The sequence below is a fragment of the Mustelus asterias genome, chromosome 17 (assembly GCF_964213995.1).
Source record: "Mustelus asterias chromosome 17, sMusAst1.hap1.1, whole genome shotgun sequence".
In the NCBI taxonomy this organism is placed as follows: Eukaryota; Metazoa; Chordata; class Chondrichthyes; order Carcharhiniformes; family Triakidae; genus Mustelus; species Mustelus asterias.
The window spans coordinates 54060834-54205012 of NC_135817.1; the positions used below are offsets into that span (position 1 = coordinate 54060834).

The following is a 144179-nucleotide window of genomic DNA, read 5'->3' on the forward strand; positions in this document are numbered from 1 at the left end:
ATCTACACCAACTCTTGAAAGAGCATCCCACCCAGGTCCTCTCTTCTGCTCTATCCCTGTAACCTGACGCAATTACCATGGTTAATCCACCTAATCTTCATATTTTGGGATACTAAGGGGCAATTTAGCATAGCCAATCAACCTAATCTGCCCATCTTTCGACTGTGGGAGGCAACCTGAGCACCTGAAGGCAACCCACATAGGGACAATCACCCAAGGCCGCAATTGAACCTGGATCCCTAGAGCAGTGAGGCAGCGGTGCTAACCACTATACCACCGCGCTGTCCAACATATATTTAACTAGGTACAGAGAGTGCCTTGTTACAAAGTGTTTCTGGGCATTAATTTACACTATAATTTTCTCCTGAAGGTTACTTTATCTGGGATCTGTTCACAATAACCAATGAAGTGTTGAATTTAACTCCTTAGACAAACAGGACTGGGCCCTTTCATGAAATTAACAATAACTAACAGGCCTGAGTTCACTACTGCCTGAGCAGATGGGACCTGCTCCAGTAAACATCCCGAAATTACAAAATCCATCCTCAAAATAATAAAAACCATTATCCCCATTTCCGTTTTGTCAGGGAGGAAATTAAATCTTAGAGTAAGAAATAGACACAAATTTACGTGGGCCCATTGGGTGCAGCCTTTAATTGAGACAGAGGGAACACACACATATTGAACCAGAGTGGGGACTATCCACACTCTCTGGAGACAGATTTAGAATTGGGTTCCTATCCAGACATATCCTGAGTGATCAGTTTGCAGACTGCGCCCCGACTGTGTCTGCACCTCCAGAGGGTAGGGGTGAGATTGGAGGCCACCCATAGTGGATTCCTGGGACTACTACCACCAGCACGTTCCCGTCCAGGCCACACACCATCCCAACCTAGCACTGTATCATCATTCTGTCACTGTACCTACACCGTGTAGACTGCAGCGCTTCAAGAAGGAGGCTCACCACCTCCGTCCCAAGGTAGTTAGGGATGAGCAATGAACGCTAGCCTGAATAAATAAAAGATGAATCTGTGCCTTTAACTGAAGACATCCTCCCTTGTGTTGTGTGAAACTATTGTTGTTTTAAATGGGATAGACTCAGAACTCCTCAAAATTCGTCATCCATGAGGCACTGTAGATCATCAGTAGCAGCAGAATTGTATTCCACCATAATCTGTGACCTCCCCTAGAACATAGAACATAGAAAGCCACAGCACAAACAGGCCCTTCGGCCCACAAGTTGCGCTGATCATATCCCTACCTCTTGGCCTATCTATAGCCCTCAATCCCATTAAATCCCATGTACTCATCCAGAAGTCTCTTAAAAGACCCCAACGAGTTTGCCTCCACCACCACCGACGTCAGCCGATTCCACTCACCCACCACCCTCTGAGTGAAAAACTTACCCCTGACATCTCCTCTGTACCTACCCCCCAGCACCTTAAACCTGTGTCCTCTCGTAGCAACCATTTCAGCCCTTGGAAATAGCCTCTGAGAGTCTACCCTATCCAGACCTCTCAACATCTTGTAAACCTCTGTCAGGTCACCTCTCATCCTTCGTCTCTCCAGGGAGAAGAGACCAAGCTCCCTCAACCTATCCTCATAAGGCATGCCCCCCAATCCAGGCAACATCCTTGTAAATCTCCTCTGCACCCTTTCAATGGCTTCAACATCTTTCCTGTAATGAGGTGACCAGAACTGCGCGCAGTACTCCAAGTGGGGTCTAACCAGGGTCCTATAAAGCTGCAGCATTATCTCCCGACTCCTAAACTCAATCCCTACCCCCGCATATTCCTTAGTCTACCATTGTCATCAAGCCAGGGGATCAATTTTGGTTCAATGAAGAGTATATAACAGCGTACAAGGAGAATTTTACCTGGCACAGAAGAGGATGGTTGTGGCTGTTAGATGTCAAACATCTCAGCCGCAGGATGTTGCTGCAAGAGTTCCTTAGAATAGTGTCCTGCTTAGTAGATGGTGGTCCAACCATCTTCAGCTGTTTCATCATTGATCTTCCTTCCATCATACGGTCAGAAATGAAGATATTCAGTGATGATTACATAACGATCAGTTGCATTCACAACATCCTTAACTAATGAACTAGGCTGCACCCATATGCAGCAAGACCTGGATAGCATTCAGGCTTGGGCTGATAAATGGCAAGAAACAGTCCCGTCACACAAGTGCCAGGTAATGACTATCTCCATTAAGAGAGAATCTAACCAATTCTACTCAGTGTTCAACAGCATTATCTTTGCTGAATCCTGCAGATCATTCACCAGAAACTTAACTGGTCCTGCCATATAAATAGTGTGACTGCAAGAGGTGGTGAGCAACTGTGAAGAATGATTCATCTCCTGACTCCTCAAAGCCTGTCCATCACCTACTAAGCAGGTCAGGAGTGTGATGGGATACCCTTCATTGACCAAGATGAGTTTAGCTCCAACAAAACTCAATATCATTCAGGACAAAGCAGCCTGTTTGGTTGGCACCTTACACACCACATAAAATGTTCACTTTCTCCACTACTATCGACAAGCAAGTTGCTAAGGTTTCTTCAACAGCAACTTCCAAACTCTCAACTTAGGTCATCTAGATCTAGAAGATAGAGAGCAGGAGGTGCATGGGAGCACCATCAATGGCATGTTTGACATATATCGCTTCTCCTTCATTGTCAAAATCCTGGAACTCCCTACATAACATCACTGTTGCTACACATCCAACTTCAGTGGTTTTAAAAGGCTATTCACCACCACTTTTTCAAGACCAATTAGGAATGGGCAATAAATGCTGATCTACCAATGAAGCCTACATCCTATACACAAATAAATAGCGTCCCTCAAGTCAGTTCCACCATTCAATATCATAGCTGAGTTTTTAGTTTACACAGACTCCTCAAATCAAATCTCTCTGATCTCATCTTTTTCTGCTTGAGTGATCATCTTCGAGCCCCTCTTCCTGGAATCTCCTTTCCCTGCCTGTCGACTGCCTTGTTCCCTTCCTGATCCAGTGCAGATTTTCCTTTGGGAATTTAATTCCATCTACCTGCCTTAAGTTTTTTCCCTTATATAATTTTGTTTAACAAAAATCCATCAACCACATTTTTAGATTATGAACTGAGTTGGTCTCTGCTGCTTTTTGTAGAAGAGAATTCTATGACTCAGAAAATATTTCTTCATGCAGACGTTTGTCAAACTTCTCTCCTGAATGGGGTTGTTCTGATTTTAATGTCATATCCCCTTGTCCTCGTCAAGCCCAGTAAGAAGTCTCACAACACCAGGTTAAAGTCCAACAGGTTTATTTGGTAGCACAAGCCACTAGCTTTCAGAGCGCTGCTCCTTCATCAGGTGAGTGGGAGCTCTGTTCACAAACAGAGCATATAAAGACACAAACTCAATTTACAAAATAATGGTTGGAATGCGAGTCTTTACAGGTAATCAAGTCTTAAAGGTACAGACAACGTGAGTGGAGAGAGGGTTAAGCATAGGTTAAAGAGATGTGTATTGTCTCCAGCCAGGACAGTTAGTGAGAATTTGCAAGCCCAGGCAAATCGTGGGGGTTACAGATAGCGTGGCATGAACCCAAGATCCCGGTTGAGGCTGTCCTCATGTGTGCGGAACTTGGCTATCAGTTTCTGCTCAGCAATTCTGCGTTGTTGTGTGTCGTGAAGGCCACCTTGGAGAACGCTTACCCGAAGATCAGGGGCTGAATGCCCATGACTGCTGAAGTGTTCCCCAACAGGAAGAGAACACTCCTGCTTGGTGATTGTCGAGCGGTGTTCATTCATCCGTTGTCATAGCGTCTGCATGGTCTCCCCAATGTACCATGGGGAGACCCTGCAGATGCTACAACAACGGATGAATGAACACCGCTCGACAATCACCAGGCAGGAGTGTTCTCTTCCTTTCGGGGAACACTTCAGCAGTCACGGGCATTCAGCCTCTGATCTTTGGGTAAGCGTTCTCCAAGGCGGCCTTCACGACACACGACAACGCAGAATCGCTGAGCAGAAACTGATAGCCAAGTTCCGCACACACAAGGACGACCTCAACCGAGATCTTAGGTTCATGTCACACTATCTGTAACCCCCATGACTTGCCTGGGCTTGCAAAATCTCACTAACTGTCCTGGCTGGAGACCATGCACATCTCTTTAACCTGTGCTTAACCCTCTCTCCACTCACATTGTCTGTACCTTTAAGACTTGATTACCTGTAAAGACTCGCATTCCAACCATTATTTTGTAAATTGAGTTTGTGTCTTTATATGCTCTGTTTGTGAACAGAACTCCAACTCACCTGATGAAGGTACAGCGCTCCGAAAGCTAGTGGCTTTTGCTACCAAATAAACCTGTTGGACTTTAACCTGGTGTTGTGAGACTTCTTACTGTGTTCACCCCAGTCCAACGCCGGCATCTCCACATCATGGCTAGTCAAGCCCACCAGTAAAAAAAAGCTTCTCTCCATACAGCCCAATAATTCTTCTCAAAATACAAAGGACGACAATCAAATAACCCTTTCAGTCTAGTTTATGTAATTGCTCTTCATCATCTAATTCTTGGAGCCCTGGTAACATTCTGGTGAGTATATGCTGCATTCTTTCCAGGGCTAATATTTTCTAAGATGAAATGCCCTGCTATCTAACCAGGGCTCCTTAAAGCTGCAGCAAAACTTCATCCCACTTATATTGTGGCTCTCCAGAAATAAAGATTAACATTCCAATGGAATTTGTGATCATTTCCAGGGCCTAAACTGATGGCTTCAGCAATTTTATGACCATTCTTTGTAAATAGTTACTTATAGAGTCATGGAAAGAGGCCATTCAACCCAGCTCTCTATAAAATTGTAAGTGTCACCATAGCCCCAGAGGACCATAGGCTGTTCTCCCCTTTAAATGTTGATTTAACCTGAGGATTACTACACCTCAGGTGAGAGGCGAGGTTGCAAAGGCTAGCCTTTATAAATAACCTCAACTGGTACGATAATTGAACCCACGCTGTTGGCGTTGCTCTGCATCACGAACCAGCTGTCCAGCCAGCTGATCTAACTGAGAGAAGCTCAGTCAGTCCCATTGCCTTACTCTATTCCCCCATCCATATATGTTTATTTCTCATACCCATCCAATTTCCTTTTGAAATCATTGATAGTCTCCAATTCCCCCACCCTCATAGGCAACATGCTCTAGGTCATCACCAATCGCTGCATAAAAATCTTTCCCCTTACATACTCAATTGCTAAAAACCTTACATCTTGTACAATATATAACAATTTCTATTTTCCATTCAGCTTAATACTTAGAACAAAGTCCTTATACCAATTGTACAAGAGATAATCTAACCTTCGCCCCTTGACATTCAGTGGCAATACCATCGCTGAATCCCCCCATTATCAACATCTGGGGCATACCATTGACCAGAAACTGAACTGGACCAGCCATACAAATACTGTAGCTAAAAGAGAAGGTCAGAGGCTAGGGACTGTGTGCAGAGTAACTCCTGATTCCCCAAAGCTTGTCCACCAACTATAAAGCACAAGTCAGGAGTGTGATAGAATGCATTCCACTTACCTGAATGAGTGTAGCTCCAACAACACTCAAGAAGCTTGATACCATCCATGACAAAGTAGTCCACTTAATGGGCACCCCATCCACCACCGTAAACATTCACCCTCACTACTACCAACCCACAGTTGTAGCAGTGTTTACCACAGTGGTAGGCAACCTGTGGCCTGGGGGGCCACACGTGGCCCATCAGGGTTCTTCTGACTGCGGCCCATGAGATATTTTGTTGACCTTTGTCCATGCACAGAGTTGCCAAATTCTGCTGATTATCCAACCGGTATGACTGAAGTGATATGCATGTAAAGGAAGGGCAAGTGAAATGAGGTGCATGCTGACTGCATACAGCATTGACTCTGAGAACCGTGCGCTCCCTCTGTGTCAAAAGTCATAAAGTCATAGAGGTTTGCAGCATGGAAACAGGCCCTTTGGCCCAACTTGTCAATGCCGCCTTTTTTTTTAAACCCCTAAGCCTAATCCCAATTGCCCTCATTTGGCCCAAATCCCTCTATACCCATCTTACCCATGTAACTGTCTAAACGCTTTTTAAAAGACAAAATTGTAGCCACCTCGACTACTATCTCTGGCAGCTTGTTCCAGACACTCACCACCATCTCACCTTAAACGTATGCCCTCTACTTTTAGACTCCCCTCCATTTGGGAAAGGATATTGACTATCTACCTGATCTATGCCCCTCATTATTTTATAGACTTCTATAAGATTACCCCTCAGCCTTCTACGCTCCAGAGAAAAAAGTCCCAGTCTTTCCAGCCTCTCCTTATAACTCAAAAAAGTGTAAATATTTATTTTGTTTCTCCATTTGAAATTGATAGTTTTATTAATATGGGAATGATTAAATATTTTCTGTAACTTATTAAATATTTTACATGTATTTAATCTTATTCATGGTTAGCGAAGAAGCCCGATTTCAATCTTACGGCCCATGTAGATGAAGGAAGGCCACTCATGTGGTCCACTCGCTAGCCTAGGTTGCCCATCACTGTTCAACCTTCTACAAGATGCACTGCAGCAATTCACCAAGGCTCCTTTGACAGCACCTTCCAAACCTGCAACATCCATCACCTTAGAAGGACAAGGGTAGCAGATGCATGGGAATATCACCACCTATATGTCCCTTCCAAGTTGCCTAACATCCTGACTTCAAACTATGTTGCTGTTCCTTCACTGTCATTCGGTCAAAATCCTGGAACTCCCTCCCTTACAGCATTGTGGGTGTACTATATCACAGACTACAGCGATTCAAGAAGGTAACTTATTACTATCTTCTCAAGGGCAATTAGGGATCGGCAATAATGCTGGCCTAGCCAGCAATACCCATGTCCCAAGAATGAATAAATGAAATTTAAAAGTCAGTGCACATTTACTTCAAGGATAACACATTGTCTTCCCGCTGCCTCGGAAAAGCAGCCGGCATTATCAAGGACCCCACGCACAAATACTCTCTTCCACCTTCGTCCGTTGGGAAAAAGATACGAAAGTCTGAGGTCGCATACCAACCGACTCAAGAACAGCTTCTTCACTGCTGCTTTCAGACTTTTGAATGGACCTACCTCATATTAAGTTGATCTTTCTCTACACACTAGCTATGACTGACACTACATTCTGTACCCTCTCCTTTCCCCCTCCCTTATGTATTCTATGAATGGTATGCCTTGTCTGTATCATGCGCAAGAAATAATACCTTTCACTGTATACTAATACATGTGACAATAATAAATCAAATGTAATAGGTACAAAACATAGCGCAGAGTAAGAGCAGGCAGAGGGATTGGAGATCTGGAGTGCATTTGCTTCAATGCAAGACGTATAACAGGTAAGGCAGATGAACTGAGAGCCTGGATTACTACATGGAATTATGATGTTATTGCAATTAAGGAGATAATGTTAAAGGAGGAACAGGACTGGAAGCTTAACATTCCGGGATATCGTTGTTTTAGATGGGACAGAAGGAGAAACAAGAGGGTTGGGGGACTTGCATTGCTGATTTGGGAGCACGTAACAGCTGTGTTGAGGGAGGACACATTGGAGGGATCTTGTAGTGAGGCATTATGGGTGGAGCTCAGGAATAGGAAGGGTGAAATCACAATGTTGGGAGTGTATAGATCTCCCAGCAGCCCACAGGAGACAGAGGAGCAGATGTGTGGTCAGATACTGAAAAGATGTGAAAAAAGCAGGGTAGTTATGGTGGGTAACTTTAATTTCTCCCATGTTGAGTGGGACTCTCTTACAACCAGGGGATTGGATGGAGAGCAATTTGTTAGCTGTGTACAGGAGGGCTTTTTGATACAGTATGTTGACAATCCAACCAGGGAGGGGGCCAAACTTGGTATTGGGGAATGAGCCAGGTCAGGTGATCAATGTTTCAGTGGGGGATCATTTTGGGCTTAGCGACCATAATTCCATAAGATTTTGGATAGTCATAGATAAGGACAAGAGTGGCCCTTGGATGAAAGTGCTTAATTGGGCGAGGGCCAATCACATCCAAATTAGAATTGGAATGTGGATTGGGAGCGGCTATTTGAGGGCAAATCCATGTCTGACATAAGAGGTTTTTAAAGGCCAGTTGATTGAAGTGCAGGACAGGCATATCCCCGCAAAAATGAAGGATAGAAATGGCAGGATTCAGGAACCATGGATCATAAGAGAAACTGTAAGCTTAGTCAAAAGGAAAAAGGAAGCATCTGATAGCTCTGAGCATCTAAAAACTGAAAAAGCCCTTGAGTAGTATAGTGAAAGTAGGAAGGAACTTAAATGTGGAATTAGGAGGGCTAAAAGGGATCATGAAATGTCTTTAGCAAACAGGGTCAAGGAGAATCCCAAGGCTTTTTATGCATACATTAGGAGCAAGAAGGTCATAAGAGAAAGAGAAAGCCCACTCAAGGACAATGGAGGGAAATTATGTGTGGAATCGCAGGAAGTGTGTGAGATCCTTAATGAGTACTTTGTATCAGTAATGAACAAGGAGAAGAACATGACAGATGTTGAGGTCAGAGATAGGTGTGTGAATGCTCTAGAGAATGTCAATATGTCGAAGGAGGAAGTGTTGGGGATCCTAAATTGCATTCAGGTAGACAAGTCCCCGGGGCTGGATGGAATCTGTCCCAGGTTACTGCGGGAAACAAGGGGAGAAATAGCTGGGGCCTTAACAGATATCTTCACATCCTCTTTGAGCACAGGCAAGATTCCAGAGGACTGGAGAATAGCCAATGTTGTTCCCTTGTTTAAGAAAGGAAGCAGGGATAATCCAGGAAATTATAAGGTGGTGAGCCTGACATCAGTGGTGGGGAAGCTTTTGGAGAAGATTCTGAGGGACAGGATATATGCACATTTGGAAGAAAATGGACAACTTAGTGACAGGCAGCATGGTTTTGTACGGGGAAGGTCATATCTCACCAACTTGATTGAGTTTTTTGAAGAGATGACAAGGATAATTGATGAGGGAAGGCTGTTGATGTAGTTCATATGGACTTTAGTAAGGTGTTTGACAAGGTCCCACATGGCAGACTAAAACTAAAATCACTTGAGATTTGGGGTGGGCTGGCTAGATGGATACAGAACTGGCTTGGTTATAGGAGACAGAGAGTAGCGGTGGAAGGGTGTTTTTCAGAATGGGGATCTGTAGCTAGTGGTGTCCACAGGGATCAGTACTGGGACCTCTGCTGTTTGCAGTATATATGAATGATCTGGAGGAAAATGTGGGTGGTCTGATTAGTAAGTTTGCGGATGACACAAAGATTGGTGGAGTTGCTGATAGTGCCGGGGATTGTCAGAGAATACAACAGGATATAGATAGATTGGAGACTTGGGCACAGAAATGGTAAATGGAGTTTAATCTGGACAAATGCGAGATGATGCATTTTGGAGGATCAAATTTAGGTTTGAATTATACTGTAAATGGCAGAACCCTTAGGAATACTAACATACAGAGAGATCTGGGTGTGCAGGTCCACAGTTTCCTAAATGTGGCAACGCAGGGGCCAAAATGATTAAGAAGGCATGCTTGACTTCATCGGCTGAGGCATTGAGTATAAGAGTTGGGAAATTATGTTGCAGCTATATAAAACCTTGGTAAGGCCGCATTTAGAGTATTGCACGCAGTTCTGGTCACCACATTACCAGAAGGATGTGGAAGCTTTGGAGAAAGTGAAAGAAGGTTCACCAGGATATTGCTGGTCTGGAGGGTGTTGACTATGTGGAGAGGTTAAATAAAGAGGATTATTTTCACTGGAAAGATAGAAGCAGAGGTGAAACCTGATAGAGGGGTGGCACGGTGGTTAACACTGCTGCCTCACAGCTCCAGGCATCTGGGTTTGATTCCCAGCTTGGGTCACTGTCTATGCGGAGTTTGCACATTCTCCCTGTGTCTGCGTGGGTTTCCTCCGGGTGCTCCGGTTTCCTCCATAGTCCAAAGAGGTGCGGGTTAGTTGAATTGGCCATGCTAGTGTCTCAGTGTCCTGGGATGCGTAGGTTAGAGGGATTAGTGGGGTAGATATGTGGAGTTATGGGGATGGGGCCTGGATGGATTGTTGTCGGTGCAGACTCAATGGGCTGAATGGCCTCCTTCTGTACTGTAGGGATTCTCTGAGAGGTCTACAAAATTATGAGAGGCGTAGACAGGCTGGATAGTCAGAGGCTTTTTCCCAGGGTGGAAGTTTCAAGTACAAGGGGGCACAGATTCAAGGTGAGAGCGGGAACATTTAAGGGAGATGTGTGGGGGAAATTTTTCACACAGAAAGTGGTGAGTGCCTGGAATGCACTGCCAGAGGAGATGGTGGAAGGAGGCACATTATCAATATTTAAGAGGTATCTGGATGGGTACATGAATATGGAGGGAATAGAAGGATATGGACTGAGTAAGGGCAGAAGGATTTTTTTTTAGTTTAGTTAGGGCATCGTGATCGGCAGGCCGAAAGGCCTGTTCCTGTGCTGTACTGTTCTTTGTTCTTTGAAACCACTTTCCTTTGCAATGATGCTAACCTTACATTGGAATTCAGAGTTGGAACCCAACCCAATTCCAGAATGAAGTTGGGACACAGGGATCGTCTTACATTCCTTAGCAGCGTTACTACCAAAAAAAATGTAATGATAGTGCCATAAATGGTTTGGAAAGTTCTCAAACCCCACACACTGTAAAATGACCTAACCTTATTTAAAAGGTTGTGTGGAGATTCTTTCCTTCCAGTTTCTAAATATGAACTGATGGGAGACAAATCTGCCAATGTGTATCTCTAAGCACATACAGAACTTTCTCTAAAAAGGGCGCTTAAGAGTCCCTGGCCAGTAGAAACCAAGCAATGTAAACAGGGCTCTGCCCAGCAGGAACCATCCTCAGACTATAACTGCAGTACAAATACACATTCAAATTGGACCAACATAAATACAGGAAACTGCAGCAGTTTCTCATGTCCTAACCCGAAGCAGTAACTTTCACTGGTGCAGATAGATCAGGCTTCTTACAAATCTTGTTAGAAATTCTTGAGCTGAAGCTTCCTCCTTGGATAGAACCCCAATATTAAGACTCTAATTTACTTGATTCCAATCTCCCATCGCTATGGCTCGTCTTGGAACCAAATCAATCTGAAATGTTTTGCTAATTTCTCCCTCATCTTGATGTAGTAATCACAGGAATGATGGGCCAAATGACTTCCCTCTCGAATTATCCTAGAGCTTCCTACTGTACATCTCTTGACATTCCCTGAAAGTTCCAACTAATAAACAGAATCCTCAATTGCCCAGCCTATTCTCTGACAATCCTGCCAACATTCTTCTCAAAGCTCCCAGCTGTAACAATCAACATTCTGTCAGTAGATTGGCTATCATTACCTCTCTTAACAAGACCCTTGCTATCTATGAGCTTATTGTGGGTGAATACATTGACATTATTGCATTATCATGACACCTTTCCCTTCCGGACTGTACTTTTCACTACTTGCCCCAATCAAAACATTGTGGTTATGTTGTAGCCCTTATTACTAAATCACACTATGGTCTTCTCATCTTCCAACTTCTCCTTTGAGCATTTCACCTTGTTCCACCCCTCATCTCTCTCATTTAAAACCACTTCTAACTCCTGACAATGACCCTGACAATGACCACCTAACTACCCTCCTGATCCCAACTATCCCATCCCCCGATTACATCCCTGATCAGTCACCCTACCCCTTGACCAACTGCACCCCCCACTGAAAACCGACCCTCTCAATCAATCCTAGCCCCTCCACTGAACATCCGACCACCCACATTGACCACTCAACCCCCCGATCCAACCTACCACCCCACTAACCCCCTGATTCCACCCCCCCCCCCCCCCCCCCGGCCATCTTACCCACCCGCTGACTAATTTCCTTGACCCATTCTACATCCCACTGTGGCTACAAGAGCAAATCCTGCTGTGAATAACTCAACTTTTGACTGCTCAAAGCCTGCCCACCATCTACAAAGCACAAGTCAGGAATGTGATGGAATACTCTCCACTTGCTTGAATGGGTGCAGCTCCAACATGACTCAAGAAACTCAACACCATCCAGGAAAAAGCAGCCCATTTGATTACTATCCGTTCCACAAATATTCAATCCCTCCACCACCAATGAACAGCAGCAGCATGTGTGTACCATCTACAAGATGCACTTCAGGATTGCACCAAGGTTCCTTCGCTAGCACCTTCCAAGCCCATGAGCAGTAACATCTAGAAAGACAAGAGTAGCAGATACCTGGGAACACCACCACATGAAGGTTCCCCTCCAAGTCACTCACCATCCTGACTTGGAAATATGTCGCCGTTCCTTCACTGTCTCTGGGTCAAAATGCTGGAATTCCCTCCCTAACCGCACTGTGGGTACCCCTACAGATCAGGGACTGCAATAGTTCAAGAATGCAGTCACCACCACCTTCTCAATGGTGACTCACGATGAGGAATAAATGCTGGCCTAGTCAGTGACACACGTCCCCGTAAATGAATTTTTAAAAAGTAACAAACACAGATCAATGCTGGTTCTGTTCTGGTGTGACCTCTTCTGTGAACCTGTACAATTGTGTAATGGACTGTTTTGCAAAGCCCTTTTTTATCCTTCTATAGTTCTGGCATCATTTGGTAAAAGCAAAACTTGCACTATTTATAACAGTCAACATGATTGCATCAATATGCTATCGATACACAATTAATAACTACATCCTGAGTTACACTTAATGAAGTGTAAGGCATGCAGACAATTTGGAGTCTGAATTGTTCTTTGGTAACATAATTATAATGAGAGTTTAGCAATACAGTCAAACTATGCAAACTGTCTAGTAATTTCAAATCATCCTTTTCCGGTTCTCTTATTGTTAAACTGTACATTGTACAGACAGATTCAAGTATTTGAAACCATTCTAATTTCTAATTAATCATTATGAATTGTTCTGACTTCTTGTCCTTTCTACAAACGTCTAGTCCATACAGATGATCCCTAATCATTACGTGCCAACTTTTATTTATGCCTAATCCAATCAATGCAAACAGCAATCTCCCATCAAAATGCAACCCAGTAGTTAATTCTTTGTTTATCAAAATCTCACGCAAACATTTCTAAAGATCAGTGCCTAAAAATTCATAGCACAAGAAAAAGTGAATACAAAACCATATTTCATACATGAACATTCCTGATTTTAATCACTCAACCATCAATGGCCTTGCTTTCAACTTTCAAAGCCACAAAGCTCTGGAATTTCCTCGCTAAATCTCCACCTTTCTTCCCTCCTTTATCGTGCTCCTCAAAATTAATTTCATTGACCAAGCTTTTGGTCGCCTTCTTGATATTTTCTTGTGTGGCTTATTGTTAAATTTTGATTGATAACACTTCTGTGAAGCAGCTTGGTGTGTTTTTTTAAAATATTACAGATAGTTTGAGACTTCAATGGAAGCAAACTCAGTCCATCCACCTTTCTTCAGAAGACAATTGCTCATTCCAGTATCAGGACAGTCTAGGTCAGCATTTATGCCCCACTTGAGCCCCATCCCATCCCATCCTTCCTCATCTAAATCTATCAACAATGTTCGCTATTTCCTTCTCCCTCATATACTTGTCTCACCTCCCCTTAATCATAGAATCCCTACAGTGCAGGAGGCCGCCATTTGGCCCATTGAGCCTGCACCGACAATAATCCCACCCAGACCCTATCACTGTGCCATATGTTATTCACTTCAACCATTCCTTTTTGTAGAAAGTTCCTATTTCACCAGTTTCTTTGGAATTCCATATTGGATTTCTTGGTGACTACCTTTTATTGACAGTCTCCAGTTATACTGTTCGCCACAAATAGAAACATTCTCTCCGTACCCACTTTATCAAAACATTTCATAATTTTAAAGATCTCTTTTGGGAGAAAAAGGCGACCGAGGGACGACCCAAGAGGAAAGAGACTCATCCTTTATTATGTGGATACATAGCCATGCAATTATAGCATCATCCTTGCAAATTTTCTCAGCACCTTTCCAGTATTTCTGTATTTTTTTTATAATATGTCCAGAACCGCATGCACATCTTACCAAGGTTTGATACAGGTTTAGCATAATTTCCCTACTTTCAATTCTACTCCTCTGGAAAAAACCCTTATTATATATTTAAGTAGTTGCATGATTGCTTTAAGAGCTGTTCACATGATTTGACGGTGTGTCATTAGGGTGTTTCACAGGCTGATGTTCGGTTTCAGTTTATACTCTGTACAGAGAACAGCTCCTTCAATAAATCTGTTGTTGTTGGCTTGAATCTACGTGTGTAAACCACACTTTTTTGTTTAAAATCCACAACCCTTAACATAGTTAGGACATTACAGAAATAAATTTGGCAACGAGTCAGTATTTTGTTTCATCGAGAAAATATCATAAGTAGAAGATAAAACATTGTGGGTCCTTACACTTTGAATGTTAGATGGTTGGGGAGAATTGAGGATTAAAGATTGAAATGCCTGTGAAAGAAATCTCGAGTAAGAAAAATAAGATGCAAGTTTTCCGTGTGGTTTTAAATAGGTTTTTTTTTCCAAGCAGAGAAGGGTGAAATTCCAGGCAGTGTCTGGCAGAGTGAATGCTTTGCTGTATGGCTGGGGCCATTTGGACAAAAAAATACATCAAATCAATGGTCTCCAGGATAAAAGGGGGAGTACTGGGAAGTCTCATTTTTCTGGTGCCTGCAAGATAAATGGTTGGTCAACTGGATCAAAGATGATGATTAATCATGGAGTTCCTGTCTAGAGCGTTCTCAGTATTTTGTACAAACAAATAAATTGCAAACAAGTTGCTTGTACCAGCTTTTCTCAGCACAATAGGAAGTAAAACCTTCAATTTGCTGCAGAGCTTGGTTCTACAAATATATAAAATGAAAAAGAGTGTCTGAAGTAAACATTGGCCCTTTAGAGGCTGAGAAGGGGGATATAATAACTGGAAATGAGAAAATGGCTGAGGTATTGAACAGGTATTTTGTGTCGGTCTTCACAGCAGAAGACACAAATAACATGCCAAAAATTGATGACAGGAAGGCTATGGCAGGTGAGGACCTAGAAACTATTATCACAAAAGAGGTAGTATTGGGCAAGTTAATGGGGCTAAAGGTAGACAAGTCTCCTGGTCCTGATGGAATGCATCCCAGGGTACTAAAAGAGATGGTGGGAGGAATAGCAAATGCACTAGTGGTAATTTACCAAAATTCGCTGGACTCTGGGGTGGTTCCCTCAGATTGGAAAACAGCAAATGTGACACCACTGTTTAAAAAAAGGAGGTAGACAAAAGACAGGTAATTATAGGCCAGTTAGCTTAACTTCTGTAGTAGGGAAAATGCTTGAATCTATCAAGGAAGAAATAGCGAGACATCTGGATATAAATTGTCCCATTGGTAAGACGCAGCATGGGTTCATGAAGGGAAGGTCCTGTTTGACTAATTTGGTGGAATTCTTTGAGAACACTACATGTGCAGTGGACAATGGGGAACCTGTGGATGTGGCGTATCTGGATTTCCAGAAGGCATTTGACAAGGTGCCGCACCAAAGACTGCTACATAAGACAAAGGTGCACGGTGTTATGGGTAATGTATTAGCGTGGATAGAGGATTGGTTAACTAACAGAAAGCAAAGAGTGGGGATAAATGGGTGTTTTTCTGGTTGGCGATCAGTGACTAGTGGTGTGCCTCAGGAATCAGTATTGGGACCGCAATTGTTTACAATTTACATAGATGATTTGGAGTTGGGGACCAAGTGTAGTGTGTCAAAATTCGCAGATGACACTAAGATGAGTGGCAGAGCAAAGTGTGCAGAGGACACAAAGTCTGCAAAGGGATATAGATAGTCTAAATGAGTGTACTCCATCTGCCAGTCCCTCGCACAATGTTGGTAAAGGTGAGGTCATCTATTTTGGTAGGAGCAACAGCAAAATGGACTATTATTTAAATAGTAAAAAATTGCAGCATGCTGCTGTGCAGAGGGACCTGGGTGTCCTTGTGCAAGAATCACAAGGAGTTGGTTTGCAGGTGCAGTAGGTAACTAAAAAGGCAAATGGAATTTTATCCTTCATTGCTAGAGGGATGGAGTTTAAAAACAGCGAGGTTATGTTGCAGCTGTATAAGGTGCTGGTGAGGCCACACCTGGAGTACTGTGTAGTTTTGGTCTCCTTACTTGAGAAAGGATATACTGGCACTGGAGGGGGTGCAGAGGAGATTCACTAGGTTGATTCCTAGGAGTTGATAGGGTTGGCTTATGAAGAGAGACTGAGTAGACTGGGGCTATACTCATTGGAATTCAGAAGAATGAGGGGAGATCTTATAGAAACATAAAATTATGAAGGGAATAGATAAGATAGAAGCAGGGAAGTTGTTTCCACTGGCAGGTGAAACTATAACTAGGGGGCATGGTCTCAAAATAAGGGAAAGCAGATTTAGGACTGCGTTGAGGAGGAACTTCTTCACACAAAGGGTTGTGAATCTGTGGAATTCCCTACCCAGTGAAGCAGTTGAGGCTACCTCATTGAATGTTTTTGAGGCAAGGATAGATACATTTTTGAACAGTAAAGGAATTAAGGGTTATGGTGAGTGGGCGGGTAAGTGGAGCTGAGTCCACAAAAAGATCAGCCATGATCTTATTGAATGGCGGAGCAGGCTCAAGGGGCCAGATGGCCTACTCCTGCTCCATGTTCTTATGTTCATCCAGTAAAGCCAGGAACCAAACTTACGATGTGACAAAGATTCTTGAAGATCACTATTCTCCAAAGCCACTGATCATCACAAAATGGTTGCAATTTCTCTGAAGGAATCCAGTGGAAGGCTATAAGGTCCTAAATATGTTAAGGGTTGTGGGTCTTAACAGAAAAAGATGTGATTTGTGCACAGAAATTCAAAATAATACACAACAGGTTCTATTGAAAGAGATACCAAGTACAAAACAAAGTAAAAGTAGCAGCCTGCAACACCCAAATAACATCACCATCAAATCATGTTATCAGCTCTTGAAGCAACCTGCAACCCTTTCACTTCTGTATTCATGACAACAAATTATGTTATACATAGGATCAGTAATACTCTAGACACAGTATTATGAATCATTAATCATTCTACAGTCAATTAGAAAGTTGATCAGGAGCTTGTCTATTTCTCTTTGGTTGTAGAGGACATTCTGGAATTTGGCTGTCCTTGACCCTAAAAGAAAGACTTGGGATTTCAATAGACTCTTCTCTTGGAACTAATTTTGCATCATTCTCATGTGGTATAGTAGCTGAGTCACAATCATCAGGCAACTCAGATTCAACTAAGTCTTCTGTAGTAGCATTCACAACAGCAGGGACTAAAGAAGTCAAACTAGTTCATCTTTGGTTTGAACCATAAAATAATTTTTTGCTAAAACTATGGCTGGTGCCCAAATTCTCATTCATAGCATAATTCTGCGCTAGCATTCGATCTCCTTGTTGAAATCAGCTTTGTTTTGCCCTCGTCTCATCTTGCAACTTGAGATTATTGTTGCTCTACTATCTCTGAAGTTTCTGGAGGTAATAACAAATCAAATGTAGTTCTCAACTTTCTCTTTAAGAGTAGATGCCACCAATTAGTAAAACTTGACGATTTTGTAACTGGAACAGATTGTTAGCGATAATGGTTCACAGTTTACTTCAAGAATTTGAAGATTATCTAAAAGTAAAAGGTATTCAGCATATAAAATCTGCACCTTATCATCCATTAACCAATCCATTAGCTGAAACATTCTTTAAAAGCTTCAAGACAGCAAGGTTTATGAATAGCTTTTTGGCATCTTATAGGAACACTACTCATACGCTGACCCAAATTTCACCTGCATTACTACTATTACAGAGAAAGTTGAGAACTATGTTTGATTTGTTATCACCTCTGGAAATTTCAGAGATATGGAGCCTCAACAACAATCTCAAATTGCTAGACATGATTTGATTTATTGTCACGTGTTAGTATACAGTGAAAAGTATTGTTTCTTGCGCACTATACAAAGCATACCGTTCATAGAGAAGGAAACGAGAGTGTGCAGAATGTAGTGTTACAGTCATAGCTAGGGTGTAGAGAAAGATCAACTTAATGCAAGGTAGGTCCATTCAAAAGTCTGATGGCAGCAGGGAAGAAGCAGACCCGAGGGCAAAACAATGCTCATTTCAACAAAGAAATAAGAGAGTTAGTGCGTAATTATGCCACAAGTGAGAAATGGGTACCAACCATAGTCTTACAAAAACAGGTCTAATTTCTTACATGGTTCAAACCAAAAGATGAACTAGTTTGGTGACACCGTGCTGACCAATTGCTGTAGGTTATCTTTCCAGCTTTTTAATCTCTTAAATTGTCAACGTTTATATATAATAGGCTCCAAGCTTGCTTTAATTGCATATGCTCCATTTTCTATAGTTAAATTTTAATGCCTAAAACTAAAGATTATACGCTAAAATACATGAACCATGAACTAAATATGCACAACATTGAGCATCTTATCAAAGGCCTTCTCAAAATTCAATGAATTACTTACTACATTAACATTGCTTACCACCTGTTACCTCCACAAAACATTCAATAAGGGTGATCAAAAATTCCCTTTTGAGATCTATGCTATTTCATTACTATACTTTTGGTTTCTAAGATGGTCTTCTATTCTCTTTTTTAATTGGGATTCCATTATTTTTCCTATCACCAAGGTTAATCTGACTGGTCTACAATTCCATGGACACTTTCTTTCCCCTTCTTAAATATAGGTATTACCTATCCAACAGTTCTCTGAAAGTACACTTTTTTAAAAGCATGCATTGCAACAACTCTGCTTTCCCTTCCATATATTCTTAAAATATATTGATTAACAGAATCATTTGGATTAATTTTGCATATGACTAATGGAAATCAAGCAAATTGCTACATTTATATAGGTCGTTTGGCATTCTTCTTCTTGCGTTTTCTGCCCCAAGTCCAGTCTTTGATGTGGTTCAGCAAATCATCACCAAAGTGCAATGATTTTTACTATTGCTAGGATGAGGCAGGTCCCAAATCGGTCAGAGCCAGTACAGGGATTGAACACAATGCTGTTGGCGCTAATCTGATCCACACGCTAACCATCTAGCCAACTGTTCCATTTTCCCCCCCATGTGTACACTCACCACTTGCAAATGCATTGCTATAATCACAGCTGTTTAAAGCACAGGCATATTCCAATAATCCAACATCTGTTACCTGGCCATTTGTTACCTTCTTTGTAAAATGGATGTATTCAGTGTAACTCAGTGTAACTTCAGTGTAACAGTTCAAGTTGTCAGTTAATCAATGAGAATCAAATGTTTTCAATTTTTCGAAACCAGTTTTCTATTGCATCATACAATTAACAAACAAGAGAGGTTACTGTTTCAAACAAAACCAATTTAGTAATAAATTATGGATTCAAAGGAGAATTTTAGGAAAAGGCTGTTCAGCAAACAAATCCACGGCTAACTGATCGCAACACTTGGTTTCTTACCTTAGCACCTCCCTCAATTCCATCTTTCTCTAGAACTATTCAGTAGGCTGTTAAACCATTTTTGCCATTTGCATCTTATCCCATGTACTCTTTGTAAAAGTTATACCCAAATTCATTTCCTCTATCTTTTTATGGGCTGCACAGTGGTAGAATGGTTAGCATTGCTGCCCCAGAGGACCAAGAACCTGGGTTCAATTCCGGCCTTGGGTGACTGTCTGGGTGGAGTTTAAATGTTCTCCCTGTGTCTGTGTGGGTTTCCTCCAGGTGCTCTGGTTTCCTCCCACAATCCAAAGATGTGCGGGTTAGGTGGATTGGCTATACTCAATTGCCCGTTAGTGTCAGGGGGACTAGCAGGGTAAATATATAGGGTTACGGGGATAGGGCCTTGGTGCAGGCTCGATGGGCTGAATGGCCTCTTCCTGCACTGTAGGGATTCTATGATTCTAACTTCATTAGTACACGTCCTAATCTTGCTTCAAGTTATGTCAGTATTTTTCAAGACGATTGTGCAACCTGCTCAGATTTCTCATAACATTCAAGGACTACTAGGATCTAAATGCAGTCTAAAAATGTGAACAGGTTTTTCATTCATCTTTTCATTGTGCTTTTAAAGCAGCAGCTTTAAACATGAACCTGGCCTGATTATAGGCAGACAAGTGGTGAAAAAGATAACAAATAGGATATACATTTTCTTTTATGAATGATAAAACAAAAGTTACATAACAGATTCAGAGAGCTGAAAGCATGAAGTCCATTTTATCCCGCATCTAATGAGTTTAAGTTCACACTTTAGTCCTTGAAAAATATGGATTCAATTACTGAAATTATTTTTTTCAAAAGGTTATTCAAACCCAATTTAGATTACTTGGGTAACTAAAGATAAGCAATTGAATACATATCTATCTAAAACTATTAAAGCACAAAGTACTCAAGGCTTTTACTTGATTGACAATGTTTTATTAACACAAAATAAAATTTTCCTGCCCAAATAGGGCAAGTTCTTGTACACAAGTTTCAGGATCAACACATCTGTACCAAACAAAAACTGTGCAAATAACAGTGAAACCAGTTTTAACACAAATTATAACAGAACCAAACATTGTGTACATGAACAATGTGAGGAACCATGAGCTGGGGTAGCGTGAGGTTTAGCTACAAGGATGACACAAGTGAAATAAAAGAGAGAATTTTGTGTTCAAGATAAATCTCTTAGTACTGTGGTTGACGTCTGCATATATAAAATCAACCATTTGGCAGCAATATTGTTAGCCACATGGCACACACTTTTGTGATTGCAGATTCAAAGCTTTTTGGCATGAAAAAACAATCATCTAGGTCTAAGCAGCTGACTCTTTTTCTATATTGCTGAAGAGATGACTGTCCTCTCTCAAAAAAGCTGGAGATAGGAGTAAGATGCTCCCAAGTATCATGGGATGGGATGCAGGGGGGGAAATAGAGCCAGTTTTTCCAAGAGTACTTGGAAAGGGAATATTTCTGCATTGTAAAGCAATAATCAAAATCAAAGGTCAGATTAAGACCTGTGAAGTATTGCATCCTATTTAAGTTCTAATACAGAATAGTTTAAAATTTAGGCAGCATGAATTTTGCAAATTTGCAAAATTCAATTTGTGAACAATTTTGCTGCTGTTTTCAGATACTTGCAATTGTATTTAACTTGTGATAAAAGACTACAATTTAAACACAAAACAATCTGTCTTTTATACAAGATCTACGTTATATTCTGATGACATGCTACTCAATTTGCTTAGCATTTAAAATCCTTCAGTAAGTGAAATGACATCAGTAATGTCAGTCTATACTTGGAGCAATGGTAAAATTTGAATTTTCCTCCCCCCACGTCTTCATTCCCAGTGGAGATTCTTCTTTCCTCCATTCTCCTAAAAATCTAATATTCCATAGCAACATTTGTAATGTTGGATGTTCTTGTTGGGCAATTGGAAATCAGGGCTCCTATTACTTTAAAGTTTTGGTTCCCACCAGTTAATGCATTAGGTAGAACTCTCCTTCAGTGATGTGCTATATTTCAAGTGATGCAACCAAATAATTGAGTGAAAAATAAGAATCAACGTATTGTAAATTTGGACAAATGTGGACAGTAATTAACTATTAGTGTGAAGATTGGCTACTGAACTAGAATATGAAATGCAAAATTTTATTTATGTACATATTCATTGAGTTTTGTATAGCTTATTTTTTGTGTGGAAGGCTGTGCATTGAGCAAATAGTAATTAAGCAAAGAATGTGCATCTTTGGACTGGCTCCACTGTTTGCAGCTCATTCCTAGTTCAAGAAAAGTATGTACCATTAGGTTTATATTAAAGAAAGTCTTGGTTCCTCTTGAAATGGGAAAAAACTAAAATGAATACATCTCGTAGCTACTTTAAACCCCCTGAAATACTCATTTAAATTTTGAAAAAGAAACTTGCTCACAATGTATGTGCCTCAAAAGAAATGCATATACATCATTTGTATCCCTCAAACAGACAAAAGCTTTTAGCCAAATGCCACAATCCTCAGTATTGTGGAGGACATGTTGGCATCACAACTCTTTACAATTACGAATTCAAATACACATCTCAACATCAAAGCCAACACATGATCCATTTTATTAGCTCATGACCAGAGAAACAGGAGGAAACCCCTCAATGGAAAAGCTAATATTGGCTGTCATGCAAAATCATCTATTGGCATGGTTTATGTTCTTGGATGAAAGTAATGAATCAGAAGCTTAAAGAGTAAACTCATAATTCATTCTACAACCCAGAAGAGCTAGCCACTATTACCTAAAAAAAGGACAAAATCCACAATTTCATGAGAACTGCTTAGTTTCACAATTCTCTATTTGAAGTTTTAAGCAAGTTCTTAAAATTGGGGCAGCACAGTGGTTGGCTGCCTCACAGCATTAGGGACCCGGGTTCGATTCCCAGCTTGGGTTACTGTCTGTGTGGGTTTCCTCCGGGTGTTCCGGTTTCCTCCCACAGTCCAAAGATGTGAGGGTTAGGTGAATTAGCTGTGCTAAATTGCCCCTTGGTGTCAGGGGAATTAGCTCGGGTAAATGCATGGGGTTATGGGGATAGAGCCTGGGTGGGATTGTGGCCTGTGCAGACTTGATGGGCCGAATCGCCTCCTTTTGCACTGTAGGGATTCTATGCTTCTATGAAAATGTACATGTGAAAAATAATTGAAGGAAAATTATATTACAATAACATGTCAAAGTTAATATATCCAATATATAAAACAGATGTTGTAAAATGCTCTTAATGGACAGTGGTACAATGATTTTATATGTGCATTTACAGCTGTAGTGTAAACAAAGGATATTTACAACAGACAGGATAAATTTAGCTATCATGACTTGAAAAATCATAAAGGAAAAGAAAAAAATCTTTACAATTCTCAACACAGTAAAACATTATTTCAGAGTTTTAGAAAACTTTGACAAAATCTCAGATAAAAACATTACCCAGTCACAAAACAATGTGTCCTAACCCTACTTTCATTTAAACTTCCTATTGTATCGGTTGTGACATTTGCACAACAACCATCTCTGTTCTGATTGAAGTAGGAATTTAAGTTCCAACATAAGTACCCAATTTATATTTGTGCGGCAAGTTCTTGCCAGTTAGTTGCCTGAAAATATGGCAGAATGGACTTTCAACCAGTCAGGGCAGAATTCAAATCTGGCATTGAACATGTAACTAGACACATGGAAATCACATTATGCATTTTAAATGGAATAATAGTCCAACATATTTTCATTACATATTATGGCCACTAAATTTTATAAAGAAAAAGTACTTGAAGATTCTCTAACATTCCCTTTTCTAAGCTAAGTATTTTCTGAATCAAATTTTCTGTGGCGTAACGAGAAAAAATATTCTGCATTGCTTTAAATGAAGATAATAATCCCTTCCATTCAGTGTTTACAACTGCAGTTCAATAATCGGTAAAATCTAAGATTTGAAAGCCGGTCACTTTCGAATAGAACTAAAAGTAATCAACTTGAAAGACTTTCAACAAAGGTTGTAAAATAAAAGCAATTATTAACAGGAACCAATGATATTTCTACTGCAAAGTAAAATTATTCAATATAATTTCAATAAGGAAGCCCATTTGGAAACATGATCGATAATAAAATGTTAAAAACCCATTGGCATTTATCCATGAAATAAAGACCAACTATTTTGAGCAGGAATGTCCGAATTAACACAGGACTTTCTGACCAGTGAACCATTTTTAAGACACCAAGAGTGTGTTTGCCTAAAGTTAATCCATGTCAACAATCCTTTGATTGAAGTTTTGAATTTTATTTACGTAATGTATTAATACCTTTCTCAAAACTAAATTAGTGCCTTTGGGATATGTTTCTTAACAAAGGCAAAGTAATTGCAGTACTCCTGTGTCTAATTGCTTACCTGCAGCATAAGTATGAATCTTCAATGAGGAAGAGTGACATATGGAGGTTGCTTTACTGAATTGAAGTTGGAGTACATACAACTGCTGTCGACTTCAAATTTTGCAGCATATTCACTTTGGCTTTATTTAGGTAGAAACTGAGCATACAAGAGATTTTTCTGGTTATAGATCAGCTCACTTCAGTTTTGCCTGAGTATATTTTGATGCACAGCTTGAAGTTGTTTAGGTTTTAGAAAACTCAGAAGTGACATACCAGTAAGAATCAAGTATTGACTTGCAATGGTCCTGACAAAAAAACTATGTTAAAAAGTTCCACATCCTGAATGAATTGTCAATATTATATCACTCATCCTGTACTCAACAGATAAATGCTTTATGCACCAGTTTTATTATTGTTCAGTTGAAGTTAACAGACACTGAAATATTTTTGTTAAGTAATAAAAAGTGGAAATTCAAGATGTTATCTTTAGAATAAAGTTAAGCCTTCTTTCATATCTCTTGCAGGAATTTTCAGGATTTTGAGTGAGATTTGACCAACAGCCTTTAGGCCAGTGGAATCAATAACCAATTAATTGCTAGAATTTATAACGCATGATCTAAGAAATAATTTTAAAATAAAAATAGGAAAGCATCGTAAAACATTTTCATCCCAAAGTCAAAAGTTGCCGCTGCTTGCATTTTGTCTCGCATATAACAATTTGAATGCTACTCTAAAAAAGTTCAAAAAAGCTGAGGAAAAAAGGCCTCCTGAATATTAACGTTTATTCATTCAGATCATTCAACTTCTGATATGCAGTTGGATATAGAAATCAATGGCATGCTGGTTCTTCATAGATCAGGAGAGGAGGGGCATGAATATTGGTAAGGTCCATTAACCTGTGAAAAAAACAGATGGTCATTTCACTTTTCTTGGAATTAGATTTTCTTTCTTCCATTCTAATCCCTTCATTAAAAAGGCAAGACAATGCTCAAAAGCCTTTGTCTTTAGTACACAATTGCACGTGTTGCTAAAATACTCAAAAGAACAAAGAAAATTACAGCACAGGAACAGGCCCTTCAGCCCTCCAAGCCTGCACCGACATGCTGCTCGACTGAACTAAAACCCCCTACCCTTCCGGGGACCATATCCCTCTATTCCCATCCTATTCATGTATTTGTCAAGACACCCCTTAAAAGTCACTACTGTATCCGCTTCCACAAACTCTCCCGGCAACGAGTTCTAGGCACCCACTACTCGGTGTAAAACATTTGCCTCGTACATCTCCTTTAAACCTTGCCCCTCGCACCTTAAACCTGTACCCCCTAGTAATTGACTCTTCCACCCTGGGAAAAAGCTTCCGACTATCCACTCTGTCCATGCCTCTCATAATCTTGTAGACTTCTATCACGTCGCCCCTCAACCTCCGTCGTACCAGAGAGAACAAACTAAGTTTCTCCAACCTCTCCTCATAGCTAATGCCCTTCATACCAGGCAACATCCTGGTAAATCTTTTCTGTACCCTCTCCAAAGCCTCCACATCCTTCCGGTAGTGTGGCAACCAGAATTGAACACTATATTCCAAGTGCGGCCTAACTAACGTTCTATAAAGCTGCAACATGACTTGCCAATTTTTAAACTCAATGCTCCGGCCGACGAAGGCAAGCATGCCGTATGCCTTCTTGACTACCTTCTCCACCTGCATTTCCACTTTCAGTGACTGTGTACCTGTACACCCAGATCCCTTTGCCTAACAATACTCCTAAGGGTTCTGCCATTTACTGTATATTTCCTATCTGTATTAGACCTTCCAAAATGCATTACCTCACATTTGTGCGGATTAAACTCCATCTGCCATCTCTCCGCCCAAGTCTCCAACTGATCTATATCCTGAAGTATCCTCTGATGGTCCTCATCACTATCCACAAATCCACCAACCTTTGTGTCATCCGTAAACTTACTAATCAAATCAGCTACATTTTCCTCCAAATCATTTATACTCCTACTATATACTTACATATATTATATACACTTAACTGCATGCAGTTCCCATTTATTCAGAAAGCTTATTGCTAAAATCAGTCAACATTTGACAAACCAACTGTACAAATTTTCCATAATTGTCATATTTTGTGATAATTATAGTTACCAGATTACAGCAACAAATTCTTCAAGGTTTTTTTAAAATTTCCAATTGAATCTTAATAAAAAATGTAGAATGTTCACATTTCCTAGAAACATCAAAAGGAACACTATCAAGATTTTTAAAAAAGCATTTGTAATGCTGTTAGTGATTCACCAGTTCAGATTCTACACAAACAGCTTTTTCCAACTCGAAGATCATACAAATCATAGAATCCTAAAACACTACAGTACAGAGGGAGGCCATTCGGCCCATCAAGTTGTCACCAACAACAATCCCACCTAGGCCCTACCCCCGTAACCCCACATATTTACCCCACTAATCCCTCTAAACTACGCATCCCGGGACACGAAGGGGCAATTTAGCACGGTCAATCAACCTAACCCGCACATCTTTGGACTGTGGGAGGAAACCGGAGCATCTGGAGGAAAACCACACAGACACAGGGAGAATGTGCAAACCCCACACAGTGACCCAAACCGAGAATCGAACCCAGGTCCCTGGCACTGTAAGGCAGCAGTGCCACCCTGTTTGTTAGGGGGTTAGCCATGGTAAATGTGTGCAGTTACGTGAATAAGGTTGGGGGAAAGGGCCTGGATAAAATACCCTGCCAGAGTTTTGGTGCAGACTTGATGGGCTGAATGGCCTCCTTCTACACTGTTGGGACACTATGATTCTATCATTTTCCTTCAGGCAAATTAAACCAGGGAGTGGCAGCTCAGGAACATCCAAGCTTTCGTCATAGCTTCACTCAAAATGATTCAGAAATATGTAGGTTTTCTAGAATATCAAGTTTATAATTGGATTAGTCTTAGTTTAAGGGACAGCAGTGTTATTGCAATGTCCTCAAACTAGTAGAGTCCTCAGTAATCAAATCTTACCACTGCATTTTCAGTATTTCAATTCAGTTAAAAAAGATGAGAAATAAAAATCAGCTATCAGTAAAATGACCATGAAGAAGCTAGGGAGATTGTTATATTTGAGTCCCTTCCTCAACCCACATTGGATTCACTTGTTCTTGACATCATTCAAGTTAGAGAATTGCAATATTTATTCTCTTGGGAAAGCACAGGAAGGGGGTGGACCGAGAAAGAGAGGAGATGTGGTGTTTTACAAGTCATCATACTGGACATGAGAGTTTGGAAATAAGCTGAAGTACAAACAACTATTAACCCAGGAATTTCTCTTTTTAATTGGTAACGCAAATTTATCTCCATGCTGAAGCTCAGGAACTTCACTTCAGTTTCTCATATGTCCTCCCTTAATCATCTGTCTGCTTGCCCTGCTATAGAATGGCAAAACATGACTGCTTGTTTCCACGTGCCTAGTTTCTGGTAAGGTGGCATTAGGTACAGACAAGATATAAAGCAAATGGAAGTAAAAACTTGATGGATGTCTGCAAGTTGGCTTTAGAGAGAACTGTTCAGTAGCAGGGAACCTGCATTTTCCTTGACCCAAGGGACTGCAAATGACTTCAAATATAGATACGGTGCATCATTCCATTCGGGTTTTATGATTAGAAGTAAAACCTTTTATTCCCCATCAACTTTGACCAGTTCTTCTGAGACATCTCCCAGACAGCACAGAGAAGTTCCCAACCTAAACAGATGACCAAACTGCAGATCGCAATCAGGAAAAAAAGGTAAATGCCGATGGATCTGGAATTGGACAACTGATTTTCAAATTACGAAAAGGAAATAAACATTCACCAAAAAACCAAATCTAATAATTGGCATTAAAATGAAATATTACTATTTCGAAGTGCAAAGTTTACACAATAGTACCAGGACAGAGTAATCTGTTGATTTACCCTAGCATCGTACTCCAGTACAAACGGCGGAATGTCAATCTGCTCTGGGGAAATGAGCGTAAATAACTGAGGGAGGGTCTCAACATGATGAACTTTGTCCTTTAACCCAGAGACAGAAAAGGTTGTGAACATCCAGGTCATCACCTATATAAGCAGGAACATAACAGAAAATGAACTATGAATTTGAAATTTCTAACTTTTTAGAATATTATATTTTAGTTAGATTATCAATTCAACTGAACAGATTTCAGGGGTAACATCATTCTGATAACTTCATTCTGCAACATTCTACTGGAACCTTAAACCATTTGAAAGTGCTGCAGAGTACAGATTAGAAACAAGACAAATGAGATCAATTTTTCATTAAAAGATATTTCTCTATCAATTGACATGGAACAATCCTCCAGAGGCTGTAAATTGTACTTGCTACATTGCAGCCCTTTTTGTTTTTTTTGTCATTTTGTTAATACAGAGATTAACCTAACTTTAGCAACGGCATAAATTTCTACTGTTCACACTTCGTCAGCAGCTCCCAGCCTTTGTGTTTTTGAAAGTCAGTCTTGGAACCCAGGCGCAAGAATATAAAACAAGTCAAGTATATCTTTTAAAAAAAAGAAAAAATACATTCTATTTAATTATATTTTGAAATATAAAAATTAGGACCATAAAATGTAGGAGGCTACTTGGCCCATCGAGTCTGCTCTGTCAATGAGATCATGACTGATCTGATATGATAATCCTCTTCTCCACTTTCCCGCCTTATCCCCATAACCCTTGATTTCCTTACTGATTAAAAATTAATCTATCTCAGCCTTGAACATGCTTAACAAACTAGCCTCCACAGTCCTCTGTGGTAAAGAATTCCATAGATTCACAACCCTCAGACAGCAAATCTCTTTTCATCCCGGTCTTAAATTGGGGACCTCTTACTCTTACATTATGCCCTCTGGTCCTAGATTCTCCCACAAGGGGAAACCTCTCAGCATTTACCCTGTCAAACTCCCTGAGAATCCGATATGTCTTAATAACGTCACCTCTCATTCTTCTAAACTCCAGTGAGAACTACTGCTTAACCTCTCTTCATAAAAAAATCCCTCCATACCCAGGATCAACATGGGAACATTCTCTGGACTGCCTTCAATGCCAGTATATCTTTCCTTAGATGAGGGGACCAAAACCGTTCACAGTATTCCAGGTATGGTCTAACTAGTGCTTTATGTAGTTATAGCAAAACTTCCCTATTTTTATACTCCATTCTCTTTGAAATAAAAGCCAACATTCCATTTGCCTTCCTAATTAGCTTTTGAACTTGCATGCTAACGTTGTGATTTTTGCATGAGGACTTCAAAATCCCTCTGTACTGTAACTTTCTGCAGCCATTCTCCATTTCAATAATATTCAGCTCCCTTATTCTTCCCAAAGTGCATTACGCCACATTTTCCTACATTATATGCCATCTGCCAAGATTTTGCCCACTCATTTAATTTGTCTATATCCCACTGTAAACTCTGCTTCATTTATTTTTGTGTCATCCACAAACCTGGCAATAGTATGTTCACTACTCTCATCCAATTCATTTATACATATTGTAAATGATTGTGGCCCAGCACTGATCTCTGTGGCACTCCACTAGTCACAGGTTGCCACCCTGACAATACCTCTCTTATCCCAATTCTGTCTTCTATTATTTAGCCAATCCTCTTTATAGAACAAAGAAAATTACAGCACAGGAACAGGCCCTTCGGCCCTCCAAGCCTGCACTGATCATACTGCCCGACTTAACTAAAACCCCCTACCCTTCCGGGGACCATATCCCTCTATTCCCATCCTATTCATGTACTTGTCAAGATGCCCCTTAAAAGTCACTACTGTATCCACTTCCACTACCTCCCCCGGCAACGAGTTCCAGGCACCCACCACTCTGTGTAAACCTTGCCCCTCGCACCTTAAACCTATGCCCCCTAGTAATCGACCCTTCCACCCTGGGAAAAAGCTTCTGACTATCCACTCTGTCCATGCCTCTCAATCTTGCAGACTTCTATCAGGTCTCCCCTCAACCTCTGTCGCCCCAGTGAGAACAAACCAAGTTTCTCCAACCTCTCCTCATAGCTAATGCCCTCCATCCTGGTAAATCTTTTCTGTACCCTCTCCAAAGCCTCCACATCCTTCTGGTAATGTGGCGACCAGAATTGAACATTATATTCCAAGTGCTACCTAACTAAGGTTCTATAAAGCTGCAACATGACTTGCCAATTTTTAAACTCAATACCCCGGCCGATGGAAGGCAAGCATGCCATATGCCTTCTTGACCACCTTCTGCACCTGCATCGCCACTTTCAGTGACCTGTGTACCTGTACACCCAGATCCCTCTGCCTATCAATACTCTTAAGGGTTCTGCCATTTACTGTATATTTCCTATCTGTATTAGACCTTCCAAAATGCATTACCTCACATTTGTCTGGATTAGACTCCACCTGCCATCTCTCCGCCCAAGTCTCCAACTGATCTATATCCTGCTGTACCCTCCGATGGTCCTCATCGCTATCCGCAAATCCACCAACCTTTGTGTCGCCCGCAAACTTACTAATCAACCCAGTTACATTTTCCTCCAAATCATTTATATATATTACGAACAGCAAAGGTCCCAGCACTGATCCCTGAGGAACACCACTTGTCACAGCCCTCCATTCAGAAACACACCCTTCCACTGTCTTCTTTGACCATCCCCACACCCCCACGTCTTGCCTTCAAACAACCGCACAACCTCAAACAGACCATTGTCCGCAGAAAACTACCCAACCTTCAGGCGAACAGTGACCACGACACCATACAACCCTGCCACAGTAACCTCTGCAAGACGTGCCGGATCATCGACACGAATGCCATCATCTCACGTGAGAACATCATCCACCAGGTACACGGTACCTACTCTTGCAACTCGGTCAACGTTGTCTACCTGATACGCTGCAGGAAAGGATGTCCCGAGGCATGGTACATTGGGGAAACCATGCAGGTGCTATGACAATGGATGAATGAACACCACTCGACAGTCACCAGGTAAGGCTGTTCTCTTCCTGTGGGGGAGCACTTCAGCGGTCACGGGCATTCGGCCTCTGATATACGGGTAAGCGTTCTCCAAGGCGGCCTTCACGACACACAACTGCGCAGAGTCGCTGAGCAGAAACTGATAGCCAAGTTCCGCACACGAGGACGGCCTCAACTGGGATCTTGGGTTCATGTCACACTATTTGTAACCCCCATGACTTGCCTGGGCTTGCAAAGTCTCACTAACTGTCCCGGCTGGAGACAATACACATCTCTTTAACCTGTGCTTAACCCTCTCTCCACTCACATTGTCTGTACCTTTAAGACTTGATTACCTGTAAAGACTCGCATTCCAACCATTATTTTGTAAATTGAATTTGTGTCTTTATATGCCCTGTTTGTGAACAGAACTCCCACTCACCTGATGAAGGGGCAGCGCTCTGAAAGCTAGTGGCTTTTGCTACCAAATAAACCTTTTGGACTTTAACCTGGTGTTGAGAGACTTCTTACTATGTATCTCCCCTGTAGTCAGTGAAGGTACAAAGATTTCTCTCAAGGCTCCAGTAATTTCCTCCCTTGCCTCTCTGTATTCTGGGGTATATCCCATCAGGCCCTGGGGACTTGTCTACCTTAATGTTTCTCAACCCCAATACCTCCTCCTTTTTGATCTCAACATCCTTTCCCAGACTCATCATCCACCAAGCCCTTCTCTTTGGTGAATACTGACGCAAAGTACTCATTTAATACCTCGCCCATTTCCTCTGGTTCCACGCATAGATTCCCTCCCTTGTCCTCGAGTGGGCCAACCCTCTCCCTGGCTACCCTCTTGCTCTTTATATATGTATAAAAAGCCTTGGGATTTTCCTTAATCCTGCTGGCCAATGCTTTTTCATGACCCCTTTTAGCCCTTCTTACTCCTTGCTTAAGTTTCTTTCTACTTTCCTTGTATTCCACACTTGCTTCATGTGTTCCCAGCCTCCTAGCTTTGACAAATGCTTCCTTTTTCTCTTTGGCTAGGCTCACAATATCTCTCGTTATCCAAAGTTCCCAAAACTTGCCATACTTATCCTTCATCCTTACAGGAATGTGCCGGTCCTGAATCTCTATCAACTTACACTTGAAAGCCTCCCACATGCCAGATGTTGATTTGCCCTCAAACATCTGCCCCCAATCTACACTCTTTAGTTCCTGTCTAATATTGTTGTAATTCGCCTTCCCCCAATTTAGCACCTTAACTTGAGGATTACACTTATCTTTGTCCATCAGTACCTTAAAGCTTACTGAATTGTGGTCACTGTTCCCAAACTGCTCCCCTACTGAAACATCGACCACCTGGCCGGGCTCATTCCCCAATACCAGGTCCAGTATGGCCCCTTCCCTAGTTGGACTATCTACATACTGTTTCAGGAAGCCCTCCTGGATGTTCCTTACAAACTCTGCCCCATCCACACCCCTAGCACTAAGTGAGTCCCAGTCAATACAGGGGAAGTTAAAATCTCCCACCACAACAACCCTGTTACTTTTACACTTTGCCAAAATCTGTCTATAGCAGTAATTTCCTCCTGAAGGATCAGACTACGCAGAGGACTACAGAGACCAACATGGGGATAAAGACCAATATCTGTTCCTCAATCTCCCGCTGGCAGTTGGGTGGCCTATAGTAAACCCCCAACATTATGACTACACCTTTCCTATTCCTGAGCTCTAACCATATTGCCTTGCCAAATGAGCCCTCCGTGGTGTCCTCCCGGAATACAGCTGTGATATTCTCCTTAACCAGTAGTGCAACTCTCCCAAATGATCTATTCGAATATTATACCCCCAACACTATGGATGAGAATTGGGGAGGGAATAAGCAGACTATTCAATTTAGTTATATAAATTTAATTGGCAATTTATAAATCCTAGCTAAAATACTAATGGTTAACATGATAGAAATAAGACTTTTCTCAAGGCTATAAGATTAACTTTATTAGTATGCAAGCTGATATGTACAAGTCTGCAAGCATTTAAAGAGTTAAGATTTCTTTCGTAGAGGTTAAATTTGGACAAATTACAGTCCTAATTTGAGAATATGCAAATGACTTATTTGGAATGGCACAATGATGAACAACACATACTTGTGACTGGCATATGTTCATTCCTCTCCTTTAGTAATGGATCATTCATTTGTGCAGTAAATTTACCAGATGCAATGCACTTTAAAAAAAATATCCTCTTTACTGTTTGTTAATATTCCTAAATTTACAACTTCTCATTTAATTCAGAGGTTTATTGACTTATGGTAAGTACCTATTTGGGAACTACATCAAAGTAAAAAGGTTGAACAGAAATATGTAAACCAAGATAGAGTATACTGTGTTTACCAGACATAGGGCGTCTTAACCCTTATTTGGGAGGGAGGTATGTGACCTATGTGCCTCCAGCACCCACAGGCATGGCTGTTGGGTACACACAGTAAGAAGTCTCACAACACCAGGTTAAAGTCCAACAGATTTATTTGGTAGCAAAAGCCACTAGCTTTCGGAGCGCTGCTCCTTCGTCAGGACTCACCTGACGAAGGAGCAGTGAACGCTCCGAAAGCTAGTGGCTTTTGCTACCAAATAAATCTGTTGGACTTTAACCTGGTGTTGTGAGACTTCTTACTGTGTTTACCCCAGTCCAACGCCGGCATCTCCACATGTTGGGTACACACCCAGAGATCAGTGTGGCACCACCTGATTGGATCTTATCAGTCAGGGTGATCAAATCCTGATCGATTGATTGGCAATGGCCAAAAAGGGTGCGAAAACCAACGAGGTATAAAGAGTGCTGCGCAATAGAAGAATCCCTCTCTCTCCCAACGAACAAACGACAACAACAGTGACCATCACCAGCAACGACCAGCCACCACACCCAAGGAAGGAAGGAAGACTAGACTGAAGGATCAGACTACGCAGAGGACTACAGAGACCAACATGGGGATAAAGACCAATATCTGCCTGGGTACTTGCCAGTCACGTAAAAGTTAAGTCAAGGTCTAGTATTGGACTTAAACTCTAAGTATTCTGTAAGATAACTTATTGTTGATTTGGGGGGGGGGGGGGGTGATTAATAATTGTGTGTAAATAAATATTATTGCACCAACAAGAAGTCTATTCGCAATTCTTCGCCACTGTATAATGGTTAAAACAGACTCTGCGGCAGGCGCAGCAACATAGTTGGCGACTCTGGTGGGGCATCAACAAGTAACTTTGTTACTCCGATATCGAATTCCACAGAACCTAATATTCCTGGAGATTTAGCCTGAGCCCGAATTAAGATAGTAAATGCTCCACGTGACGGCCAGGATTTCAAGTAAATCAAAGGGAGTGGAAGGTCTATATTAAACGGTTGTTTAAAACTCAGCCAACAAGTGTAAACTTCTTATTGGACAAATAACTGCTTTTGGGAAATTGTTTATCGTGCATGCGTTGTTACTAACATGAGGATAGGATAAACTCCGTAGGTTTACATTAGAATCCAGAGAGATTAGGACCGGAACATAGTCCAAAGCCGTACCCGCAGTCCGATCAACTCCCTACTTTTTGTCGTTAAATATAGAATGGCAGGAAACAGTACAGAGACAGAGAGGTGTCCCATATGGGAAACAAAAATCAGGGAATATATTAAGAATGGCCCCTATGGGCAGAATTTTGTGCCAATACTGAGATGGGACCGGGATCCCTAGGACAGAAGTATTGGGACGATCTGAGGAAAGTTCAGGGAAAACGGGCAGTTAAATGTGAGAAAGCGACTGCTATGGTAAGCTGCTTTGGACAGCTGCTAGGAACAAAAAAGGAATTAAACACAGTTCGTAAGGAACTGAAGGAATCGAAGCAGGTACAGGAGGAGAAAGAGGGAGAGATTAGGAAATTATGAGAGGAAAAGGAGGAAGAGATTAAGAAACTAAAGGAACTGCAGCAGGAGAGGATAGAACAAATAAAAGCAGAAAAGGACAGAGAGATAGACGAATTAAAAAGAACAAACCAGGCAAATTTATTACATCTGGGCAATTTCCAGTATGAAAAAGCCTACCAAGACACCGAGCACGCTGTCTTGGCCAAAGGCGAAGCCGAGCGGGCGGTAGCACAATTGGAAGCTAAGTGCACCGATCTGCAGGCGGTGATAAAAGTACTACATCAAGCCAGTAAAGAACAGAGACAGGGAACCACTGACCACTCCAAATGCCAGCGAGAAATTTCAAGGCTGGAATCCCTATTATCGGTTCAAAACAGATTTGGGTGTACCTTCGGGACAGTAGAGGAAGAGGAGATAGAGAATGCAGATTGGGAAGAGTTAAAAGAGAATGCTAAACTGTACGTTACGCAAACCGAGGATTGGGATCCACCACCATCTTTCCCAGGGGAAGTCATACCCACCACGCCCCCAGATTCACCTCCAGTGCTGATGCACCCAGTGATGACTGAACGTCGGGTAGGAGGGGTTCAGGGCCCAGCTGTTACATACACGACCCCGTTTACGGTGGCACAATTGGCTGAAATCGCAAATAAAATCCCAACTTTTGAGCCATCGGCTGACCCACACAGTTTCTTTGAGGTGGTTAGGCAGCAAAAGATAATGTACGGGCTAGATGAAAGGGAAGAAGTAAAGCTAATAGTCACGTGCTTAAGCAATTCTGTACGCTCTGCTCTGCCAAACCCTCAAAATCTTGCGGAAGGAGCCTTGAGCGAGATCAAGGAAGCAATATTGACTGCAGTAGGGTTTAATAAAGGGGATCCTGTAGATGGATTAAATAAATGTAGACAGAGGGTTAAATAAATGTAGACAGAGGAAAGGGGAACATCTGACTTCCCTAGCCGGTTGTTTATAGATCCACTTCATGGGAGTATATGGGGCATTAGATCGGGCTAGATTAAACGAAGCTGATTCATCCAAATGGGCTAGGACATTAGTGTCACATACCACAGAGGAAGGCAAGAAAGCCTGTGCTAATTTTGACCCCGCAGAGACCACACACAACAAAGCATGGGTTCTCCGACGGTTTGCTTGAGTCTGGGAATAGGAAGTTCAGGGACCCCCAACGTCAGAGCCAGATAAGGAAGCGAGAATACTTCTGATAAGGGCTAACCAGGGTCCGGTATGGAGGAACGAGGGTAGAGGGGATCACCAACACCAGAGAGGTACAGCTCCACTTTACACAGCAGCCTCGGGGAGAGATAGAGGGACATGTTTTAATTGCGGGCAGCCAGAACACTTCGCCCGAGATTGTAGGAGACCCCACCACCCTATACATGGTCCCCGAGACAAGCAGGATCACTGACTCCACTGGGGAGGTGTTAATTGAAGGGCCGGACCCGAAACCGCAGAGACAGTACGGTTTTCCCAGACAGGCAGAGGGGGAGGAGGCCAAAGTAATTGATAGTCTATTACAGCAGGGGATGTTGAGATGGGTGGCATCAACAAACAATGCACCGATGTGGCCTGTAGAGAAGTCAGACAGATCACGGAGGTTAACGATTGATTATCGGGAATCAAATAAGGTTAACCCACTCATGGCCCCCACCATAGCTACAAGCCCCATCACCATGATGAGACAGGGAGTCCAGGTAAAGTTTTTCACAGTACTGGAATCAGTAATGGTTTCTGGTCCATCCCTGTAAATTGGTCCTACCAATATAAGTTTGCCTTTCAGGGACAGCAATACACTTGGACTTGCCTACCACAGGGTTTCCATAATTCCCCATCCTTCTTCCACAGACGCCTAGCTACCGGACTAGGAAAGTTTTCCCAACCTGAGTGCCTGGTCCAATATGTAGACGACTTGTTATAGATTAACACCAAAGAGGAGCATGTAACATTGTTAGATGAACTGCTCGCACTGCTCCACTCATTAGGCTGCAAAGTCAATCCGAAAAAGGCCGAAACTTTGCAACCCAAAGTCATATATCTAGATACAATGATTACCCATGGGGAAAGGGAGATCGAACAGAAAAGGATAGACTCCATAGTGCACCTCCCACTGCCCCAAGATGCAAGTGCCCTCCGATCTTTCCTAGGTCTAGTAGGGTACTGTCGGAACCATATAGACGGCTTCGCCACTAAAGCAGCCCCACTGTCCGAATTGTTAAAGAAAAACGCGACCTGGAAATGAACTGCTGGAGTAACCGATTTATAGCACATCATTGCCACAGCGCCAGCCTTACTAGTCCCTGACCCAGATCTATCATATGTCTTAGAGGTTGCGACCACACACTTTCGGCAGTATTACTACAAGAACGACATGGTAGACCAGGCCCAGTAGCCCACGCCTCACAGGTATTAGATCCAGTCAAACAGGGCTTCTCTGGGTGCGAATGACACCTGCTCACGGTATTTTGGGCTAAGCAGCATTTGGCCTATATTACTGGATTAAACCCAATAGCAATTCTCACTGAACACATCCCAACCCAGCTTCTTCTGGACGGCTGCCTTAAAGTTGGCTTGGTAAGCCAGGTCCGTGCTGACCGTTGGACATTACTGCAGGGTAGGGACATCACCGTAAAGCGAACCAAAGTGCCCACATTCTTGGCAGATAATTTAAATTATGGGGGAGATCCACGAGTATCAGGTTATAGCCACAAAGAACCCCACAGGTCCGTTTATACCAAAACAACAGGAGCATGGTCAGGGACAAAACAGATAATCACCCAACAGACAGACTCAGTCATAAGAATTTATGTAGATGGTTCATCCACCATAGAGGATGGGACCAGGATCACAGAATGTGACATTTATGTGGAAAATCAACAGGGACAGCCACTAATAGAACTTGCTCTCAAACTACCCAGTCATTTGAGTGCTCAAGCTGCCGAAGTAGCCGCAGTTGCATACGTAGTGAGTCATCCAGAATTATTTCCAACCCCCGCCAACATATACTCCGATAGGAAAGCCCCTACCATCAGCCTCCTTATTAAAATATGTTCAGCAGGCCACCGAAGGGCGTACATATGGAATTATTAAAAGTTAGAAGCCACCATAGGACCTCCCCACCTGGCAACTGCAAGGCAGATGCATTGGCCAAAGCAGGTGCCTGTACAGGACAATTTTGGCAGCCACCCATAGGAGAGCAAGTAAACGCTGTGGCCACCTGCCAAACTAATATAGCCGACCTGGTCCAGACGCAGCGCACTCACAATTCCCTAAAACAAACAAGGAGTCTACCCAGCCCCATACGAGAAATGGAAGGACAAAATACAAATTCAGGATGGTTTAATATTAAAGGCAGGCACGTATGTAGTCCCTATCCAAGACAGAAATCAGCTCATCTACCAATACCATGACGGACATGGACATCAGGGCATAGAGACAACAACCGAGCGATTAAAAGAATTATGTTGGTGGCCCGAACTACACGATGACGTCACCCATTATATCGAAAATTGCTTAGTTTGCGCTCAAAACAACCCCGATAGGTATGCCAGGAAAGCAGAGCTAAGGCACACGCGCCCAGTAAAAGGCCCCTGGACAAACCTTCAAATTGATTATATCGGCCTACTACCCCCATGCAGGAATGGATTTAAATATTTCCTGGTAATGACAGCCACTTTCACCAAATAGGTGGAGGCATTCCCCACTCGATCCAACACAGCTAAGGCCACCACAAAAATATTAGCCCAACAGGTGTTTACACGATGAGATCTTCCCCACAGCACAGAGTCCGACCAAGGGACACATTTCACCAGGCTGGTGATGCAGAACGTTATGGCTATGTTTGGCATCAAGTAGAAATTCCACATTGCCTACCATCCACAATCCAGTGGAATCCAGTAGAGCGCATGAACCAAACGCTAAAAGGGATCATTAGGAAAACTGTGCAGTAAAACATGACATGGAATACAGTGCTTCTCTTTGCCCTCAAGATGGTACGCAACACTGTTTCCAGCTCTACTGGGTTCACCCCCTACACATTAATGACTGGCCAGTCTATGAGGGGAGCTGTATATTTACTGGGATTTGACTTAACTGAGCCTGCTATCACAGCGCTCACCCATGGGAAAGCCATCCAGCAAATAACTGAAAACATTAAAGCAGCCCAGTTAGCCACGGCTGTCCGACTAGGAGTTAAAAAGGAACAGAGCAAGGCATATTTTGATTAAAAAGTACACCCCGTAGAATATACTGTTGGCCAACAGGTAATGATTTCCCTCTATAATCCCAGTTCTTTCTTGTCCCTAAGATATGCAGGTCCGCACACCATCACCGACAAAATAAGCCCCTCAGTGTACAAGGTCTTGATTGCCAACGGGCAAACTGGTTGGTTCCACGTAAATCAATTGAAAGCTTACAGGATTCAGAATAATCACTTCCACCATCTCACAATAGAGATAGGGGAGGATGACACTAGGCGACCGGAGTGGCCTCACCCAGTAAACGTATTTCCACGGACACCTTCTCATCCACTTCCACCGGACCCTTACCCCTATCACACTACAGCCAAAAGCCTCTTCCCCACCTGAAGTATCCCTAGGTGTACTGATCGACCTGGACATAACAGGAGACTTGCGCACCCTAAAGGACTGGCGCGACTCGCTAGACGTCGACCCTCGCAGCATTATGGATTCCCCTATAAACATGAGCTTTACTGACCCCAGACCCAACAGTGTGGCCCTAACTAAACGACACTGGGTTATTTTGATGGGTACACCCGATGCCGCATCCCCCACCTGGGTAAGGGACCAGACACATAGGTTGATTAGAATGGGAGATGAGGATAAAGGACCCCCAAACCCAGAACCGAACACAGACCCCACAGTGCAGTCCAATGAACAGACAAGGGTATGGAAGCCAGGTAAGAATGTAATGATGGAGCCCCATGAGACAGATGATTCAGAGGAGGAGTCTCTGTTGGGCAATCTGTTAATGGAAATGCTGAGTAACAAAATCCAAGGTGCTCCAAATGATGAAATTCAACCTACAATGCAGACCAATGCAAGGTACAAGAATCTCTGATGGAAACACCCACTTACAAATCCCTCAATCTGCAGGTCCACCATGACCGACCTATATCAAAATGTTCATGGTTAAATGCAACCAATTCATCCCCGTGCCATCCGTATCATGTTAGTACGATTAACCGGGTTAGCTACACAGTCCTACTGTGCCCTTTCGCCACCTTTCTCCAGATAAGATAGGACTTCTAGGCCATGTTGCCAAATTTTAAAATCACCAAGGCAACACCGCTAAATTTTAAAATCGAGGCAACTGCGTTAACTTTAAAAATCGTCGAGACAACCGCTACATTTTAAATTCATTCTGCCTTCGAACCCGCAAGGCACTCATGGGACAGACACCTTATCTAACCCATGTCCCGCAGGACGTACCGATGCCAACTTCTTCAGGTCATGACAGACCGACTCCAATGCTATTTGAATCCCTAGGGCCAGTGGTGACTGCTGCTGAAATAAAACAGGCTGCCTTGATTTTGCTGGCCAGTTTAAACAAGCTCTTTTCCGACCACTCCACGACTTGTACACTTTTCGATCTGAACAAAAATTTGCTCGGCAGTGGTTCGCAATTGGAAAAAAAAAACAAATGCAAGTGAAAATCAATACACCTGGGTCCACACCACTGTCGATAGCATTCAAAAAAAAAAAGGGGGGGTGGTGGGGGAGACACGGACAGTAAATACCTGTATATACATCAAATATTAGACGCGATAACAGCAGAAATTATATTGATCTCCTCAGGACAACAACAGACGACAATAAAGCTGCAACTTAGGATCTACCTCCTTGAACCCATCATCAGGTGAAGCACGCAGGACACCCCAAGCAAAATGAACTTTTTGTATCCCAGCTATTTATGGTTTGCCCCACCTACGCGGGGAAATGTGAAGAGGGTGTGTCATGGTGCATCCGATAAGAGTATAATATTTGGGTGTAACAACCAGCGGCTGATATACAAAAAACCAAATGGCAGTTCAGCTGAATGTTATTTGAGTGACACCATAGCAGGGGATTGGTGGGGATTTTCAAACAATGGGTGCCCCGAAATTGAATGTCTGGCTAACAACCTGGAGAAAGGATTAGAGCTAGGGCAGCGGAGCCCCGGGACACTCAGAGGGGAATTTTGCCTTGTATGAAATAAGAAATGGGCTGAAACCAACCCCCAAACCATCCCACTCTATTTGTTCTGAAGCCACCCCTGGACCACAGAACGGATTGATACTAAAACACACAGGGAAAATCTTATATGACAACATCCACCACAAATTGGTACCTGTGGTGGTGGATATAGCTGGGACCCAACAGCCAGAATGGTGTTCTCCTCAACTTAAGAGATTATACCTCCACCTGACTTCCAGACTGTTAGGACGGAAGATGGGAATGGACGAAAGACAGGAAAAATCTAAGAGAGTGTTAGTTAATGACATGGCCACAGCATATGGGGCAGGGGTAGCAACCATCAACGCCCTTGATTTAGCCGACCTGGACAATAAACTGAGGATTCTGACCCAACAGGTTAAACAGACACTGAATTCCATTAATGAGGTCAATCAGCAAGATGCTGGAATGGAACTGACTGGGAACGCAGCCAGCAGCCACATGGTCGCTGTATTAGAAGGACACGCCAAGACAATCAAATTATTGGGAAAAATTGGAGAATGATGACCGACAACAGAACCGGACTTTATGTAGTGTATATGGACAATGGATGATAGAGCAGCTAAGGGAAAACCTGGGAAAACCTAGACCAGGTACACAGCGGACAGGTTCCATCTTGGATTAGTGACGAGCAGATGGAACACTTATCTACGGGTAAGAAACACCCAAAGTTACCTGGCTGCCAGATGCGACAGTTGACCAAAGTCTGGTTCAATGACATCTGCAAAGGGACTCCAGGGAAAGCCATGGGAATGATAATTAGGGCTCAGCATAATCACCGATGACGGGGTCGGACTGAGGGTTTTTGAAGTAGAAAATATAGGGACTATCCATGAAGATATTAGGGTATGATGGCACTTTACCGTCCGCAGTGGAGAAAGAAGGGAGACTCATAGGCACCACTCTGGACAGATGTCAGCAAACTAATGAAATAATCGCATGCCCGTACCCAGTTTACTTAAATGAGCATGCACTATGTGGCTTCAGAACAAACACTCGCCTAAATTGCTCAGTAGAAGCTTGTAGCCTGGACACAGACATAACTCTGGTGGCTTACAAAGGTGGCTTACTCCTCGTCACAATGGATGTCTCGGCACTCTACACCAGCATTCCCCACGATGATGGCATTGCTGCAACGGCCTCAGTACTCAATGCCGTCAACTGCCAGTTTCCAGATGCAATCTTACAACTCATCCGCTTCATCCTGGACCACAATATCTCCACCTTCAACAACCAGTTCTTCATCCAGACACACGGAACAGCCATGGGGACAAAATTCGCACCTCAATATGCCAACATCTTCATGCACAGGTTCGAACAAGACTTCTTCACCGCACAGGACCTTCAACCGATGCTATACACTAGATACATCGATGACATTTTCTTCCTTTGGAGTCATGGTGAGCAATCACTGAAACAACTATATGATGACATCAATAAGTTCCATCCCACCATCAGACTCACCATGGACTACTCTCCGGAATCGGTTGCATTCTTGGACACACGCATCTCCATTAAGGACGGTCGCCTCAGCACCTCACTGTACCGCAAGCCCACGGATAACCTCATGATGCTCCACTTCTCCAGCTTCCACCCTAAACACGTAAAAGAAGCCATCCCCTACGGACAAGCCCTCCGAATACACAGGATCTGCTCGGATGAGGAGGATCGCAACAGACACCTCCAGACGCTGAAAGATGCCCTCATAAGAACAGGACATGGTGCTCGACTCATCGATCAACAGTTCCGACGCGCCACAGCGAAAAACCGCACCGACCTCCTCAGAAGACAAACACGGGACACGGTGGACAGAGTACCCTTCGTCGTCCAGTACTTCCCCGGAGCGGAGAAGCTACGGCATCTCCTCCGGAGCCTTCAACATGTCATTGATGAAGACGAACATCTCGCCAAGGCCATCCCCACACCCCCACTTCTTGCCTTCAAACAACCACACAACCTCAAACAGACCATTGTCCGCAGCAAACTACCCAGCCTTCAGGAGAACAGTGACCATGACACCACACAACCCTGCCACAGCAACCTCTGCAAGACGTGCCGGATCATCAACACAGATGCCATCATCTCACGTGAGAACACCATCTACCAGGTACACGGTACATACTCTTGCAACTCGGCCAACGTTGTCTACCTGATACGCTGCAGGAAAGGATGTCCCGAGGCATGGTACATTGGGGAAACCATGCAGACGCTATGACAACGGATGAATGAACACTGCTCGACAATCACCAGGCAAGACTGTTCTCTTCCTGTGGGGGAGCACTTCAGCAGTCACGGGCATTCAGCCTTGGATCTTCAGGTAAGCGTTCTCCAAGGCGGCCTTCACAACACACGACAGCACAGAGTCGCTGAGCAGAAACCGATAGCCAAGTTCCGCACACGAGGATGGCCTAAACCGGGATGTTGGATTTATGTCACATTATCAGTAACCCCCACAGCTCGCCACAGCTTTCCCCCTGATCTTGCATAATATCACTAGCTGTTCTGTCTGGAGACAATACACATCTCTTTAACCTGTGTTTAATGTTCCCTCCACCCATATTATTTGTACCTTTTAAGACCTGGCTGGCTGTAGAGATTTGCATTCTAATTAGTATTCTGTAACTTGATTTCTGTGTCTGTGTACTGTTGGAGAACAGATAACTACTCCATCTAACGAAGGGGCATCGCTCCGAAAGCTTATGGTATTTGCTACCAAATAAACCTGTTGGACTTTAACCTGGTGTTGTGAGACTTCTTACTGGGCTTACAAAGGAGCAGGGAAATACTGTCTCACCACCTCCCTGAAACAATGTTGTGCTGTACATTGCAACATTACTAACATTACATTCTGCATCAAACCAGACACATCAGCCACGGTGGGCCTCATTCAACTGATAGATATTCACAAGAGGGAGGGGCTAGATTTAAACGCCACTGATGAGCTCCGACAGACTCTGATAAAATTGGCTACAGCCCACAGAACCTTCGCCAAAGTAATATAGCAGACCCAAGAGGCGAAAAGGAAAATTAAAGAAATTAAGGTCACCACATGGTGGAATGATCTTTGGAACTGAGGCTCAAACATCCAAATCCACCCATTTGTTCGCATAATGTAACACCTGGCGGTATTACTGACTTTGTTCACCCTGGTATATCTCGCCATCCTCACAGTCCAATTCAGCCGATGGGAAAAGGGGATCACCCGGAGACAGGACGTAGGGTTCGCCTTTGAATAACGGTCCCCTCTAATTCAGTAGAGCAATGTTTATAGGAAACCTGCCGAATTGCTATTTGCACTAACGGACAGTTGAAAATCTTAATGTCGAAATATACCCCGGATTCGTGAATACTTTATTATAATGTTTGTTTGAATGTTTTGGTTTGTAATTGACTTATGGTAATGATGGTTATGTTGTTATTTGTAACAGTAGAATGTTTACTGTCTGTAGCTTCTGGAATGTAAATATGTTGTAGGAATGTGTTATTACTTTGCATGCCAATGCCTGGGCTTTGCTTGACAGTTGAGTGACTGGGGAATTCCTGACAGATATTGATCCAGAGTCTGTGATCTATTACACTTCACATTCAGGATCAACAGGAGGGACTGTGGCCAAACGGGCCACCTAAGATGGTGGTTTGTAAGAGCACGCTGGGATAATTGGACAAGCGCTGAAACAGACAGGCTGCAGCCTCAAAAAGAAATTGCACAGAGAGATTAACAGGCTGCAGCTGCAAGAGCTGGAATACACGAGAAATGGGCCATCTCCAAGACAAAGGACACTTTCTGGTCAAACTGGGTTGTTTACCAGACATAGGGTTCCCTAACCCTATTTGGGAGGGAGGTATGTGACCTCCATGCCTACAGCATCTACAGGCATGGCGTTGAGTACACACCCAGAGATCGGTGTGGAAGCACCTGATTGGACCTTATCAATCAGGATGATTAAGTTCTGATCGATTGATTGGCAATGGCCAAAAAGGGCACAAAAACCAACGCAATTGAAGAATCTCTCTTTCTCCCAATGAGCGAACGACAACAACGGTGACCATCACCAGCAACAACCAGCACGAAGAGAGCCACCACACCCAAGAAGGAAGGAAAACCAGGACCAGAGTATCAGACCAGACCGAAGGATCAGACTATGCAGAGGACTACGGAGACCAACACGTAGATAAAGGCCAATATCTGGGTACTTGCCAGTCATGCAAAAGTTAAGTCAAGGTCTAGTATTGGACTTGAACTTTAGTATTCTGTAAGATAACTTATTGTTAATTAGGTGGGTGATTAATAATTGTGTGTAAATAAATGTTATTGCACTAACAAGAAGTCTATTCGCAGTTCTTTGTCCACTGTATAAGGATTGAAAGCAGACTGTGCGCAGCAACAAATAAAAATATAAATATGTTCAGATGTTTGTGCTGTCTATCAATGTCTAAGTAAGAATTTGCTTGAGACTTTGTCATAGTGCAACATATTAAATAATTAGTGTATTGTAAAAGAAACAGTAAATAATATTGTGCTATTGCTCATTTTGTAAATTCAGTTTTCCTAATTTTGGATTCTATCATAGATATTCCGATTTGCCACAAGTATATTACCATGGATACAGTCTTTACACAAAGCCCATACCTTAGATCTAAATGTTGGATGTACAAAGTAAAATGCCTTCATGTTTTTCTTGTACCTGGAGAAAACAAAAGGGAAACATTATACATCAAGAAGCTTCTACTATCATCAGTCTCTATATCATTGCTGCCTCTGAAGGCTGCCTTATTTAACACATGAAAGCATTTTTGTCATGCACGTCTTCATAAAAATCATCAATATTTCTCTGTAGCAGTAGTCACGGTTTTAGCACACAAGACGACATGATCCATTTCTTTTACAAGACAGGTTATCCGATGCATTGGCCAAGAACTCAATAACTTCACAAACATGGCATTAGACATGTCAATCATCATTCTACTGTGCATCTCTTTGCCTCTATGACATACATTCCAAACCAAAGTTAATGATGCACTTGCAAAAAATTGATTACATTTTAAAAAACATAAATTTCCAAGAAAACATTGTTCAAATCACTGGAGCTCACCCAGGTCTAATGACTTTGGTATCACTTCAATTTCCTCAATCAGTGGATTGAATTAAGCAAAAATGAGATCTAATCATTTAACTTATGTAGCTATCTATTTACTAACTTTCCATTGCAAAACAATTGCAAGGTTGTGTGTTTGTACAGGAAGGTTAATTGTCAGTGGTCTGTCACCGTGCAGTTGGCTAAATGAAAAAAAACAAGTCAAGAAGTCTGGTGTTACTGTGAAGTGGAACAATGATTGCAAATAGCCAAATAAAAAAATACAGTTAGTGAGAAACAAAGAAAGACAGGGATTTGAAGAGTGGTACGAACCACTTTATTGGGTGTTCTTATAATAGAGACATTTATTCCACATCTGAAACAGGATTGTGTTCAAATAGGGGACGTGGTGGCATAGTGGTTTTGTCACTGGAGTAGTAAGCCAGATACCCAGGGTAATGTTCTGGGGACCAGGGTTCAAATCGCACCTCTACAGATGGCAAAATGTGAATTCAATAAAAATCTGGAATTAAAAGTCTAACGATGATCATGAAACCATGATCGATCGTCGTAAAAACCCATCTAGTTCATTAATATCCTTTAGGGAAGGCATCGGGCTCGAACCCAATGCCTTCTGGTTCAGAGGTAGAGTGCTAGCAACTGTATCATACAGGCTCCCTCATTTTGCTCACAATAGTTTTACATGGAAAAAGAAAATCAAAAAAAGACAAGGAGCATAATTCTGTAAAACAAATACATAATAGTCATACCTTGAAAGTCAAAGATTATGCAAATTAGTCAACTATTTATGAAAGGTATTAGAATTTCTGAACCTGCAATCAATAAAACATATCTACAATGAGTTATTTACATTTAATTTCATAGAGTCAGAGAATGGTTACAGCATAGGAAACCATTTGGCCCTCATGCATGTGTCAGTTCTCTGCAGGAACTCAATCAGTCCCAATGTCCCATCTTTTCCCTGAACTCCTGCAAATATTTCACTTTGGATAATTATCCAATTCTCACTTGAAAGCCACAACTGTATCTGCCTTCACCCACTCTTGGCCAGTGCATTCAAAATCCTAATCACTCGCTGTGTAAAAAAAGTTTCACCTTGCCATTGGTTCTTTTTAACTTTATTTTTGGTTCATTTTAAATTGGTGTTCTCTGGTTCCCAACCTGTCCGTCAATGAAAAGAATTCTTCCCTATCTTATGTTCTCCAGACCACTCAATTTTGAGCATCTCTATCAAATCTTCTTAACCTTCTTTTCCCTTGAGAACAGCTCTGGCTTCCAATTTATCTATATATCTGAAGTCCCTCATCATTGAAATTCTTATAAATCTAAATTAATGTTAGACAATGCTTCATCCTACATCTTTATTCTATTATCCTCCAAATGCTTTACTTTTAAAGCCCTTGAACATGTTGTCACCTTCAATTTCTCGATTCAGGCTTTTACCCTTGCCACACTTTAAAAAGACCCAATGAAAGTCAAAACACTTCATCCAACTGGCCATGGTGCACTACACTTTTCTAGTCTCTTGATTACTTTTGACAGTGTTGATCACACCATTCTCAATTATCTTTCTGTTCCCCAAATCAATGGATTTGCTCTTGCCTGGTTCCACTCATACCTAGCCAATCATAGTCAGTGCATCGCCACAGTGGTTTCCCCACCTCTCACATTACCTTTGGTGACCCCAAGTAGCCATGCCAGGTCACTCTTCTTCCCATTAGGATATTATCCTTGGCCATGGAGTACAACTAATAAGCCTCTTGTTATCCCACTATTGTCAAATTGCTTGTCCAACATCCAGTCTTGGAAGTGCTAATCATTGGGAAGATGGAAACCCATGCTCTGCACACCTGCACAAACTATGTACGCTCATCACTTATTCAAATCTCACTCTTCTGCCCACATTAGTGATCGTGCTTTCAGCTGTCCAGGTTCTCTACATTCTAAATATCCACAAACCCCTGCCACTCGATTTTCTTCTTCTGTTTTTACACCATTCTTAGAACTCAGCTTTTACTTCCTTCCATAAAAATACAAGTGTTTTGCATGTTAAAGGACACTTCCTTTTAACTGAACAAAAAATAAAAGCTGTTCAAAATTTTTATATTTCACAGGTTATTAGAAATCAGGAAATCTGGGAAATCTGAGAAATTGAATGATAGAGTTCCAATTCAAAGAGTTAGTATTGACAAGAATAGGTACAGTGGCATGTATGTCTTCTGACCGTGTGCGAGATTAGATGGACATGCAAAATGGGAGCACAAACTTACTTTACGTCAACTATGTCATACAATTTCTTGATGAATTCTGAGTCAGGATGATTGTGGTCACTGGTCAGAGTATGAAAATACACCATGACAAACTCTCTTGCAGCAATGTGGTCCATAATATGAATAAAATACAACAGAGCCTAAAAAAACATTAAAAATTATTTCAACTTAAAATTCATTATTCAACCACATTTATTTTCATTGCTTTTGGCTCTTCAAAAACTATACACAGCATTTTGCTCGTCTCTCTTTGAAGCAACTAGTTTGAAAACAGGTTTAAGTGATGATTTGCGAAAGGAAATGTAGAAGAGACAAAGATCTGTCTTTTAGGCTACTAAGCAGCGAGGAATGAGACAATTTATACAAGTACACAGATTTTCAAATCAAGTTCAGAAAGGGGATTCCTGAGGATAAGTAAATCAGGTTTATTTCTGTGCTATGAGAATGATCTTGAAATTTTATATCCCACAAATTTTCTAAATACCAATAGATTAGTTCTGTTGCAAGATACCAAGAAAGTAAACCTTCTAATGATAGAGTTTTTGGAAGTGACACTTTCTTTTGTGAACGAGGACAGTAACTCAATATTTTTAGCGGGTTATGCACAAATGTTTCTAAATGTAGTACTGTAGTAACAAGAAGCCTGAAAGGTCATCTAATGGTTTACTCCTCCAAGCTTGGGAATAATCTTCAAAGACATTTTTTCCCTTTGTGGATGGGAGAGGAGAATAAAGTACAAATACACTAACTACACAAGGAAAGAGATGATTTTGCTTCAGTGACACGACGTTGGGAGGCTGGTTAGTTCAGTTGGATGGACAGCAAGTGCATGGTTCAGAATGGTGCCAACAGCACGGGATTCAATCTCCATTCCGGCTGAGGTATCTCCTCATCTTGCCTCATAGTAAAACCATGGCATAAGCTGTAGTTTGGCCACCCTCAAAGAGAGATGAATTGTGAAGTAGTCACCGATAGAGAAGAGAAAGAGGTCAATAATTTGAGATTGTCTGATGAAACAGTTCTTATTCAGGTAGAACAATTAAGTCGAACCACCTCAAAAAAGGTTAAAATTAATGCAGCGGTAAGTCTGTGTTATGGATATGCATAGGCATCTTCCAGTATATCCACTTAGGCTACAACATTTGAGGAATCATTCTGAAGTTTAAATAAAGCTCTCAAAATTTCATGTTATCAAGCTGTTGTATAGATATGGAACTATGGTTTTCAGCATTTGCCAAAGGAGCTCATTCCTGTGGGAGAGTTTTTCTAAAAAAATACTTTAACAGGAGAGAGGAAAAGAAATGCTGTTGATCAGTTTCCAACTATTAAGAATCTTGATATTGTGATGATAATGCAACAAAACAAGGATTTTTAATACAGCTGTTTTTTTTCCAAATTTTACCTTATCTGGGTCTATTAGTGTTACAGGAATATTCCTTCCCACTATCACCACCACTGTCCGACCAAATTTGTCATATCCTGCAACAAATACAAATCACTGTTAAGCTACTTGGATTGCACACTTCAAGCTTCTTACGGAGAAGGGTTTCTGCTTTGAAACCCAGTAACGGAACTATACATAAAATGGAAATAAAATTGCAAATGCTGAAAACATGAAAAACAGAAAATGCTGTTGAGACGCAGCAGGTTCGTCAACAGCTTATAGACAAAGGAAAAGACAGGTTACATTTTAGATGCAAAATTCTTCTTCAAAGGATTTTAAACTCACTGTGTACCGGATAACAACATGCTTAGGAAGTATTGTTAGCTGGAGGAGCTCAAGCTCCAGATGTGGAGTTTGGAGTTTGAACAACAGCTGGTGACACTGGTGCATCCGTGAGGTTGGGTGCTTTGCAAATAGCACATTTCTGGATGTGATTACCTCTCAGCTTAAGTGGGTAGAGGCAAAGAGAGAATGGGTAGACCAAGCAGTCAGGGAAGATCACACAAGCTGTGCAGTCCCCTGAATGTGCTCTCCATTCAGTTCTGAATACAGGTGAGAATGATGGTTCTGCTGGGAAGTGTAGCCCGAACCAAGTCCATTGCACCAAAGGTGGCCTTGCTGTATGGGAACAGGGGAGCTGCAGGAAGGAGACTGAGAAGAGAACAACAAAGAACAGTACAGCACAGGACAGGTCCTTCGATCCATCAAGCCTGTGCCGATCGTGTTGTCCTACCTAGACCAATCGCTTGTATCCCTCTATACCCTGCCTGTTCATGTGCCTATCCAGATAAGTCTTAAATGTCATTAATGTATCTGCCTTACCCACCTCACTTGGCAGTGCATTCCAGGCCCCCACCACCCTGTGTAAAAAAAACTTCCCCGCACATCTTTACTGAACCTTTCCCACCTTACTTTGAACTTGTGCCCCCTTGTGATTGTCATTTCTTCCCTGGGAAAAAGCTTCCAACTGTCCACCTTATCTATGCCCCTCATAATTTTGTAAACTTAAATCAGGTCGCCTCTTAGCATCCATCTTTCCAGGGAGAACAATCCCAGTTTATTCAATTTCTCCTCATAGCTAATACCCTCCATACCAGGCAACATCCTGGTAAACCTTTCCTTCCAAAGCCACCACGTCCTTCTGGTAGCGTGGCGACCAGAATTGGACACAGTATTCCAAATGTAGCCTAACCATTGTTTTCTATAACTGGAACATAATTTGCCAACTTTTATACTCGATGCCCCGGCCGATGAAGGCAAGCATGCCATATGCTTTCTTCATCACCTTTTCCATCTGTGCTGCCACTTTTAAGGATCTGTGGACCTGTACTCCCAGATCTGTGTGTCTAATCAGACCACAAGGCTGTGCTCCAGCTCACAAGCAAAAACTGAAGCAGGAGAATCCATCAAAGAGAGTCATGCAATGTTGGTCTGAGGAATCGGATGATCTCCTATGGAGCGTATTTAAAAACTCTGCGACCAGCCTGAATGAATACGCCACTACAGTAACCGACTTCATTAGTAAGTGTGTAGAAGACTGTGTGCCAAAGAAGCAAATCCGTGTGTTCCCCAAACGGAAACCATGGATGAACAGGGATATCCACTGCTTGCTGAAGTCCAGGTCTGAGGCATTCAAGTCAGGTGACACTGACCTATACAAGAAAGCCAGATACGATCTAAGGAGATCCATCAAAGATGCCAAAAGACAATACCGGACCCAAGCTAGAGTCCCAGCCACACTGACCCGCGCCGACTATAGCAAGGTCTGCAAGACACAACAGGCTACAAGATGAAGGCATGTATAATCGCCAGCTTCAACGCACCCCTCCCTGATGAGCTCAATGCATTCTACGCCCGTTTTGAGCAAGAGGTCAGCGAGAGCATGCCCTCCACCCTGGAAGAACCTGTATCTGGGGTCACCATTGCAGATGTCAGAGCAGCTTTCTTGAAGGTCAATCCACAGAAAGCAACTGGCCCGGATGGGGTACCCGGATGTGCACTCAGATCCTGTGCGGATCAGCTGGCGGGGGTATTCACAGACATCTTCAACCTCTCTTTACAACAATCTGAAGTCCCTATCTGCTTCAAGAAGACAACCATCACCCCGGTAGCTAAAAAAACAAAGAAGCATGCCTTAATGACTATCGGCCGGTGACTCTGACATCCATCATTATGAAGTGCTTCGAAAAGTTAGTTGTGGCACAAATCAATTCCAGCCTCCCGGACTACCTGGATCCACTACAGTTTGCCTACCGCCACAACAGGTCCACAGCAGACACCATTTCCCTGGCCCTGCACTCAACCCTGGAACACCTAAGTAACAAGGACACCTATGTCAGACTCCTATTTATTGACTACAGCTCAGCCTTCAACACTATTATTCCCACGAAACTCATCTCCAAACTCCGTGGCCTGGGCCTCGGCACCTCCCTCTGCGACTGGATCCTGAGCTTCCTAACTCACAGACCACAATCAGTAAGGATAGGCAACAACACCTCCACGATCATCCTCAACACCGGTGCCCCACAAAGCTGTGTTCTCAGCCCCCTACTATACTCCTTATACACCTATTACTGTGCGGCCAAATTCCCCTCCAATTCGATTTTCAAGTTTGCTGTTGACACTACCGTAGTGGGTCGGATCTCAAACAATGACGAGGCAGAGTACAGGAATGAGATAGAGAATCTGATGAACTGGTGCGGCAACAATAATCCCTCCCTCAATGTCAACAAAACGAAGGAGATGGTCATTGACTTCTGGAAGCGTAAAGGAGAACATGCTCCTGTCTACATCAATGGGGATGAAGTAGAAAAGGTTGAGAGCTTCAGGTTTTTAGCTGTTCAGATCACCAACAACCTGTCCTGGTCCCTCCATGCCGACACTATAGTTAAGAAAGCCCACTAACGCCTTTACTTTCTCAGAAGATTAAGGAAATTTGGCATGTCAGCTACAACTCTCACCAACTTTTACAGACGCACCATAGAAAGCATTCTTTCTGGTTGTATCACAGCTTGGTTTGGCTCCTGCTCTGCCCAAGACCACAAGGAAGTACAAAAGGTCGTGAATGTAGCCCAATCCAGCCTCCCATCCATTGACTCTGTCTACACTTCCCGTTGCCTTGGCAAAACAGCTAGCATAATTAAGGACCCGGGACATTCTCTCTTCCACCTTCTTCCTTCGGGAAAAAGATACAAAAGTCTGAGGTCACGTACCAAACGGCTCAAGAACAGCTTCTTCCCTGCTGCTGTCAGACTTTTGAATGGACTTACCTTGCATTAAGTTGATCTTTCTCTACACCCTAGCTATGACTGTAACACTACATTCTGCACTCTCTCGTTTCCTTCTCTATTAACCAAATGTTTTGCCTGTATAGCGCGCAAGAAACAATATTTTTCACTATGTAGACAATGTGACATGTGACAATAATAAATCAAATCATTCAAATTAAATCATTCCAAATCAAATCAAATCATTCTATGCACCTGATGGTTCTGCCAATTATTTTATAGCTCCCACCTGAATTGGATCTACCAAAATGCATCACCTCACATTTGTCCAGATTAAATTCCACCTGCCATTTCTCCACCCAATATCCTGCTGTACTCTCTGACAATCTTCATCATTATCGGCAACTCCAGCAATCTTAGTATCATCCGTAAACTTGCTAATCAGACCAGTTACATTTTCTTCCAAGTCATTGATATATATTACAAACAACAGAGGTCCTAGTACTGATCCCTGAGGAACACCACTAGTTACAGACATCCATTCAGAAAAACAACCTTCCACCGCTACCCTGTCTTCTATGGCCAAGTCAGTTCTGAATCCATCTAGCTAGTTCACCCCGATCCTGTGTGATTTAACCTTTTGTACCAACCTACCATAAGAGACCTTTTCAAATGCTTTACTAAAGTCCATGTAGACAACATCCACAGCCCTTCCCTCGTCAATCATTTTTGTCACCTCCTGAAAAATCTCAAATTAGTGAGGCATGAGCTCTCTCGTACAAAACCATGCTGTTTGTCGCTAATAAGACCATTCAGTTCCAAATGCATATAGATCCTATCCCTGAGAATTTTTTCCAACAATTTCACGATCACTGACGTCAAGCTCACTGGCCTATAATTACCCAGCTGGAAAAAACATGCAGCTTGGATCACTAACCTCAGATAGGGAGAGAGAAAAAGCTGGAGAAAAAACTAAACACAAAAATCTGGTTTCTGGGAACTGACAGTTTCAACACAAAACATGTTTTACCTCTAATTGGATTATCACAATTAAGGACTGTTGAAAGTGTGAAATCAATATATTCACTTTGAAGGAAAAAACTGTAATCGTGACTATAAAGAGCTACCCACACTACAAAGTAGCAAGCAAATAAGATCTGCAAGATACTGAATTCCAGGATTAGTTCATCCGTCCGTCTCAGAATTCAGTGGTACCCTGAATGCTCTCTGCAAGGACTAAATTCTTTCTTCGTCCTTCTTCAAACTCTGATTGCATCAGAGTACTGGGATCAGCTAAGTTTCTGACCTCAATCATGCCACTGCAGGAAGTAGCAAACAAAGATCACATTTTTGTTTACATCAAAAGCTAATTACCAAACCACCATTCTGGGAAAAAAGGGCCAAAGGGAAAAAAAGAACTGAACGCATTGGCGGTGGCGGTGGGGCAAAATCTGGGAACTAAAGAAGGGTGTGTGTGAGCAGGAGCAAATTCAGCCTCTGGGTTTATGACTCATTCTGTTCTGTACCTTTTTTGTAGCATAACTGGACAAATAAATTGAGACTAAAACATTATTTTGAGGAATAACCAGCTTGAGACATGACATGGCCTTTATAATGAAAGCAAAATACTGCGGATGTTGGAATCTGAAACAAAAACAGAAAATGCTGGAAAATCTCAGCAGGTCTGACAGCATCTGAGGGACGAGAATAGAGCCAACGTTGAGTCCAGATGATCTTTCGTCAGAGCTCTGACGAAGGGTCATCTAGACTCCAAGTGTTGGCTCCAAGACATGCCCTTTTCTTGTTTAAAGTCTTAAGTCACTCACTTACCAGTCTGGTATAATGCTTTTAATGAGGCAACACCTGAGAGGTCATCTGCTCTAGCTCTGCACAACCAACGGTTATAGCTAAAAGGAAGTAGTATAATCCTGTGAATAACATATAGCAAACAACAGGAATAAATAGAAGACATGGTTACTAAACAGTTTCGTAACATGGTTCCTTGGAACCTCCAAGAGGTGCTGTGCAATTGCAAATAAGTATATCGTAGGGGCTAATAATGCTACAAGCCAGTAATAAAAAAAAACTAGCAATGCTAAGACAAATGTACCATGGAAAAGCCTATGAAAATAAATTCAGTGAGGTGACTCTAACAGGTGCTGATTCATGCTCTCAATTCCCCGTGTGAAGCTCTGAATCTCAGGCATGCGATTCAAGCAGAAATGCTGTGTACAAGCTTGCTTTCCCTCTGCAGAATTCAAGCAGACAAAAAAAAAGAAAATGCAGCACAAGAAAAGCCAAAAGGGAACATTTTGTTAGTTAAAGTTGATGCTAAAAGAATGAATTCTGCATACATGTGTATCATTTATGTCACATTATCTGACATGAAAATCTGAAAACAGCACAGAACAGTTTGGCAATGACTTTCAAGGTGGTGAGACTGTTGAGTGAGTGTGGTAGAGTTTGTTTTGGTAATCTTTTGCAGTACTACTATGTTGTATCTATTGGAGCTGCAGAATTTTATGCTCCCCCAGGCAGGGGAAGAGCGTAAAATTGCATGGATGGGACTCCCCTCAGGATCTCACCCCGACTCAGATGCAATTTCACAGTTGGGCAGGCAGGGTTTCGGGTAGGAAATCTGCCCTTTCTCCTATTAAGGCTCTTAACTGGCCACTTCATGACCAATTAAGGGCATTTTCCTGCCCACCCAGCCTTAATTTTTAGACTGACAAGCATGGGTCAGAGCAAGGTGGGAAACGTAGCTTCAGATTTGGAGTGTCCTCCCCTCTGGGACCTGGGAACTCTCCCCGCCATCCCCAAGCTTGAATCCTTCTTCTGCAGTGCTCTGCCTGGAACCAAATCCTGGTTAACTCCCATGGGACGGGGACGGGGGGGGACGGGGGGGGTAGCGGTTGCACACCACCCAACCGCTACCCCCCCATCCCATGGGAGTTAACTAGGATTTGGTTCCAAGGCAGAGCACTGCAGTGCCTCTTCTGGCCACAGCAGTGCTGTGCCTGGATGGTTGGAGAGTTGTCATCCAATCTGATTGGCAAGATTTCTTCCAAGGGACAGGCAGAAGTCCTCCCATCTACCAATCAGAGCTCAATTGAGCGTGATGTGGCAATGAGCTTCTGAGTTGGCAGGAGCGTGTTATGCGCTGACTCTTGAGATGGCAAGTGCCAATCACTCTCCATCCTGAAAATTCTACTCTAGGTGTATTGTCAACCAAAACCAAGAAACAAGGATATGGAATATTTATTGTGTTTAATAGGCAGTAAACAGAAAAAATATTGTAGTTTCACATATTATACACAATCCTTACTCACTTTCTCTGATGTGCTTTTTGAACTGCTGCTTCAGACATTTGCCCTTGAAGAATCAGTCGTCTCTGTTTATCGATATCTCCTTCCATCTTAGCAAATGCATGTGTTCCAATGTACTCTAGTTCAAGATGTTCGTCATCAGAATCATCGTCATCTACAATAAAAATAAATGAAGCAGCATTCCATAATTCAACAGCAGCCCTTAAAGCTAAAACACTTCACTGATACAGATAGAGGTTTACATTTCTGGCTCTGCTTCACAAAATCCTATGAGTCACACCAGCAGCATCAAGATTTAACAGATCAAGTGATGAACTCCAGCATTTGCTCACAAATCAAAACACCAATGCAGGATGTTTGAAGAGCAATAATCAGTACAGCAGAGTGGTGGGTCACTGATTTAATAGCACAATGATGCTATTTTCAAAATTGAAGCTGTACTGCTATATGAAGAGGGGAGGGAATGAGGGGGGCAAAGCAGAAGATGAAATTAAAACAAGCAACTCTCCCTGATCAGAAAGAGCACCTTTGTGCAGCCAAATCAATATATTCTACAAGGCAGCCTAAAATCCTAAAAAAAAAGTCTTCAAATGTTTTGAGCATAGCAAGTCAATGAATTAAACAATGAAGTTTTTTTTTCAAGAACCAAGGGAATGAATGCCAAAAGCTCTAGCTTTTCATAGAAATCATAGAAACCCTACAGTACAGAAAGAGGCCATTCGGCCCATCGAGTCTGCACCGACCACAATCCCACCCAGGCCCTACCCCCACATCCCTACATATTTTACCCGCTAATCCCTCTAATCTACACATCCCAGGACACTAAGGGGCAATTTTAGCATGGCCAATCAACCTAACCCGCACATCTTTGGACTGTGGGAGGAAACCGGAACACCCGGAGGAAACCCATGCAGACACGAGGAGAATGTGCAAACTCCACACAGACAGTGACCCAAGCCGGGAATCGAACCCAGGTCCCTGGAGCTGTGAAGCAGCAGTGCTAACCACTGTGCTACCGTGCCACCCCAAAATTTGTAACTGATTCACCCAAGTTTAGGCCAACACTATCAATGCAGAGCTATAAATTGTTTCAGAAAAGAAAGACAAAGACCTTCAACAGATGTCCCTACAGATGTCACCACATTCATACACTGAGGGAGAATTTACCATGGCCAATGCACCCAACCAGCACGTCCTTCGGACGGTGGGAGGAAACCCACACAGACACAGGGAGAATGTGCAAACTCCGCACAGACAGTGACCCAAGCCAGGAATTAAACCTGGGTCCCTGGTGCTGTGAGGTAGCAGTGCTAACCACTGTGCCACCAGGCTGCCCGTGCACAGTATGAGAAGTTAAAAAACTGAATTTATCATTTTGACCCAACCTGAACCTCAAATAACCTGGACACACCATTGAAGGCCTGGAACAGTGAACAAGTAATTTCAACGCCATCTCTTTTTGAAAGATTTACTGATTGTCAGGATTATGAAATGTGGAAATTTAGGATGAAGAAAAGCTGAAGAATAAAAATCATGTCACCTAGCAGAGAAACTCCCCATTCCTTCCAGTTAAAGTGTACTGAAGACAGATACTTATTCGAATTGAGACTGAAATTTTTCAAATCATTTTGCAGTGGAAAAGAACACTGTCCAAATAGGCTCTGAAACTTCACTTGTATAAGAGCAGCTTGCATCACGGATTTCAGTGCAGAGAACCTCCTGGAAGACAGGATTTTCCTTTTGTCTATCCCTGATTTTCATTGCTTTACCATTGGTGGCTGTGTCTTCAGCTGGCCAAGCCCCAAGATCTGGAATTGTCTCTCTAAAGGAATGGGGAAGTGGCAGGCAGGTAGTATCAGGGAGATGAGTGGCCAGCCGGAGGGGATGAGCAGAGGGAACAGGGGAAGGGGATTATCAGCCCTCATTTTTGTTTGATAACACTTCTAATGAAGCGTTTTGGAATGTTTTACTGCATAAATAGCACTGTATAAATGAAAGCTGTTGACAGGAATGGCAGTGCAGATGGCTTGGAAGCAATCTTATTTCCCAAAGGAGAGGTCAATCAAATCAGATGCGATGGCTTTGACACTTACTTGCCCGACTTAGGAACAGGGTTCCAAACAACATGTATTATATTGTAAGGTCTATACAGTGCCAATCTTGCTTGGGTGCTAATAATTCATGAGTGCTAGCTGATTAAACTTCACTTGAATTTTGACCAAATCAAAGCAGACAAAAAGGACATGAATAAATCAGGGTTCTACAACTGATGTAATGATAATACATTTGAAGCTTAGATTCAAATATCATGTTCCTTGACAGGGTAAAGGAGACTAATGAATTGCTTTATAATTTGCTTAAATTCACATTTCTAATTAATAACCACAATGTAATGAAGGATGCAAGACTATGTCACCAGGCAGAGCACAATACAGTATAGATAACCTAGGGGAGAAAAAAAAAAGAAATTAAGGGTTAATAAAATATATTTTGAACCAGCCCAATTACCTTCCGAGCATTCAGTTAGATAAAGCACATAACCTAAGCATCCAACTATTAACAAGGATATCATTGTCTCAAAAATGTTTCTTCAAAAGAAGTCTTTAAAAAATATTTATATGATAACACTCACAATGAGGAATGCCTGGTTTATCCAATATACGGATCTGACGTTCTGCAATGACTGGCTCTCCTTCAGCATTCCCTACATCAGCAGGGAGTATTGGCAGACACCTCCTCTCTTCCTCCAAAGATCGTGGAAAATAAAGAGGCATCAGCTTCATGTAGGTAGCCTGATGGGAAGGATATCAATCATCAAAGCTGTAGATTCTACTCCCAAAGCAAAAGTTAAAGCTGTAACAGTTTCTGTTTTTGAAATACCATGGAAAAAGATACCCAAGAATGGTTTAGTAAAGACCATACCAAAGTGGTCATGAGCACCAAATCCCACAGCCTCACATTTAAATGATTAATAATTTTTAAAGTTGACATTTCACAAATTCAAATTCTTTAAACCCATGGTTCTACCAACCTTAGTTTTACAAGTCTTCCACCACTCTGATTGCATCACATGTCAAGATGTACATTGCTGATCACAACTAACATTTTACAAACTTGCTTGATCATTACCACAATACCACAAGTGAAGAAGGAATGTGCTGAATTGCAAAGTTGATAGAGGCTAATTACAGAAGTACATTTTGTAGCCACTATCTAAGTCCAGAGGTAACGATCCCCCTTTAGCTTGTGAACATCTATGCTTGACAGCAAGGTTTGTCAGCACTGAGGAAAGGATGTGTGCTGTCTGCACAAAGTACAGTACAGTATGGGTCCATTATGAAGAAATCTTAGTTTAATCTGCACCATTAATAAATCTGCCTTGAATAAATACTCCAGGAGAACACATGCCAATATCTAGATGAGAAAGAAAACAAATCTGCCCTAATGATTAGGATCACCCAATTCTTGCTCTTCCAAGGGGTGCTAAAATGCAGTTTCTTCACTTCAGTGTGAACAGCCATGGCTCAGTTTGGAAATGATGAATTTTAACCGTCTCAATTGATTGGCAGCTACCATATAGTGGGTTTTCTTTTAAACAAAAGTTTGGAAACTTTAATGACTTAGTGTTGAGCTACTTTTTAAAATTGCTGTTTTGTTAGAGAATTGTTTTAACTCCAGCCACAATAAGTTGCCTCCTGCTTAAGTGATGTGCACTTTTACATTTCCGCTGATTGAAAATAGGTGAGAGTAATGCTAGTTAAGGATTTAAAGCCATTTTTGTTGTACAAACAAGACAGTGACAGAATGCACAACGACTAGATTACAAAACGTAGAAATTTATGTTGCAAAATGCCTCGAGGGTGTGACCCTCCAATATGGCCACAGCGTCCATGCTGTAGAAATTGTGCATGTTTGAAGCTTGTTTAAAAATTGTAAACCTTCAAAGACTCTTGACATTTTGGTAGCGACCATTACCTGTCACCTAATGACAAGGATATTTATTAAAGGTCAGCTGAAATGACTATTTCACTGCTGACAAAACTAGGAGAAGCCATAGCTAAAAATACCCATCATATGACTGCAAATGATTACAGGAAGAAATACTTCAGGGTTGTAAGCTAACCCTGTCTCTGCCAACACCAATATCTGCTTCTTTACTTTGTTTTTAACAGCAATGGCAGATGTTCATTGAGAATGTTTCTGTGCAGATCAACATGAGTAAATGACAACTGTCTCTTGAAATAAACACTGAAAAACCCAGCCAGAAGAGTTGACTAAGGCTATTCTGGTTATTTTAGCTTCACATTTAAAGTTTAAGACCTCAACTAAAATAATGGATAATTTACCTCTTCTAGATCTGTAACTGCAAAAACAACAGTTTCAATAGTGTCTCCATGTTTCTCCAAAAACCGTCTAACTGTTCCTGAGAATTAAAATGAGAAAAATTATATAGGTTATAAACTTTTATTGGATACCCACCTTCCTTGGGAGGAAAAAAAACATACGGTATTAATTTTTCCTCCCTTTAAGTTTTATAGCTCACCTGGCAGCAGTATGATGAATAGTGTGTCAGATTTCGCTAGCGTAGGCAATTATATAATCATAGAAGAATCACAGAATCCCTACAGTGCAGGAAGCGGCCATGTGGCCCATTGAACCTGTACCAACTCTCTGATAGAGCATCCCACCTAGGCCTTATCCCATAACTCCACATATTTAGCCACTAATTCCCCTAAACTACACATCTTGAGACAGAGATATAGCATGGCCAATGCCCCTTACCTGCACATCTTTCGACTGTGGGAGGAAACTACAGCACCCGGAGGAAACCCACAGACACGGGGAGATTGTGCAAACTCGCATAGATCAGCCACGATAATATTGAATGGTGCGGCAGGCTTGAAGGGCCTGATAGCCTACTCATGCTTCTGTTTCTTATGGTCAAGTCACCCAAGGCCGGAAGGCCTTGAATGATTCAAACTTGAGATTATATATTAAAATATTTGGTTGTATTAATTGCACCAGTCCCAACCTATACTGAAATATTGTTTATTTTTAATTTTAAATATTTTAAGAACTAAGGTCACACTTGTCATTCATGTTGCTTACATTAGAATAATTGGATGGTTTGAGTTTTAGGACTAAATTAGCTGAGTGAAAATCTGGAGTAGCTTACTTAACTGTTTGAACAGAACACTGGAAAACTGACAAATAACAAGAGACAGAATTTATCAATAGTTAGCAAAAAAGGCTTCAGCAATCTTGCAATTTCAACCATGTATACTCAATTAGCATCCTCATGCTACATGACTTAAGTGTCAAAGATTACTTTACCATCACTATTAGTTAAACAAATTAACATTTTTAAACAATGGATTGGGGATATGTCAGTTGTAGAATCATAAAATATTGTTACTGAAGGAAACAATTCAACTTGTTGCCTCTGTGCTGATTCTTTGAAAGAGTTGTCTAGTTCCAACACATCAGCTTTTCTTCCTCAACTCTGCAAATTAGTCTTCTTACAAGCCTTTTGAAAGTTCCTATAGATTCTGCTTCCACCACACTTTCAGATTACGTATTGCAGATCTTAACCACCCTCAGTGAGAAAATGTTTCCCCTCTAGTTCTTTTGCCAGCTATGTTAAATCTACGACCTCTGGTTACTGAGAATTAATAAGAAAGTTTCTCCCTACTTCCTCTATCAGAACTCAAAATATTGAATATTTTTGTCTCCTCCCTTAAATTTCTCTACTTCAAGGAGAACAATTTTGCAATCTGCCACATAGCTAAAGCCCTTCATCTTTAATATCATCCTAATGGGTCTCTTCTGCATCTTCTCCAAGGCCTTCTTTCAATGTCTTTATAAAAATGATGAAGGGGAAGGTATTTTATTGATCTAACAAATTTCAGCGCCTTTTCTATTTTTTACCTGATAAAAGCCACAGAACCATGGAGATTGTGGAAAACAGATGGAATGGTGAATGGGTAGGAGAAGTTTTACAACATGTCCTGCATTGTGATACTAATAATGGAAACTCTGCAAGCATGCTTAAAAATTAATTGATCTTCAAGGAAATCACAAATCAATAAAATCTTTAAATCAATAAAAGCAGATTTGAGCCTAATAATGCAACAAAATGTTTTATATTACAGCAATGGCAATCCTTGTGATCCCTCAGCAACACCCCCCCCCTCCCCCCCAATGGTGAGCTCATTTTGATCCAAATAAAGGTCTGTAATGTGAAAGATTGCTGTAGTACAAGAGCTTTGCTAGCTTTCATTAAAACCTTCCCTTATTCATCTCCATGGCTATTTTTAAAATCAAGGCTGCAAGGCAGAAAGCAGACATTACTTTGACAATAGCAAGAAGTTTTGATGTGTCTCTCAATATACTTTCTCTGTTCTTCCACAAAGTTGTCACAGACAACAAGAAGCAACACATACTCAGAGCAATGTTGGTAGCATCCTCCAAAGGGTAGCCTCTTTTTGGCGTATTGATGACACACAGACCTATTGAGGACATTGAATGCTCCCTACAACAGATTAAAAAAAAACAAATCAGGATGGTTCAACACTCAGTTCCATCATCTACAGTCAGGTCAATTTCACTTTGAATGTACACAAACATGGACAAACATCTGAAAAGACTAAACATTGCAACAAATACTGAAAATTGCACGATACAACCTTTACGACTACGACTTTAAAAAAAGGACAAAAAGAGTGTTAGAAGACAAGGCACAACACTACATTGGACACCCAGTATGACTCTTAGAATAGCGGACTCCCCCCCAACATTTTATCTGGAGCACATTTCAGATCAGTTGTGCATTTACTGCACATTCTTGGCAAGAACAAGATGCAGCAGTAAATACACAGCTGATATCATTTGATATCAAATCAATGATTTTGTTCAATAGTCACCCAATGCATGTCTAGTATAGTATCTCGACAGCCATTAGATTATCATTCTGCTGTCCTTTCCTGGGTCAGATAAAAAACTTGAGATAGAAGGAAAAAAACAAGGTAGAGTGTCAGCTGACATCATCATTAGGAGAGCATGTGGAACTTGTAGCATCAACTGAATTTTGGAATTGAGAGAAAATACTTTTGAAATTAGGATCAAAATAATGAAAGCCCAAAACACTGCTCTGGAAGCTTTAACTGGATTTATTTGGCTATTTATTTGAGAAAAGGTTTCCAATGAAATGAAGTAATCCTTTAGATCAAGGTGGGTTTCCAGAAAAGAAGATAATTTAGCCTACACGCACATGCTGCATTCTAATAAAAGGAATTTAAACTAAAATCTTAAATGACAACTGTGAGATCAAGTTCCATTTTTCTCTGCATCGGTAGCTATGAAATAAAGTATCATTTAAGATTTTTTACCTGGCTAATAGAAGTACACTCCTGTAGCAGCTGTACAAGGAGCTCTCTGCAGCTGTTCTGTACTTAGCATTGTATCGCGGTCCTACTGTGTGGATAATAAACCTTGCAGCCAAGTTAAAGCCTTTGGTCATCTTCGCCTCTCCTGTGCGGCAACCTTAAAATAAAAGTTTCTCTGGTTACAGAACCGAAGAGTTATAGTGAGTGCTGCATGAAATGGTCAGGTGTCAGCAAACTGGATTTTTAACAAACTCTCATGCATTAGATGACACGGGTGCTGATGTATATTCTCAGCTATAGGTGACTGAGAGTTGCGGGTTTATTTTAAGACCACAAGTAGACACAAAAGAATTCTGATAGATGAGATGTGGGCTATGAGGAATTCAAGGTACTAGTTGGAGACAGCCCTATAGTGATCAAGACCACAAGAAGAGGGATCCAAGGAAAGATCACGGGATGAAGAGTGGCAGGAATATTTATCTCGAGGAGTGTTCTTCAGTGAATTCAGAGGAAAGCATGGATGCCAACTGATTGTGTCTCAGTGGTTAGCATTGTTGCCTCACAGCGCCAGGGACCTGGGTTTGATTTCTGGCTTGGGTCACTGTGTGGAGTCTGCACGTTCTTCCCGTGTCTGCGTGGGTTTCCTCCCACAAATAGAACATAGAACAGTACAGCACAGTACAGGCCCTTCGGCCCACGATGTTGTGCCGAGCTTTGTCCGAAACCAAGATCAAGCTATCCCACTCCCTATCATTTTAGTGTGCTCCATGTGCCTATCCAATATCCGCTTGAAAGTTCCTAAAGTGTCCGACTCCACTATCACAGCAGGCAGTCCATTCCACACCCCAACCACTCTCTGAGGAAAGAACCTACCTTGGACATCTCTCCTATATCTTCCACCATGAACATTGTAGTTATGCCCCCTAGTAACAGCTACATCCACCCAAGGAAATAGTCTCTGAACGTCCACTCTATCTATCCCCCTCATCATCTTATAAACCTCTATTAAGTCGCCTCTCAACCTCCTCCGCTCTAACGAGAAAAGCCCTAGCTCCCTCAACCTTTCCTCATAAGACCTACACTCCAAACCAGGCAGCATCCTGGTAAATCTCCTTTGCACTCTTTCCAATGCTTCCACATCCTTCTTATAGTCCGAAAGACATGCTGGTTAGGTGCACTGGCCATGCTAAATTCTCCCTCGAACGGGTGCTGGAGGGTGGTGACTAGGGGATTTTCACAGTAACTTCATTGCAGTGTAAATGCAAGCCTACTTGTGACACTAATAAATAAACAAACTAAAATCAGTAGAGAAGCACAACCACTCAGCAAACAGGCTGAGGGAAGAAAGAAAGATTTCTCAGAGAGGTACTCAAATTGGGGTTTTGAGAGGAGGACAGCAGAAAATTAGGATCTGAAAGGACGTGTTAGGGCTAGAGCAAAATGATGTGCTTGAAGGGAGAGGTGTCAGTGGATGAAAATTCAGCATGTGACTGAATGAGGATCACATTGCCCTCACAGCAATTTGGGTAGGGCAGATGGTAAAAGAGACACACAAAGGGGGAGGCTTCAGTGATAGGCAAACCCAAAATGCAAATCATCCACGATAAAATTAAGGATTGCAAGGACTTAACTTGCACGTGAATAAGCATTTTGGAAGAAAATGAGAAAAAGCAGTGCTATTAATCGATCAGAGCTATGGGCACAATGGAAGGTAGGCCGAGTGAGAGGGGAAGAAGGTTAGCTGCAAGTGGAAGGGTGACTAGAGAGTAAGTAATGCTTTTAAAGAGGTAGTAACAGATACCTCATTAAATTGAGGTACAGTCATGAGTGTATTCAAGAAGATTTCACTCCTGGAATAAGGGCACAAAGAATAGGAAAGCAAAGCTGGGATGGGAGGGCAGGGGAAATACAGTACCCAAGAGCAGGGAAACGATAGGCAGTATAGTTAGGTAACAGGAAAAGGCCCAAAGAGAGGCTAAGCATTAGAAAAATATAAAGAGCACAGTTCAAGAACAGCAGCCAAAGTACACACAAAGGGAATCCAGGTTATGCAGGCTTGGCATAGATCATGAAAGCTTGTGCTACCAAATAAACCTGTTGGACTTTAACCTGGTGTTATGAGACTTCTTACTTCTCATCACAATGGATGTCTCGGCACTTTACACCAGCATCCCCCACGACGATGGCATTGCTGCAACTGCCTCAGTACTAGGTCATGAAAGCCCTGCCACAGTCATAAAGAGATAGGAAGGAGATGGTGTGCAACAGTCCAAAATTAACATCACTAGGTGCTGTGATAGGGTGAAGTTGACTATGAACAGAATGCACACAGCCTGGAGCATACACAACCAATTTCCAAGGAGCTGCTGGAGGAGGTGAAGGGTAAATCCAAGGATCAATGCAGATTGAGAGCTGGTCCAAGGACAGTTGTAGGATTACAAGTTGAGTTTAAATGGCAAATTGCAGGAGCAGCTTTGAGGAGTCAGTCTAACCTAATGAAGTTAAAGTGATGTAGCCGGTCTGAAGGGTGAGCTGAACAGAGCAGAAACAGCAGCTACAGGAAGCAAGAATTCAGTCAGATCAGAGATCTAGCTCATCGTGAGAAAAATCTCAGTCATTAACTGAGGCAACAGGATTAGGTCAGGTAGTGGATACAGGCAGCAGAAAATAAAGGAAGCAGAACAGAATATATAAGTGACACAATGACCTTTGATGTTGCTCATATCATTATGCCTTTCACAAGTTGAATCAATTCTTAAAGGAAAGATTGGGTTTACCCATATTCAGATCAACCTGACCATTGGTTCTTTAAAGCCGATCTCAATAATGAATTCCTCCTTCTCTCCTCTGTTCAATTCACAATCTAATTTAACCTCCGATTTATCCCTGCAGCCTGGCTTGAAGATCCTGCTTTATTCCATCCTCTAACTCAGTATAATAGACTTCTTGCATTTCGGGCTAATTTTGCACTGGCAATGTTTGAGAGGTTTTGGGAGATTTTGCTAAAACTGTCGGTTAACCTTTACAACTATTCTAGGCTGCCATGCATGTTGCTGGAACCATGATGATTTTGCTGCTTCAGTTTAGAACCCACCACTGTGTTGCAAGTTCTAATTCCTAGTCAAGTGATGTAGCATACATTCTCTTCAGCATAGTCCAATCCTAGGATAAAGCAAGATCTTTATGTTGGAGCAGCAGCAGGCTGGCAAGTTAAATAAGATTGTGATTTGCGCAAAGGAAGAGGGAGTATTATTGAGCTAGACTTTAGAAAACTAAATGGTCAGGCTGATCCGAATATAAAAAGATGTAACACTGGGTTGATCTTCCATCAACTGTGAAATTAAAAAAGGGTTTAGTAAAATTGACCAGAATGCATTTTAATGCGCAAGTTCAAATTCTAGAAATCATACCCCTGACGTGTCTAAAATATGTATACCAGTAAACACAAGTAGTATTTGAAATATGTACAATTTTTTGCTTACATTCCAAGACCCAATAATTTTGAGGCGAGAGGGAAATAAAGGCAAAAAGTTAAAAGCAACAAGCACAATTTGTTGATTCAACCTGATCTGCTTATGTAGCCATTTTACACAAAATTGATCAAATATAGTCAGAGGCATGCTAGTGTAGAAACTGGTCAGGTTACATCAAGAGTACTGTGCCTAGTTTTGACCATGGAGACTGAAGAGAAACATTCAAACTGTTGAGTTACTGAAGAAGAGTCTTGAAGCTGATCCTTAATGTTAGAGAATTGAGCCGTGAAGGAAAGATTTGATGTATGATGGAGTTTGGAGAAACTTGGGCTTTCACATTGAAAGGAAGAAATTGAGATGGGATGTTAAAGGTATACAAGATAATAAACAGTATAGAGGATGTAAATCTGGAACACTGCAAAATAAACTCGACTGAATGACAAGGGAGAATTCAATCTGTATAGGTTCAATCTGATGAAAGGCAAATTTAGGACTGATATCAGGTAATTCTTCTGTTGCAATGATTGATGAACATTTGGAATGGAATCAGCATAAGATCAGGATACCAGAGGCAAAAACATTGACATCACTTAACATACAAAATACAGGTTATGGTAAGATTTTCATTGAATGGATGGGCCAAAGTGGATTACAAATCGTGATTTTGCAGTGGAAAAGTGGAAAATCTAATAAATTTTCAAAGCTCAATAATGTACTCAAGGTTTTAGGCTCATCAAGTAATTACAAAAATGAAACTAATAAGTAGTTTTCTAAGCAAAAATTACATTCAGAACACTAAACCGGAAAAAAGGGATATATTTTTTGGGAAACTAAATCAAAGTACACTGGTTCAGGATTAATTCTGGGTTTTATTAACCCCTTTGCAGCTGCACCTGGTTTTCTTGCTCGACATACTTTGGATTTGAAGGATATTTTATGGATCTTACCTTTCAATTTCTGTAATTCATCTCTGAGTTCTGGTCCTGCATGCAAGTGGATACTTTCACTAATTGCATTCTTGTCAGAGAGTGTTTCATTACTCGTGTTCACAATGGCTGTGCAGCTTAGCAAGACCACATCCCCCTTCCTAAAAGAACCACACAGTATTAACTATTCTTATCACAAGATATGATATAGTGCATTCAAAATGTATGTATATGAGGTAAATCAGCATGTCTAAACTGTGACAAATTTACGCTGACACCCGTCCCTTGATGAGAAAATTAAAATGTCCCAATAGAGCATAAGACTGCAAACTATTAAAAATTATAACTTTAATGTAAAATAAATCTCAAGGCATAAAGAAAACAGTTGCTGAACCAGGAAAGGAGAGATTAAGAGGGTGACCAAAAGCTTGCTTGGAGATTATTATTGAGAAAACCTTTGAGGGAGGGTAGTATAAGAGTTTAAGGATACAAATCTGGAATAGGACCCAGGCAACTGAAGGTTCACCGACAGCACAGTGCATATAAAAGTAGTGGAAGACTAGACATCCAAAGTAAGAGGGACAGAACACGCCTGGGACCTGTGGTATACGGATGATTGAAGGGGTACAACAACTTTGACTTGGTTGGCATTTTTAAGCATAGAAAAGGTAGATACTCGACAAATGTGTAATCTGACAACAAAATGTGTAATCTTGGCACCAGCCAAGGAACAGGTATAATAACAGGTAACTCGAAGCTTGTTCAGAGATAGGTTTTAAGGAGGCTTTTGAAGGAGGAGAGGGGGAAGATAAATTTAGAAAAATGAATTCCAGAAAGAGCCTAGACAGTTAAAGGCACTAAAGATGGTGAAAAGGAGAATGTGTGGATTACAAATGTTGGAGGAACACTGAAGTCTCAGAATGTTGTAGGTTTGGAGAAGGTTACAGATAGGGAGGAGCAAAGCCATAAGAGATTTAACCATAAGGTTGCAAAGTTTAAATATGAGGCATATGGGGAACCAGAAGCTAATTTAAGTTTGCAAACAAGACTTTGCGCAGGAAAAGATAATGGACAGCAGGGTTTTAGATGAGCTGAAATTTATGAAAACCGAGTATGGGAAGGGGGTCTGGAGAGCACTCGAGTTGTCAAATATGGAGGATACAAAGGCATGGCTAAGGGTTTCAGTAGATCAGCTGAAGCAGTGACAAAGACAGGCTGGGCTACAGAGATGGAAGTACCTAGTCTTTGTGATGACAGCATATAGCTTTGGAATCTCAGTTCTAGTCAAGTCGAGTATAAAGCTTGTGAATAGTCTGGTTCAACCCTAGCAGTGGTTGAGGAGGGGAATGGAACCAAAGAAGGGGCTACAAAGTACACCTCAGGGCCAAAGATGAAGGCTGTGGCCTTCTGAACGTTTAACTAATGAAAATTGCAACTCATCCAGGACTAAATGACATCACAGAAGCAATGGAAGGGTCAGGATAGGTGATGGAGGGATAGGTAGAGCTAGTTGTCAGCAGTGTACATGTCAAACCAGATCCCAAGTTTTCATTGTGCAAACATGGAGGTGAAGAGGAGGGATAAAAGATAGGTTGTTAAGTAACTCCAGAGCTAACGTTATAGGAGGGTGAGAATGGGAGTGAAGTATTTATGGAGGAATTTATAGACAAAGATCTACAACTTACAAATTGAATCTGGGGCTGTAGGAAGGAGGCAGAAACAAAGGTCGCACAAAGCTGTCTTTGTGAGGGGGACGAGGGACAGGGCTATTGGATTTGGACAGAATGCCAAGATGCCACGTGGTTTGTTGTTTGGAGGGGGCTAGGGCAGGGGTGGAAATGTAAAAGCACTGACAAGGAAACAGAGTTTGTTTGTAGAGGCCAATAAAGATAACTTCAGTTTTTCCAATGTTGAGCTGACAGCACTGAGTTGGAAGCACAGCAAGTGAAGATAATAGGCTGCTGTTCTCTTGTAGACTTCACTTAATACACTCAAACTCTGACTTTCAAAACATCGACTGTGGTTTGAAATTATTTGTAAGATTATCTTCTAAAAAATGAAATTTCAGCTCAAAGTTTCTTGATGTTGAGAATTGATGATTTTATGAAGTGTTGATTAAAATGTAAAGCCAAAAGAAAATTCAAAAATTAGGAGTAACAGAGCTTCCATTACATTCCAGATTAACAAAACTGTATTATTGTAAAGACCAGTAGCAGCATGATTTAATTTTCAGAATGGTATCCCACAGAATCCACTTTTTTCTGATCAGTACAGATCCACAACAGGTTTTGAATAGTAGAAAACTACTACTAGACTATAATAATTTACTTAAATTAGCTAAATTTAAATTGGAATACAAAATACTGCAATCGCCCCATGAAAGACAAGCAGCATTTGAAAACATAAGATCAAACCAACTACTTTTAGTTCCACTGAAGCATTCCCTACAGTTCTTTTCCAGACTAATAAACCAAATTATTTTAAGACAATTAAACAGTACGTGAATTTATTCTCTCCAAATAATTTCACTTATACAGGGGGCATATGATTGGAGAAAGTTGTAGCTTTGTGGTGGATCTTGTTCCTTGATTGAAGATTTTGAATTATTCATACAGATAGCATCTAATGTATCCTAGCAATTAGAATATTGGTAGCTTATATCTAATCTTATTACTTATATCTCATATCAGCTGATATTCAATCATATTATTCCATTCAGGTGCTGTAGATATTGATTAAACTGTGTGCATCCTGTCCTGAATTTTGACAAGCATGACCCCATCCTTGCCAGGTTAGACTAACTCCTTAGTGTCAAATTCAAAATCTTCATTCAAAAGACCAGATCCATCACATAGCTGCAACCTTCTCTAATTGTATGCCCTCTATTCTTCAGTGTTTAGACTCAGAAATTCTGTGCATTTTCCTTCCATCAACTCCAGTTTACCCTACCAGGGTTTTCAGCTGTTGCCTTAGTTTTTTTTAAAAAAAACACATCTGCCTGTCCATTTCTCTCTCGGGCCTTAACTCATGTCCTTTAAAAGGCTGCTGAAAAGCAAGCTATTCAAATCATGTTTCCCACTGCCCTCATCCTACTGGCAAAAAGGTTGGAATTTGATTCCTCTTTCTCTTTGTGAGGCATCCCACAGACCTTTCTAATGCATTAAATTCATCAGAGTGCATTTTATAAAGACTTGAGGGGGAGGGAAAGTTTCTTCCAAAATGGAGGGGAAATAAATTACATCTGAGAATTAACAATGAGCTTAAACTCACATAAAAAACATAGGAAATATTTATGATGATTTCATTCAGCCTACCTTGTCTGTGCTGCCTGAAAAAAGGCCGTCAGGTTTAACTTCATCTTCCAATTTTTGGTCCATAGCTGAGGGGTTACAACACCTTAACTGCACCAAGTATTTTTTAAATGTGATGAGGGTTTCTGCCTCGTTCCAGACCCCACCACCCTCCGGGTGAGAAGAGTTTTCAACTCCCCGTTAATCCTTTCACCACTTTGAATCTATTCTGCCTGGTTATGGACATTGTGCTAACAGAAATAGTATCCACTCTATATCTAGGCCTCTTATAATTCTATACAATTCAATCTTTCCTAAGCATATGTGTTCCAAAGGAAACAACCTCAGAATATCCAATCGTTCTTCATTGCTAAAATTCTCCATTCTTGACAACAAGAATGTCTGTGTCCAAATGCAGCAAGACCTGGACAATATCCAGGCTTGGGCTGACAAGTGGCAAGTAACATTCACGCCACACAAGTGCAAAGCACTTACCATTTGCGAGAGAATCTAATCATCTGACCCTGGCATTCAATGGCATGACCTTCGCTGAATCCCCCACTATCAACATCCTGGGAATTACCAGTGGCCAGAAATGGAACGAGCCACATAAATACTCTGGCTACAGAAGCAGTCAAGAAACCGAGAATTCTGCAGAAAGTAACTCACCTCCTGACTCTCCAAAGCCTGCCCACTGTCTACTAGGTACAATAAGAAGTCTCACAACACCAGGTTAAAGTCCAAGAGGTTTATTTGGCAGCACAAGCTTTCGGAGTCTCAGGCTCCTTCATCAGGTGAGTGAAGAGCTGTGTTCACAAACAGGGCATACACAGACACAAATTCAATCTGTTAAGAGACTTCTTACTATGCTTACCCCAGCATCTCCACATCATTACTAGGCACAAGTCAGGAGCGTGATGGAACACTCTCAGCTTGCCTAGGTGACACCATCGTCGACACCATCCAGGACAGCTCAGTCCACATCAACCACCTCAAATATTCACTTCCTCCATCACGTATGCACAGTAGCAGTAATGTGCACCATCTATAAGATGTACTGCAGGAACTCAGCAAGGCTCCTTAGACAACACTTTACAAACCCATGACTTCTGCCATCTAGAAGAGAAGTGCAGCAGATGAATGGGAACAACACCATCTGCAAGCTCCCCTCCAAGTCACACATCATCCTAACTTGGAACTATATCACCACTCCTTTATTGTCGCTGGTTCAAAAACTCCCTTCCTAATAGCACTCAGTTTACCTACACCAGAGGGACTGCAGTGATTCAAGAAGGCAGCTCACTTTCACCTCCTCCAGCGCAATTAGGGAGAGATAATAAATACTGGTCTAGCCAGAGAACAAAAATAAAAAATAATCCTTGAACATCTCTTCCATGCTCCTTCTAGTATGACACGTCCTTCCTGTAATATGTTGACCGGAACTGTTCACAGAACTCATAATCTGACTGCTCTAGGCCTCAGCCAAAGAAAAGAGTCCATTATGTCTTCTTGACCACCTTATCTAGCTGTCCTGTTACCTTCAGGGATCTGGGAACAAATAACCCATGGTTCCTCTGTTCTTCCAGACATCTTAGAATCCTACTATTTATCGTGTATTGCCTTGTACACCTTTCATTATGCCACATTGAATTCCATTTTTCACATTTCTGCCCAACACACTGATATCTACACTTTTCTTCCTCACTGTCAATCAAATAGACAATTTTTGTATTATCTGCAAACTTTGTAATTATGCATCATACATTGAAATGTATGATTCACCAAAAAATTCACCAAAGAGAAGGACTTGGTGGATGATGAGTCTGGGAAAGGATGTGTAGATAGTTTGAGTCATGTTGAGATCAAAAAGGTGGTGGTATTGGGGTTCTTGAGAAACATCAAGGTAGACAAGTCTCCAGGGCCTGATGGGATATACCCCAGAATACTGAGAGAGGCAAGAGAGGAAATTGCTGGAGCCTTGAGAGAAATCTTTGTATCCTCACTGGCTACAGGGGAGGTCCCAGAGGATTGGAGAATAGCCAATGTTGTTCCTTTGTTTAAGAAGGGTAGCAAGAATAATCCAGGTAATTACAGGCCGGTGAGCCTTACATCAGTGGTAGGGAAATTATTGGAGAGGATTCTTCTGAGACAGGATTTATTCCCACTTGGAAGTAAGTGGACGCATTGAGAAGCAACATGGTTTTGTGAAGGGGGGGTCATGTCTCACGAACTTGATCGAGTTTTTCGAGGAAGTGACGAAGATGATTGATGAGGGTAGGGCAGGGCAGTGGATGTTGTCTACATGGACTTCAGCCTTTGACAAGATCCCTCATGGCAGACTGGTGCAGAAGGTGAAGTCGCCTGGGATCAGAGGTGAGCTGGTAAGGTGGATACAAAACTGGCTCGGTCAAAGAAGACAGAGGGTAGCAGTGGAAGGGTAAGTTTCTGAATGGAGGGCTGTGACAAGTGTTCCTCAGGGATCAGTGCTGGGACCTTTACTGTTTGTAATATATATATATATATATATATATAAATAAATGATTTGGAGGAAAATGTAACTGGATTGATTCGTAAGTTTGCGGACGACACAAAGGTTGGTGGATTTGCGGATTGCGATGAGGACCATCAGAGGATACAGCAGGATATAGATCAGTTGGGGACTTGGGCAAAGAGATGGCAGATGGCGTTTAATCCAGACAAATGTGAGGTAATGCATTTTGGAAGATCTAATACAGATAGGAAATATACAGTAAATGGCAGAACCCTTAAGAGCATTGATAGGCAAAGGGATCTGGGTGTACAGGTACACAGGTGACTGAAAGTGGCAATGCAAGTGGAGAAGGTAGTCAAGAAGGCATACGGCATGCTTGCCTTCATCGGCTGGGGTATTGAGTTTAAAAATTGGCAAGTCATGTTGACGCTTTATAGAACCTTAGTTAGGCTGCACTTGGAATATAGTGTTCAATTCTGGTCGCCACACTACCAGAAGGATGTGGAGGCTTTGGAGAGGGTACAGAAAAGATTTACAAGGATGTTGCCCGGTATGGAGGGCATTAGCTATGAGGAGAGGTTGGAGAAACTTGGTTTGTTCTCACTGGAGCGACAGAGGTTGAGGGGAGACCTGATAGAAGTCTACAAGATTATGAGAGGCAAGGACAGAGTGGATAGTCAGAAGCTTTTTCCCAGGGTGGAAGAGTCAATTACTAGGGGGCATAGGTTTAAGGTGCGAGGGGAAGTTTTAAAAGAGATGTACGAGACAGATTTTTTACAGAGTGGTGGGTGCCTGGAACTCGTTGCCGGGGAAGGTAGTGGAAGCGGATATGGTAGTGACTTTTATGGGGCATCTTGACAAGTACATGAATGAGATGGGAATAGAGGGATATGGTCTCCGAAAGCGTAGGGGGTTTTAGTTAAGTCGGGCAGTATGGTCGGTGCAGGCTTGGAGGGCTGGAGGGCCTGTTCCTGTGCTGTAATTTTCTTTGTTCTTTGAAATTTAAATCATTGAAATATACCAGGATCAGCAAGGGACCTAATACTGAGCCTTAGGGAACCCTACTTGAAACAACTTTCCAGTCATAAAAACACCCAACCATAACCACTTGCTTCCTTCCACTGAGCCAATTTTAGATCTAATTTGGCATTTTCTTCTGGCAGACAGATCAATAAATTAAAAGCTCATGGGATCCAAGTGAAACCTTGTAAAAGGTCTTGCTAAAATCCATGTAGATTGCATTAAATGCAGTACCCTCATCAGCTTACTTTGTCATCTCCTCAAAACATTCGATCATTTTGGTCAGACACAACCTTCCTTATCAAATTCATGCCGAATGCCCTTCATTAATCTATCCCTCCTTAAATGATTTATACAGTTTAAAAATTTGTTTCCAACAAGTTTTGCACCTTCAAAGTTGGACTGACTGGCCTGGAATTACTCAGGCTATTGTTTCCTCCTTTTTAAACATTAGTATAACTTAACCAGTCCTCCAGAAACACACCTGTAACCAGAGGATTGGAAAACTTTCCTGGCAATGCAGTTAAATGTATTCAGAATTTAGCTCAAAAACATGATTTTAAAAAAAATACAGCATTAAAATATACATAATGCCTTTTATATAGAAAAGCTTTCCAAGGCACTTCATAGACACATAACAAAACAATGGGCTCCAGCAGAAATAAGATGTTTGGAGAAGTGACCAAAAGTGGAGAGAAATCAGTTGGTTTTAAAGAGGTTTAAAAGAGGATGGAATATGGAAAGGTTTAGAGATGAAATACCAGATAATGGGACCTAGGCAGGTCTATCAACTTGGGAAGGGAGGATATCAAAGAGAACAGAGACAGTGGCACAGTGTCCTCAGGTACTAAGCTTTCCCACCCCAATGACAGTAAAAACAACACTTTTCCATTTTCATTCAGTGCCAAATTCCTGGGTGGTCCAGGTGAAAAATGGTTATTTATTTAACTACTGAGCATGAACAAGTAACACTGCATGAACTCATTTAAAAATAACAGGAATAATCAGAAATAACTGAGGGTTCCATTTATAAAACATGCTGCTAGAATTTTATTTTAGTGCAATGTTTAATTCAGACAGATTTTGATAAATAAATCGGTTTATGAGTTGAATCTTGAATGGACTCAAACGCCTAGCTAGGAAAGTTTTGCTGATCACAATGGATTCTACACAACACATACTATAACACTCTGGAATGATTTCCAAGTCAAAGGCAGTAAATAAGGAAATAAGGGAACTTTCTCAGAACAGGAAATTTGCGGAATGCTATCTCACAAGAGTTTGCACTCCACCTCAGTTATTAACTAATACATACGTAAATCATTTGGACATTTTAATAGCAAACAATATTTGCTAATCACCCCAAATTTGGATGTGGTTGGGGTGGCAAATTGCGACAAACTGAAAGACTACAGAAGGCCACAGAAACTGGCAAATTGGGTAAAGGGCAGCAGATGCCATTCTGTGCTAACAAACTGAATAAAGCACATTAATGCACCCAAGATGGAGCAAGGGATCTCGGAATGTATGCAAATTGTCAGTGCAACTCCCAGGAATAAGGGGTCAGCAGAAAATCTCTATATTTAAAGATGAATAAGTCTGCATAGACCTTCATCTAAAATCTTTTCAATTCAACACAGCAACTTGTCTTACACTGCTTTTATACAGAAGCAACACCATCTGCTTTCAACACATGGACCTTGTATACTGGCAACAGCGCCAAAAAGCACTTGATTTGTTAAGACCAATGATTTTGCATCCATCAATGCTTTTCAGAATAAACGCATGGATCTAGATTCAGCTCATGCATCATTATACCAGCATGCTTTATTATGAAAGTTCAACCTTACTTGGTGTCATTTAGCCTTGTGTAGAGAATTTAGTAACATTATAGAGACCATACAGGGAAATGAACTAGCGAGAGAGTTGGTATAATTTATTTTGCTGATTTTACTTTTACTGCAGCTGGCTTAATAAAAAGGTGCGTTTTATACTGTTTTTAATCTTGAAGGGATTGCAACAAACTGGCTGCATACAAAGACAAATTAGATGGAATATTGGTCATATACGCATGACCAATGAGATAATAAACCAAGTTTAAATATGCAAATATTTAAGGAAAAAAAAAACTTACATTTCTTTATACAGTATCTTTTGCAATCACCAGATATCTTAAAGCATTGACAGCAAATTAAGTACCTTTGAAGTGTTATAGTGTAAGAAATATGGCAGCCAAATTGCGCACACAAACTCCCACAAACAGCAATGTGATAATGAGATACTTCTTCTGATGATTGTCTCGAATCAGGTTGAATGATGTAGAGGGCCAAGGTCAGGGAGATGGCATTAAAGTGGTCAGTGACGGGGAGTACAGGGTCCTATTTTCTGAAAGAGTGGTGAAGTTCAACAAAGTCTAAATTATTCAGATAACATTCAAATACTGACCTCTAACAAGGGATGAGTGGACATAGGAAATTCTCAAGATTAATTTCTTAATAAATTACTGAGATCATATTTTATCTTTTTTATTCATTCATGGGACATGGGCGTCACTGGCTGGCCAGCATTTATTGCCCATCCCTAGTTGCCCTCGAGAAGGTGGTGGGGAGCCACCTTCTTGAATTGCTGCAGTCCATGTGCTGTGGGTTGACCCACAATGTTATTAGGGAGGGAATTTCAGGATTTTGACTCAGCGACTGCGAAGGAACGGCGATATATTTGCAAGTTTTAAATTGTTCGCAAGGGCAAAGAATTGTCTCAGGAAAGTGCGACAACAGTTGTTTTGAAAAGAGGGGGGAGGGAGATCAATGCTTGAGGAGAAAAGGCCAATTATAATATCAAGTAACAATCCAGGAACAATAAACAGTTGTTTTGGATTTGAGCCATTTGGCTGAGCTCAAATCCAAAATATCAATTTAACCAAAATGGAGCAGGCTATAACGGCCCTTTTTTCCTTGTATAAGGAGGTTTTAGGCCGTAAACCGGTCATACATTTGCAAAATCGGGGGGGGGGGGGGGGGGAGGGGAAGAGGGTGGAAGAGAATAGATGCATTGGGCACAGAGTGAGAAAGAGGAAGATATAACAGAACGAGAAGTGGCCAAAATTGCAACATCTCTTATTGCTTCATGATCTGCAACAAGAATGACAGAAGACAACTGACGTTCAGTTTTTGCTCTCATTTGAAAAATCTGTATCAGCAGTTATGCAGAACCCAGATGTTGTGGGGGTGGGGGGGGGGGGGGAGAGAGAGAGAACATAAGAACATAAGAAATAGGAGCAGGAGTAGGCCATCTAGCCCCTCGAGCCTGCCCCGCCATTCAATAAGATCATGGCTGATCTGACGTGGATCAGTACCACTTACCCGCCTGATCCCCATAACCCTTAATTCCCTTACCGATCAGGAATCCATCCATCCGCGCTTTAAACATATTCAGCGAGGTAGCCTCCACCACCTCAGTGGGCAGAGAATTCCAGAGATTCACCACCCTCTGGGAGAAGAAGTTTCTCCTCAACTCTGTCTTAAACCGACCCCCCTTTATTTTGAGGCTGTGTCCTCTAGTTTTAACTTCCTTACTAAGTGGAAAGAATCTCTCCGCCTCCACCCTATCCAGCCCCCGCATTATCTTATAAGTCTCCATAAGATCCCCCCTCATCCTTCTAAACTCCAACGAGTACAAACCCAATCTCCTCAGCCTCTCCTCATAATCCAAACCCCTCATCTCCGGTATCAACCTGGTGAACCTTCTCTGCACTCCCTCCAATGCCAATATATCCTTCCTCATATAAGGGGACCAATACTGCACACAGTATTCCAGCTGCGGCCTCACCAATGCCCTGTACAGGTGCATCAAGACATCCCTGCTTTTATATTCTATCCCCTTCGCAATATAGGCCAACATCCCATTTGCCTTCTTGATCACCTGTTGTACCTGCAGACTGGGCTTTTGCGTCTCATGCACAAGGACCCCCAGGTCCCTTTGCACGGTAGCATGTTTTAATTTGTTTCCATTGAGATAGTAATCCCATTTGTTATTATTTCCTCCAAAGTGTATAACCTCGCATTTATCAACGTTATACTCCATTTGCCATATCCTCGCCCACTCACTCAGCCTGTCCAAATCTCTCTGCAGGTCTTCTCCGTCCTCCACACGATTCACTTTTCCACTTATCTTTGTGTCGTCTGCAAACTTCGTTACCCTACACTCCGTCCCCTCCTCCAGATCATCTATATAAATGGTAAATAGTTGCGGCCCGAGTACCGATCCCTGCGGCACGCCACTAGTTACCTTCCTCCAACCGGAAAAACACCCATTTATTCCGACTCTTTGCTTCCTGTCGGATAGCCAGTCCCCAATCCACTTTAACACACAGAAGAGCATGACAGTACAGTGATTGAAAGAATACTATTAATATGCATGTATAATATATTATATTAGAGAAAGAGAAACAGTATGAGATATTTCAAATCAAAATATCATCACCAATCAGGCAAAACTGTAATGAACCCCTGGACATTACTGTTTATTTACAGTGTTACAAGAAATCCTTATTCAAATGAATCCATGATTTAACATGTTGCAGCGTTACAAACTTAATTAAGACACAGAAGGTGCAAACATCCAGAGACTGTAGAAACAGAGAGAAGAAAGGGAGATCCCACCCCAGTGTTATCTAGGTGTCCTGTGTATGTGACAGAAGGATGATGACCCCCATCAGCTGTTCACCCCCAGCTTTCTGTGGACCAGTGCCGCCGGCACAAGGAATGGGCCACTCGCATCAGCCGCTGAGAAGCTTTTGCGAGTGCATCGTGAGTGAACACTTTCAGGAGAGGAGAGAATTCCAGTTACAAGTCCTGCAAATTGAAGGGAGGGTACTGGGAACACACACACACACACACAGACAGACTATTCCTTCACGGTTGAACTGTCTCTCCAGCTCCGCGGGTGTAAAGCACGTACCAGAGAATGACTTTGTCGTTGATGTCTTTCCTGTAGGGGAACGGCGACGAGATGGCAGAGCCGGGCTGCAGCTCGCTGCTGCTGCTGCTGCCAGTCTCCGCCTGCCCTGAACTGTGGGCCCAGCCGGGTAAAGTCTGAATGTCCACGATAGGAGAGCGGGCTCCCAGAGGATCCATGTCCTCAGTGAGAGAGAGAACCCTCCCCCCCGCGGCTTCCAAACTGGCCCGGCCCCGATCCCCGGCGGCGGCGGCGGGGGGGAAGAGAGGGACCGGGCTCACTGCAGGCAGCACCGGGACGTCAGGCCCGGATCCTCGGGCTCTCGGCAGGCGGTACCGGGAGGTACAGGCCCGGATCCTCGGGCTCTCTGCAGGCGGTACCGGGAGGTACAGGCCCGGATCCTCGGGCTCTCTGCAGGCGGTACCGGGAGGCCAGGCCCGGATCCTCGGGCTCTTTCTCGCTCGCGCTCCGTCTCCAGTCCAGTCACCAACCGCCACCGGAAACAGCTGCCAGTCTACACGCCACTTCCTGTCCAGATGGGGGCGGGGCCATCTCCTTCTCAGACCCTATTAGAGGCTCCTTCCTCATCGATCAGACTGCAGCTCAGACACCTACACCTGGCCATGCACTCACCTGAAGAAGGGGCTTAGAGCTCCGAAAGCTTGTGTGGCTTTTGCTACCAAATAAACCTGTTGGACTTTAACCTGGTGTTGTTAAACTTCTTACTGTGTTTACCCCAGTCCAACGCCGGCATCTCCACATCATGGTGGAATTGGCCAGCCAAGCCCCAGCTCTGTATGTGTGTTTCCTTAATTTTTCTGACCCTGGGACATCACATATTGGATATCAACTTGAGATTAAGTTTCAGTTTAAAGTTTAACTATTAGTGTCACAAGTAGGCTTACATCAACATCGCAATGAAGTCACTGTGAAAATCCCCGAGTAGCCACACTCTGGCGCCTGTTCGGGCACACTGAGAGAGAATTTAGCACGGCCAATACACCCTAACCAGCACGTCTTTGGACTATGGGAGGAAATCAAATTACCTAAGGGAAACCCACGCAGAGAACGTGAATAACGGGAAGAACCTGCAAACTCCACACACAGTCGGAAATCGAACCCGGGTCCCTGATATTGTGAGGCAGCAGTGCTAACCACTGTGCCACCCCTGGTGGAATAGGCCAGCCAAACCCAGCTGTACATTTTTAAAAATTATTTTTTACGCCCCTTAGGACATCACATATTGGACATCAGCTTTAGATTGCGCATGTTTTCCTCCATCTTAAACCCTTTTTGTAAAAAATAGTCCATACATGTATTGCCTCAAGGCAACCTTCTCCCCACCACCAGACCAGACTGTTTGTTCTTAAAGTTGTTAGATTTTACAGCAATCTCTCACAGCTACACTTTAATATCTATAGGCAATAAATGCTGGCCAGCCAACAATGTCCTACAATTGAATTTAAAAAAAACACTCTTCCTTTCTTTAGTTCTGATGAAGAGACAAAAGGACTCAAAACATTAATTCTGCTTTCTCTCCTTACAGTTTCTGCCAGACCTGCTGAGTTTTTCCAGCATCCCCTGTTCTTGTTGGGATATCACATTTCCAGGCTGAACCTGCAAGTGCTGTCCAGTCGCTGAATCACATCAAATGCTATTAGGTCATAACGTCCTGGCTCCCCAGGGTAGGATTTGGGGTAGCCCAAAGATATGCTGGGGAATCTCTCTTGGAGGTTCCCACGCAAGGATTTACCATCCAATAAAGTGATTTAGAATCCATTGAATCCCAACAGTATAGAAAGAGGCCAACCGGCCCATGTCTGCACCATCACTCCAAAAGAGCATCTTACCCAGGCCCTTCCTTCCCAATCCCCATAACGCCAAACATTTACCATGGCTAATCCACCCATGCTACACATCTTTGGACACTAAGGAGCAATTTAGCATGGACAAATTAACCTAACCCACACATCTTTGGACTGTGGAAAAAAACCGGAGCACCCGGAGGAAACTCACACAGACACAGGGAGAACATGCAAACTCCGCACATACAGTCACCCAAGGATGGAATCGAACTCGAATCCCTGGCGCTGTGAGGCAGCAATGCCATTAACTTTAAAACGCTAACTTCGGATGGTTCTGCCACTTTTACTCTCACAGTTACTCTGAAAGAGTTAGAAAATAAAAATCACTTCTAACTTCTGAGTAACTATTTTAAACAACCAGGCTAAGTCCCACACATTACACCTCCCACACCCACGACCCCCAACTAAACACCCCATCCCTGTAACCTGACAATTTCTGACCCGACCCAAATGACACTCCGCCGACTCGACTACCCCCTGCCTGAAAACTCCCCTGACCCAACCACCCTGACTCCCTGGCCCGACGACAACCCCCTGACCCGACAACCCCCAACTCACCCAGCACATTGCCGCCCCCCCCACCCCAACCACCCGCCTGAACAACAACACCCCTGACCTGAATGACACCCTCTCTGACCCAACCCAGCCTGACACCCCTGCCTCCCTCTTATCTGGACCCTCATCCACCTCTCGTGTCTGCACCAACCCATCTCCCCCGTCTAATTCTTCCCACCCCCCCATGTCTGGACCACTACCATGGTCCGGCCATCTCCCAGCTCCTTAGACTAACTTCCAAACATTGGAGAAAGAGAAACAAAGTGACATTACTCACCAGAAAATCAGCTCGAAGCCTTCCCTTGATGCCATAGTGTTTTGGATGTGATGCTCGAGTATATACTGAAAGATAAACTTATTTCAGTAGACCTAGAGCTGATTATATCAGTGAGAAATATTAAAAATAAGTAGGATTTCTAATACAAAAGCAATGTAATCCCTGGGCCTGGTGAATTATTGCAGGTCGGTTGTGATATTTGTCTGGGACAAGATGAAAGTAATTGGATGGTTTTGTTGCTGAAGTGTCAGCAATACACCAGCTGCTCGCTCACTCTGACATCCACTCATCTCGTCTGATCCGCCTGTTTCCGCGAAGCTCTGCAGACCAACAGCGAGGCCGAGACTGGGAGCTGGAGGACCGACTGAGAGAGTGAGTGAAGGAGAGGGGAATGAGGGAGGGATGAGGGTGCGTGGGAGGGATGAGGGAGGGATGAGGGTGCGAGGGAGGGGATGAGGGTGCGAGGGAGGGGATGAGGGTGCGAGGGAGGGGATGAGGGTGCGAGGGAGGGGATGAGGGTGCGAGGGGGGGGATGAGGGTGCGAGGGGGGGGGATGAGGGTGCGAGGGGGGGGGATGAGGGTGCGAGGGGAGGGGATGAGGGTGCGAGGGAGGGGATGAGGGTGCGAGGGAGGGGATGAGGGTGCGAGGGAGGGGATGAGGGTGCGAGGGAGGGGATGAGGGTGCGAGGGAGGGGATGAGGGTGCGAGGGAGGGGATGAGGGTGCGAGGGAGGGGATGAGGGTGCGAGGGAGGGGATGAGGGTGTGAGGGTGCGAGGGAGGGGGGAGGGGGGGGGATGAGGGTGCGAGGGGGGGGGGATGAGGGTGCGAGGGGGGGGGGATGAGGGTGCGAGGGGGGGGGATGAGGGTGCGAGGGGGGGGGGATGAGGGTGCGAGGGGGGGGGGATGAGGGTGCGAGGGGGGGGGGATGAGGGTGCGAGGGGGGGGGGGATGAGGGTGCGAGGGGGGGGGATGAGGGTGCGAGGGGGGGGGGATGAGGGTGCGAGGGGGGGGGATGAGGGTGCGAGGGGGGGGGGATGAGGGTGCGAGGGGGGGGGGATGAGGGTGCGAGGGGGGGGGGATGAGGGTGCGAGGGGGGGGGGGATGAGGGTGCGAGGGGGGGGGGATGAGGGTGCGAGGGGGGGGGGATGAGGGTGCGAGGGGGGGGGGATGAGGGTGCGAGGGGGGGGGGATGAGGGTGCGAGGGGGGGGGGATGAGGGTGCGAGGGGGGGGGGATGAGGGTGCGAGGGGGGGGGATGAGGGTGCGAGGGGGGGGGGATGAGGGTGCGAGGGGGGGGGGATGAGGGTGCGAGGGGGGGGGGATGAGGGTGCGAGGGGGGGGGGATGAGGGTGCGAGGGGGGGGGGATGAGGGTGCGAGGGGGGGGGGGATGAGGGTGCGAGGGGGGGGGGGATGAGGGTGCGAGGGGGGGGGGGATGAGGGTGCGAGGGGGGGGGGATGAGGGTGCGAGGGGGGGGGGGGATGAGGGTGCGAGGGGGGGGGGATGAGGGTGCGAGGGGGGGGGGATGAGGGTGCGAGGGGGGGGGATGAGGGTGCGAGGGGGGGGGATGAGGGTGCGAGGGGGGGGGATGAGGGTGCGAGGGGGGGGGATGAGGGTGCGAGGGGGGGGGGATGAGGGTGCGAGGGGGGGGATGAGGGTGCGAGGGGGGAGGATGAGGGTGCGAGGGAGGGGGGTGCGAGGGAGGGGGGTGCGAGGGAGGGGGGGTGCGAGGGAGGGGGGGTGCGAGGGACGGGGGGTGCGAGGGAGGGAGGGGGGGACGGGGGTGCGAGGGAGGGAGGGGGGGACGGGGGTGCGAGGGAGGGAGGGGGGGACGAGGGTGCGAGGGAGGGGGGAGAAGGTTGCCTGGGAGGGGGGGGACGAGGGTGCGAGGGAGGGGGGGACGAGGGTGCGAGGGAGGGGGGGGACGAGGGTGCGAGGGAGGGGGGGGACGAGGGTGCGAGGGAGGGGGGGGACGAGGGTGCGAGGGAGGGGGGGGACGAGGGTGCGAGGGAGGGGGGGGGACGAGGGTGCGAGGGAGGGGGGGGACGAGGGTGCGAGGGGGGGGGACGAGGGTGCGAGGGGGGGGACGAGGGTGCGAGGGAGGGGGGGACGAGGGTGCGAGGGAGGGGGGGACGAGGGTGCGAAGGAGGGGGGGACGAGGGTGCGAGGGAGGGGGGGACGAGGGTGCGAGGGAGGGGGGGACGAGGGTGCGAGGGAGGGGGGGACGAGGGTGCGAGGGAGGGGGGGACGAGGGTGCGAGGGAGGGGGGGACGAGGGTGCGAGGGAGGGGGGGGACGAGGGTGCGAGGGAGGGGGGGGACGAGGGTGCGAGGGAGGGGGGGGGACGAGGGTGCGAGGGAGGGGGGGACGAGGGTGCGAGGGAGGGGGGGACGAGGGTGCGAGGGAGGGGGGGGACGAGGGTGCGAGGGAGGGGGGGATGAGGGTGCGAGGGAGGGGGGGGACGAGGGTGCGAGGGAGGGGGGGATGAGGGCGGGGGGATGAGGGAGGGGGGGATGAGGGAGGGGGGGATGAGGGAGGGGGGATGAGGGTGCGAGGGGGGGGATGAGGGTGCGAGGGGGGGGATGAGGGTGCGAGGGGGGGGATGAGGGTGCGAGGGAGGGGGGGTGCGAGGGAGGGGGGGTGCGAGGGAGGGGGGTGCGAGGGAGGGGGGGTGCGAGGGAGGGAGGGTGCGAGGGAGAGGGTGCGAGGGAGGGGGGAACGAGGGTGCGAGGGAGGGGGGGGGACGAGGTTGCCTGGGAGGGGGGCGACGAGGGTGCGAGGGAGGGGGGGGAAGAGGGTGCGAGGGAGGGGGGGGACGAGGGTGCGAGGGAGGGGGGGGACGAGGGTGCGAGGGAGGGGGGGACGAGGGTGCGAGGGAGGGGGGGACGAGGGTGCGAGGGAGGGGGGGACGAGGGTGCGAGGGAGGGGGGGACGAGGGTGCGAGGGAGGGGGGGACGAGGGTGCGAGGGAGGGGGGGACGAGGGTGCGAGGGAGGGGGGGAACGAGGGTGCGAGGGAGGGGGGAACGAGGGTGCGAAGGAGGGGGGGAACGAGGGTGCGAGGGAGGGGGGGAACGAGGGTGCGAGGGAGGGGGGGAACGAGGGTGCGTGGGAGGGGGGGAACGAGGGTGCGAGGGAGGGGGGTGAACGAGGGTGCGAGGGAGGGGGGAACGAGGGTGCGAGGGAGGGGGGGAACGAGGGTGCGAGAGAGGGGGGAACGAGGGTGCGAGGGAGGGAAGGAACGAGGGTGCGAGGGAGGGGGGGAACGAGGGTGCGAGGGAGTGGGGAACGAGGGTGCGAGGGAGGGGGGAACGAGGGTGCGAGGGAGGGGGGGAACGAGGGTGCGAGGGAGGGGGGGAACGAGGGTGCGAGCGAAGGGGGAACGAGGGTGCGAGCGAAGGGGGAACGAGGGTGCGAGCGAGGGGGGAACGAGGGTGCGAGGGAGGGAGGAACGAGGGAGGAACGAGGGGGGGAACGAGGGAGGGGGCGGAACGAGGGAGGGGGGGAACGAGGGGGGGGGAACGAGGGAGGAACGAGGGAGGAACGAAGGGGGGGGAATGAGGGAGGGGGGGACCGAGGGTGCGAGGGAGGGGGGAAACAAGGGTGCGAGGGAGGGGGGAACGAGAGTGCGAGGGGGGGGAGCGAAGGTGCGAGGGAGGGGGGGGGAAATGAGGGTGCGAGGGAGGGTGGGAGGAATAAGGAATGCATCCTCCCTCAAAGATTAATGCGTGTGAATCCCCGGGTCCATCAGTCCCTACACACTGCTTAGAACTGTGCCATTCAGTCTATATTGTCTCTGTGTCTACCTTCTGCCTAAGTGCATCACCTCATTTCTCTATTAAATTCCATCTGTCGGTGCTGTTAGCCTAAAAGTGACAATTCATGCTCCCCTTTGAGTTGGGGCTTAGATACTGTTGACTGAAGAATTACCATGTGGACATGGGAAGGATGAGCAGATCCAACCTCAGAACATGTGTGCGTTTGTTTGTGCAGATTTTAGTTGCTGGAGTTATAGTTGGCACATAGGCAAATGGTCAGGGTTGTTTGAGGTCGATCATCACAGGCTTGGGCACTCCTGATAAAGTCCCTTGATGCAATATATACTCCATCCAATTATCTTCTCTTTTATTAATCACTTTCCTGACATTCCTATCATTAAAAATGGACCTGTTCCCTGATGACTTAAGTGCACTGCTGCATTCACAGCTACTCTTAGAAAGGAGCTATCCTACAGTGGATTTTATCATCCAGGCTTGGGCTGGCAAGTGGCAGGTAACATTTGACTGGAAAACTCCATAGCTATCAGATGCGTTGAGTGGCTGAGAGAAAGTTGAAAATGTAATGCAGGTGGTGAAAGTCCAAGGTTACGTTACTCCCCAAAGACTTTTATCCCTCAGCTTTATAGTTAGCATAATTTTCTGTCGCTGTTTGCTGGAAAAACTGGACTATTACACAGGGCAGCACAGCGGTTAGTACTGCTTCCTCACAGCCAGGGACCCGGGTTCGATTCCCAGCATGGGTCACTGTGCGGAGTCTGCACGTTCTCCCCGTGTCTGCTGGGTTTTCTCCGGGTGCTCCGGTTTCCTCCAAAGGTCCAAAAGACATGCTGGTTAGATGCATTGGCCATGCTAAATTCTCCCTCTCAGTGTGATGACTAGGGGATTTTCACAGTAACTTCTTTACAGTGCTAATGTAAGCCTACTAGTGACACTAATAAATAAACTTTAAAGTATGTGCTTGATTAATGTGCTGATTATTTTTAATTCAGCAGATCTTCATATTGCTGTGCTGTGTTAGCACCTTGCCATGGGTTTGACAAAGCAGTATCTGCGCTATGTTGCGAGTGCAGTTTTTGGAGTAATTGCAAGCCAGAAAGCAAATATTACTTTTGTACAGCTGCGAGGAGAGAGCGGTCGATACGTGGCTGTAGCCGCCTGTGAGCATGTATTCATTTGGGATATTCGTAAAGGAGAAAAGGTTAGTTAACGTTTTGTGAGCTGGTGGGTTTATTTATGCTTTTGTGTGTGTAAGTCATCAAATGGAGTGGTTTCTTATGTTGTCAAACCACTGTCTGCTACAAGGAAAATTACGTTTTTTGGGGTTTTATCCAAATTCTTGTCAATTTGAATTTACAAGAAATTTCTTCAAGGAATAATTGAACTGATATGTTTTGTTTTAACATCCTGCTATCTTGTATCCACAGGTATTGATTCTTCAGGGTACTAAGCATGAAGTAACCTACTTGTGCCCAGCTCCGGATGGACGTCACCTGGCGGTTGGATATGAAGATGGCTCAATCCGTATCTTCAGTGTAATGACTGGGGAAAGTAATGTCACCTTTAATGGGCACAAAGCAGCAGTGACAATTCTCAACTATGATATCCTTGGAGCACGACTAGTTTCAGGGTCAAAGGTAAGATATACTCCCCTCAGATATTACTTTTGAGTTGAACGGTGAGATTTTGCACTGCACGATCAGGTAGGGTGAGCTATTCCATAGACTGCTTTTCAACTTCCTCCACTCCCAAGATTGCCCTCACTCCCAAGGTAATATTTGTTTCTATGGCTTTGTGAGACTTTAGTTTGATATTTTCTATGAACATGCTGTTGGTTAAACTTGAAACCTTGATTTCCTTAACCTCTAGTTTCTGTGCCAGAAGCTGTTTGTGTTAATCAGATCATCATTGAAAGTGCCTCGATTGAAGGGAAACCTCTACATTTCTTATCCGACAGGACACAGAAGTCATCATTTGGGATATTATCAATGAGAGTGGATTATACAGACTGAAAGGACACAAAGATGCCATCACACACGCCGCATTTCTGAAAGGCAGGAATTTTCTGGTTACAAGGTAATATAGCAGCGAAAGATACATCAATTCATCTTTTAAATTGAGAAACTATTGCGTTGTACCACCAAGGTGGGAAAGAGAATAAGAGAAGGCAGGATGAAACCAAGTAGTGCTTGATGGAACCAAACTTGTATTTTAAAACCCTGAGGGTTGAAAGAAGAAAGGACACAGTGAAGTGTGGAATTTCATTATTTTGAGACCTTGAATTATCAGGATGTGTAATACATCTTAAACAGTGAAAATGCAAAGACAAGGAAAGTTCATGAGAACGCTATCCATAGTAACAATATTGACAAAGTGGAACCTGAGAAATTTCAATGGCATATAAATAGTAAAAGGGTGGCAAAAAGAAGAATGTGCTCAATTAGGGACCAAAAAGGATGTTATTAATGCACTAGAAGCATTTAAATTGCGGAAGAGTTATTAGATAGGCTGTTGATACTTAAAGTTAAGGCTCCAGGACTGGCCGAGATGCACCCAAGGATACTCAGGGAAATGAGAGTGGAAATTGTGGAGGCATGGACCATAATATTTTAGTCTTATTTAGATTTACGGGTGATGCCAGAGAACTGGAGTTTTGCAAACATTGCACCCTTATTCAAAACAGTGTTTAAAGATAAGCCCAGCAGCTACCAGGCCAGACAGTTTAACTTTGGTGGGGAAACTACTCAAAACAATAATTCAGGACAAAATTAATAGTCATATGGACAAATGTGGGCTAATTAAAGGAAGCCAGCGTGAACTTGTTAAGGGAAAATCATGTTTAACTAATTTGCGAGAGATTTTTGAAGAGGTACTTGAGGATTGAAGAGGCCAGCGTTGTTGATGTGGTTTGCGTGAACTTCCAAAAGGCATTTGATACAGTGCTGCACAACAGACTTGTGAGCAAAGTTACAGCGCATGGAATGAAAGGGACAATAGCAACATGGATACAAAATTGGTTGAGTAGCAGGAAACGGTGAGTAATGATTGTTCTTCATGCTGGAGGAACGTTTGTAGTAGAGTTCCCTGGGATTCTGTGTTGGGACCCTTGGTCTCCCTGATATATGTTGATGAGCTAGATCTTGGCGCACAGGATACAATTTCAAAATTTGCAGATGATGCGAAACTTGGAAGAATTCTGAACTGAGGAAGATAATGTAGAACCTCGAAAGGACATGGAGAAATCGGTGGAATGGACGGACGGGTGGCAGATGAAGTTCAATGCAGAGGAATGTGATGTGATTCATTTTGGTAGAAAGGACATGAGAAGACAATACAAAACAAAGGGTACAATTCTAAAGGAGTTGCAGGAGCGGAGGGACCGGGTGTATATAGTATAGAAGGTGACATAACAGGATGAGAGCATGGTTAATAAAACATACAGTATCTTAGGCTTTATTAATAGGGGCATGGAATACACGAACAAGGATGTTAATCTGAACTTGTATAAGTCACAAGTTCGGCCTCAGCTGGAGTATTGCTAGGCGCAGCACTTTAGGAACCATCTAAAGGCATTAGAGTGCAAAATAGATTCACAAGAATGGTTCCAGGAATGAGGAACTTCAGTTGTGAAGATAGGTTGGAGAAGTTGGGACTGGTTTTGTTGGAGAAGAGAAGGCTGAGAGGACATTTAAAAGAGGTTTTCAAAAGCATGAGTGGTCTGGACAGAGTAGATAGAGAGAAATTGCTCCCACTCGTGAAATGATCAAGAAGGAGAGGGCACAGATTTGAAGTAATTGGCAAAAGGAGCCAAAGCGACACGAGAAAAAGCTTTTTCTGCAGCGAGTGGTTAAGGTCTAGAATGCACTTCCAGAGAGTGCGGTAGAGGCAGTTTCAGTCGAGACACTCAAAAGGGAATTGCATTGTTTTTGAAAAGGAAGGGGAAACGATGGGGATTGGTGTAAGGTGAACTGCAGAGAGAGCAGGTGAAGACACAGTGGGCTGAATGGCCGCCTAGCATTGTAACAACTCTGGAGTTGCGTGAAAATGCAGATTCAAATCTTCAGGGTTTAGCACAGCAATCGCTAAACAAAGAGAGATCAATCTTTTTGGCCAACCAAATAAACTATGTCAAATTAACAAGGCGACAAATTAAAAGGGGCAGCTCCCAAAAGGAGGGGAGCTGCTCGAAACAAAGGACAAAGTGGAAAGGAAATTTAAAACATCAAATCAAAATGTGATTAAAGGGGTCAATAATACACCTCAGTCCCTGCGGTGCCCAGCGGGCACGGAAGGTATTAACGATACCTTCGGACACCACATGCTCCCCCTCCAGGGATACCCAGCCACAAATATAGCCATGGTAGAGGGGCAGACAGTCGGGTTGGACGACCCCCTAGGTCGCCCGCTGCCTGGACCTGTTTATGGCAAGCTTTATCAGGCCCAAGAGCAGGTTCACGAGGAGGTCCTCCGCCTTCCTTGCCCCCCTCTGTACTGGGTGTCCGTAGATCAGGAGCGTGGGACTGAAGTGCAAACAAAACATCAACAAAAGGTTTTTGAGGAAATTAAAAAGGGTGTGCAGTCTATAATATTGAACATAGACGTGGCTCCCAGACTCCACAAGACTGCAAAAAGGGCAAGTCGCTTGGGAGTCTGTGAACCAATTTAACCTTTTATTGTACAGAACTTCTGTATGCACTACCCTCCACCCCAGGTCTCCAAGATAGTGGGGGAGGGACCTCCACTTGGAACCTCTGCCACCGGGCGGCAAAAAGGCCTGCCAAGGTATATCCGGGTGACGGGCGAGCAAGCGGTAGTAGGAGGTGTGCAGCAGCAGCCCGTACAGGAAACACCTCCGTGCAGTGACAAAGAGAGATCTTGGTCCACCTGTTTTCCCTCCTACCCTCCTGTTAATTGCATGATGCAATGGTCAACAGAGTTAACTAATCATTGCAATCAATCAATATATCCAAAATAGCACAATGCAATTTCTAGTGGTGGAGAGAGAGAGCTCCAAAGTCACTTTTTCCTTCCCAAGCATGCCACACTTATCAAATGTTGTGGCTCAAATTACAATTTTGTAACTATAACCCAAAATACTACTATTCTGAAAGAAATGTATTTAATTTGCATGTTAATGCATCAACACATCTGTCAACATCTCCTCAGAGAGGTTGCTCCATAGATTGGTCAACTCACTCAGCAAAATACTGCTTCAGTTTTGTGGCAGTTTACTAAATTTATTGATTGAAGGAAAGGGAGAATCCTCTCGCAGATTGTAAATTTCCTCTTGGTGTATTTGTGCTTCTTAGTTTGGAGGTCTTCAGTAAAATCGTAGAATCATGGAATCTTACAGTGCAGAACGAGGCCATTCGGCCCATCAAGTCTGCACTGATCACGATCCCACCCTGGCCCCCTCCCCGTAACCCCACACATTTACCCTAGCTAGTCCCCCTGACACTAAGGGGCAATTTAGCATGGCCAATCCACCTAACCCACACATCTTTAGACTGTGGGAGGAAACCGGAGCACCCGGAGGAAACCCATGCAGACACGGAGAATGTGCAAATTCCACACAGGCAGTGACCCAAGCCGGGAATTGAAACCGGGCCCCTGGCACTGTGAGGCAGCAGTGCTAACCACTGAGCCACCATGCCGCCCTGTGACAACATTTCGTGCAATAACAATATCGATCGGTAATGTTCAGGAAATGGTGGGTAAGATGAAAAACATTTGATAAAAGCGAATAACTGCGGATGCTCAAAATCTGAAATACAAACAAAGTGCTGGAAAACTCAGCAGTGGCCTGGCAGCATCTGTGGAAAAAGAAGCAGAGTTAACGCTTCAGAAAGAGTTATATTCAACTCAAAGCATTCACTCTGTTTCCCTCTACACAGATGCTGCCAGATGTACTCAGCATTTCCAGCATTTGAGAAAAATTTGAGTTGGATTAAGAACGTGTGAGCAGATCTTGAATGGGAAATTGCGATGACAAGAGCAAGATAGTTGGATTGAATGGAATATTCATTAAAAAAATTTTTTGCCTGGTTGTGTTATAAAGATTAAGACAAAGGAACAAGAAGCTTAGGAAACTTTGATACTGCAGTGCTAATACAATGTGCAGCGGGGTAAATGAGACTCAATTTGGGTCACAACTGGCTGACTACAGCATTACCCAGATTTTCAATTAATTATTCCAAACCATGGTATTGCAGATTTATTTAATCTCTATTTATGACCATTAGTTGGTTGAGTTCCAGCTTTCCTCAGTATATTCCTCTCTGTTTTCTTTTAGCTCCAAGGACACGTTTGTTAAGTGGTGGGACTTGGATACTCAGCATTGCTTCCAGACCATAGTTGGTCATCGCAGTGAGGTCAGCAACATTGCTTTGATTGTTTCTGTTTGTTTCTGGCGCCTTCAGACTGCTGTCATTGATTTGGCAATTACTTGGATGTCTAAACAGATTATACTGCCTGGTTTTGAATCTGTCCAAGTATAACGTTTGCCTTCAAGACTGGGTCGTTCCAGTGGACTCGTGGATTATTGTAATTCATGCTGGTGTCGTCCCCTCAGCCAGTAAAAACATGCAGTTCCTATATTCCTTTGATCAAGTAAGAGCGTCTTAAATCAACAGCTGCCTTTTTTAATCTCTTGCACAATAACGAGTTGGGATTTTGTTGTACCAATTCCAGCACATTCAGATTCTGCTTTAACAGACCAAAATCATGCGGATGTCATTTCTCACCTGCCTCACTCCCACCCTGATCTCTCTGCCCCCAGCCTGCAGCACTGTCTTCATGAGTCATAAGAGACAGCATCTCACCTTTTGATTAGACATGTTACAGCTTTCCAAACTCAACGTTGAATTCAACAACATCAGGCCATAATTCCACCCTGCCGCCACCGCACCCCACCCTCCCCCCGACCCCACCAATCCCACCACATTTTTGTTTTAGGACAGTTGTTGGTAATAATTATTTTTTTCCCATTTACATCTCCTCTGGATTCATCTTTTGTTTCTTTACTTGTCCCAGTATCATCCCTTTTAGGTTTGCACCATCAATGTTCTTGTCATTTTATCTCTCCCTTTTTCCACCCTTTCACCGACATTCTCCTTCGCCCTCTGCACCACTTTACCTGAAATGTTAACCTGGTTTCTCTGCTGTCTGGGCTGCTGAGTGTTTCCAGCATTTTCCATTCTTATTTTGGATTATGTCTTTCATTGAATAAATATTAGATGTTTGTTTTGTTACTGAACGTAAATTATTTCCTCAAATATCAAATTCGGTTCTGTACCATATGGTAAATTGTTTGCTTGAGCCAGGACAGAATAATTTCATTTCCCATGAAAATAAACTTTAAATATTATTCTTTTGCTTTCTGTATTTGCTCTAGGTGTGGGGTTTTGCGCTACTTTCAGATGAAAAGAGAATAATGACTGGATCATCTGACAGTGAACTGAGAGTGTGGGATATCCACTATCTGGATGAGGTGAAAACTTGATACAATTCACAAAGACAGAAATATTAATTGTAACTGTTGGTCTGTTTAGTAATAGATTTATTACACTCTTGTTACAGAAGAATATCATAACGTGTTGCACTGTATGTTCTGGATAGTCGATTTCACTAGATAACTTTGTATGAGGATCACATTCAGCTCACCTCAGTTTATTGTTTCAGAAAGGACCTACAATTTTCCCATTCCCATACTTAATTGTTTGTCTCTTTAATGGTGCAGAACTTTTGCACACCCTACTTTACCTGCAAGACAGTTCCCTGAATTGTTTGGTGGTACAGTGGTTAGCACTGCTGCCTCACAACACCGGGGACCCAGGTTCGATTTCCAGCTTGAGTCACTGTCTATGCGGAGCCTACTTCTCCCTGTGTCTGCGTGGGTTTCCTCCGGGTGCTCCGGTTTCCTCCCACAGTCCAAAAGACGTGCTGGTTAGGTGCATTGGCCGTGCTGAATTCTCCCTCAGTGTACCCGAACAGGCGCCGGTGTGTGGCGGCTAGGGGATTTTTACAGTAACTTCATCGCAATGTTAATGTAAGCCTACTTGTGACACTAATAAATTAGAAACTTTAAACTTTACTTGAGTGTCCCTTGAGATTGCCGAGGAAAAGTGGAGCAAGGCCCAACTTGAAAGGACCCGCAAATGAGGGTAAGAATCCTGCAGTCAGTTGGCTGGGGTAGGGCAATTTATGAACTATGGCAAGGGTGGGCCATGCCATTCCTGGTTTGGTGGTATTGACTTTTCAATATCTAAATTTCTTCATCACAGTTCAGACGACGGTAATTCTGAAATGGTCAGTTGAATTAATCTTTGACAATATATCAATGCGCAAAAAACAGAAAGGAGCCTTTATTTATCTGTTACTTATGCTGTGTTGTGGATTATTTCTCAGGAGAAAGAAGTTGGAGAACCAGATGTAAAAAAGACAAAGAATCCCTTTGAAAATGCTGAAGTAACTGAAGACGAATTGAATGAAAATCCAGAAGAGGTGAATCCCACTTCTGTAATGTATTTTGCTGTTCCTTATTAATCGCTCCCGAGATCAGTTTGAATTGAACAGAGTTGCTTATATTATTTAAAGTACAGCCTGCTTGCAATCTTACACCAGCACTAGCAGAACAAATAATTTGTTAACGCCTCTCAATCTTCATCTGAACTTGCGAGCATTTTTTTATTTGTTCATGGGTTGAGGTGTTGCTGGCAAGACCAGCATATTCACAGTAACTTCATTGCAGTGTTAATGTAAGCCTACTTGTGACACTAATAAACTTAAACTTTTAAACTTTACTTGCAATCCCTAATTATCTTCGAGGGGGTGGTGCTGAGCCACCTTCTTGAACTTGTGCAGTTCGTGTAGAATATGTACACACACAGTGCTGTTAGAGAGTGAGTTCCAGGATTTTGACCCAGCCACAGTGAAGGAATGGTGTCAGGGTGGTTTGTGGCTTAAATGGGAACACCACCACCTGCATGTTATCCTTTATCTTCCTTTGTCCAGGAGGCTGGTTTGAAAGGTGCTGTCAAAAAAACGTGGTGAGATGTTTAGAATCACAGAATTGCTGTAGCACAGAAGGAGGCCATTCAGCCCATCGTGCCTGCACCAGCTCTCCAAATGAGCGTTATGACTTAGTGCCATTCCCCTGCCTTTTGCCTGTACCTTTGCACATTCCTTCTATTCAAATAATCATCTAATCCCCTCTTGAATGCCTCGATTGAACCCGTCTCTTCCACACTTCCAGGCAGTGCATTCCAGCTTTGAGCACTCATGTGAAAAAGTTTTTCCCCCACATCACATTTGTTTCTTTTGCAAATCAGTTGAAATCTGTGCCCTCTCGTTCACAATCCTTTTCCAAGCAGGAACAATTTCTCCCTGTCTAATCTGTCCAGCTCACTCATGATTTTGAACATTCATCTCTATCGAATCTTAGCTGCCTTCTCTCCAAGGCGAACAGTCTCAACTCTCCAATCTATCCTCATAACTGAAGTTTCTCATCCGTTTATCCATTTTTGTAAACCTCTTCTGCACTCTCTCCAATGCATTCATATTCTTCCTATATTGTGGCGTCCAGAACTATACACAGTACTCCAGCTGAGGTCTATAAATTCAGCTTAACTCCCTTGCTCTTGTATTCTATGTCTCTATTAATAAAGCCCAGGATACTTTAAGCTTTATTATCTGCTCTCTACCTGTGCTGCTACCTTCAATGATCTATGAACATGTACATCCAGTTCCCTCTACTCCTGCACCCTCTTCAGAATTGTACCTCTTATTTTACATTGTCCATATTCTTCCTACCAAAGTGCATCACTACACATTTCTCCGCATTAAACTTCATCTGCCATCTATCTGCCCACTCTACCAACTTGTCTTTGTCTTTTAGAAGTTCTACCCTGTCCCTCTCATAATTTACAATGTTTCCAAGTTTTGTGTCATCTGCAAATTTTGAAAATTTTGCCTGCACAACCAGATCTAGATCACGGTGGCACAGTGGTTAGCACTGCTGCCTTACAACGCCAGCGACCCACGTTCGATTCCCGGCTTGAGTCACTGCCTGTGCGGAATATGCACATTCTCCCCATGTCTGCATGGATTTCCTCCAGGTGCTCCGGTTTCCTTCCACCATCCGAAAGGTGTGCTGGTTAGGTGCATTGGCCATGCCACATTCTCCCTCTTTGTACCCAAACAGGCGCCGGAGAGTGGCGACTAGGGGATTTTCACAGTAACTTCATTGCAGTGTTAATGTTTACCTATTTGTGACACTAATAAATAAATAATAAACTTAATATAAATCAGAAAAGGCCAAGGTCCCAGTACCAACCCCTGAGGAACTCGAATACAAATCTTCCAGCCCTAAAAATGTCCATTGATCATTACACCTTCTTTCCTATTACTTAACCAATTTTCTATCCATGCTGCTATAACTGTTCTCACAAGTCTGTTATGTGACGTTGTATCGGATGCCTTTTAAAAGTCCATGTACACCTCATCAACCTTTTCTGTTACCTCTTCAAAAAACTTGTTAGTTAAACATGATTTTCCCTTTAGAAATCCATACTTATGATATACCTAGTAGATGGTACACACTGTTGCGACTGTTTATATTTGATTTGATTTAGTATTGTCACATGTATTAGTATACAGTGAAAAAAATCGAGATTGAATTAAAGCATTGATACAGAGTTTAAAAGAGTTAAAATAAAGTTTTAGAAGCATAGAACGAGAATAAAAGATATAATTGGAAGGTATGCTGGGCATAGCTTGCAAGAAGTCGCCTCGCTCTGGCGCCATCTTGGAGGAACTGTAGGACACTAGGAGGTACAGAAGACCTGAGGGACCTTGGGGTGCATGTCCAAAGATCCCTGAAGGCAGCAGGACAGGTAGTTAAGGTGGTTAAAAAGGCACATGGGATACTTGCCTTTATTAGCCGAGGCATAGGGTATAACAGCAGGGAGGTTATGATGGAGCTATACAAAACGCTCGTTAGGCCACAGCTACTGTACTGTGTGCAGTTTTGGTCGCCACGCTATAGGAAGAATGTGATTGCACTAGTAAGGGTGCAGAGGAGATTCACCAAGATGTTACCAGGGCCTGAGCATTTCAGCTATGAACAAAGGCTGGTTAAGCTGTTGGTGGAATGAGTGAATATTTATGGTGGTGAATGGCATTCTAAATCGAGCAGGCTGCTGTAGCCTGGTTGCTGCCAAACTTAAATCAGCGTTGTTGGAGCTGCACTTCACCCAGCAAATGAGTATTCCATCACACCCCCCTGACTTTTGCCTTTTAGATGGCAGACAGGCTTTGGTGGTCGAGAGGTGAGTTACCTGCCCTAGAATTCTCGGCATCTGGCCTGCCCTTGTAGCCGTTGTATTTACATGGCTGATCTAGTTAAATTTCTAATCAATGGTAACTCCCAGGATGTTGCTGGTGGGGAATTCACTAAATTATGGAGTAACGCTACTGAAAATTATAAAAGCAGAATGAGTTCCAGGCATTGCTTTCTGAAGATAAGGCTTTGGAATGAGCAACTGGTGTGAAGAAAAAAAAGGAAAGAAATTCTGAATGAAATTGAAGTTTATTAAAAATATTTTGGAAATGGAGGAAAAAAATGACACCCAAGTGGTCAGTGGAAGTCCATTTACCACTTTTTTTGTGGAGCTGTGCTGTGATAAATTTTGAATTTGGGTTGTTAGCTGAGACATATTATGCTATCATAGCTCTGGTTTAAAGCTGCTTATGATTGTAATCCTTCTCTATTTTCTTTACAGCGTATACTGGCATGTCAGAAAAGTGGCTCTTTATTTCGGGAGGGCAGGAATCGTGTTGTTACCTTAGCAGTGGATATCAGCAGTAGAATTGTTGCCTGTCATGTAAGTATCATTGTTGTTGTAAAATGGCAGATGGTAATTGCTGGACAGTCTAAATCCCAAAGGGAAACTTCGACAAGCTATCACAATGATTTAAAATTTGTATTTTGTTATGAGAAGACGTCAGAACAACTTTCAAACCACTTTTGGCGATTTTAAATATTAAATTTAAACACTTTTATTTGAAAAAGAACACACGAGATCACATTTAGACAGTTAACAGTAGCTCTGCTTAGTCAAACACTCTTAGGCAACAGTCCTCATAGGTTTTCTCCATAAAAATAATTACCACAAACATTCACAGGGGAAGAATTACACAGGATTCAGTACTGGAAAACCAAAACTTGTATCAATACCTTGCAATCTTCTCTGGAGGTGCAAGCTGCTTTCTTCATAGGCCTGTTTCAGCACATATTTTTAAAAATTCATTTATTGGATGTGGGCATCAGGTTAGGCCAGCATTTATTGCCCCTTGAACTAAGTGACAGGGCGATTAAGGATCACTTCTGTGGCCAGACCAGGTAAGGATGGCACATTTCTTTCCCGAAAGGACCAGATGGTTTTTTCCACTATCACCTCATGGCTATCATTAGACTTCTAAGATTCTTTATTGGATTCTAATTCCACCATCTGCTGTGGCAGGATTCGAACCTGGGTCCTCAGAGCATTACCCTGGATCTCTGGATTACTAGTCAACTACACCACCACCTCTCCCCCACATGCTCTTCAGGATCTCATGGCTACAACTGTGCAGCTTTCAATCTCTCTTTAATCTTTAAATCTATTCTTTTTGCATCTCTGTGGAAGTTCCCTGTCCCAGAATATGCAGATCTTTCATGTTATTTGTATGGTTGCTGTTTTTGGGTAAAACAAACTTAATACTTTGCTTTATTCATTTATGATCTTTGCCAATTTTACACTTTCCTTTTGAAAAACGAGAGTTAAACTTCAAACCACTCCCCACCCCCCCCACCTATCTTCCCAATGCAAATTTACATTCAAGTGGCTCACTGGTATCCCTTCGTAGTGCTGCATATTTCCACTTCAAAATACTTGCTTTCACGCCTAACCCCTTTTTAATGTTTTTAATCTTGCAGTCTGTCTTCAGTCTAATTAAATTAGTCACATCCGTACACACAAACAAGCCTGTTTCACAGTATACCACAGTGATTTTGGGAAAATATTGAAGAAATATGATATTTCATCACATTTTGTTGATAAATAAATTAGACTTGGCCCACATTTTGTAATATTCAGCCATTTAAAGTAAGCTGTTGATTAACTTTGGAAAATTATTTTACATGTTTATCTTTTCATTTCTGAGTAGTGTCAGGCTAGAAAGTCTTGTGACTCAGCAGGTAGTGGCTCTGCCTCAGGCTCCTCCTTCAAGTCCCACTCCAGGACCTAAAGGCCAAGGAAGGTGTGTTCATATGCAGCTAAACAGATTGAGCATCAACTTGTAAATCCTTCCAACATATGCCAATGGCAAGCTGTAAGAGCAGGAGGGATTCCTGGCCAGCATGTGACTGCAGAAGGCAGTATCTTGTCAAGCGTAAATATGATTGCCAGCGCATTCTTAGGGCATGGTACCTGAAGAAGAAAATGTGTCAGGGTAAGCCTGTATGTAATGTATGCAGTAACCTAAATGCTAGCATTTATCTCAAATCTGATTGAATAATTGTGAAATTAATGTCAGATCAACATCTTGTTAAGCATAAATTGACTACAGCTTTGCTGAGAAAAATATTAACAGCTGCATTTCAAAAAGTAATAAGTTGGCTGTGAAACACTTTGGTATGTCCCAATGATGTGAAAGATGCTACGTAAATACAAACATTTCTTTCTAGAGCAGGAGTAAGGCTCAGGGAAGATTCTGATTGAGAACACTTCACTATCTTCAGAGTTTGGTTATTAAACTGTCCATTGTTCCAAATCAACTCTGTGAAATCAGAAAACTCTCAAACAGCAACTGCAAATAAACTTAAAGTACATCATGCCCTTTTACCATTCATCTCCCTGGCCCACCTTCTTTCCTGCCAACCTCTCAGCCCCATTACTACATTTACTGCTTCCCCTTTAAACCGCCTACTCAATTTCTGTATGGTTCTGTCCATCTTTCTCTACTGCCACACATCTCGCCCTCATCCCACTATCTCCCCCACCATCGCTCAGTCTCTCCAAGAGCAGGTGACATAAAGTCTTCACTTTAAATTCGTATCCTCCTCTCTTTCTTCTTGCTTCCTCCCCTCTCTTTCTATCTGTTACCTTCAAAGGAATTTTGTTTGCGTTTTTAAAAAAATAAAAGATTGAGAAAAGACAAAATAGAACTTTATTGTCCAAGCAAAGGTGGACATTTGTCTTTAGTCTCACCTCCAGTATAACATATAATCACGCAATCATTAGTTTGAAAGCAGTGAATATTTCATGTAAAGCTACATTCATACATTTGTACATATAACATACATCCATACCATATAATGGTAACACATTGCACCCTGCCATTACAGCACTTACTGCAGTTGAGTAAATTAAATAAATAAAAACAGCGGGTTGAGTTTACATTGTTGTTTAGTAAGCTTATAGCAGTGGGAATAAAAGACCTGAACAGATTTTTGTTGGCAATCAGCATTCTAAACACCGGCCCGAAAGAAGCCTTTTAAATTGAGGATATAAAGAATAAGAGGGATCACTGATGATGGACTGAGCTTTCCTCTTAACTGTAATATTAAATAGATTATCAATCTCCGGGTGCTCAGGTTTCCTCCCACAGTCCAAAGATGTGGCTAGATCTTTGGGTGGATTGGCCATTCTAGTGTCAGGGGGGGCGAGCTATGGTAAATGCATGGGGTTATGGGGACAGGGTCTGGGTGAGATTGTGGTCAGTGCAGACTCGATGGGCCGAATGGCCTCCTGCACTGTAGGATTCTATGAATCTGTCTGCTCTCTAGCAATGGTTTTACTGGCAGCGTTGATAATTTTGGCCGGCTCACGTTTCCATTTCACACTCTGGTTACCATACCAGACTCATGTTGAATGTTAGAATACTCTCTACCAAACTTTTGTATACTCTAAAACATCTTGACTCACTCCAAACCTTTTCAGTTTACTGATTTATAAAATGAATCTGGTTATCCTTGTTAAGAGTACAATTGGTGTTCTCTGCGAAGCTTATCTTCTGGTCTTGTGTGTTTCCAGATACTTGAAACACATTACAACCTCTACCAATTTATCATTAAAATACAGAGGTTCACACGTATGCAGGCCATTGCTATATAAAAAAGCTCTTTGGTTTTACCTGCATTCATCTGTAGGGCATTCAATTGACACCATTTCTGAAGGGTGGCAGCATGTACAAAATAATTTCCTTTTTATCTTTTAAAATTAGTTCCACTGTCTGACTGTGTCGCATTGTCTCTTTCACAGATGCAGATAATTCAAATTGATCCTTTCTGTCAACAGAACACAAGCCGCTTAATTCATTGGTTTCAAAATTCAACTTTTTTAAAGGACTGAATACTTGCCAAGAACAACTTTCAGTCTCTTATTTTCACACTGTATAAAAGCAAATTACTGCGGATGCTGGAATCTGAAAACAAAAGAGAAAATGCTGGAAAATCTCAGCAGGTCTGGCAGCATCTGCAACTTTGACAAAGGATCATCTGGACTCAAAACATCAGCTCTTTTCTCTCCTTGCAGATGATGCCAGACCTGCTGAGATTTTCCAGCATTTTCTCTTTTGGTCTCTATTGTTCATATGTCCTCTCTCGCATGCTTTGCCTCTCTTCTCTCATTTTCCCTACATGCATTCTTGCATATCATAGAATCCTTTCAGTGCAGAGGGAGGCCATACAGCCCATCGAGTCTGCACCAACTCTCTGACAGAGCATCTTACCCAGGCCCATCCCTCCACCCTTTCCCTGTAACTCTGTGCATTTACCATGGTTAATCCACCTAAACTACACATCTTTGGACACTTAAGGGGCAATTTTACATGGCTAGTCCACCTAACCTGCCACACCTTTGGACTGTGGGAGGAAACTGGAGCACCCGGAGAAACCCACGTAGACACAGAGCGAACATGCAAACTCCACACAGTCACCCAAGGCTGGAATCGAACCCGGGTCCCTGGCAATGTGAGGCAGCAGTGCAAAAAGTAACAACATGTAATCAATACTCAGGGATGTGAAATTTCTGCCATTTGGAGAAATTCTACTTTGGAATAATGGAATTCAGCCCTTTTAATATTTTTTCTGAGCTCTGCCTCCCCTTGGCTGATGCTACCTACAACACAGTCAAAGTGGCAAGAGAGAATCTCAAAAAGCCCAAGAAATCTCTTCCATTAATGAGGCCAAGATCAAGCTTGTAGGGAGTTGCCACTCATCCTGCAGGGAGGCTACAATCTGCTGTTGGCCATTAGGCGGAGTTACAGAGTTCAGAAAGCATGGGGGAAGGAGAGGGAGCAGTTCAGATGGGGTTCAGCAGGCCCAAGAGAGGGAGCAATAGAGCTAGAGGTTTGCAGTTCTGGGGGAGGGGGCAATGGAGCTAGAGTTTGGGAGGCTCAGGGAAGGGAGAGGGAGCAGTGGAGCTGTAGTTTGGCAGGTCCAGGTGAGGGTGTAGTGGTGCTGGGGTTTGGCAGGTCCAGGAGGCGGGGAGGGAACAGTGGAGCTGGGGTTTGGCAGGTCCAGGAGGTGGGGAGGGAGCAGTGGAGCTGGGGTTTGGCAGGTCCAGGACAGGAGCAGTGGAGCTAGGGTTTGGCAGGCCTGGGAAAAGGAGCAGCAGGAATGGGCTTCTGAAGGCCCAATGGGGTAGGGCTGAAGGGAGGAGCTGGGGTTTGGCAGGCCTAGCGTGGAGGGGCTGATAAGTGGAGCTGGGCCTTCACTGAGTTCAGGGAGTCGGAGCGGAGAGGGAGCGCCTGAGCATGATGCAGAATTTTTTTTATTCCAGAAGACTTGGCTGCAGAGGATGTATGTGCGAGTGGGAACTTCTAGTTTTGACAGAAAGTTAATGAGGTAGATTCTGCAGTGTGCCAATATTTATTACTCTTTATTAATCTGTCAAGTCAAAAGAGTGTGAGATATTTAAACTGGGAAGGTAAGTGAAAAGGCTGGTGATTTCCAATTTCTGATAGAAAAATAAATTCCAGAATTCTTCGTATTAATAAAAGCTCACAAGCCAAAGGTATTTTTCTTATTGAGCGAGATGTTACACTATAATTAGCTTTAAATTCCCAGATGTTGCAATACTTGGCTGTTACATAGAAAGAAAAAAGCTAATGAGACGTGGATCTTCCCGAAGCCATTCAACATTAGCGTATTGAGAATCAAACATGCAGTTATTGTGAAAAGTGTTTTTCATTAAGCAAAGTACTTGAGGAAATAGACTCGGAACAACCTTATTTTGATTAATTAGTATTTGGAAATTAATTTGACAACTTGCCGTTGTGCTAATTCAGGCCGATATATTTTCTGTTTATAATGAGTTCTTCATTGTACCAAGTCCAAACGAGAGTTCTTGCAAAATAGAATAAAACAGACATTAATTAACGAGGTTTGATACAGTACTACTTGCTACCCAGGAGGGTGCAGTGAAGTCCAAATCTTGGCAGATTATAGTGAATTGGCTCCAGTTTTCAGTGATTGGGTCCCACACACCAAGAGCATTAGGAGCAGGAGTGGCCCATTCGCCTGCTCTGCCAGTCAATAATTCTGACATTACCCTTGATTTCCTTGCTGATCAATAATCTATCTAACTCAGACTAAAACATATTTGACCCAGCCTCCACTGCTCTCTGGGAAGAGGCTTCCACAAATTAACTACCCTTTGACAGAAAAAAAAATCTCCTTATCACAGTCCTAAACCATTTTAATCTTGTGTTTGACAACTGTTTTACAGGGCACAGATGGTGTTCTTGAAGTTTTTAAAATCCTAACTGAAGAGGAAGTGAATCAAAAGATTGAAAAGAAACAAAAGAAAGCAAGGAAAAAGGCAAAGTGAGTGAAAGTATGATTGATTTGACTCCATGAATGTCATTAAAGGGAAAGTCTCTTGTTGGAACTTACCCCCACTAGAAAATGTCTAAGTAAGGGTTGCTTCAGCATTGAAATACCAATATCTCACAGGGTATTTCTTCAAATTGTAATAAGCATTATTGGCTTACAGCAGATGCTTGCAGTTAGCAATATGGAAGTTGGCACTGCTGCCTCACAGCACCAGGTACCCCGGGTTCAATTCCGGCCTTGGGTCACTGTGGAGTTTGCACATTCTTCCTGTGTCTGCAAGGATTTCCTCCGGGTGCTCCAGTTTCCTCCCACACTCAAAGATGTACGTGTTTGGTTGATTGGCCGTGTTAAATTGCTCCTCCGTATCGGGGTTAGCAGGGTAAATACATGGGGTACAGGGATAGGCCCTGGGTGGAGTTGTTGTTTGGTGCAGGTTCAATGGGCCAAATGGCCTCCTTTTGCACTGTAGGAATTCTATGGTTCTATGATCAGGCCACATCTTGAGTGCCTTATTTAATTGTGTCACAGATCACAAAGCAAACATTCAATCCCTTGATATGGGATAGAAGTGAGGAAGAAAAATAACCCTCGTCAGTTTGGGCTTTCTGTCAAGAGGAGGTGGCTTACAGGGAGCTTCATAGCTGTCTTTTAAGATAGTAAAACATTTAGAAAAGGTAAAGCTGGAATGCTACATCAAATTAAATGATGACAACAGGGAGAGGGAGTACAGGTTAACACTGACGAATAACCTGTGTCCAGAAGATTTTCATATAAAAGGTTGATCAACAAGTGGGAAGGAGTTATATGGGAGGCAAAAAACTCTAATCCTTAACCAGTAATTGGGGGATTGCAACTTCTTTCTGAAAGGTTCGCTTTTTTTTTACTCTTTCATGAGACATGGGCGTCACCGGCTAGACCAGCATTTTATTCCCTAATTGCCCTTGAGAAAGTGGTGGTGAGCTGCTTTCTTGAATCGCTGCAGTCCATGTAGTGCTGATGATTTGGAAGGTAGTTCCAGGATTTGACAGTGAAGGAATGGTGACATAATTCCAAACCAGGATGGTGTGTGGCCTTAAGAGGTTGTGTTTTCATATATCGGCTGCTCTTGCCCTTTTAGATGGTAGAGGTTGCTGGTTTGGACAGTGAGGTTGAAGGAGCCTTGGTGAGTTGCTATAGTGCATCTTATAGATGGTGCACACTGCTGCAACTGTGTGTCAGTAATGGAGGGAGTGGATGTGGTACCAATCAAGCTGGCTGTGTTGTCCTGGATGGTGTTGAGTTTTTTTTAAGTTGTTGGAGCCTCACTCATCCAAATGAATGGAGAATATTCCATCACACTCCTGTCTTGTGCCCTGTAGATAGTGGACAGCTTTGTAGTCTTTCACATCCATATCTATCTTATAAAGGTAGTAAAGTGTATACTGCTCAGCTAGAAATTTGATTTGATTTATTATTGTCACATGTTGAGATGACAAGGCATACTGTTCATAGAGTACATGGGAGAAGGAAAGGAGAGCATGCAGAATATAGTGTTAAAGTCATAGCTAGGGTATAGAGAAAGATCAGCCTAATATATGGTAGATCCATTCAAAAATCTGACGGAAGCTGTTCTTGAGTCAGTTGGTTCATGATCTCAGACTTTTGTATCTTTTTCCCAACGGAAGAAGGTGGAAGAGAGTGTGTCTGGGGTACGTGGGGCCCTTGCTGCTTTCTCGAGACAGCGGGAAGTGTAGAAGGAGTCAGTGGATAGGAGGCTGGTAGACTGGGCTTTGTTCACGATCCTTTGTAGCTTCTAACAGTCTTGGTCAGAGCAGGAACCATACCAAGCTGTGATACATCTGGAAAGGATGCTATCTATGGTACATCTGTAAAAGTTGGTGAGAGTAGTAGTGGACATGCCCAATGTCTTTAACCTCCTGAGAAAGTAGAGGCATTGTTGGGCTTTCATAACTATAGTGTCAGCGTGGAAGGATCAGGACATGTTGTTGATTTAACTGCACTGTGCACTAGCAGTTGATCTTCTCTATTTATGGATTTTCATGGCTTTGAGGTGATGATGTTGGCAAAAAGTTGACAAATAAAAATTCGAGAATTTTCTCAAGTGACTTCCAGCAAATTCTCAATTTGAGATTGGTATTTGAAAAACCTTTTTTTAAAAAAAAACATTCAGTGCGAAATCTTTCCCATCTCTCAACTGGTGCCTCATGGCGGTATGCACTTTGTGGTGTGGCAGTGATTCAAGAGGTTTCAGATTTGATTCCCATCTTGTGCTAAATTAGTTCCACCAGAATACTGGTGAAGTAACTGCAGTTGATCTCAGTGGGGTTCTGAGCTGCAGAGACACAAAGTTGTCCAGGGCGCTGACCCATTCACTACCGCACAGCACTTTCTGAAAGTGACTGTGGAAGGTTGATATATAGCATGTTGGTTTTGGCTGTGCTGGTGTAGATGATTTGAAAAGCACTCACTGTTTAGTCACACAATTAAGATGCTGTAGAGCCACTACAGAACGTAGAAACATGCCTATCCTCGGGTGCCACTTTCAGGAATGGCAAGCAAACTCGGAAAGTAAAATTGGAAAACTGAATTCCAACCCTGGAAAATAGAGGCAATACAGTGGTGGTGTTTATGAAGCAGCAACACAAAATGAAACGGTGACAGAATCCACATCAAGTGAACTGTCGTGTTTTAAAACGCAGCAGTAAGGAACATTCAGTTCTTGGCAGACTCTCATTTGTATCCTGCTATGACACTGTATTCGGCAGGCTCCCAAATAGCTCTGTATGGATATTTTATGTTTGCTTTAGTACAAATTAAAAAGTAGATTATCCAAATGACTTATGATTACGAATAGTTTTTCAAGTCTTTTTTTTTGCCGGTGAACATTGCTAGGGAAAGTGGCATTAAAATCTGAACAAAAGAAAGCTACCGTTACTTAAGCAAGTAACTAAAAGCAATGCAGACACTCCTGCTGGCAGCGAATATGCAGTAGTGGCCAAGAATGTAGAGAGTTGAACGCAATGCATAAACCCGGCCAATTTCTCTCACCTGAAATTACTTCATAATAGTTGAAGGGATTGTGTACCATTGCATCTAAACTATGCATTAGCTTAATTCTGTTTGATTCCTAGATAATTGCTGATTGAGAAAGAAGCTTGTAGATTTAAGTCCGCAGAGTGGTAGCTGGGCTAGATTCATTTCTGGATTCTGTAAGGAGCTTCTGTCTCACTGTGTTTACCACGCTAAAGGTTCCTTTCATTGTTCCTTGTGATTTAGCGGAGAGGTAGGAGCAGAGAAAAAAGTGTCAGATGGCACTAGATCTGTACAGTTTACCCCGTCGTTAAGCCCTCTTCGCTTCTATGGCCCCATATCTGGCACATCATGAGGAGCACTGAGATTTATAGGGAGCCAGAGTTTTATTGTTAGTTGTTTCAGGAAAGACTGCAGATGTTGTAAGGGTGATGTTATTGGATTGGGGGTCTGATTACCCCATTAAACCCCAACTGCAGTTTTACCTCTCACCTGATTAGGATAGCTGTTACACTTTTCCCACCAGTTAAAGAGAAGAGAAAGATAATCTCAGAACAAAAGAGACTTCTTATGGAAATTTGTTTTTACTTTCTTTGTGTTCCTCCTGGCCCCATTAGGAATGTTTAGGCGCCCCCCCCCCCCCCCCACCGACCCCAGGTTTCGACTCACTCTCATCAAGGTTCTCAGAACTCAGATAATTTCAAATAAATGTTCAAAGAAATAAAAAATCCAATAAACATAATTACAGATAAATCCTTTATGTGTAAAACATTTATCACCCCTCAGTTCTTTGTCTTTAATTACATTGCCTTGCTTTTTTCTTAAAAAGTAACATTTTTTGGAAGCCTTGCCACAAATTCCAGTTTAACGGCAATTTCAGCCAGCTATTTTGTCACAACTTCTCAAGTACAATAAATTCCTTGTGTTTACTAGTTCAAAAAAAGACTGCTGCAATGAAACACTGCCATCTGTGTGCCTGTAATACACCGGACAGCTACTTTTATTCATTTTTCAAGCTTTATTTAAACTCAATGCAATTTGTAATGAATAGATATCAGAAATAAGTGACAAATATGTTCAGCTGTTTTAATCATGGCTCAATATATTAATTTCTAAAAAGTAAACAAGTTGATTTAATATCAGTAAATACAGGGGACCAGATAGAAAATGACGTTGGATTGGTTTATGTTTCCATCTAGGATACTTGGTGATACAAGTTTGGTTTCTGCAACTAACAGCCTCCATTTTCCATTTGCTAAAGAGAATGGAGTGAGGAATGTGAGGGTTAGATTCTACTCCTTGGTATTCACTGATCCATAGCTCCTTTAAATTTATAGCTAAGTAGCAAACATAGCATGGACATTACACATTTATAGTATTGGTCAAAGCAAAACTTTGCATTAATGTAGCGCTCTTCATATAGCAAAAATGGGAGGTCAGTGAAGAATGCATTGAATAGTTGAGTCGAGAAATAACAAAGGCATGGTTGAGGGTTTTAGCATCAGATGAACTGAGATGGGGACAGAATCTGGCAAAGTTATGGATCTGAATTTTCAGGATGGCGAGCGCTTGGCACCCATCATCCTGCAAGTTGGCAGGGAAGCTGACAGGCCCTGCCTGCACTTGAACAGAAGTCTTGCCATGGAGCGCTATCGACCAATCAGAATGGTCAACAGCTCAGCCCCTCCAGTCACAGCAATGTAGTGGCCGGAGCCGGAGCTTCCAGGTCCCTGAGCTGCCCACCCGAGATCGCGGATGAGAACCGTTTCAATTTCTCACCCTCAGTCATCAGGTGCCTGCCAGTCCAAAATATGAGACTGAGCAGGAAATGGCCCTTAAATGACCATTAAGTGATCACTTAAGGTCCTTACTATGGCTTCCCATATGTGGTAAGAGTTTTAACAACACCAGGTTAAAGTCCAACAGGTTTATTTTGCTACCAAATAAACCTGTTGGACTTTAACCTGGTGTTGTTAAAACTCTTACTGTGTTTACCCCAGTCCAACGCCGGCATCTCCACATCATGATTCCCATATGTGGCCCTGATCGTACCACCATAAAGTTGTGTCTGGATGGGGCGGATGGGATCCCAGAGGGAATCCAGTCTATGTTACCTTGCCCCCCCGATTGTAATCAATCTTACTTAAACGTAACATTCATGATCTACTGGTTAATTACAACATGCTAGCACGTTTTGTTCGAAATCTAGTAATGGAGAACAGTGATTGGATAAAGTACAGGCATTTACCGGGAAAAGTAAGAACTGCATCTATCTGCTCATATCAATCTCAATAGAACCATGTGCTCCAGTTTATGTCCAATATCTCTGCTTGTATAATGCAAGGTAGGCTAGGCACTGTTATTTAGGAAGTAATTGTATATATTCGGGTAATGGAAGGACAGAAGGAACTCGAACTTTGATTCTGAGTTGCAGTTGCGGTCTGGAAAATAACGGTGTTTGACCACAGTAAACAAGAGTGCTTTGCACGTGGATTTAATTTATTTTATTTTGCTGCATTTTACTGAAATTGAATATTTTGCTGTGGATTACTTAACAGACGCAAGGCTGAATCAGGGGAATCTGACGTTGATTTGCAGCCTGCAGTGGAACGAACGCTAAAGGATGAGATTGAGAAAGTTACAAATATCAAAGCTTCAGGAAAAATCAGGTAAGACTCAGTCAGCCGTGTGACCAACCAGAAAGAAAGAGTTATCTGTGGCATCATCTTAAACATTAAATAAAACTCTAATCAGTGCTAAGAAAGCACTTACTCACAGAGATTGGGTGGCATTTCCAAAAAATAAGGAAATTCCAGATAGATGATTATTTTACACAAAATTTGGCAACTCATGGAAAAATTGGAACATTCCTTTCAAACACTTTTTTGAAAATGGTCCTGATCTCTAAGGAGGAAATTAAAACGAATACGAGTTTTTATTCAAAATAAAAGCTTGGAAGTCTGAAACATCACAATGTGTTGAACTTTGTGAATACTTGTGTTTTATGCATTATTCTATCAGCAAGGCAGTGGCGTAGTGGTATTGTCACCGGACTAGTAATTCAGAGACACGGGACCCGGGTTTAAATCCCACCAAGGCAGATGGTGAAATTTGAATTCAGTAAAAACCTGAAATTAAAAGTCTAACGATGACCATGAAACCATTGTCGATTGTCGTAAAAACCCATCTGTCTCACCGATGTCTTTTGGGAAGCAAATCTGTCGTCCTTTCCTGGCCTGGCCTACATGTGACTCCACAGCAATGTGGTTGACTCTTAAATGCCCTCAGGAATGGGCAGTAAATGCTGGCCCAGACATCCACATCCCATGAACGCATAAAAATAAACAAAAGATAGTCTGTTGGATTGCATTTTATTTCTATTGTACAATGATATATCCGGCAGTTTAGGCATACATCAAATTACAGCAGATTGTAGCTAATTCCAAAGCAATCTGTTCAGCTGTTTAACTAATTGTGAATCCTAGTACCATTATATCAATGGAACTGCATAAGTTTCCTTTGCTAACATTGGTATAACTCTACTGTATTGAAACTGGGAATGAAATTGAGTTTAGATTTACTGTTTTGCTGAACAATCATTGTTGCTGCCATCTTTAGAGAATGTCTTTAATATTGAATTTGCATATGTCACTCAACTAACATGTGTAAATTCTAGTTTGGTATTTTCAATCTTTCATTAGAACTTACTGCAACTTTGGCCTTTTGACCCTGACTCTTTTTTTTCTAGATCTTTCAATTTTCTTTTATTACCAAATGGGGAACTAAAGATTGTGATGCTGCTGCAAAACAACACTGTTGAAGCTTACAGCCTGAACATAATGGTGAAAATACCAGAGTGCACCAAGATGGCCAGGATAACCATTGCCGGTCACAGGACAGATGCAAGAACTCTTGCCTTCAGCTCTGACAATATTGCTGTCCTCTCTGCTTCGGCTGAGACAGTCAAAATATGGAACAGGTTTGAATATATTTGCCACTTGACTTGACATTGCTACTTCTTTGTCACCCTTTATTTGTCAACCTCTGCCCATTTTAAATTCTTATATCCACACTTAATATAGATCTTACCTAAATATGTGAGCAGAGCAATGATGGCCATGTCTGGCAAATTGGCTGTCATCTTGTTTTTCTAACAGTGGAAGTTTTTGTGGTCCTTAATTTTTATCTTTTAAATTTAAGATTTGATCTGTTTCGAATTTTCAGACTATTCGTTTAATCTCTAATAGTTTTAAATTTTCCACCTTCAGCAGGATTCAGATAGTCCTTACATTTTGTTATGGGCTGCTGTGAAAGATAAACCATCCAACTTGACCCACAAAACTGTGATATCCTGCACATCACGATATATGCACCCCACTCTACCCCACCTGGATGCCATGCAATCTGCTGGGAGAGGTTAAATCCTAAGTCAATTAAGGGGGGAAAGCTGGAAAATTCCTCTCTGGTTCCTTGAGGTGATCAACACTGGCCGAGGAGATCACTCGGGTCCTGATTAATCCTATGTAGTGCCAAATTTATGTACAAGTACATCTCCAACCCAGACAGAGATGGGTCTAGTTCTCACTTGAAGGGATTCAAGGAATTGACATTCACTGCATGAACCTGCACCCTGCTCCGGAGGTCCACTACTCCTGGACAAATAACCATCTCATCTATCCTAGGCTTGGCTTTGCATAATTTAAGATTGTGATCGTTTAACCTCCCTGACCTATTTATTTATAAACTGTCAAACAACATATTCTAATCCCTTCATTATTCTGTACACGTCGTTTTAAGACTCAAATTCAATATTAAAAGTTCTTATAGTGCTTTGGCCTCTGGGCTGCTTCAGTCTTGTATTACTTTGCCTGCTATCATTTTGCTCATTGTTTGACTCGGGACAGTATGAAGTAAGTAGCAGGCAAAGTTAATGGACTCTCCTCTTCCATGTAAATTGTGGTCCTAATATGTTAAAGGACACTTGCACCATCCTCACTGAGGCCTGAACAGCTAAGATGCCATGGCCTTCCCCTTGGCACGTATATAAAAAAATACCCTTTTTGTGTCCCAGATGAGCAGGAGTGCTTCTCTGGGCCCCACAAGGAAAGTTACGCACTCCCCTGCCAGGCATTCCCATCTTCTCCTCCTGAAACCCCCCTCCCTACTACTTGTGTGAAAACTGCCTCCCTGATCTACACCTGTGACCAACTACTTTGAGTCCTTCCCCTACAATACCATCCACCACCTTTCTGGATGGGAAGTTAACCCGTGGCAATTAAATTAGACCCGGCAGTTGAAACTTTCAGGACCTAAAATTCTGATGTTCTGTACTTGTTCTACCTGTTCAAGAACTTCTCCCGATTAAAACTGGCCCTTTGATTTTGTCTTCACATGAGCAACGCCACAGGGGATCAACTATGTTATGATTGGTTAGGGACCAGTAAGTTTTAAAGTAGACAAAGTTTGAAATCTGTTACCCACTAAAATAATAAAAGCTCAAGATTTCATGGTTTAAAACAAACAAAATAAACTTTAATTTACCAAGTCAGAAAAGTAAAACAATTTATAATATCTATTTTGTGTTGATTCTGAATGTTAGAGTATGCAGTAAATAGAAATTAACAGGCCAACTGTGATCAAACACAGCAAACAGCACATTAAATGACAGATTCAACCCAGATGATCCCATGGATTTCTGAGCAACCCACTCAAATATCAGTTACCACTAAGCCTTACAATCTCATTGAAACTCTTGTCTCACTTGGGAGGGATTTCAGCTCTTCACTTTCAAAGATTTAGCCTCTAAATTTCCTCATAAGCGACTCCAACTCAGTCTGCCTCACCGATTGCTCACCTCCTGACGGTTCAATCTCTTCCCCTGAGACTGTGTTTACAGGATACTCAAAGCTGCACACCTGCGTCTAATTACTGGCATGCTTCTAAATCTTTCACAGACCACTAGCTTCGTTGAGCTGACACCACCCCTGAGTTTCTCTGAACTCCAGTCTCCCAACACCAGCGACCTCTAAATGGCACCCAGGTATCTCTGGGCCCTAACTGTCTGGCACAGAACCAGTGACTTTCTGCATCTTCTTGACTCCCCAGGACTTCTGTGAGCCCTAACTGCCAAGGATCTGCTAACTGCTCTGAGATTTTTTGTGAGCTCTAAATTATGAGGTTCAAACTGCAACCCAACCCCTCCCCCAGCAAAAACACAGATAAATCGAAACCAGAGAACCTTCTTAAGATCTCCATGACAATGTGCTCTTTCAGGGTTGCCTCAATGCTCTTTACTCACGTATCACTAATTCCCAAAACAAATACCTCTCTGGACTGCACTTCTTTGCAAACTGTATAGACTTCACATCTGCAGTTCTCCAAATAAGTAAGCTCACCTGCTGTTGTATGGCTTCATCTCTTCTATTCTAACTACATTACCTTCTGGACTGTCATTTTCTTTCAGCTGTTCTGTCAATCTCTAAAGTCCAGCATCGTAATTACCTTACCTTCACAATAATAATTTTTCCACATTAAACATTACCTTGAGAATATTAATGTGATATTCATCACAACCAACATAAGTGAAATAATTCTGTACTGAACTGTGCATCAAATGTGTTACATTAATTATCACTAATGGATGGGGATACTACTTTTTTCATTCCTGCATATCTAGTTAAGTAACATGGTAATGCAAACGCCTTGTGTGCGACCAATCAATCAAAATACATGGTACAGTTGCCGCGAACGATTGTGCAATGGTGACTCAAAGATAAAATTGTATCATTTCTATATTAGGCATGCAACTATGTAGATTCAATCCCTGTAGTTTTTTTGTACTAGTCTAGATGACCTTTTGATTTAAAACATTGATAAACCATTCACACAGTTAAAAATTGTGCACTGTTTGCCAAGTTTACCCCCAAGAGTTGTGTTTGGCTCTTCCTCAGATCGACTCTACAGTGTATCAGGACCATGGCTTGTGAATACTCTCTCTGCTCTCTCTTTGTTCCTGGGGATAGACAAATTATCTTGGGAACTAAGGTAAGGGCTTCTCTTTGCAAAGTTCTAAAGCAGTTGTGACAACATTTCCTATTTAAATTATAGCTACTTTGAGCTATTTCTTAAGGTAGTTAGAACATTATGCAGCAGTGCTTCACTTATTGTGGTGAACTGAAATTAATTGGAGACAAAAGGAAGGAAGTCTTTTTGGAAAGAAAACTCAGCTTCTGAAGACATCAACTCGTGCTAGGGTACAAATGCAAGAACATCATGAACTGCGTTTGTATAGCTCTGAAGCACTGAGCTGTACATTTACTAAGTGGGCCATTAAATGAGATCCAATAAGGATGCCCTTTGGCTACCCATATGATAATGGCATTGATAGTTGCTACATAGTACCAGCTTTTCTGTGTTTAAAGTATCTAATAGAAGCAGAAGGAAAATGTATACATACAGTGAATGTAAATGGCAATTCATGTAATTGATAGCCTTCATTGTTCCAACTTAAAATGAATCATTTGATCATTTTCTGTTAGTTCTTTACTTTGAATAATATTAAGGTGAAGGGACACAGTTGCCACCTAATTTTCTGGGCATTTCAGTCATGTAAATGTAAGAAACAATGTATTGAAGGTCCATCCAAAACTAGTAGCTGTTGCTTAGAAATATTATTATTTTGCTGTCATCAGTCGTTCTCTGAGCAAGAGAAGATAATCCCTCCTGGATCAGCCATGGAATTTAAGGCATTTCTGTTTATGAAGGGAATGTCAATTCAATTGGTTTCAGATTGAATTTAGATTCAATTTGTGCAAATGCCTCCATTGAATCCTCTCGGGGCTCATTGCCCCAATGCATACTGTAATTGTCATTAAGCTAGAGAATTTGCACAGATATGTGCATGAACCTGATCAGTTGATTGTAAATGAGTTGGTCAGTGAAAGAAAGAGAGAAAATTTGATGTAAAAACAATTACAACTCTTAAAAAGTTTTTAATCATCAACAGATGTTTCTTCATAATAGAAAACAAAAGGCAGCAAGTAAAATACATTAATCTATGTGGGTTGCATCTCTTGAATAGCAGCAGACAGCTGAATTAGATTATCGCTAAACTGTCTTTGCATTTACTGCCCCTATTTTTTTTCTGTAGTCTGGAAAGCTACAGCTCTTTGATTTAGCTTCTGGGCATTTGTTGGAGACATTTGATGCCCATAACGGAGCAGTGTGGTCCATTTCACTGGCACCAGACCAGGTAATCCATTCTGCAAGATTTTATCTGTATAGTTTATTTTTAGGTGTGAGATCTGAAAATTACCCTTGCGTTGCCTTTACTCAAGTTCCCCTTGTAATCCATATCAAGCAAGCGGTAATCATTCACCCAGGCAGTCCGAATCTAGCAAATGTACTATTTAAGAACTCGCCTGTTGAAAACGAGGCCACTCTTTTGTCAGCAGGTAAGGAGATATATGTAGAATTTGGATCCTGTTCATAAATGCACAAGTTATCTAAACCTTATGTGGGAGGAGCCAGTATATAATTTGATAGATCAGTGTGTAACATTCTGGGTGAGGGGGAGCACTAGCTGCTGTCAGAGTAAACCACTTACATCAGTGTTAGATAGTTTTGAGGATGTCCACACCACAGCCACACTTCAATGTGCAGTGCTATAGAAAATAGTTTTCACCATATGCAGCATATGACATAAGGTCAAAAAAGGGATGCGTCACCTCTTTCCCAGCCCATCAGTTGGAGATGAGTAATAAATGCTGGCTTTGCCAGCAATGCTTATATTCCATGAAGGAATAAATTTTAGAAGTAGAATCATGGAATCCCTGCAGTGCAGAAGGAGGCCATTTGGCCCATCGAGCCTGCACCGATGACAATCCCACCCAGGCCCTATCCCCGTAACCCCATATATTTACCCTGTGGATCCCCCTCACACTGAAGGGCAATTTAGCATGGCCAATCCACCTAACCTGCACATCTTAGGACTGTGGGAGGAAATCCATGCAGACACGGGGAGAACCCCGGCAATCAAACCCAGGTTCCCGGCGCTGAGAGGCAGCAGTGCTAACCACTGTGCCACCGCGCCGCCCGTAATTCCGTTCCCCTGCCCTTTTCATATAACTTCAACATTTTTTCTATTTCAAAAAGGTATCCAAAAATACTGCAGGGTCTTTACAGCTGATTCTGAATAAATTGTTGTCAGAAGCGCAAATAAAATAAATTACAATGTTTTGATACAGTATCTCATCCCCTCCCACCCCCTCCAAGTAAATACATTAATCAAGAAAGGAAACCATCAACATCTCTGGATTAAATTGGAATCGAAATCTGAGGTGACAAGACAGTGAATCCATTGTCCATTGAACAACTTGAATAACAACTATTTTATGAATGTTTTCAACTTTAGTTCATTGTTCTTTGTTCTAGCGGGGTTTTGTTACTGGGAGTGCTGACAAGTTGGTGAAATTTTGGGAGTTTGAGTTGGTGAAGGATGAAAATTCTACGCAGACAAGGTGAGCAATGAGGAGAAAAATAAATCAAGCTGCTTAATTAATTAGCAATTGTTAAAGCTAATTGGGCCCCAATGACAGCGAAGCACATTTATCCACTGAATTGCCAGGTTTCATTGTCCACCAAGGATGCTTTGATTTTACTCTGGGGAATGGGGGATTTGAGTGTGAGTATTTATGGAGCTGGAGAATGTTATAGAAGCTAATCTAGAATCATCGAATCCCTACAATATGGAAAGAGGCCATTTGGCCCATTGAGTCTGTACCGAGTCTCCAAAAGAGCACCCACCCAGGCCTTCCCCACCCTATCCCCGTAACCCCGCATATTTACCATGGCTAATCCACCTAAACTGCACATCTTTGGACTGTGGAAGGAAATCAGAGCAGCTGGAGGAAACCCACGCAGATACGGGGGGAATGTGCAAACTCCACACAGGCATTCATCCAAGACCAGAATCGAACCCAGGTCCCTGGCACTGTGAGACAGCAGTGATTACCACTGTGCAGCCCTCGAGATAACTGTCTACCCACATATCAAATTTTTTCAACCCCTCCTGATATATCCTGAAGTTTATTTTAAATGTTGATCTCAGTGTGCGAAAAACATCTTAACACCATTCCTACATTTTTAATTTAGCAGTTCAAATCTGTGCTTCCATGTCCTGCTGTAATGGTTTAGTTCGAAGAATGTTCCAAATTTACCATCTCTATCCCATTTGCTTCTTTCCCAACTGTTTCCTTTTGAGGCTGAATATCCCAGGTTTTCATAGAATCCTACAGTGCAGAAGAGGCCATTCGGCCCCATCAAGTCTGCACCGACCACAATCCCACCCAGGCCCTATCCCCGTAACCCCATGCATTTACCCTAGCTAGTCCCCCTGACACTAAGGGTCAATTTAGCATGGCCAATCAACTTATCCCGCACATCTTTGGACTGTGGGAGGAAACCAGAGCGCCCGGAGGAAATCCATGCAGACACATGGAGAATGTGCAAACTCCACACAGACAGTGACCCAAGCTGGGAATTGAACTCAGGTCCCTGGCGCTGTGAGGCAGCAGTGCTAACCACTTGTGCCACCATGCCATCCCAGTGTTTTCTCAGTGTTTTCTCATTTTAATAATTGATATATATATATAAAATGTAGCTACTTCCAGGTGGCTGATCTTCACCTGTGTTCTGTTATTCCTTAATTATAGACTGTCTTTGAATCATACTCGCACTCTGCAGCTGGATGAAGACATCCTGTCTGTGTGTTACAGTCCTAATCAGAGACTACTAGCAGTATCACTACTCGATTGTACTATTAAAGTATTTTACACGGACACACTGAAGGTAAAATATTCCTTTAAGAACTCATGAAAACCCTGCGAAATGTATTTGGAAAATAAGTCTTCCTTGCTAATCAAAAGTTGTAATCTGGTTCTCTAAAACAGGCAAATGTTTAAGATCAGGCAGCCATGCTGGGGGGGGGGGGCAGTATTTAATCAATAAATGTACTTGCAAGCAAAATATTTGTTACCCCGTGCTTCCCTCCATATTATGATGCATGATGCAGAATGTGGTCATTTAACCCATTGTGGTACAACTATCCAATTAGTCCCACTCCCCATAACCATGTAAATGTTTTCCTTAAGTGCTTATCCAATTCACTTTTGAGAGTTACTATTGAATCTGCTTCACATCTGTTCCCTCCAAAGAAAGATGAGGTCATTCACTAATCCGTGATGGCGTGGCCTGTCCTTTATTTTGTACTATTACACAAAGATGAAGTGGGTATGGAGGGCATTAGTTATGATACTAGATCAACAAAAATTCTGCAATGGAAAAATGTGAATCAAATTTAGTAAACCTTTGTAAATGAGTAGAAGAAACACAAAAGCTTCTGGTTTGTGAAGAAAATCCTCACTTTCACTAATGCAGGAGGGAAATCTTGTTGCCCTCATGTATTTTGTCTGACAGATTCGGAGTCCAGCCTGGCACTGGAGCAAAGCAAACTGAGACTCTGGAATAGGTAGTACTACAGCACTTCAATTCATAGTCCGTTTGGACTTTAACACCTGACCCAGGAAAACAATGAAAGCGCAAAGACAAAAATGCTTTGCAATTGCACATAACTTCTAGTGTAAATGCACCCAAAATAATCCCCTGCATCAACAGCAAATTTGGAATTACCCCAGTGTCTTTAAATCCTTGGAGAAGCCAGTATTCCATTCTGTGGTTTGCGTAAAGTATTACTATGAAAATGGGCAATGCAGATCACATCATAAATAATAGCACAATATGGGAAGATAAATGAAATACATAGATTTTGTCAGTGAAGAAAAATGATTGAATTTATTGTGATGTTTTAAACGTCGGTCAGAAGTGCTGCAAGAAGCCAGGCAGCTTTGGAAAATGTTTGTAGATGTTCCGGTTGCTTGGTGTAGGGAATTGTAAACGCAAGTAAGCTGACATTTTTTTCAGATTATTGGTCTTTCAGCCTATGGTTGAAAAAAATTTGAAAGTGCCTTTGTGTTCTTAAAAGATGGACAGTTCTAATATTTATTCTTTTTGTTTTATCTCTGCAGTTTTTCCTGTCTCTTTATGGGCACAAGCTACCTGTGCTCTGTATGGATATCTCTTATGTAAGTTTGTGCATCTTTATGCCGTCTGTTCAGTATTAGTGTCTGCTGCAGAACAAAGGGATGGTAAATTATTTCAAAAGATTGGGGACAATTTAGGCATATTTTATCTTATTGCACTTTGGGATATGGCTTTTCGCAACTCCAGAAAAATGAAAAAATTTGATTTTTCATGAAATCAAAATAAATTTGGACGTCATCGAGTGAATGTCACATCTCCATTTACTTATCGTATGTATTGGGGTAAATTTGGTTGCATGGCGCTCCTGGCAGGAATTGGTCATGAAGGGAGCGCAGGACAAAGATGTAGCTGCAATACTGCAGCCTGACTTATCAACTTGCTTTCTCTTCATGCAGAATTCCTTCTGCGGACATGGAACGCACTGAAGTTGCACTATTATTAATGAGTTATAATTCTTCAAAACACAATTGATCTGCCTGCTCAAGATTCCTTTCTTACACAAGTAATTTTCTTTTAAGGAAAATGTACCTGGAGGAAAAGGAAAATGTACCTGGAGGAAAGGGCTTTCTTTGCACAGTATCCACAGACCAGCAAGAGCAGCTGTGCATTTTTGTTCTTTTTCAGTTGTCTCTTGCTTCATTTTCCACAATGCCAGTCTGCTGGTGCTGTGGAATTTCCTGTGTTCCCAGGAAACCTCTGTTCCCTGTATTGGGAGGAATATGGTGAGCGGTAAACGCTGTGAATTTGAATCTCATGCTGTTTGAAAATGAAAATCATAAAACCAAAAAAAGAGGCTAGAAGACAAAATTGACAGCTTGTACGTGGGTCACCATTTCAGTTAGCATATATATAGAAATGGGCTTGACATTTACTTTTGGGATAAATGACATGGACCCAGTACTATATATTTCTGTATTTTGATGGCAAAGGAACTTGGTTTAGCTCGATGATTTGAGAAGATTACCAAGCAACTTCTTTATCACTACAAACTTTGTTTTATTTCTCTATTCTTCTTTCTATAATCTTTTCTATTGCTTTGTTTTCATATCTTTGTAGGACAGCAATCTGATAGCAACTGGCTCAGCTGACAGGAACGTAAAGATTTGGGGATTGGAATTTGGTGACTGTCACAAGTCTCTATTTGCTCATGATGACAGGTATGTTTTAGTTTTCCAATAGACATTACTGCACTGCTGCCAATATTGACTTCATGGGATCATGGGGGGAATAGGAACTAACAGTCTCAAAAGCCAACTTAGGCCTCATCCCAAAAACTGATTTTGATAACAGTTAGCATCATTGCTTGCCCAGATTTCATTGGAGAATTGTGCGTCAAAGTCTTGTGCCAGCTTGTTCGTGTAATAATTAGTGTAAAGGCAACAGTACCAAAATTCATGACTTCAGATTAATTCCAAACACGAGATACGGTGGGGGGCAATTCTCCCAAAAGTGCTGAACTGGCAAGAAAACTGACCTTGATCACGACTGTTTTTTCAGTGCAACCTCAGATCCGAATCTCCCCACTCTGTGCAATGCAGAGGTCCCAATGTGGTTGGGGCGGGGGGGGGGGGGGGGGGCAGCACCGGACCTCTGCGCAAGCGCAGTAGCCCCGATCTGTCAGTCTCCCCGTTTGCTGGCCAGCTCAATCGCTGGCCAGCCCAGGACCCCCACAGTGCTGCCCCCCCGACAGCACCACGGCCCGATCGCAGCCTCCACGACAATTCCCGGGCCTGCCCCAAACCCCTCCCACTCCCCATCCCCCCGGCAGACCAACCCAATCGCTGGCCTCCCTCCAGCCCAGACCGATCCCCATGCAGAATTGCTGTGGGACCCCCCCACCCCCACCAATCGCCTCCTCGGCCCCGCCCAAAATAGGCCGTATCCCCTTGGCACTGCCCGATGACTGCTGGGTAGTGCCAAGGTGCCCCTGGACATGGGCACTTTGCCCCCTTGGACAATGCCAAGGGGCACAGGCTGGCACTGCCAGGGTGCCCATGCCCAGGGGGCACCACCCCCACACTGCCCAACCCCATGAGGGGCCCTGATTGCCCCCCCTTCACGCGGGCGTGGTCTTTGCGCTAGTTCTCTGAACATGGGGAGCTCCTCTAAACCCCACCAGAGTGAAGTACTCCTGGCAGGGTGGTAGATTTTATCAGGCCTGGAGAATTCCATGCCAGGCCCGATAATCACATTTAAAATAGATTGAACATAAATTTAAAATCACTTTATTCTCTTCCCGCCGGCTTCCAGCGCAGTCCCGACTGCGCCTGTTTGCTGGCTCTGGGAGATGCGCATGTGTTGGGAACACACTGGTGAATCCCGCGAAATGGCCGACCCGCGCATCTCCCGACCTGACCCGCCAGAAAATTTGCAGGCCACGATGGGAGAATCGCCCCTATCTTAGAATCCCTACAGCACAGAAAGAGGCCATTTGGCCCATCGAGTCTGCACCGACCACAATCCCACCCAGGCCCTACCCCCATATCCCTACATATTTACCCACTGATCCCTCTAATCTATGCATCCCAGGACACTGAGGGTAATTCTAGCTTGGCCAATCAACCTAACCCACACATCTTTGGACTGTGGGAGGAAACCGGAGCACCCGGAGGAAACCCACGCAGACACGAGGAGAATGTGCAAACTCCACACAGACAGTGACCCAAGCCGGGAATCGAACCCAGGTCCCTGGAGCTGTGAAGCAGCAGTGCTAACCACTGCTACAGTGCCGCCCTATGATTTCTAATACAGTAGAATTGTATCTACGTTGCCATTTGAATGGACATCATTTGTATCCCATGTTGTGGGCATTGTGAAATGTGCATGGCTTATTTGCAAGAGAGAACTTTAAGCATTGTTAAGCTTAGATGTGTATTTGTTAAGCATCAGTTCAGATGACTCAGTTGAGAAATAGGTGACTGGGTGAGATGAAGAAGATGAAATGCTGGAATTGATATCTGGGAAAAAATCAGCTGTATGATAAATACTCCAATAAAATCAATTGTCCTTGCTGCAACCTCCGTTCCCCAGCCACCGATGCCATCCCTCTCCCTATGAACTGCCTGAGGCTAAGCCAGAATCTTTACAAACTTGTAATATTTGACCCTGAGATGAGCTTCTAACCACATTCACCCATCGTGGGGGGGCACAGTGGTTAGCAGTGCTACCTCACAGCGCCACAGGTTCAATCCCGGCCTCGGGTCACCGTCTGTGTGGAGTTTGCACATTCTATCCGTGTCTGTGTGGGTTTCCTCCGGGTGCTCCGGTTTCCTCCCACAGTCCAAAGATGTGTGAGTTAGGTTGATTGGCCAGGTTAAATTGACTCTAGTGTCCGGGGGATTAGCAGGGTAAATGAGGGTTACGGGAATAGGGCCTGAGTAGGATTGTGGTTGGTACAGATTCGATGGGCCGAATGGCTTCCTTTTGTACAGCAGGGATTCTATGATATTCTATAATACTAACACCACCTATTTCCACCTCCATCATGCTCCAACCCTGACTCAGTTTTCCTGCTGCTGAAACTCTCATCCATGTTTTTGTTCATCTAGACTTGACTATTCCAATGCACTCCTGACTCACCTCTCATATTCTACCCTCTGTGAATGTGAGATCACCCAAAATCCTGATGCCCATATCTTTACTAGCACCAAGCCTCATTCACTCATCACTATTGACCTACATTGGTTCGTGGCCAAGCAGCAACTCCATTTTAAAATTCTCAATCACTTCACTCCTCCCTATTTCTGTAATCTCATTCAGCTCCACAAGACACCAAGGTATCTGTGCTCCTCTAATTTTAGCCTCTTGAGGATCCCCAGTTTTAATTGAGGGCTGTGCCTTCAGCTCCCAAGTCCTTTGCTCTGTTATTACCTTCTTAAACCTCTCCTCCTCGTTACCTCTCCTTCCTCCTTTCAAGATGCTACTTAAAGCATCTTGTTTGGCTCATCTAATCTTGCTCAGTCTCAAAATGTTTTTCATAATGTTCCAGGTAAATGCCTTAGGATGAGCTATTTACACTAAAGGTGCTACATAAATCCAAGTTATTGTTGAAGCTGGTTTCTTCATGCACACGAGGGGATGGAGTGCAATCAGGGCAACCAAAAGGACACAGAGGGAAAGCAAAAAGAGGTGATGAGGATACTTGGGATAGAAAAGGAAGGAATGTTAAGAACAAAAATTAAAGAAATAATGCAACATAGGTTAAAAATATAGCAAGAAATCCATAAAACTGGGTAAGAGTGTTTGGAAAAAAGACAATGGGTGGGATTTTACAACCCTGCAAAAATCCCGCCTGAGGTCAACGGACCTTTCCATGGTCCAACCCCACCCGCTCCGATTCCTGTGGCAGGTGGGATGGTAAAATTCCAGCCGAGATATCTAATCCAGAGCAGTAAAATGGTTTCCTCATACCTTTTTTGGTTTTTTCTCTGAACCTGATTGGTTTGTATCAAGAATGTCATCTTATCCTTTATGTAGTCAGCAAACACTAAATACAGCACTTGGGGAGTTCTACAGTCATATACAATGTTAATATTTCATGTACAAAAACATAGATAAATTCAAGGTTAACGGCTAAGAAAAAGACAATTTGTGGCAAAATCAGTGATTCAGTGATGGATTTTTCTTTTGGCCCGTTTCCCCACAGTGTAATGTATCTGAAGTTTGTACCAAAAACTCACCTCTTCTTTACTGCTGGGAAAGATCGGAAGATCAAACAATGGGATGCTGACAAGTTTGAGCACATTCAGACACTGGAAGTGAGTATAACTTCAGCTAAAGGAATATTAGCCAACGGTCTCAACTGGGAATTATTAAGTTGTTTTTCCATCTGTGAATGGTGGTGATGCTCTTTGAAAAGCCTATTCTGTATATTTGTTCTAATAATTACACAGGGTACCATCACCATTTAAATAACTGTGCAGCACTAAAATACATTTTCTGCCTTGAATTCACATTCATACCTAGTTATCAAGGAACAAAATAGTTATAATTCGGATCAGAAACTCCAAAGTGTTTCATGAAGTCCGCCTGAATGATAAGTTTTGCAATTTGAATTTGGCTTGGGTAAGCACGAGATGTTTCACTTCAGGTATAATTCAACCGACCCATTAGGGAGCTTTTATCAAACAAAGTATATTTAAGTATGCAATAACGATATGTAGAAAGAAGATTAACAATACCTTTTTACCAATTATAAACAAAAAAAAATCATGATATTGTATAAATCTTAACAGCTAAATACCATTCCAACCAAACAAATCCCGTAAACAAAACCCTTGCCACACTAAGGAGAGAGACTCTAGGTATGAGCTAGCAAACCACCAAAAGCAGAATTGTCACTCTCTCTCTCCCTGGTGTTTTGGGAAGCTGTTCTGACTTCAAGCTTGTCTGTGTGTGTATCAAGAGAGCTGCAGCATCCAACCGAAGGACTAAGTTCCAGCATCATGTGAGCATTCGTATTTTCTGTGCTAAACCTGTGGCAAGGGTTAACATCAGAACAGGCTTGTTAGAGTGAAGAGAGGAAGCGGGAGGATTTGCAGAGGGAAATTATTTTAATAAATGTGATTTGCTGGGTTGTGGATGAACCATTATGCACAGCATTGGGGAGACAGTGGTGCAGCAGTAATGTCACTGAACTAGTAATCCAGAGGTCAGGTTAATTCTTCGGGAATAAGCAGTTTCAATCACGCTGGCTGAGCATGGGTTCAACTCGCACCATGGCAGCTGGTGGAATTTGAGTTCACTTTTTAAAAAGTCTGGCATCATCGCAATGATGGTGACTGTCAAACTATTATCGATTGTCATAAAAACCTACCTGGTTCACTAATGTCCTTTAGGGGAGGAAATCTACCATCCTTACCTGGTTATCCCTACACAGTGACAATGAAAGCATGTCCCAATTCAAGGAGAACATATAGTCACGAGACAGCAATAACATCCATAAAGAATGGAAATGCTAAAAACTGTAAACTCACAAAGAAAATGACTTGCTAATAAGTGACTTTTAGAGACTACTAAGTGATTGTTTTGAAAGTTCTTCACAAATAATGTAATAACAGTAGTTTTAGAGCCAATTCCATTCCATCCAGTGGAAGCCATGTTAATCGTCGAGTAATTGTTTTACTTGGATGAAAGGTTCTCCAGTGTAGGATCTTAATCTTGTCATAGCAAATATTAGCCTTTTAATGATTTCACTACTTCCTGCAGTCTGACTAGTACAAACATAATTGTGGAGGTCTGAGACAGAATCACTATTGTAAATATAGGGTGGTATTCCACATTGATTAATTTTTCTATAACAACGAGTTACCTGCCTACTGTGTGTGCTTCTGGTAACTGGATAATCATGATCTGATTGAGCATAGTCAGCATGGATTTACAAATGGGAAATCATGTTTGACAAATTTGTTGGAGTTTCTTGAGGATGTCACTGACAAAATTGATAAAGGAGAGTCGATGGCTGTAGTATATTTGAATTTTCAGAAGGCTTTTGATAAAATCTTTCTCAGGAGGTTGATTGGCAAAATAAAACACGTGGGATAGGAGGCGATATACTGGCGTGGATTAAGGATTGGCTAACGGGCAGAAAACAGTAGGAATAAACTGGTCATTCTCACGTTGGCAGGCTATGGGGTACTTCAAGGCTCAGTACTCGGGCGGCAGCTGTTCACAATATATCAATGAATTGGATGTGGGGATCAAATGTAATATTTCCTCCTCCACAGATGATGCAAAGCTAGGCAGGAATGTGTGTTTTAAGGAAGATGTGAAGAGGATTTTGACAGACTTAGTGAGTCAGCAAGAACATGGCAGAATGTGGAAAAATGTGAGGTAATCCACTTTGGTGAAAGGAGCAGATGTACAAAGGACCTGGGTGTTTGTCCATAAGTCACTGAAGGCTAACATGCAAGTGCAGCAAGCAATTAGGCAGGCAAATGGAATGTTAGCCTTTATCGCAAGAGGATTTGAGTACAGGAGCACTTGTATGGAATCTTGGATTGACCGCACCTGCGGTAAGTGCAGTTTTGGCCCCCTGACCTCAGAAAGAATATTAGAGGGTGCAACAAAGGTTCGCCAGACTTGTTCCCCAGGAATGGTGGACTGTCTTATGAGGAGATTTGGGGAAACTGGGCCTGTGAGAGTTTCAAAGAATGAGAGATGATCTCATTGAAACGTACAAAATACTTAAAGGGATAGACAGGGTAGATGCAGGTAAGATGTTTCCCTTGGTTGGGGAGTCTAGAACCAGGGGGCACGATTTCAATGTCACTGAGGACCGAGATGAGGAGAAATTTCTTTATAGAGGGTTGTGAATGTTTGAAATTCTCTGCCCAGAGGGCCATAGAATCTCAATCATTGAGTATGTTTAAAGTAGAGATTGATAGACGTCTGATTAGTAATAATGTAAAAAGGTTATGGGAATAGTGTGGGTAAAAGGCACTGAAGTGTCTGATCAGCCATGATCATATTGAGTGGCAGAGCAGGCTTGATTGGCTGAATGGCCTAATTTTGTTCCTATGTTCACAAATTATGACTGCTTTTCTGTCCTTTATAGATTTGCGAAGCCTGAATAATAGTCAATAAGACTAACTATTGTGTATTTTCTTTTATTCTCCAAACAGGGACACCATGGAGAGGTCTGGTGTTTGACCATCAGCCCTAACGGAAATCATATAGTTTCTTCCTCTCATGATAAATCTCTACGACTGTGGGAGCGAACAAGAGAGCCGATCATTTTGGAGGAAGAGAGAGAAATGGTAATGTGTCTTTTAGCTGTTGTTGGAGGGAGAAGCAAGCTATTGGTGTTTAATTAAAATAAGCCTGTGAAGGAGCAGAGTAACGGCAGAGGATGTGGGTACATGTGTGTTCTAAAGTTAGCTAATTCTCAAGGAAAATTGGAGGTGTCGTGAAGAAACCATTATTAAACTTTGCAACCTGGCAGTATCGGTGCTGTGGTGAAAATCCCACCCAACTCTGCAAAGGTAGGAAGAAGAGGGAGATCTGGAGCTAAATGTCCTGCAATATATCTTCTAAAATTTAAGATAGACCCTTCAAGATTTCCCTGCTAGGTGTATGGAGAACAGAGCTGCCTGTTGCGTATTGAAGGGCTTGTCATTTGGATTATTATAGTTTACGAATTAACTCTTAATAAACACTCTTTCCTACAGCACAGGGAAGCAGAATTTGAAGAGAGTATGGGAAAAGGAGACGAACGAGTGGTGAGTGTCTCGCTAACGGAGCAGTCTAATAATGTCCTCCTTATAAAAACAAACCTGTGAACTAGTCCTGTCTACAATATATTAAAACCTCTCTTTCACTGTACACTAGCCCAGTTAAACCCTGCTCTGTAGCTCTACCTGAAGATATAATCAAGCACCCCACACACCCCGGACGTACTCTCTTCCACCTTCTTCCATCGGGGAAAAGATACGAAAGTCTGAGGTCACGTACCAACCGACTTGAGAACCGCTTCTTCCCTGCTGCCATCAGACTTTTGAATTCAGTTGATTTTTCTCAACACCCTAACTATGACTGTCACACTACATTCTGCACTCTCCTTTCCTTCTCTGTGTTCGGTATGCTTTGTCTGTATAGCGCGCAAGAAACAATACTTTTCACTGTCTACTAATACATGTGACAATAATAAATCAAATCAAAAAGAAATAAATGTCAAGCGTATATGCAAAACCATTTCTCTTGCAGGAAGATTTAAGCCATTTCCATTAAACCATTTTTCTCGTCTATTATTCATTTACCTGACTTATGAAATCTGGGATTGTAGGGCCTGGCAGAATACTTTATATGAAACAGTGAAACTAAGGAGTTTTCACTGAAATTTGTCTTTCCCCTTACAGGTTCCTGGAGAGAGAGAAGGGGAAGCAGGCTTAGCTGGGAAGAAGACTATAGAAACCATTAAAGCTGTAAGTGTGTGGAACCTAATAACGTGTTACAAAATTGGCAGAATACTCTTGTTCTTTTTAACATGAGAACTGTGGGCCCCACTGTACTCAGCTGTTGAATGTTCTTGGCAGGCTGAGCGTATCATGGAAGCCATTGAACTGTACAGGGAAGAGACCAAGAAACTGGAGGAATACAATCATGCTTGTAAACTCGCAGGCAAAAAGGTTGGAACTGTTCATATTGTGATTCCATAATTCCTTAGTTGGACAACTGTTTGCCAAAACATTGTAATGTGAACGTCACCCAGCTCTGAATAGCAGTATATACTTACACTTGTAGGGAAGAATCTTCCCAGTTCCACAGAGGCCAGTTTGAAGGTAGAACCAGGAGCAACCTTGGAGGTTAGGGTGTCAGATTGGCGGACCAACATGTTCCTTCTCCCAGCCAATCTTGCCGGATGTGGTTGAACACGTAACTTCATTGCAGTGTTAATGTAAGCCTACTTGCGGCACTAATAATAAATAAATACCTACCTGGCATTGGTGGGTAGCCACTAATGATCAGTTAAGGGGCTAACGAGGGGAAGGGTGGAAAAGCAATCAGGATCTTCCTGGTGTTGGAGCGACTTCCCGCTGAATGCTGAGTCTGGCAGCACCATGGAGGTGCCCTTTTGGTGGCAGATTGGGTGGCCACCAGAGGTGGTGAAGTCTCCATGCCTCAATAATGGGGCTGGGGGGTAGGAATGAGCATACTCATGGCCCAAACATCTCTTCTGGAGGTGTTTCCCCCATCCGCTCTGATGGGCCTACCAGCCGCGTCTCCCTCCTCATTTTTGAAATTTCGTGCATACTTACATTTTGAGGTGCGCTTGTGCTGTCCTTTCTGGCTGCACAGCACCCATGTCTCCCAGTGGGGCTGTGGGTCTCTGGCCTGCAACCTGCCGCAGCCTCTATTGGATGGTGGAGGTGACCATTTAGGAGGCCGTTTCCTGCAGGTCATCCACCTAACCTAATACAGTGCCTTCATTTTCTAGAAATGGATTATACAGAATTTTCAATCCAAAACTGCAGGTTAAGTGGATTGGCCATGCTAAATTGTCCCCTAGTGTCCCAAAATGTGTAGGTTAGGGGGATTAGCAGGGTAAATACGTGGGGTTACTGGGATAGGCCAGGGGGGTGGACTTGGGTAAGATGCTCTGTCGGAGAGTCGGTGCTGACTCGATGGGCCAAATGGCCTTCTGTACTGTAGGGATTCTTTGATATGATCATTTTCATTATCCTAACTTTTATGAAGCATATTAATGGAAAATAAGTCTAATTTACACACAGGACAGAATGTGTGGTAGCTTCCATAAATCCCAGATGGGGAATAAAAACGTGCTGCTGATTTTTGAAATCTGAAACAAAAACCAAAACTGGGAAATACTTAGCAGGTCTGGCAGTACCTGCAAAAAAAAAGTTAACTTTTCAGATATAACCCTTCAAAATTTGTCAGAGGTAGGAATGATACTCTGTCCTTGTATTATGTTCCTGAAGAGTATAATATCCCTAGTTTAGCTTGCTGATATTAGCTATGTTTGAGATGCCTGGAAAGTAACTTGTATAATCTTTTTCCTTCCCAGCTGCCACCACCTACCAACCCTATACTGGCTGCATTTGGAAATATCTCAGTAAGTGGTTCTAATTCTTCCTGGACATTTTTTGTAACAGAGGCACGGTGGCACAGTAGTTAGCACTACTGCCTCACAGCGACAGGGACCTGGGTTCGATTCCCGGCTTGGGTCACTGTCTGTGCGGAGTTTGCACGTTCTCCCTATGTCTGCGTGGGTCTCCTCCCACAGTCCAAAACACGTGTTGGTTGGGTGCATTGGCCATGCTAAATTCTCCCTCAGTGTTCCTGAACAGGCACCGGAGTGTGCCGACAGTAACTTCATTGCAGAGTTAATGTAAGCCTACTTTGTGACAAATAAATAAACTAAACTAAACACTATGCTATTTAACTGTCTACATCATAGCTTAAGAGTTATTTTGTAGATGTCAACGTCTTACAAAATCAGAACATAGTCGCTAGCAAGTTTGCTGATTTTGGGGGTGGGGGGAAAGATACCTCCTGATCTTCTGGCGTATCTGAGCCGAACAGATGGAGATATTTTCCAGGACTCTGCCTGCCACTTTTTCAGAAGACAGGTCTCTGCTGAAGCAGGAAGATGTGGAGATGCCGGCGTTGGACTGGGGTAAACACAGTAAGAAGTTTAACAACACCAGGTTAAAGTCCAACAGGTTTATTTGGTAGCAAAAGCCACACAAGCTTTCGGAGCTGCAAGCCCCTTCTTCAGGTGAGTGGGAATTCTGTTCACAAACAGAGCTTATAAAGACACAGACTCAATTTACATGAATAATGGTTGGAATGCAAATACTTACAACTAATCAAGTCTTTAAGAGACGAAACAATGTGAGTGGAGAGAGCATCAAGACAGGCTAAAAAGATGTGTATTGTCTCCAGACAAGACAGCCAGTGAAACTCTGCAGGTCCACGCAACTGTGGGAGTTACAAATAGTGTGACATGAACCCAATATCCCGGTTGAGGCCGTCCTCGTGTGTGCGGAACTTGGCTATCAGTTTCTGCTCAGCGACTCTGCGCTGTCGTGTGTCGCGAAGGCCGCCTTGGAGAACGCTTACCCGAATATCAGAGGCCGAATGCCCGTGACCGCTGAAGTGCTCCCCAACAGGAAGAGAACAGTCTTGCCTGGTGATTGTCGAGCGGTGTCCATTCATCCGTTGTCGCAGCGTCTGCATAGTTTCCCCAATGTACCATGCCTCGGGACATCCTTTCTTGCAGCGTATCAGGTAGACAACGTTGGCCGAATTGCAAGAGTATGTACCGTGTACCTGGTGGATGGTGTTCTCACGTGAGATGATGGCATCTGTGTCGATGATCCAGCACGTCTTGCAGAGGTTGCTGTGGCAGGGTTGTGTGGTGTCATGGTCACTGTTCTCCTGAAGGCTGGGTAGTTTGCTGCGGACAATGGTCTGTTTGAGGTTGTGCGGTTGTTTGAAGGCAAGAAGTGGGGGTGTGGGGATGGCCTTGGCGAGATGTTCGTCTTCATCAATGACATGTTGAAGGCTCCGGAGGAGATGCCGTAGCTTCTCCGCTCCGGGGAAGTACTGGACAACGAAGGGTACTCTGTCCACTGTGTCCCGTGTTTGTCTTCGGAGGAGGTCGGTGCGGTTTTTCGCTGTGGCGCGTTGGAACTGTTGATCAATGAGTCTAGCGCCATATCCTGTTCTTATGAGGGCATCTTTCAGCGTCTGGAGGTGTCTGTTGCGATCCTCCTCATCCGAGCAGATCCTGTGTATACGGAGGGCTTGTCCGTAGGGGATGGCTTCTTTTACGTGTTTAGGGTGGAAGCTGGAGAAGTGGAGCATCGTGAGGTTATCCGTGGGCTTGCGGTACAGTGAGGTGCTGAGGTGACCGTCCTTAATGGAGATGCGTGTGTCCAAGAATGCAACCGATTCCGGAGAGTAGTCTATCGTGAGCCTGATGGTGGGATGGAACTTGTTGATGTCATCATAGAGTTGTTTCAGTGATTGTTCACCATGAGTCCAAAGGAAGAAAATGTCATCGATGTATCTAGTGTATAGCATCGGTTGAAGGTCCCGTGCGGTGAAGAAGTCTTGTTCGAACCTGTGCATGAAGATGTTGGCATATTGAGGTGCGAATTTGGTCCCCATGGCTGTTCCGTGTGTCTGGATGAAGAACTGGTTGTTGAAGGTGAAGATATTGTGGTCCAGGATGAAGCGGATGAGATGTAAAATTGCATCTGGAAACTGGCAGTTGTTGGCGCTGAGCACTGAGGCCGTTGCAGCAATGCCATCGTCATGGGGGATGCTGGTGTAGAGTGCCGAGACATCCATTGTGACGAGGAGCGCTCCTGGTTCAACTGCTCCATGTGTGCCGAGTTTCTGTAGGAAGTCCGTCGTGTCGCGACAAAAGCTGGGGGTTCTTTGTACAATGGGTTTCAGGATGCCCTCGACATAGCCGGAGAGGTTCTCGCACAGGGTCCCATTGCCCGATACGATGGGACGGCCGGGTGTGTTTGCCTTGTGTATCTTCGGGAGGCAGTAGAGATCTCCAACGCGGGGAGTACGTGGGATGAAGCAGGAAGAAGCAGCACTGCCTGAAGACATCTTTCTCCAAAGATTTACATGATGCAACTGGAACCTGTGCATGGATATCTGCTGAGATCCCGTGTTAATTATTTGTTCAATGTTCTTACTGTCACCATTGAAAGTTGCGTACTCAGCTCTAACAGACACCATCACCACCCCTCCCCCCAAAACTAGCAGTCAAACCAAGCAAAAGACAAATTGCAGCAGGAATTATATTTCCCTCCTTGGGCTGCCACTTTTCGTGGGCATGCACTGGTTTGACCCTCAGGAAATGACGATAGAGCGAGGCGGAGCACAAGTTTCTGAGCCCATTACTAGCCCTGTTCTGTTACAATCTGGTGGATGGAGCTTGGAAGCCTGTCTTAGTAAGTCAACACTCTTAAGAGAGAATGCAATTTGTGCTAAAAGGTATTTTGCATGTGTATGCCTTATGGTTAAAATTTTATTTGGGTACGATTCTAAAGTCTTTATAATTACATTTTTTTGCCTTTCTGGAGGGGTATAAATGTCTGCCTGAAGTGTACTGTATTTATAACTCTTGTTACTCCAATTTTAGGAAAGGAAATTTCCTTTAATATGAAGACGTGCAACTTTGCCAAAATAATTTGTTTCAAAGCTAAAGCTGTTATGAAGGCCTGAAAGAAAATTGTCAATTCCAAACTCTTTCCTTTTTATTAGCAACGGGAAAGCTAATTTTAAAGTAATTTAAACTATTCATGTAAAAAAGCAAGTTGAATGCTTGTGGCAGATCGAATTCAGCTGGTGTTATATTGACTAATTTTATATGTGGACTAGTTTTGGCATTTACATCATTTCTTATGTTTTTTACAGCCATCCCGCTATGTTTTGGATGTTATTCGGAAAGTCAAATCAAGGTGAGCATATGGACTTTCATATCAAACTTGCAGCAAGTTAAATGCACGGACTTCTGAATTCGATGAACCTTTGCGCCCGAGTTGGATGTTTTAGAGGCTTGATTCCCATGCCACATACCTGAGCACAAAAACTAGATTGACAATCCAGTGCAGTACTGCAGGGGAACAACATTGCCTGAGGTGCTGTTGTTTGGATGAGACCTAGCTCTGAAGGTCTGTTTAAAAAAACAAATCCGATGCCACTCTTTTTTTGTGAAGGTGCACAGGGGTTTGCCTGGTATCCTGGCCCCCTATTTTTCCCCTCAACCAACGCTCCATAAAACATATTATCTGGTCACTTATCTCAATTAGGGCAGCATGGTGGCACAGTGGTTAGCACTGCTGCCTCACAGACTGACACTTAATACCAAAGAACAAAGAAAATTACAGCACAGGAACAGGCCCTTTGGCCCTCCAAGCCTGCACCAACCATGCTGCCTGACTTAACTAAAACCCCCTACCCTTCCAGGGACCATATCCTCTATATCCTATTCATGTATTTGTCAAGACACCCCTTAAAAGTCACTACCGTATTCGCTTCCATTACCTCCCCGGCAACGAGTTCCAGGCACCCACTACCCTCTTGTGTAAAAAATCTGCCTCGTACATCTCCTTTAAACCTACCCCTCGCACCTTAAATCTGTGCCCTCTAGTAATTGACTCTTCCGCCCTGGGAAAAAGCTTCTGACTATCCACTCTGTCCATGCCTCTCATAATCTTGTTGACTTTTATCAGGTCGCCCCTCAGCCTCCGTCATTCCAGTGAGATAAATAAACTTAAAACTTAAACTGATCTCAATGAATTATTTTTGGAATATCCTGAATTAATGAAATGCCCTATCTAATTGCAATTTAGTTTGAACAGTATATAGCTATTACTGTCACTGCTTCCATAACCCAAAACTGCAGGATCTCTAATGCCTATCAAGTTATTTCAGCTTTTTTTCAAATCCACTGCAATTGGTTGTATCCCAGTTTGCACCACAACAATTTTTTCTTCGTTGATCGAACTCTATTGCTCTCTGAAAAACTTCTAACGTATGTAGCTGTTGTAATGTGCATTCCTCTTTTGGTGATGGAAAAGGAACAACAGTCAGCACGTGGCACTGGCTTTGTTTGTTCTGTTCTTGACCAGCCAATTCCAGGGACCAAATGCAACTCAATGACAGGAGATGCTTCAACTTCACACTTTATTTCCCCAGATGGTTTTGCCTCTTCTGGCTAAGCAACAGGGTTGAACTACTATATTATGTACTCATGATAGATATGACCTTGTAAAACTGTCGGACTGAGAGATTTGTTGGTTTACTATATTAAATATTCAGAATCAACCTATATATGATGAATACAGTTGACTTTAATAGAAACTAGAAGCAGGAGTAGGCCATTCGACCCTTCAAGCCTGCTCCACCATTCATTTTGAACATGGCTAATTATCGAATTCAATTTCCTGATCCAAGTTTCCTCCCTATATGCCTTGATCCTTTTAGCCCCAAGAGCTATATCTAATTTCTTCCTGAAATCAGACAACGTTTTGGCCTCAACTACCTTCTGTGGTATTGAATTCCACACATTCACCACCCTCTGGATGAAGAAATTTCTCCTCCTTAATACTTTTCTCAACCCCAAAGGTTTATTACTTTGGTAGATGCTTAAACATTCTGGTATCAAAGCAACAGCGATGTTTGTAAATATTCACTTGCAGCTTGAACTGATGGAGGCTGGATACTCATAAAATTAAGGGAGATATAGGAAGCAAATTTTGAATTGTGCATGCTTGCATTTTTAATCATTTTTTGTCTTTGATACTCTCTAGTGAAATGGAGGAATCCCTGCTTGTCCTACCTTTTTCCTACATTCCCGACCTGCTCACTCTATTTAATGAGTACATTCAACTTTCTCGAGAGGTTGAACTCGTTTGCCGCTGCCTTTTCTTCCTGCTGAGGTAAGTATTCCAACACAAACATTTTAAATTCTCTTTTCCCCAGCAGCACCAAATTTAACCACCTTGTTCCCTCAGGCTCTTTCAACAGGCAATGGATTGGCTTGAATAACATTTTAACTTTAAAACAGAATAAAAATCAATTTGGATGTGAGCAGTACAAAACTTAATCAACTGAATGTCCAATTCTGCTTTGCTTTCATCAGGATTCATTTTGGACAAATCACCAGTAATCAGATGCTCCTAACAGTTATCGACAGTTTGAGAAAAAACACAATTGGAAAGATCAATGAAATCAAGGTAAGGTTTCAGTTCTTCCACAGCTAACCAAGAGTTAATGAGGACAAAGCAAGTAAATTGCAAGGGAGATGAACAGCAATGAACCTGCTACAATTGACAAAGTCCCTAAAGAAAACTAACAAGCTGTACAATGAGCACACTCATTTCACGCAAGAACAAAATTATAATGAGCTGTTTTTTTTATTGGGTGGACGTTAGGAGCCATGCAGAAAACTCATAAAGCACTCAATGTTACAGAAGGGTTTTCTATTCATGAGAACTGTGAACAATATGTTATGTTGGAAAATGTTGCAAGGAAGTCACATTGTGCTCCTGGAAAAATAAACTTGTGTTACGATCCCGGTTGATGTTATAACTAAACTAGACAATCCCAGAATGAGACCCTGGCTCAAAAGATCGGTACTTTTTTTTAGAAAACATGGGGGAACAGAGTCACAGGACCGCTAATTAGTTTTGACAACATAAGAAAACATTTATTAAACATGAAAAGTTTGATTATGATACAACAGTCCTTTACTCCCTCTTAGATTCAAAAACATACACAGATTTTAAGTTGAACGGGTTACAAAGTATATCTTAGACGATAATGGTATTTGTAATCTTAGTAGCACACAGTCCCTTTAAACACAGGCTGGCTGTGGTAAGACACACACTCCACTCTGAACCCGAATGAATTTCTGTGGATTTATTCTCAAAATGCCCCCAGATGTAATGAGCCATCTTATCTCACTGAACTCCGGCTTCCACGCGAATGATTTCAACTTCCACTTTCAAAAAGACACACTTTGAACTCTTCTTTTAAATAAGGCTTTCCCTCAGCTGTTTTGTATTTAACAGATCTACTCCAGGATTTCCAAACTATTCTTTCAGACAAAGCTTCTGCTCCACTTTTAGCAAGGAATCCAGCACCCAGGTTTTACATCTCCCCCTTCAGGATTTCTTTAGTCTTGACTGTTGCACAAACTCTTCACAATTGCTTTAACTATCAATTCACAGACTGTATTAAGATGGCACTTGTAATCTCCAACTATGTTAGGGGTTGTAGGTTTTAAACAAAAAGAAAAAAATGTGGTTTGCACACGTAGATTCAAAGTAACATCCAACAGGTTTATTGAAGGAGATGTTCTTTGCAAAAACAGAAACTGAAATGGAACAGCATCCTGTGAAACACCCCAATGACATTATCAAATCATGTGACTGGCTCTTATGCAACTACCTAAATATATAACCTCCCCAAACTTTTGATTGAGCTCTGAAGTCTGCTTTTCCACTTTAAATCTGGTTATTCCAGCTGTCTCTTTAACTCAGGAAATTTTATCTGCTTTTCCCTTGAATTCTTCTGAACAGTACCTTGTTCAACTTCAGTCTTCGCAAGGCATTCTTTCTGTCCCCATTCCCTGGCTGTGTAGACTTTATGTGGTTCTTTGGGAAGCCTGTCTTTTTGTGCAGCCCCCTTGTCTTGTGCAGCTTTTCTTCTGACAGAGTTGAGGGATATTCACTCCTAAGCATCCTATCTTCAACTGCAAATGAATTCAGCTAAAAACTAAACTCAAAAGCCTTCCTACCTAAAAAGGTGCTACAAGTTGCTAAGCGACGACTTCTACTTCTGCCAGGTTTTATTCACTTTTCACGCCATAGCCTCTCTAAGCACAATAGAGAAACAGTTTGAATTGAAACCCAAACCCACATAATTACAAACGCCTTTGTCCAGCAGAAATCTAACTGTGGGTTTACTCTTCCCGACACAAAAACACTAAATTAAACTCACTTAAAACTATAGCTTATTTCTACCATTTACCAATACAAATATCGATCCCTGAAAGCTACCTTTGTTTTCCTGACACTTGGCATTATCATTAAGTGAAGGTGTTACAAAATAAACAATTTTAATAAATTTTAACGAAGCTGTTTAGATATTTTAACCAAGTATTTATATAAAAAGTCTGCAAAAACATATCATTTTTGTGAACAGTATATTAAAAAATCCGGAAAAGTATCATTGTTTTGGATCATGAAAGGGACACTTTCATTCTCATAATAGGCTAGTGTTTTGTGAACATTATTATGGATAGCAACTTAGTTTATTCGTATAACCAAGTTAGAGTGAGAGGAAAGCAGGAATATATTCCTTTTGAGACATTTAGCATTACTGCAGAAAGAGCTTGTGCTCAATAGACCATGTGGCAAAGCCTAAGTATTGCTTGAAAATTGAGCAAGGCAACAAACAACGAAGCAATGGAGCACAGCGTAAGAAGAAAAGTATTGCAGGAAACAGACTAAGAAGCTGCAGGAAGATAACAGGCGCTCGGGTTAAACCACTAGGACTAACCAATGGAAGCAAGTTACAGAAAACAACGTGAATAATTGGGCCAATGATCAGTAAACTATTTGTAGTTTAAAAATATGTATATTCTACATGCATGAGTTCTGAATAGTGAGGGTTACACAGCCTCTCAGAATATCTTCAACGTTTAAGTTTATTTATTAGTATCACAAATAGGCTTACATTAACACTGCAAAGAAGTTACTGTGAAAATCCCCTCGTCGCCACACTCTGGCGCCTGTTCGGGTACACTGAGGGAGAATTTAGAATGGCCAATGCACTTAACCAGCACGCCTTTCAGACTGTGGGAGGAAACCCACACATACACGGGAAGAACATGCAGACTCCACATAGTGACCCAAGCCGGAAATTGAACCCTGGTTCCTGATGCTATGAGGCAGCAGTGCTAACCACTGTGCCGTCGTGCCAGGATCCTTTGCCTGAAAAGCCGGTTAATGAAATGACTTCCAGCTGTCACCAATGGGACCTTACACAGGTAACAGGATTGAGGGGGCCTTGGAATATTTGCAACTCTGGACCCGATCCCATTTGCAGTGTTATGCTATTGCTTATAAAGCTGTGGTTTTCATAAGTGCGAAAACATGGAGCAAAGTTACTTCGACTTTGTAGAGGAGTATCCTACAACTAATATTTTATTTACGCCGTAAGAATAATACACTGGCTGTTTGTTCCAACTCATCTTATGGGTTGCAGGTTCAATGATGCATGTAATATTGCAGTTGGCCTGATGCATATGTTGTGTGCTTAGAGCATGCTGTTGGGCTGTAAGGCAATAGAGGAATTGGAAATTCACCACTGGTGCCACTTGTTAAACAAATTTACAATGGCAAGAATTTTTCATGAATTTATTTGAAATTGTCACCTGACTTTCTTTTCTGTAACAGGATGTCATTGGCTTCAATATGGCTGGACTACAATTTTTACAGAGGGAAATAGAAGCGAAAGAAGATGTGACCTTTTTTGCCGATGCAACTGAGAGATTCAAGGAAAAGAAAAGGAAAAGAAGGATACGAGAGAGAGCTGTTCTGACAGTTGTCTAGGATTCATGCAGGGGCCTCCGAATTTAATTTAATACTTCACCATTTAGTGTCACAATAGGCCAAGGGAAGCTGGCACAACAGAATTGCGAAAGATGTACGTCTGATCCAGAAACATCAAAAAGTGGTGTCTTCCCATTCCATACTATTCATTCAAATTTATACCATGTACAATATAACTGAGTCTTTCTGGTAATTAAATACACATTTATTTGGATTCTGCTGTACTACAAACACCAGCTCAGCATCCCGCATGTGAATGTGGGTGAATAAATGTTTAGTTTTTTTTTCGTGTTTCTTCTGTGAAATATAACAGTCTTCCACAAGTTGTTATGTGAGGCAGTCAGCAGAAATTACTGCAAGAGGTTTGATATAATTTCCATCCCTCTTGGCTGCATCAGTGCTCAAAAATTTGGAGGACGTGAGTTCTTCCTTCACCGTGGCAGTTTAAAAAATTGAGTTTTTAAAAGAAAAAATCTTGACATCAGTAAAAGTGACCACACAATTATAAGATTGTCCTTAAAAGTCCAACTAGTTCACTGATGACTTTTAAGGAGAAAACCTGTTTTTCTTACGTGATCTTATTGATATGACTCCAATTCCACATCACTGTGTGTGACTCTTAACTGCACGCTGAAGTTGTGACTGCCAACTTTATCAGTGACGCCCACAATTTAAGAGCTTTCCAACTATTTCTAACCTTATATGAACCACCGTTTTGAGCAGAATGCTGACCGATGGGGTGGAAAAGTGGCCACCTGCTGCTTGAGCGAAGGCTGCAGCAACACGGTAAGCACAGAAAGAAAGGATGTCGCAAGATTCCTGTGGGTGAAGAGGGAGTGGATGTTTGATATGCAGAGACTCAAGATTTCCCTTGTGTAGCCTTGAGTACCCCTGCACCTACCATTACGCATTCGGAATTCACCGTAAAGGGCTTTGCTGGAATCTTGACTGCATCACTTGGCTCTGGTTTTGCACTTATTACTGAGGGTCCTGTCAGAATCCCAGCAGGAACTTCATCTGCTCATGGAGCCAGCGACAGTAAATGGAGCTGCTCCCATTTTACTGCCTGGAGAGAAATTGCCCCTTCAAGTATCAGTGCGAGACCAGCATTTATTGCCCATCCCTGATTGCCTTTGAGATTCTCTTGTATCAGAATGGCCATCACTCCCAAGACTGTTCCATTGCTGCTAGGGTCACCGGATGCAGGAAAATATTTTTTTTTTTAATGAGATAATTATATTGAACCATTAAATGCCTCAGAATTTGTTTTGTTTGATTTTGAACATTCAAGTCAGTAGGCCACTCAGCTCCTCAAGCCTGCTCACCTAATCCAATTTTATCCTCAATTTCACATTTCTGCCTACCCAAGATAATTTTTCACCCCCTTTCAATAATCTATCTGTCTCTGCTTTAAAGACAATCAAAGACTTAGCCTCAACCACATTTTGAGAAAGAGAATTCCAAAGATGCACGACCCTCAGGAATAAAAAGTCATCTGTCTTAAATGGGTAACCCCCTTATTTTTAAACAGTGGCCCCGAGTTCAAAATTCTCCCACAAGAGGAAACATCCTCTCTAAATCGACCTTGTCAAGTTCCCTCAAGATCTTTTCAATCAAGTTACCTCTTATTTTTCTAAATTCCAGCAGATTTGATTTGATTTACTTTATTATTGTCTCATGTATTACTTGCACACTATACAGACAAAGCATACCGTTCATAGAGAAGGAAAGGAGAGAATGCAGAATGTAGTGTTAAAGTCATAGCTAGGATGTATAGAAAGATCAACTTAATGCAAGGTAGGTCCATTCAAAAGTTGGATGGCAGCAGGAAAGAAGCTGTTCTGGAGTTGGTTGGTACGTGACCCCAGACTTTTGTATCTTTTTCCAGGTGGAAGAAGAGTATGTCCGGGGTGCGTGGGGTTGTTGATTATGCTGGCTGCTTTCCCGAGGCAGTGGGAAGTGTAAACAGTGGATAAGAGGCCATACCAAGCTGCAATACAACCAAACAGAATGCTTTCTATGGTGCATCTATAAAAGTTGGTGAGAGTCATGGTGGACATGCCAAATTTCCTTAGCCTCCTGAGAAAGTAGAGGTGTTGGTGGGCTTTGTTAACTACAGCGTTGGCATGGAGGGATCAGGACAGGCTGCTGGTGATCTGGACACACAGAAACTTGAAGCTCTCGACCATTTCCACTTTGTCCCCATTGATTTAGACAAGGGCATGTCCTCCACTACGCTTTCTAAAGCCAATGACTATCTCCTTCATTTTATTGACATTAAGGGAGAGATTATTGTCATCGCACCAGTTCGCAGATTCTCTATCTCTTTCCTCTGTCTCATCATTGATTGAGATCCGACCCACTATGATGGTGTCATCAGCAAACTTGAAAATCAAGTTGGAGGAGAATTTGGCCACACAGTCATAGGTGTATAAGGAGTATAGTAGGGGGCTGAGGACACAGCGTTGTGTGGCACTGATGTTGAAGATGCTTATGGAGGAGGCGTGTTTGCCCATTCTTACTGATTGCAGTCTGTGGGTCAGGAAGTCTAGGATCCAGTCACAGAGGGAAGAGCCGAGCCCCAGGCCACAGAATTTGGAGATGAGTCTTGTAGGAATAATACTGTTGAAGATTGAGCTGTAGTCAATAAATAGGAGTCTGACATAGGTGTCTTTGTTATCTAGGTGTCCTAAGTTGAGTGTAGGGCCAGGGAGATGATATCTGCTGTGGGCCTGTTGTGGCTGTAAGCAAACTAGTGGATCCAGGCAATCTGGGAGGCCATGACTAACTTTTCAAAGCACTTCACAATGATGGATGTCAGAGCCATCGAATGATAGTCATTAAGGCATGCCTGGCTTTTCTTTGGTACCAGGATGATGGTTCTCTTCTTGAAGCAGATAAGAACTTCAGATTGGTATAAAGAGAGGTTAAAGATGTCTGCGAATACCCCCACCAGCTGGTCTCCGCAGGTTCTGAGTGCTCGTCCGAGTACCCCAACTGGGCCAGTCATGCCATGGGTTGCTCTGACGTCTGCGATGCTGATCTTGGATACAGGTTCGTCCGACGTGAAGGGCGTGCTCTCGGTGACCTGTTGCTCAAAATGGGCATGGAAAGCGTTGAGCTCACGAGAGGGGTGCATTTGTGCTGAATTTTATATGCCTATAATGTCTTGCAGACCTTGGCGTAGTTGGTGGGAGTCCATGTAGCTAGCCTGAGACTCTAGCTTGATCCAGTACTGTCTTTTGGTATCTTTGATGGATCTCCTTAGATCATATCTGTCTTTCTTGTATAGGTCAGGGTCGCCTGACTTGAACGCCTCAGACCTGGACTTCAGCAAACAGTAGATATCCATGTTCATCCGTGATTTGCGGTTGGGAAACACACGGATTTGCTTCTTTGACGCACAGTCTTCTACATACTAATGAAGTCAGTTACTGTAGTGGCGTACTCGTTCAGGTTGGTCATTGAGTTTTTAAATATTGACCAGTCTACTGATTTGAAGCAGTCCTACAGGAGATCATCCGATTCCTCAGATCAACATTGCACAACTTTCTTTAATGGATTGTCCCATTAAGATACATACCTAGCCTATCCAGCCTTTCCTCACAAGACAACCTTGCCCATTCCAGGTGTTAGTCTAGTAAATCTTCTCTGGACCACTTCCAATGCATTTACATCTTTATTAAAATAAACAGTACTCCAGATGTGGTCTCACCAATGTCCTATATAACTGAAGCATAGTTCCTAACTTTTGTATTCAATTCCCCTTCCAACAAGTGATAACAAATACTAAATTACTTGCTGTATCTGCATACTAACCTTTTGCAATTCATGCACTAGAACACTCATCCCTCTGCATCTCAAGAGCTCTACAATCTTTCACCATTAGGATTTTCTTTTCATTCAGTCTGCCAAAACGGACCACCTTACACTTTCCCAAATTATACTCCATTTGCCAGATCTTTGCCCACTCAACTAACCTATATATATATCCTTCTGTAGCCTCAAGTTGTCTTCACAACTTACTTTCCTACCTCTTTATGTCATCAGTAAATCTGGCAACCATATTATTGGTCCCTTCATTCAAATCATTTAGATAAATTGTAGAGAGTTGAGGTTTCTGTGGCCACTTGTCACCTGTCATATCCTGCCTACCAGAGCTAGCCAATATATTGCCCCCTGCACCATGAGCTTTTACACAATAACATTTGATGAGACACCTTATCAAATGCCTTCTGAAAAATCCAAGTACAGTACATTCACTGGTTCCCCTCACAGCACCTGTGACTTCTTCAAAGAGCTCCCAAGTAAATTGGCTAAGTATGATTCCCCTTTACAAAACTATGCTGACTCTGCCCAATTATTTGCATTTATCTGAGTGCCCCGCTATAACATCTTTAATAACAGCTTCTGGCATTTTGTAAGCTCATTCGTCTATAGTTTTTTGCTTTCTGTCTTCCTTTTTGAATAATGGATTTACATTAGCAATTTTCCAATCCTGTGGAACCCCAAATCTAGCGAACTTTGGAAAATAAAACCAATGCGTCAACTATCTTATTAGCCACTTCTTTTAAAACCTTTGGACGAAATCCACCAGGGTCTGAAAGACATGCTGGTTAGGTGCATTGACCCGAACAGGCACCGGAGTGTGGCAACTAGGGGAATTTCACAGTAACTTCATTACCGTGTTAATGTAAGCCTTACTTGTAACTAATAAATAAACTTAAAAACAAACTTACTTAAATTGTTGGAACTGTGGGTTGATAAGAAACACTTGCATGGTGATTGCAATTTTCTTAAATACCTCCCTCCCAATTCCTCATTTACAGCTGCTTTTGGGATGTTATCCTCTACAGCGAAGACAGATGCAAAATCACCTATTCACCTGCCATCTCCTTATTTTCTATTATTAACTCCTAAGGCACTCTTCCTATAGGACCAACGCTCATTTTGTGAACTCCTTTCTAAAAAATATCTATAAAAACTCTTAATATCTATTTTTATATTTCTAGCTAGCTTCCTCTTGTACTCTTATTTTTTGCCTCCTTATTTATCTTTTAGATCATTCTTTGCTGTTTTTTATGTTCTGTACAATTTTCTGACCTGC

At 42.8% G+C, this 144179-nt stretch overlaps 2 protein-coding genes across 7 annotated transcripts; one reads left to right on the plus strand and one right to left on the minus strand.

Moving 5' to 3' along the window:
* Positions 1-20480: 20480 nt before the first annotated feature.
* On the minus strand, positions 20481-80503 carry gdap2 (ganglioside induced differentiation associated protein 2). 5 transcript variants are annotated; one of them, XR_013499912.1, is made up of 14 exons: positions 79990-80468; positions 68251-68390; positions 63834-63987; positions 62889-62977; positions 60792-60868; positions 59078-59237; positions 56449-56599; positions 54950-55047; positions 49851-49927; positions 48449-48588; positions 45713-45767; positions 27913-28056; positions 26109-26190; positions 20481-24858 (listed from the first exon to the last, which is right to left on the minus strand). XR_013499912.1 is itself a non-coding variant. In XM_078232686.1 (14 exons), the coding sequence occupies exons 2-14, from the start codon at positions 80163-80165 to the stop codon at positions 24811-24813; spliced, it is 1509 nt and encodes a 502-aa protein (XP_078088812.1). In that variant the 5' UTR covers positions 80166-80334; positions 80422-80470; the 3' UTR covers positions 20481-24810. The 5 variants fall into 5 exon arrangements, 4 of the variants coding, with proteins under 4 accessions (XP_078088812.1, XP_078088811.1, XP_078088809.1 ...); XM_078232686.1 differs by lacking the exon at positions 26109-26190 and having other exon boundaries at positions 79990-80334; positions 80422-80470; XM_078232685.1 differs by lacking the exon at positions 26109-26190 and having other exon boundaries at positions 54950-55026; positions 79990-80503.
* A 2365-nt stretch (positions 80504-82868) lies between these two features.
* Positions 82869-139355, plus strand: wdr3 (WD repeat domain 3). 2 transcript variants are annotated; one of them, XM_078232687.1, is made up of 27 exons: positions 82869-83055; positions 87451-87656; positions 87883-88092; positions 88413-88531; positions 92748-92826; positions 93849-93944; positions 94862-94957; positions 98236-98337; positions 104227-104324; positions 109922-110032; positions 111112-111342; positions 114314-114407; positions 115513-115614; positions 116796-116881; positions 118076-118211; positions 119447-119503; positions 120519-120619; positions 124108-124219; positions 127085-127219; positions 127631-127681; positions 128318-128383; positions 128495-128587; positions 129985-130032; positions 133365-133408; positions 135263-135391; positions 135595-135688; positions 138917-139355. In XM_078232687.1, the coding sequence occupies exons 2-27, from the start codon at positions 87486-87488 to the stop codon at positions 139070-139072; spliced, it is 2817 nt and encodes a 938-aa protein (XP_078088813.1). In that variant the 5' UTR covers positions 82869-83055; positions 87451-87485; the 3' UTR covers positions 139073-139355. The 2 variants fall into 2 exon arrangements, with proteins under 2 accessions (XP_078088813.1, XP_078088815.1); XM_078232689.1 differs by having other exon boundaries at positions 82992-83055; positions 87448-87656.
* Positions 139356-144179: the final 4824 nt, after the last annotated feature.

Bases quoted from the DNA above. Each gene is read 5' to 3' on its own strand.
- wdr3 (XM_078232687.1), top strand. From the start codon at position 87,486: ATGGGTTTGACAAAGCAGTATCTGCGCTATGTTGCGAGTGCAGTTTTT. The intron at 114,408-115,512 runs GTAAGGGCTTCT...TTTTTTCTGTAG, and splicing joins AAATTATCTTGGGAACTAAG to TCTGGAAAGCTACAGCTCTT. The intron at 116,882-118,075 runs GTGAGCAATGAG...CCTTAATTATAG, and splicing joins GAAAATTCTACGCAGACAAG to ACTGTCTTTGAATCATACTC.
- gdap2 (XM_078232686.1), bottom strand. From the start codon at position 80,165: ATGGATCCTCTGGGAGCCCGCTCTCCTATCGTGGACATTCAGACTTTA. The intron at 55,048-56,448 runs GTGAGTAAGGAT...TGTTATTCACAG, and splicing joins CAAAAAGCACATCAGAGAAA to GATTATACTACTTCCTTTTA. The intron at 24,859-27,912 runs GTAAATCAACAG...TTTTTTTCACAG, and splicing joins TACTGGAGTACGATGCTAGG to GTTAATGGACCTTACCAATA.